This window comes from Sceloporus occidentalis, unplaced genomic scaffold, assembly GCF_023333645.1.
Source record: "Sceloporus occidentalis isolate IW3139 unplaced genomic scaffold, rSceOcc1.0.p SCAF_387, whole genome shotgun sequence".
Classification (NCBI taxonomy): Eukaryota; Metazoa; Chordata; class Lepidosauria; order Squamata; family Phrynosomatidae; genus Sceloporus; species Sceloporus occidentalis.
This window is the reverse complement of record NW_028317367.1, coordinates 238,878-342,305: the sequence shown is the minus strand read 5'-3', so window position 1 is coordinate 342,305 and position 103,428 is coordinate 238,878. Positions and strand designations below refer to the sequence as shown.

Genomic DNA, 103,428 nt, shown 5'->3' with positions numbered 1-103,428 from the left:
GACTGGGGAACAGGGGAAAGTGTGGTGTCCCAGGCTAAAGGAGCACAGGACAGCGGAGGTAGTCGGTCGGACTATAGAGCTCCATGACATTGGTGGCAGGCATATCAAGAGTTGTTTGACCGCGTTCTACAGTATGCCCCAGTGACCATGGATTTTATGGAGTGGTCATCTGAGGATGTTGATCCAGGAGAGGTGGATGGGACTGCGGTCTCCACCCCTGAGTCACAGGGATACTGAGCAGCTAATCCAGATCCAATACCGGAGCTACTGTATGTGACTGAACACCACAACCGGATCCAGAGATTGTGCATTTCATTAATTGGTTCGGGAGGGCATGCCCAGTGAAAGGAAAGTTTTCTGGGTGTAGTGGATGGGACTGCTGTCTCCACAAGCACCCACCCAGCAGAAGAGTTGCCATCAGAGTGCCACTGGGCTCTGCCTGCTGCCTTCCCTGTCTCCCGAGCCAGACCACAGCAACCTTGTAAGGTCCAATCAGGCAGCCCCAGAGACTGTGGTAGTGGTGCCACTGGTCTCTGCCCACCCCTCCCCCTTGTTTCTGAGTCTGGCCATGATGCTCCCGCAGTGCCCACTCAGACCACCCCAGCCAAAATACTGGCAACAGGAGAGAGGCCCCTATCTACCAGCACTGGGGGTCCCGTAAACCCCATAGAAGATCTTTCTCTGGGTCAGAGTGCAGCTGGCCTCTGCCCTCCAAAACCAGCAGTGGTGGACATGTATCCCATACAGGCGAGACTGTGGTTGCCACCTGAGGTCCCCAGAAATGCTGGACAGCTGGCTCAGATCCCAAACCCTGGATTGAAGGGGCCCCCGCCACCCTGTCATCTCCCCAGCGGCTGAGAAGACTCCAGAGAGAAGGTGCAGTTGGCAATTCTCTCCAGGGACAGTTATATTTTTCCCGGCAATGTTTTAGAAGTGAACTCGGTGGGTCCCAGGACCCCAGCAACAGATTCTTAACCCAAATACCCCCCCCCCCCCCCCCGAGCCCTGGATCTTCACTAAATGGAATTAAGGAAATATCGTACCCCCCTGACCTGTTGAGGGGTACCCCACGGGAGGCACGTTCCACAAGATATGGATCCGATGTATGCTCCTGGGGGGGCAGGTGAGGTCTGCAGCTGGTGTAACTGTAATTCCGCCCCGCAGGAGCTATTACGAGGCTCAGTGATATTATAAAATGACTGCTCCCTAAACAATCCAGCTGCTGGATCGCTAACGACTGGCCCCAACGGACACGGATTCCTCTAATCGTGTCACACAAGTATTAGCCACAGCAGCTCTCCTCGTGACGAGACCCCTGGGAGGCTGCTGTCAGATCAATTCAAAGCACGGTGAGTGAACCTGGGGGGGTACGAGGCAGCTGCTAGGGGCATTAATCAGCAGGGGGCACTGTGCTGGGCTCACCGTAACACCGGCTGCTGGGAATGGTGGCCAGAGAGGTCCGACAGGAACGGTTTCTTTGGAAGGGTTGTTCCAGGTGCAGGAGACATAGGGGTAAATTCTCTACAGCAGATAACAGAAATTTCCGGAACCTCTGAAAAACCGCCGGAGGAAGCCACAGGCAGATGTGGCCCTGAAGAACCCAAAGAGACCCCGACATTCCTTCAGCGTTCAGAAAAGTGCGGAGAAAGTATAAGAGTTGCACATTCCTGTCTCCTCACCTGCACGCTCTCCCCGCAAAACATTAACTCATTGTCCGGAGTCCAACACGCAGCCTGTAATATCCCTAACATTATAAATTAATGAGCACCTGGAGTACGAGACGCCGCGCTCTCCTGCACCTCCTCATAGCTGTCTAATTGTCCTTTATAAAGACATTGTTAGTCTGCGGCACTCTACACGTCATCTCGTGTACATGCAGGCGATCCCCAAATCTACTCATCTGCCCCGGATCTCTCTCTGTCTCTCATGTCCCGGGTCACCCACTGCTCTTCTGCTATCTCTTCATGTCCCAGCGTTACCTGAAACTTCATCTAAATCTGAACTTGTTATCTCCCATCCTTCCATCTCCACCCCAGAATCTGAATTATCTATCTCTATTAACAACACGACTGTGTCTCCCATTAACCGGACCCTGTGCTTTGGGGTCATTTTCAACTCAAACCTCTCCTTCATCCCTCACCGGATCCGGTCACTTATCACTCACTCGAGAAGCCCCAAAAACCCAGCTTCATCCCTTTATTACCCCCGCCTGGGCTATTGTAACTCGTTGGTGTTGCTCTGTCTCTCTCTCTCTCTATCCAAACTGCTGCCGCTTGGCTTATCTTCCTTACACGCTGCTCTCCTTCTCTCTGTAAAGCCCCACTGCCTCCCTAATAACCTCAGAATTACATTTACATCCTTCTACTAACAGATAAAGCCTCCGTGATACTGCCTCCGATAAAACTGCCCTGGGGGTATTAGTGAGGTAGTGGGGGCTTTACAGAGAGGGGAGGCAGAAGGAGAGCAGCGTGTAAGGAAGATAAGCCAAGCGGCAGCGGTTTGGATAGAGACAGAGGAGAGACAGAGCAACACCAACCGGAAGAGTTACAATAGCCCAGGCGGGGGTAATAAGGGGATGAAGCTGGCTTTTTGGGGCTTCCCGATTGAGAGATAAGCGGCAGGATCCGGCGAGGGACTGAGTGTGAGGGATAAAGGAGAGGTTTGAGTCGAGGATGATAGAGAATTCAGGTTCTGGGGTGGGGATATAACAAGTTCAGATCTAGATGAAGTTTCAGGTAACGCTGTGACATCCATGAAGACGAGGAGTTGGTCTCGACCTCCCTCGTGAGAATAAAGGATTCGCTGACCCCCGGGGCCCAAGCCCTGCAAAGACCTGCGCGAGAATGACGCGCAATCTCTGCCAGCGATCCCCGCGGGACGTTCCAGGGCTCCATGTGAAGACATTTCAGTCTCCCCAAAGCTCAGAGCTATTTGGATAAACTGTCTCCCACGAGACATCCCGAACATCGACCTGTACAAAACCACGAGACCGGCTTCAGCGGAGAGACCCAGCCATTAGGAGAGCGTGAGCTGGCCGAGCAGGGGTCCACCAGCCAAACAGCGGGTCCGCCAGCCAAAAAGAGGGGTCCACCAGCCAAATACAGGGTCCGCCAGTCAAATACAGGGTCCGCCAGTCAAGGGCTCAACTAAAGAGACAGACAAAACTATATTCAGTGCGGGAAGCATAGAGAGCGAAGAATCCCATAATAAAAATGAAGTTAAGTTAGACAGAGGTTTGGAGGCAGAAGTTCATCTTCATTCTATGGGAGGCGGACGCAGCTCGGGGATCGTATTTATTCCAGTATTACGTACGGGGAGACAGCAGGGGTGCAGTGTGACAGAGCGCAGTGTGAGAGAATGCAGTGTCTTGTGACGGAGCTCACTGTGACGGAGCATAGTGTGGCGGAGTACAGTGTGACGGAGCGCAGTGTAGTGTGACGAAGCACAGTGTGACGGAGCACAGGGTAGTGTAACAGGGCGCAGTGTCTTGTGACAGAGCGCAGTGTAACAGAGCGCAGTGTAGTGTGACAGAGCGCAGTGTGACGGAGTGTAGTGTGACAGAGCGCAGTGTGACAGGGCACAGCATCTTGTGAGGGAGCGCAGTGTAGTGTGACGGAGCGCAGTGTGACAACGTGTTGTAGAGAATACTCTGTACAAGATGATGGAAGAGCCGTGGATTCGTACTATGCAGCGCCTCTTCTACCCAATCATATCTGTGTTTGGGCTTCCAGGTGAGTCTCTGTGGCCCCTGGGTTGTGGAAGCGTTTGGGGTAATAACACCAGCCCCCTCCGCATGTAGGCAGATCCCCATCATACCCCCATCTATAAAGCTCAGTACGATACCCCCATCTATAAAGCTCAGTATCATACCCCCATCTATAAAGCCCAGTATCATACCCCCATCTATAAAGCTCAGTATCATACCCCCATCTATAAAGCTCAGTATCATACCCCCATCTATAAAGCTCAGTACGATACCCCCATCTATAAAGCTCATTATCATACGCCATCTATAAAGCCCAGTATCATACCCCCATCTATAAAGCCCAGTATCATACTCCCATCTATAAAGCTCATTATCATACGCCATCTATAAAGCCCAGTATCATACCCCCATCTATAAAGCCCAGTATCATACCCCCATCTATAAAGCCCAGTATCATACTCCCATCTATAAAGCTCATTATCATACCCCATCTATAAAGCCCAGTATCATACCCCCATCTATAAAAATCATTATCATACCCCCATCTATAAAGCTCAGTATGATACCCCCATCTATAAAGCTCATTATCATACCCCATCTATAAAGCCCAGTATCATACCCCATCTATAAAGCTCATTATCATACCCCCATCTATAAAGCCCAGTATCATACCCCCATCTATAAAGCTCATTATCATACCCCATCTATAAAGCTCATTATCATACCCCCATCTATAAAGCCCAGTATCATACCCCCATCTATAAAGCTCATTATCATACCCCCATCTATAAAGCCCAGTATCATACCCCCATCTATAAAGCCCAGTATCATACCCCATCTATAAAGCTCAGTATCATACCCCCATCTATAAAGCTCATTATCATACCCCCATCTATAAAGCTCAGTATCATACCCCCATCTATAAAGCCCAGTATCATACCCCATCTATAAAGCTCAGTATCATACCCCCATCTATAAATCCCAGTATCATACCCCCATCTATAAAGCTCATTATCATACCCCCATCTATAAAGCTCATTATCATACCCCCATCTATAAAGCTCAGTATCATACCCCCATCTATAAATCCCAGTATCATACCCCCATCTATAAAGCTCATTATCATACCCCCATCTATAAAGCTCATTATCATACCTCATCTATAAAGCCCAGTATCATACCCCCATCTATAAAAATCATTATCATACCCCCATCTATAAAGCTCAGTACGATACCCCCATCTATAAAGCTCATTATCATACCCCATCTATAAAGCCCAGTATCATATCCCCATCTATAAAGCTCATTATCATACCCCCATCTATAAAGCTCATTATCATACCCCCATCTATAAAGCTCATTATCATACCCCCATCTATAAAGCTCAGTATCATACCCCCATCTATAAATCCCAGTATCATACCCCCATCTATAAAGCTCAGTATCATACCCCATCTATAAAGCCCAGTATCATACCCCCATCTATAAAGCTCAGTATCATACCCCCATCTATAAATCCCAGTATCATACCCCCATCTATAAAGCTCAGTATCATACCCCCATCTATAAAGCTCAGTATCATACCCCCATCTATAAAGCTCAGTACCATACCCCCATCTATAAAGCTCAGTATCATACCCCCATCTATAAAGCTCAGTACCATACCCCCATCTATAAAGCCCAGTATCATACTCCCATCTATAAAGCTCAGTATCATACCCCCATCTATAAAGCTCATTATCATACCCCCATCTATAAAGCCCAGTATCATACCCCCATCTATAAAGCCCAGTATCATACCCCCATCTATAAAGCTCATTATCATACCCCCATCTATAAAGCCCAGTATCATACCCCCATCTATAAAGCTCATTATCATACCCCCATCTATAAAGCTCATTATCATACCCCCATCTATAAAGCTCATTATCATACCCCCATCTATAAAGCACAGTATCATACCCCCATCTATAAAGCTCATTATCATACCCCCATCTATAAAGCTCATTATCATACCCCCATCTATAAAGCCCAGTATCATACCCCCATCTATAAAGCTCATTATCATACCCCCATCTATAAAGCTCATTATCATACCCCCATCTATAAAGCCCAGTATCATACCCCCATCTATAACGCCCAGTATCATACCCCCATCTATAAAGCTCATTATCATACCCCCATCTATAAAGCTCATTATCATTCCCCCATCTATAAATCCCAGTATCATACCCCATCTATAAAGCTCATTATCATACCCCCATCTATAAAGCTCAGTATCATACCCCTATCTATAAAGCTCTAAGCCCCTATACTCGGCGATACCAGGGCCCTCAGCCCCTATACTGTGCGTTACCGGGGCCCTCAGCCCTTATACTGTGCGTTACCGGGGCCCTCAGCTCTTATACTGTGCTTTACTGGGAGCCCTAAGCCCCTATACTGTGCGTTACTGGGCCCTAAGCCCCTGTACTGTGCGTTACCGTGGTTACATAAAGGGGGTTTAATCAATTACAGGAGGGAATTTATTTCAAAGGAGGAGAAAAGTTACAACAAGAGACCGGAATCTAACACTAGAGCATCAGAGACTGAGATGTAATGGAAGAGAAGGTGGTGGATAAGTGGAACAGTTTCCCAGCAGAAGTGGTAGAGGGTAATACAGTGAGACATGCATGGGATAGCCATACGGCTCTTGAATCTAAAACGAGACCAGCGACTGATTAAGGTTTGAGTCTTTACAGCAGGAGAAACGGGAGACTAGACGGGGGCCGGATGGGGCCGATCTCCTAGCAGGTTCTGGGTTTCTATGAAAGGCTGAATTCTCCGGGGCAATAAGAGGCAGAATTCCTTTGGAGGTTATCTCCTCGCAGCAGTGCCTTTGGGGCTATTATATCCAATTACCCTTTTCTAAGGTTAATGATGCGCAAAATTACAAGATTATTCAGTTCGGCCCCTGGGGACGCATCGTACCTTCAAACAGCTACATGTATTAAATGACCCCGTCCCCTCCATGCCCTAAATCCTTTACCCCGTCCCCTCCATGCCCTAAATCCTTTACCCCGTCCCTTCCACATGAAGAGACACGGACAATTATTCTAAAAGTAGGCAGTTTTTATTGTAATTTTCATTGAGGAGACTGCCGAGGTCCCCGTTGTTGGCGGTGGGAGGTGTAGGGGCCACGAGTGAGTGGAGCAGATGGTGGGTCGTTGAACGACTTTTCTTTTTCTGTCTCCCGGTAGCCAGTATCGTCACCATGCTCGTCCTCTGGAAGGGAAACCTGGACATGTCCAAGTCCATCGTTTACTACCTGGTTTCCCTGGCTGCAGCCAACTTCCTCCTCATTCTGGTGGTCACCGTCTTCCGTGACATCTTCTATTTCTACGTGGACATCACCCTGTGGTGGCCGGAACCATCCTGTGGCGTCAGTAACTGGATCTACTTCACCTGCGTCTACGCCCTCATATGGCTGACCGTGGCTTTCACCTTCGACCGATACGTCATAGTCTGTTGCATGAAGCTGAAGCTGAGGTACTGTAAGCCCTCGGTCACCCGATGGATCATTGTTAGCATCTACGTGGGAGCCTTTCTGGTGGCGATGCCGACGTTCTGGATGTATGTGCCGGTTCGTACCACTCAGCCCGACGGAACCATTTTCCACATCTGTTCCCTCCATCAAAACCTGAGCACCATCCCGTTCTTATCGGCATACGACCACATTCAGACCACGGTGTGGATCATCTTTCCGTTGGTGTCGCTGGTCCTGACCAACGGCCTGACGGTGTGGCACATCAATATTACCACCAAGCGCCGGCAGGGCCTGAAGGGGGGCTCTGCCGGGAAGGAGGCCAATGACCCCGAAGTGGCTCGGAGGAAGAAGTCCGTAACCCTTCTTGCCATGATCTCCATCTCGTTTCTGGTCCACTGGCTGCCCAAGATGTTTGTCAAAGTGCTGGAGAGGTTCACCTACCCCCCTGTGAACCGCTACGATTTCTACCACCCGGTCAACATGGCCAGGATGCTCAGCAACATGCTTATTGTCCTGAGCTCGTTCAGTAACATGTGTGTTTACTCCCTCACGGTCACCAAGTTCCGGGAAGAGCTGTTCTGCGGAGTGAAGTACATGCTATCTGTGGTCTGGAAGAAGCCAGGGTCAACCATCGCTTCCTCCAAGACTGTAAAGATCTTCACCATATAAGACAATCCACGGGGGTTCCTAATGACTGATTGGCAGCACCCAGACCAGTAAACACACAGACCGCCCACCACCCAGACCAGTAAACACAAAGAGTGGCCACCACCCAGACCAGTAAAGACACAGACCGCCCACCACCCAGACCAGTAAAGACACAGACCGCCCACCACCCAGACCAGTAAACACAAAGAGTGGCCACCACCCAGACCAGTAAAGACACAGACCGCCCACCACCCAGACCAGTAAAGACACAGACCGCCCACCACCCAGACCAGTAAACACACAGAGTGGCCACCACCCAGACCAGTAAACACACAGACCGCCCACCACTCAGACCAGTAAATACCCAGACCGCCCACCACCCAGACCAGTAAACACCCAGACCGGTCAACACCCAGACCAGTAAACACACAGACCACCCACCACCCAGACCGGCCAACACCCAGACCAGTAATAAAAACACGCAGACCAGTAAACAAACACACACAGACCGGGCCACCACCCAGACCCTGGTGTTGTTGGACTGTACCTCTGGTCTGGATCCGTTTGGCTGGTTATTGTGGAGCTGGACTGGGAAAACCACCTGGTCAATATCCGCGTGGTTTCCGCCCTTGCCCGGGGCCCGCGGACTGAATACTAAGTCACTCTGGGGCAGATAGTATTGACACAGGAGAGCACGCCGCACCTCCAGCTGCCATTCCTGTCCAAGAACCTCATTCTCAGTACTGTGTCACATCAGACGGCAAACATGTCTCAAACGTGAACTGGTTTTACGCGCATTAATAACGCCGATAGCGACAGGAGCGGGTTCCGGAGTACGGGAGCGGGTTCCGGATTACGGGAGCGGGTTCCGGAGTACGGGAGCGGGTTCCGGAGTACGGGAGCCGCATTAAAGTGTCTTTATTACAAATAAAAGTGTTTGTGTGTAAATCCGATTCACAAATAAGAATTTTGGTGAAATCCTTCATAAAATATATAATCTCCCAGGATTCCTATATAATCCCTGCTCAAACACTGAGCATGCACTCACACTAATCCCATGAAATACAGTGGGTTACGGGTGGCGTGATCTGCCCGTGGGATGAAGTTCTCGCCCGCCGGCCATCTGTCAGTCTTACTTGCCATTTTATATTGTCTCCCCAATCTGACCCCATTTATGCTGTAATTAACACGGTTTTTATCCCCCAAAATGCATTGCTCTAATTTATTAATGCTGAACCCCATCTGCCATTCCCTGAGCATTAAATCATTAAAACAACCCAACCCAATTCACTGAGCAGACGCTTTATGGCAATCGATTAGATTGTAAGCTCCCGGGAGGGCAGGGCCCTCTTCTCCTTTTGAGGTGGTTTGTACGGTAATGTGATGATTTCCCAGCAGAGGTGGTAGAGGGTAATACAGTGAGGGGATTAAACATGCATGGGATAGACATACGGCTCCTGAATCTAAGACGAGGAGAAACGGACGACTAGACGGGGGCTGGATGGGGCCGATCTGCTGGCGGGTTCCAGGTCTCTATTTTTAACATCTTTTCATTTTGAATTTTTTTTAAAACAAAATTATACATGTCTTAGCACAAATATCCAACAATAGCTGCCATCTCTCCTGATTTTCCCATATTAGAACTGCATCAGCGAGCCGGCCCTATATAAAGTATAGATAAATCAGTGACCGGCCCCTGTATAATGTATAGATAAATCAGTGAGCCAGCCCCTTGTATAATGTATAGATAAATCAGTGACCGGCCCCTGTATAATACAATAACCACACAAGGCTTTGTACAAACTCTCCCTTGGCTGTTATTTTTATATTAATTGGACTTCTTTTGTTGGACGGACATGCACCCCCCCCCCCCATAAACTCGCCCGTCACCGGGCTCTCCCACCACCTGGCACAAAGCAGACCCCCGGTGGAGGCATCCGTGGCACTGACCTGATGGTCACCACCGGACACCCTCCTACAAAGAGAAGAAGGGCAGAGTGCTGGCAGGGGGCCGGGGGCCATGGCGCGGTCACGGGGTCAGCAGCAGACGTGTCGTACACGAGACGGTAAATCACACGCAGACACTTTAGAAATAACGCTGGTCATTTATAATCCACGCTCTGGCCCCGGGGAGCGACCACTGGCCCAGCCCGAGGGGCCACAGCTCTCTGCACCAGTCCTTCCTTCAGGCGTCTGCTCAGGGCGGCCAACTTGCCCGCAGTTGACCGAGCAGCCGGCGCCCGTCCCCCTTGGACACGTAAAGGTGGAATCAGCTCCAACGCGGCACCCGGGATCCATTGGAAGCAGTCTAAAGAGACGTACAAACCACATGCACAACACAAACAGGACACGCTCACCGGATAGCGGCTGGCCCCCGGGCCACGACAGAATGAGCCGCCACATGTCTGTATGCCGAGGCCCCCGGGCCACGACAGAACGAGCCGCCACATGTCTGTATGCCGAGGCCCCCGGGCCACGACAGAACGAGCCGCCACATGTCTGTATGCCGAGGCCCCCGGGCCACGACAGAACGAGCCGTCACATGTCTGTATGCCGAGGACCCCCCACACGGCTGCCCAACCCCCGGGACTGGTTAGGCCACAGGATCGGCGGTATTGTCACAGCGGCGCTGCGGGTTGACCCAGCCTTCCACCGAGTGGCCGTGGGTCTTTTGGTGGCGCTTGTAGTTGTCCCAGTGTCCGGTGGTGTAGTGGCACTGAGCGCAGCGGAAGGGCTTCTCTCCCGTGTGCCGCAGCATGTGGCGCTTGAGGTTCATACTCTGATTGCAGCTGTAGGCGCACAGGCCGCAGCGGAAGGGCTTGTCCCCTGAGTGGATGCGGCCGTGGCGCTTCAGGTTGGCCAGGTTGCCGCAGGCGTAGTCGCACAGCTGGCACTTATAGGGCTTCTCGCCCGTGTGCACCCGCTGGTGGCGCTTCAGGTTATCGTAGTGCGCCGAGGCGTAGGAGCAGAGCGGACACTTGTAGGGCTTCTCCCCGCTGTGGGTCTTCATGTGCCGAGAGAGGTGGTTGGGGTAGTGGGTGACGAAAGAGCACAAGACGCAGCAGAAGCCCTTGCCAGGGCTGCCAGCCACAGCAGCGCTACATCGGGTGCAAGACTGCGACTCCAGTACTGGATCCTCCTCATCCTTATCATCTGGGTGGCTCCCCTCCTCCAGGACCACCCCGCAGGAGCGGCAGGTGAAAGGAAACAGCAGCTCCGGGAGAGCGTCGTCAGGCGGGGGGGAGGAGCGCGGGGAGGAGAGGGCCCGGCCCGGGCTGCTCGGCAGGAAAGCACCATCCTTACTGGGAGTGACTGGGACGGCGAGAACATCAACCGCGTGGCCTGCCAACAAACAGAGAGCGAGCGTTACAGCAAGGAAAGCCCCCGCCCTCACAGCCCCCACCTTGTCCCATATCTCCCTTCTGTCGCCCAGCAGTGGGCGGGGCCACTAGTTCTGCTCTGTATGAGGAATATTTTTTTGTTGGGGGGGGGATATTAATTGACAAACAATTGTGGCGAAACTAACCTTCTGGGCATTTTCGTTCCTCCTCATCCTCGCCATCATCTCCTTCCTCCTCAGCACCCACGGTCCTGGCCCCATGGTGCTGCCTCTCTTGCCCCCTCCTACGGTGCCCTAGAAGGTGGCGTTTAAGGTTGCGGCTCTGGTTGCAGCGGTAAGGGCATACATTGCAGGCGTAGGGCTTCTCCTGGGTGTGAACTCGCTGGTGTCTCTTCAGGTTACCTGGGCTGCTGCAGGAGAAGCTGCAGTGCTCGCAGCGGAAGGGCTTCTCCCCGGTGTGCGTGCGCAGGTGCCGCTTCAGGTTGACCAGCTGCGCCGAGGCGTAGTGACAGTGGGGGCAGCGGAACGGCTTCTCCCCGTTGTGGGTCTTCATGTGGCGTTTGAGGTGACTGGAGTAGTAGGTGCAGAAGGAGCACAATTTACAGGCGAAGAGCGTCCGTTCTTTCTGCCCCTGAGACGCGGCCTCCGCGGCGGGGGCAGGGAAGTTGCCCGAAGAAGGAGAAGTCCCACCAGCTGAGGAAGAGGAGGGGAGGAGGGGCGAGCAGCGATGCCCAAAAGTCAGGTCCAGACAGCGTGAAGTGCCGCCGAGCGGCGTCCCGCACTGACCGCAGGGAGACGGCAGCGTTACCCCCACCTCCTCGGCATCGCTGTCGGCGCTGAACGGACGGTAACCCGAGTATTCGTCCTCACTCAGCGAGTAACTGGGGATCTCCAGCTTACAAACCACAGAATCTGCGGGAACATATCAATAACAGGCAGTATCACGCGCCTGTATCCGCGGGGAGGGGATGTTATCTCCAAACTGCCACTAATGCCCCACAGCATGCACATCACACCCCAAATATACCCCGAATATACAGGGCCCCAGGGCAGGAAGCAGGAGCGGGGCCATTTTACTCACAATGCTCCAGCGTGCAGGCCACCCAATGTGACGCTCTAACAGACTGTCGAGGGGTATCCCCCCCAAAAGCATGACCCAAGAAAACCCATCCCCCATAGTGCCCAGGGGCAGATCCCAACATGGTGCAGACTGTACTAGGCGTGCTGACCCTCTGAGTCCTTGGCGAGGGAGAGGAGCCGCTCACTGCTGTCCGAGAACTCCAGGTCATGGCCGAGGAGAAGGTCTCTGTCCAGCACGAGGCTGCTGGGATTGGAGTCCAGCACGAGGCTGCTGGGATTGGAGTCCAGCGGGTCCTCACTGCCCCCTGAGATAAACGAGGGGACACAGGTAAAGATGTAAAGCACACGCGACCAGGACCCCTTACAGCCCATCCCCATCAGCTCGTCCCTTCCCCCACCCCTGAGGACCTGCAGCAGGAGTCTATCGGCTGTCCTCACCCCACAACCCGGGGTGGACAAGACTGTTTCCCCGCTCTCAGACCCCCCAGAACACGCTGCAGGTCTCCCCCCACCCTCAGATGTCTCTGCAGGGAAATCTGCCCACTAATGCCCAGTACGATGCGGGATGACAGCATCTTCGTCCCCAGTAACCAGATGCCCCAAAGGGGACCAACATGCCACATTACAAGGGGCAAAGTATAAGTAAGAGGGTGACAGTTTGGGGTACACAGTATGTATAAGGCGATGTATATGACAATTAGGGTACATATTACAAGGGGGGTATGACAGTGGGGGGGATACCGTATAAGAGGGGGTATGACGGTGGGGGGTATATGACAGAGGGGGTATGAGTGTGGGGGAGATACAGTATAAGAGGGGGTATGACGGTGGGGGGTTACAGTATAAGAGGGGGTATGACGGTGGGGGGTTACAGTATAAGAGGGGGTATGACGGTGGGGGGTTACAGTATAAGAGGGGGTATGACGGTGGGGGGGTTACAGTATAAGAGGGGGTAGGACGGCTGGGGGGATACAGTATAAGAGGGGGTATGAAGGCTGGGGGGATACAGTATAAGAGGGGGGTATGACGGCTGGGGGGATACAGTATAAGAGGGGGGTATGACGGCTGGGGGGATACAGTATAAGAGGGGGTATGACGGCTGGGGGGATACAGTATAAGAGGGGGTATGACGGCTGGGGGGATACAGTATAAGAGGGGGTATGACGGTGGAGGGGTTACATTATCAGAGGGGGTATGACGGTAGGGGGTTACAGTATAAGAGGGGGTATGACGGTGGAGGGATTACAGTATAAGAGGGGGCATGACGGTGGGGGGTTACAGCATAAGAGGGGGCATGACGGTGGGGGGGTTACAGCATAAGAGGGGGCATGACGGTGGGGGGGTTACAGCATAAGAGGGGGCATGACGGTGGAGGGGTTACAGTATAAGAGGGGGCATGACGGTGGGGGCGGTTACAGTATAAGAGGGGGCATGACGGTGGGGGGGTTACAGCATAAGAGGGGGGCATGACGGTGGAGGGGTTACAGTATAAGAGGGGGCATGACGGTGGAGGGGTTACAGCATAAGAGGGGGCATGACGGTGGAGGGGTTACAGCATAAGAGGGGGCATGACGGTGGGGGGGTTACAGCATAAGAGGGGGTATGACGGTGGAGGGGTTACAGCATAAGAGGGGGTATGACGGTGGAGGGGTTACAGCATAAGAGGGGGTATGACGGTGGGGGCGGTTACAGTATAAGAGGGGGTATGACGGTGGGGGCGGTTACAGTATAAGAGGGGGTATGACGGTGGGGGGGTTACAGTATAAGAGGGGGTATGACGGTGGGGGGGTTACAGTATAAGAGGGGCTATGACGGTGGGGGGTTACAGTATAAGAGGGGGGGTATGACGGTGGGGGTCCGCAGACGTCCCTCACATTTCACCGGTTGCGGGTTAGACTGCTTCCTCCGCGGCATGACTGCAGCTTCTCCCGGTGTTTCCGGTACGCTGCTCGGTATTTCCTGTTCTAACCATTTCCAGCAGGTACAATCTCGTGCGTTTCAGACTCCAGCCATTCCGCTTCACTTCCGCTCCCTGTCTGACGAGTCTCGCTGAGAATGCCGGGAGATGTAGTCCGGACACTGAGCCGTCGCACAGCGAACGGATCTGGCGGCAACGGTCCGACCGGAACGGCAGGGGCAGGGTTTGGGGATGGGGGCTCCAGCAGACCCTCCGGGTTTCTCAGGACAAACATAACGTTAACACATGAGTGACCGGAGCAGTTAAAGTGCCGCCGCCGCCGCCTCCTGCAGGGTGTGAGGGGTATGACTGAGTATCTGATTCCCCCCATTCCCTGCAGGGGGCAGCACCGCACCTGTACCTGTCACTAATGTGTTAGTTATATGCTTTCTGGAAAACAGCGCCAGTGGGGTAGCCCTATTTGGTGGGTGGGGTCACCCTATTTGGTGGGTGGGGTCGCTTGGTCCTTGACCCCCAAGATGGCGCGCTCTTCTTATGCTACCCCCTTTTCTGAGGCAGTTCTTGCGACATTTACAACTCTGGACCAAAAAGCTGCCCCTCATACCAGAAAAACAAGCAAATCTTGGTGTCAGGAGCGCCCTCCTCATCACGTTTGCCACCCGTAGGGAGAAGCCACGAGCCAGATCACCCCTTCCTTTAGATTGTAGTATTGTGCAAATAATTAACTATTTGAACTGGACTTTGCAATAAAAAACGTGTATAAAAAAGATGGCGTTCAGAAATAACGGACACAGCTTTGGAACGCATTTTGGAACGCAAAGGGTTATCACCTGGAAACAAGAAAAATTTGTGTTCATCTAATTACAACAAAGGAGGAGTGAAGATTTTGGACCAATAGAAGAACAGATTGGATGATTTAAGGAGAGGGCGGGAAAGGGTTTTTAGTTTATGTTTCTTGATGCATTATAACGAGTCCCTGACAAAGTCTCTGACGAAGTCAGTATATGACGAAACGCGTTGGACTTACTTTTATTAAAGCATGAAGTGTTTTTAATGGGCTATTGTAAATAAAGAACTTCTGGAAGATTCCCTGCCTGCCATTCGTTTGTATGACCGGTTTGTAAAACGTTGAGGTGGTTTGAAAAGTTCCAGCAAACCTCCAGGATTCCCCCGATCCCAGATTCCCCCGGATTCCCCAGATCCCAGATTCCCCCGATCCCAGATTCCCCACATCCCGGGTATCTCACAGGCACAGAACCTACTGCAGTCCTGTGAGTTTGGCACATCCAGTGGGGCGTTTTTGCACCATTTGTGGTTTTTATTCTTTTTACAGAGTACTTTTAAAGCTTTATCCCCAGAATTTGTTCTGTTTTTCCATATATCTGTTATAAGGGGCTTTTTGAAGGAAGAGTCCTTGGGGAAGCTACCGCATATGTGTTCCGATGAATGAATAGAAGGGTTAAAAAGCCAAGTACCCTGTTTTTATATTAGCTTTCATTCTTGTAGAACACAGGTACAACTTTATCGCACTCCTTCCAACGCCTGCACTCCCAGAGCTGTCTCACTCCATAAACATTCGCTAACTTCTCATGCGCCAGGAACAGCCATAGAACGGGGTCTTCTGGCCGATGCCCGCCCCGCATCAACCAAAGGCAGAGGCCAACGTCCCCAAAATACGGCTCTTCTGTGAGATAGAATCTCGTACTCTGAAGGCGAGGAGGGCTTCCCTGCGCCAGCGCCATTAGCCATAGAAACCTCTGCTGCCGGGGTGAGCTCGAGGAACGTGGCCTCGGACCTCATACAGAATACCAAGAGAACTACACAAACATGGCCCACAGACTGACCTGGGGGGCAGAAGCAGCAGGCAGCCAGATGTGGCTCACAGTAAAAGTGCCCCAGTACCCCTATGTAGGAGCGACGTGGCTCTCCGGGGCATAAGACACCTGTGTAGGGGGTATTACTGTGACCGGGGGATGCTGATTAACTTAAATTGGGTTATTTTTCAGCAGCAGCAACTACTCCATTAAATAGTGAGGGGCATTAGTGGCAGGAAGAGGGGGGGTTCTGCCCCTTTACAGATCTCACCTGGAGTAGTGGGGACAGTTCCAGAGACCCCATGTCCAGAAGGATATTAACATGGGGGAGAGTGCAGAGGAAACCAAAACGGGGTTGACAGCCGGAGAAACGGACGGGCGACTCGAGAGGCAACGCCGCGACACGTTCTGTGTCTGCGGCCGCTTTTATTAAATATCAGCGCTGATCGGAGAAAAGTCCCAAAAGTCGATAAAAACACCTAATTTGTGCACATCAACCAAAAATAGAAAAGGGGAATCTCCGTGAAACAAAGCTTTAGGGCAGGAAGCCCCCCTGGCTGGTTACACTCCCAGGTAACGCTCCTTCCAGCGGCCGCACAGTCTGAGGCGGTAATTAGGGCACGCAGCAGGGTGTTACCAGAAGCCAAACGACCGCGATTGTCCGGGTATAAATAAAGTTTAGAAAGCGTCTACGTTTATCGTTGCAATAAAGCATATTAAAAGCGTGTTCTACTTGAACCAGAACATTTTAATACAAAAATTACCCCAACCCTTCCGGGAGGGTTTAAGAAGACAACACTTACCCCCTCCCCTCATTATTAACCCACAGAGATCAGTATAAGGGTGCAGTCACTACCTCCCAGAACTGCCCCTCCAATGCCCCCCCCCCCCCCCCCCCGAGATCAGTGCATTCTTCATCCCAATACTGCTGATCCTTTCCTCCGATCTCTGCAGACGGGGAAAAACACAAAACCTGGCAACAAACCGGCCCCCGACAGACGGAAAATTATCAGGAAACCAGAATCTGCTTTCCCGGGATTTTAGTCTGAAAAAAGTTGGCATTGAAAATTATACAACATTAATGTGCGGCTTCAGGACATTCCTCTAATCAGATAAAAAATTAAATATCTATAGAGCATATATTTAAAAAAAACAAAAAAAACGTGGATGATCTCGTGACAGGCAGGCCCCGCCCCGGAGACGGGTTTCATACACGGCAGGGATGCAGCCAACGCAGTGACCTACAGCCCTGCCGACGAGCTTATACCGGGACAAACCAGCGCGGCTTCCAACGGCCCGCAGGTCACAGGAGTGGTTAAAACCTCCCGGCGCATGGACTACATACACCTGCGCCAGATCACTAAACGACAACAGAAATCCAAAACATTGCGTTTGTGACCCAAATAACCCTCTCGTCGCCAGGCAGCCTTCACTCGCTTCGGATAAAGCGGCCATTCTTCGGAGCGGATGGCGCCACACGCTTCAGGAAGGATCCGTCTTCCTCCTCGACGGCCTGGATAGTGGCTTCATTTTCCCACTTGGCCACGATCAGTACATTCGTGGGCTCCTGGGGCCGTGACAGACGCCACTCGTGGAATGATTACATCAAAAATGATACAGACTTAGAACCCCCCCATGGAAATGCAGCCCCCGTCGTTCTGCGACCCATTTACAACAAGTTTTTACACTGGCCAGAGCCAAACTCTAAAAAAGGACTTAAAAGTCTGGAGTCCTGGAGGTGAAAGTCTGGTAAGGAGTGGGGTCTGCGGCCCCTCGCCCGCTAATCCCGCTTTGGCTTCTTGATGCCATCGCCGCAGTTCGAGCCGGCGGCCGCCTCGGCTTCGTCCAGTTTTCGCTTGCTCGATTCAAGGCTGTTGGTGGAGCGGGGCTGGAAGCGAATGATGACGCAGGTCATATTGTCACATCCCGTCCCGTCGCCAGACGTGTCAGGAGCCAGACACTGGTCCAAGAGCTGACAGAACGAGACGCAGGAGTTAGCACGCCATTACAGCACGACACAAAGGGACACGGCAGCCACTGTAAGGGCTATAGAAGCTAGGCAGGCCCTGTATAGTCAGTGACCCCGACCCCAATATAATGTATAGTTAAATCGTCTGGCCACCACCCTGTATAGGTAAATCATTTGTATTGCTTCAAGGTCTCACCCACTGAATTATACATGGTACAGGGCAGGCTCAGAAAGCCGTCAGTGTCAACACTATGATTAAAAGCACAACCCTGCATTCACCTCTTCCACGATGGACGACAGCACGACGGGCTCTCCGTTCTTCGCCGGACGGTCGATTCTCTCCTGTATGAAGTCTACCACCTCTTGGCTGCTCATCACGTTCCTGGATGGAGAAAGCCCAGTGAGACGGCGATTGTCCGCAGCCCGTAGGAAGGGCGTACGTTCATGGTACACACCACCCCACAAACATCTCACACATCCTCCTGCAGAAGTCCCAACCAACACCTTGAGCAGGCATCTCCCAAAACACCAAGTGCTCACCAGATCCCATCGCAGGCGATGACCATGAAGTTGTGATCGTCATTCAGTGTCAGGACCTTTATGTCGGGCAGGGCAGAGATCATCTGCTCCTCCGCAGGAAGATTCTTGTTCCTCTTGTAGAAGTGATCACCTGTGGGGCAATATTCAAGTTACAACAAGAGGCAGCACATTTCCTACCGGCATCCCGCACCACGCCAAGCACGAGTCATAGCGGGGATGCCCACCAATACTTTACGCACCAAGTCATCTGGTAAAGATAGTATCGCGCATGCGCAGCATCTCATACAACAAACGGCTCAATCCTATGGTAAATACGAAGTTGCGGTGTGCAGAAGGGGTTAATTCCAAGCATTGGCCACAGAAAGAGGCAGAGGTTCCACTCACCTATTGCACGAGAAAGGTTCAGGCCGCCATTCACTCTCCCGTCCATGGTGACCTTGCCTCCTGCATTCTTGATCCGCGCAAGCTCAAGCTCATCTTCCGGCTTGTGGTCGTAGGACATGTCCACAGCTTTTCCCCTCTCGGACACCACGCAGCGAGAGTCTCCGGCATTCGCCACAATCAGCTGCTTTCCGCGGATAAGAGCCACCACAGCGGTGGTACCGCTATCGGAGCCGGGCTACGCCAAGACCAAGAAGGAAACCAAATCAATTTTTAGCCCCATTTGCCCACTCGTGCAGCACGAGGCCTACAGATTGGCACCGAAGACTGGGCAGGTGGAGAGACTCATACTCTGCCCAATGGAGGGGCTTCTAGTGTAATGACTGGGGTAAAAGCAACACAAGAAACGGAAGCTCACCTCTTCTTTCCCCTCCATCCCTGGAAGCATCATCTCTTCTTCATCCTCATCCTCTACATCTTCACTGTCCTCTTCCTCCTCCTCCTCGTTCTCCGCTTCCTCGCTGCTGTAATCCTCCTCTTCCTCGCTGCCCCCCTGGGAAGAAATGGATGGAAATCATTAGGAGGAAACATCGCGAGCCACGGCAGAGAACACAAAGAACCAAGGCGGCCCCCCAACGCTACAGCGGAGGCATCTGCGTCCAGAATCATAACAGGGGCCGGGATACAACCTTTAGATGGGTGACGAGAGATAATCCCCATGTACAGCTAGCAGTTACCCCCAGGTGTAACCAGGCGGGGCATATAAACTCTGCGCACAGGCGAGCATAACTAGCCAGGGAGTTACAGACCTGCGAGTCTGACAGCTGGGGCAGGGAAATCCAAACGCTTGTTGACACCTTTATAGCCAACAAACCACCCGTGCCAGGGGCTTTTAGAACCGGCCGGGATAATTCCCTGCGGCAGAACGGGAGATCGGGCAGTAATGACAGCATGGTCTTCATTCTGGCCGCTGGGGTCAAAATGTGTCGTTCTCCGCTGTCAGAATGAAAGTATCGGCTCTAATTGAGCGTTGTTAGGATCACAGGGGCTCCCCTGTAGTAATAGAGATGGCTGGGGGTCATAACCCCCCCCCCAAATGGATTTCTACATAGAGCAGTGTAAGAAATATGGTGGGTTACCTTCTTTTTATGGGAGAAAAAAAACGGAGTGAAATCAATAGAGGAGCATTTTAGCAGAGAGCATATAATATATAATATGAGGAATATACAGGGATATAACGGGTTATAAGGACGGGATTAGTTATACGGGCCGGAGAGTATATAATATATAATATGAGGAATATACAGGATATAACGGGTTATAAGGACGGGGTTAGTTATACGGCCGGAGAGCATATAATATATAATATGAGGAATATACAGGATATAACGGGTTATAAGGATGGGATTAGTTATACGGCCGGAGAGTATATAATATATAATATGAGGAATATACAGGATATAACGGGTTATAAGGACGGGATTAGTTATACGGCCGGAGAGTATATAATATATAACATGAGGAATATAGAGGATATAACGGGTTATAAGGACAGGATTAGTTATACGGCCGGAGAGTATATAATATGAGGAATATACAGGGTATAACGGGTTATAAGGACGGGATTAGTTATATGGGGGGAGAGTATATAATATATAATATGAGGAATATACAGGGATATAACGGGTTATAAGGATGGGGTTAGTTATATGGGGGGAGAGTATATAATATGAGGAATATACAGGATATAACGGGTTATAAGGACGGGATTAGTTATATGGCCGGAGAGTATATAATATATAATATGAGGAATATACAGGATATAACGGGTTATAAGGACGGGGTTAGTTATACGGCCGGAGAGTATATAATATATAATATGAGGAATATACAGGGATATAACGGGTTATAAGGACGGGATTAGTTATACGGCGGTAGAGTATATAATATATGGAATATACAGGATATAACGGGTTATAAGGACGGGATTAGTTATACAGGGGGAGAGTATATAATATATAATATGAGGAATATACAGGATATAACGGGTTATAAGGACGGGATTAGTTATACGGCCGGAGAGTATATAATATATAATATGAGGAATATACAGGGATATAACGGGTTATAAGGACGGGATTAGTTATACAGCCGGAGAGTATATAATATGAGGAATATACAGGATATAACGGGTTATAAGGACGGGATTAGTTATACGGGTGGAGAGTATATAATATATAATATGAGGAATATACAGTATATAACGGGTTATAAGGACGGGATTAGTTATACGGGTGGAGAGTATATAATATATAATATGAGGAATATACAGGATATAACGGGTTATAAGGACGGGATTAGTTATACGGGCCGGAGAGTATATAATATATAATATGAGGAATATACAGGATATAACGGGTTATAAGGACAGGATTAGTTATACGGGCAGGAGAGTATATAATATATAATATGAGGAATATACATGATATAACGGGTTATAAGGACAGGATTAGTTATACGGGCAGGAGAGTATATAATATATAATATGAGGAATATACAGGGATAACACGGGTTATAAGGACGGGATTAGTTATACGGCCGGAGAGTATATAATATATAATATGAGGAATATACAGGATATAACGGGTTATAAGGACGGGATTAGTTATACGGCCGGAGAGTATATAATATGAGGAATATACTGGATATAACGGGTTATAAGGACGGGATTAGTTATACGGGCCGGAGAGTATATAATATATAATATGAGGAATATACAGGATATAACGGGTTATAAGGACGGGATTAGTTATACGGCCGGAGAGTATATAATATATAATATGAGGAATATACAAGATATAACGGGTTATAAGGACGGGATTAGTTATACGGGCCGGAGAGTATATAATATATGAGGATAGGGCTGCAACTAACGATTATTTTCATAATCGATTAGTTGGCCGATTATTTTGTCGATTAATCGATTAATCGGATAAAAAAAAGAATGTAAATTTTTCATTTATTTAAAATTTAATAAACAAATTATATTAAATACAAACAGCATAATAAAAAAAACTTTGATAAAATGCATTTCTTGTCTTTATTTCCCAACCAGCCCCCCCCCAAGTGATGCACATTTGAGCCCAGGCTTGCCATGCTGCCTCCCAGACATGCCACGCTGCCTCCCACATATGCCACTCCACGCTGCCTCCCACATATGCCACGCCACGCTGCCTCCCACATATGCCACGGCACGCTGCCTCCCACATATGCCACGCCACGCTGCCTCCCACATATGCCACGCCACGCTGCGTCCCACACACGTCACTGTGCCTGATACGCCTTATACCCCCTGATACACCACTCCGTCCTCCCCAGACATGCCACACTGCCCTCCCCACATATGCCTTATACCCCCAGATGTCACTCCATCCTCCCCAGATATGCCTTATACCCCCCAGATACCTCATAGTCCCCTCATAGAGTCACAGACCTGTTCACAGCACACTGACACCATACTTTTATAAATAAGTACTGGCTTAATCTTCACTGCCCCCAGGATTTAGATTCCCCTTAGTCTGCCCCCCTTTACCTCTAACTGCGCCTTAAGTTAACTTTATTAAATTAATCAAATTAACCCTCAGTCCTCATCATTGAATTAACCCTAAACACCCCATTAACCATAACTACCCCTAAATTAACTCTAAATACCCCATCAAAACAACTACCCTAAATTAACCCTAAAAACACCATTAACCACAACTGCCTCAAATTAACCCCAAACACCCCATTAACCACAGCTGCTCCTAAATTAACCCTAAACACCCCATTAACCATAGCTGCCCCTAAACACCCCATTAACCATAACTGCCCCTAAATTAACCCTAAACACTCCATTAACCATAACTGCCCCTAAATTAACCCCCACCTCCCCTAACTTTCAGCAGCCCAAATATTAATTTTATACTTACAGTTAGATGAGTGTCACAGCCATGTGGTTCTGGCCTTCTGGGAGAAGGAAGGGGCGGGGCCAGTTGTCACAGTGATTACAGGGAGGGACTGGTAAGTAGGAGCTGCTGCTGTGAGTCAGACTAAACGGATTATATAATGAGGGGTATTTTTCAGAGCGTTTGCTTTGAAAAAACCCTCATTTTATAATCAATAAAAATCGATTCAACTAATCGATAATGAAATTTGTTGGCAACGAATTTCATTATCGATTATTATCGATTTTATCGATTAGTTGTTGCAGCCCTATATGAGGAATATACCGGATATAACGGGTTATAAGGACGGGATTAGTTATACGGGCGGGGAGTATATAATATATAATATGAGGAATATACAGGATATAACGGGTTATAAGGACGGGATTAGTTATACGGCCGGAGAGTATATAATATATAATATGAGGAATATACAGGATATAACGGGTTATAAGGACGGGATTAGTTATACGGCCGGAGAGTATATAATATATAATATGAGGAATATACAGGATATAACGGGTTATAAGGACAGGATTAGTTATACGGCCGGAGAGTATATAATATGAGGAATATACAGGGATATAACGGGTTATAAGGACGGGATTAGTTATACGGGCCGGAGAGTATATATATAATATGAGGAATATACAGGGATATAACGGGTTATAAAGACGGGATTAGTTATACGGCCGGAGAGTATATAATACGAGGAATATACAGGATATAACGGGTTATAAAGACGGGATTAGTTATACGGCCGGAGAGTATATAATATATAATATGAGGAATATACAGGATATAACGGGTTATAAGGACGGGATTAGTTATACGGCCGGAGAGTATATAATATATAATATGAGGAATATACAGGATATAACGGGTTATAAGGACGGGATTAGTTATACGGGCGGGGAGTATATAATATATAATATGAGGAATATACAGGATATAACGGGTTATAAGGACGGGATTAGTTATACGGCCGGAGAGTATATAATATATAATATGAGGAATATACAGGATATAACGGGTTATAAGGACGGGATTAGTTATACGGCCGGAGAGTATATAATATGAGGAATATACAGGGATATAACGGGTTATAAGGACGGGATTAGTTATACGGCCGGAGAGTATATAATATATAATATGAGGAATATACAGGATATAACGGGTTATAAGGACGGGATTAGTTATACGGCCGGAGAGTATATAATATAAGGAATATACAGGATATAACGGGTTATAAGGACTGGATTAGTTATACGGGCCGGAGAGTATATAATATATATAATATGAGGAATATACAGGGATTTAACGGGTTATAAGGGCCATTTTAGAGGCAGAAAGGAAATTTTAACTGGAAATTTCTGCAATGTGGGGGGTTTGGGGCTTTTTCTGTCTGAACAGGGAAACCGGATGGATTTTTTTCAACTGAAATTACTAGAGCCTCATGTACCCAAGGCATGAAAGTCTGACACCATGAGATATCAGTGCCGGGTTTTGCAAACCTTTATCCCAACCACACCATCGCACCTACCTCACTTTCATCCTCTTCCTCCTCAGCCTCAGACTCTTCACTATCCTCAAAGAACTTGGACTTGGCTGTACATGGAGGCTGGCAAGGGGCAGAGGAACAGGAAGGTCCAGCCTCCCCAGTTGAGGATGTTACAGCCTCTTCTCCAGGATCTCCTTTGGAGGAGCCTCGCCGGGCACTGCTGCAGCTTCCTCCAGAACCATCAGAAGAGGAGGAAATGCCAGTTGATGCAGCCATGTCCTCTTCCTTCTTCCGGTCCTTTTTCTGGCCATCACCGGGAACGCCAGAGTCCAGATCCCCATTCATGGTAGCCTCCTTTGGCTTCTCCACAGGGGCGGTCTTGTCACCAGTCTTATTCCGCATTTTCACAGAATTCTGCCCGTAGCGGGTAAGCAGCTCTTCGATAGTCATTGTGGCCTCCTCATGTAAAAGGGCAGCTTCCTCATTATCCACTAAAATGGGAAAAGCACAGAATAAAAGCAAATTATGAAGACAAAGTAACAGCATAAGGCGCGTGGTTTGGACCTTTGAACCAACAGGTGCCATTGAGGTGACTGAATAGTCAGCGGCGTCATTAGCTTCGCGCGCACGCACACACACTGGGGCTGTAAACACACACAAATGCCCTTCCCCCCTGATCTGCCAGCAGCACTGAGGCCCGACACGTTAGAGCCGACAGAGGGGATGAGCGCCTGCGCCGATTCCACAAGAAGCGCAATGGAGGACCCAGGGAGCATAAAGAGCAACATGAATCCTAACGGGATTAAGCGTTCTGAAATAGCCATTGAAAGAAGCTGCGCATGCACGTTTCGGGGATAGGACGCACATAAAAGGACACACGTTAAAAAGCTTTCACCTCCCCCCCTCCATCATAGTGTTAGACCTGTTTTCTGCTAGGCAGCTAGGAGAGCAGGAGAGAGCGGCTATATGTCCTCCGAGCCCACTTTGCCCGCTCCGCATCACCCACGCAAGCCGACTTCACTCACCATCATCTTCATCCGCCACCTTCTCCTTCTCATGATCATTGAGTAGACGTCCAGCCATCTGAGACAGCTCCTTAATCACATCTTCTTGGGTTAACTTTTCATCTATGGCCAGGAAGGCGTCTTCCAGGGCCTGCAGGAGGGACAGACATTACCTTGCTTTACACACAGAAGAGAGTACTGCCCAGAAGCTTACAACCTACGGATGCAGAGAACAATATAGACGTTGCCGTCACGCACCGTCTATACGTACCTTCTGCAGCTTCCCTTCCTTGTAGGTTTTCTGCTCCTTGATGATCTCCGGCAGGTACTTGGCACAGTACAGAGCCACCTCCTCGCCTGTAACAAACCACAAAGCTGGCTTTATGCAGCAGCCGGCAGGGAGTGCCCGGCGGTCATTAACCTGCCCTATGACCGGCTGCTACAACCTCGGAACCGGGACCAGTACCGGGTGGCACGATGCCCTTCACCGGCTGGTACCAGGGCTCACACTGCCCTCACCCGTATTAACTCCGTAACTGCCGTTACAAAGATGCAATCAAGCACCGTAATATAACTGGTCTACTGGACTAGTGTCCTGGGTCAAACATTACCCCCCACCCCCCATAAAAGCACATAAGGGTAACGGGTGGGCGCGAGACACTCGAGGACCTTGGGGGAGAGACTGACACGTTACCTCCATGCCCGTCGTACACGGAGAACATGGCCGTCTCACAGTCCAGCTCCGGGATACAGTTGTGAGCATCCTGCAAAGAAGGAGCAAGAGAGTTAGAGAGGGACAAAGAGGCGCAGCCGGGTGTAGGAGGCCAGAAACCCCCCAACTTTAATAAATGCCCTGACCACGAAGACCCCGGGGGACCACTGTCTGAGGATGGGAGGGATGGCAGGGCGCCAACAGCAGCAACTCCCTCTCCGGGCACAGAGGCACCCCCCCCCCGGGCAGTTACACAGAGGCACCTACCCCCCCCCCCCTCCGGGCAGTTACACAGAGGCACCTACCCCCCCCGCTCCGGGCAGTTACACAGAGGCACCTAGCCCCCCCCACTCCGGGCAGTTACACAGAGGCACCTAGCCCCCCCCCCACTCCGGGCAGTTACACAGAGGCACCTACCCCCCCCCCCCCGCTCTGGGCAGTTACACAGAGGCACCTACCCCCCCCCTCTGGGCAGTTACACAGAGGCACCTACCACCCCCCCCTCTGGGCAGTTACACAGAGGCACCTACCCCCCCCCCCGGGCAGTTACACAGAGGCACCTACCCCCCCCCCCGGGCAGTTACACAGAGGCACCTACACCTACCCCCCCCACCCCGGGCAGTTACACAGAGGCACCTACACCTACCCCCCCCCCGCTCCGGGCAGTTACACAGAGGCACCTACACCTACCCCCCCCCCGCTCCGGGCAGTTACACAGAGGCACCTGGCCCCCCCGCTCCGGGCAGTTACACAGAGGCACCTGGCCCCCCCCGCTCCGGGCAGTTACACAGAGGCACCTGCCCCCCCCCGCTCCGGGCAGTTACACAGAGGCACCTAGCCCCCCCCCGCTCCGTGCAGTTACACAGAGGCACCTACCCCCCCCCCCCCCCGGGCAGTTACACAGAGGCACCTAGCCCCCCCCGCTCCGGGCAGTTACACAGAGGCACCTAGCCCCCCCCGCTCCGGGCAGTTACACAGAGGCACCTAGCACCCCCCCTCCATTTCTGAGCAGTTAGATACACAACGCCCTCTCGCCATGTTGCACAGAAGCACAATCCTCACCCGCCATACTGTTCAGGAGAGATACAATAAAGCCTCCCCCGCGCTGCCGTTATAAAGAGACGGCCTTCCCCCCCGCGCTGCCGTTATACAGAGACGGCCTTCCCCCCCGCGCTGCCGTTATACAGAGACGGCTTCCCCCCCCCCGCGCTGCCGTTATACAGAGACGGCCTTCCCCCCCCGCGCTGCCGTTATACAGAGACGGCCTCCCCCCCCCCGCGCTGCCGTTATACAGAGACGGCCTTCCCCCCCCGCGCTGCCGTTATACAGAGACGGCCTTCCCCCCCCGCGCTGCCGTTATACAGAGACGGCCTTCCCCCCGCGCTGCCGTTAGGTAAAGCCTCCCTCACTATGCCGTGGACCACTTACCTCCATGCTGACCCGCCAGCCCTGCATGGCCGAGTAGCCAAAGCTGAGCTTGCTGTTGCCGCCATCACTGGAGCTCTTGGCGGTGTTGGGCTGAGACAGATAGGCTCCCATGTCCAGACACGTGCGGAACTCCGAGCGGCTCCCGGCGGGTTCAGTACAGACCGGAAGCGGAACCTGCTAACGAGACAAGAGGATGCGTGACCCACGTGATCAGGTTTTTATGCCGCCATCTTAGATGCTGGCAAAAAAGAAGGAGTATGAAAACTATGGAGAGTGGCTGTTCGTGTAGGACGTAGACAAGTTCTGCTGAGGTAAATAGCTTCTCCCTTGCCCCAGGAGCGACGCGGCGAGTCTTCATAAAACGTATAAAAACCAAAAACGCACTTTCTTGGCCGCAACAAATATGGCCGCCCGGATTCCCCGCACGCTCACGCGCAATGACGTATCCCGGCCACGAGAGCTCTACGCTCTAGAGGCGACAACACAGTGATCAGGAAACTTCATCGCCCACCACCACCACCACACAGGACACGGATGCTCAAGTGTTTAGCGCTCTGTTCATTGCTGAAATCCAACCTGAGGCCGCAATCTGATGGTGACGTAATTTCCTTAGAAACGTGGCCCCCTAGAGACGGCTTGCCGGTGACCTGGTTTTCCGGCTGAAGGCTGAGCTGGGAAAGGGTGTCCTGAGCCGGGCGGCTGCTCTGGGCTTCTCACAGTAATACGAAGTTCATGGAGGGCGGGGGGGTTTTCATTTTTATTTTAATTAATAACTGGGAAATACCCACCAATAGCTGGCCAAAGCGGGACTTTCGGGAGTGTGGCCCCAAATATTAACGCTTTAAAAACCCATCGCACGGATCCTGCTTCCGTGACTCGCTGGCGGTTGTAATAACGGTTCCGGGGAACGCACTGGCCTGGGGGGGGGGGCAATTACCCGTACAGGAGTGCAGTATGCACACTGCTGATAATTCATTTCTGTATAAAATCCCTGCGTGTCACTCTGAATACACAGTTGGCTAGTGATTTGGGTGACGGGAGAGTCGGTGCGTTGACGTGCGCCCGTATACAGTTCTTACGCCCCGCGTTACTCCTCGGCTAGTGATTTGGGTGACGGGAGAGTCGGTGCGTTGACGTGCGCCCGTATACAGCTCTTGTGCCCGCGTTACTCCTCGGCTAGTGATTTGGGTGACGGGAGAGTCGGTGCGTTGACGTGCGCCCGTATACAGCTCTTGTGCCCGCGTTACTCCTCGGCTAGTGATTTGGGTGACGGGAGAGTCGGTGCGTTGACGTGCGCCCGTATACAGTTCTTACGCCCCGCGTTACTCCTCGGCTAGTGATTTGGGTGACGGGAGAGTCGGTGCGTTGACGTGCGCCCGTATACAGCTCTTGTGCCCGCGTTACTCCTCGGCTAGTGATTTGGGTGACGGGAGAGTCGGTGCGTTGGCGTGCGCCCGTATACAGCTCTTGTGCCCGCGTTACTCCTCGGCTAGTGATTTGGGTGACGGGAGAGTCGGTGCGTTGACGTGCGCCCGTATACAGCTCTTACGCCCCGCGTTACTCCTCGGCTAGTGATTTGGGTGATGGGAGAGTGGGTGCGTTGACGTGCGCCCGTATACAGCTCTTACGCCCCGCGTTACTCCTCGGCTAGTGATTTGGGTGACGGGAGAGTGGGTGCGTTGACGTGCGCCCGTATACAGTTCTTACGCCCCGCGTTACTCCTCGGCTAGTGATTTGGGTGACGGGAGAGTCGGTGCGTTGACGTGCGCCCGTATACAGCTCTTGTGCCCGCGTTACTCCTCTGCTAGTGATTTGGGTGACGGGAGAGTCGGTGCGTTGACGTGCGCCCGTATACAGTTCTTACGCCCCGCGTTACTCCTCGGCTAGTGATTTGGGTGACGGGAGAGTCGGTGCGTTGACGTGCGCCCGTATACAGCTCTTGTGCCCGCGTTACTCCTCGGCTAGTGATTTGGGTGACGGGAGAGTCGGTGCGTTGACGTGCGCCCGTATACAGCTCTTGTGCCCGCGTTACTCCTCTGCTAGTGATTTGGGTGACGGGAGAGTCGGTGCGTTGACGTGCGCCCGTATACAGTTCTTACGCCCCGCGTTACTCCTCGGCTAGTGATTTGGGTGACGGGAGAGTCGGTGCGTTGACGTGCGCCCGTATACAGCTCTTGTGCCCGCGTTACTCCTCGGCTAGTGATTTGGGTGACGGGAGAGTCGGTGCGTTGACGTGCGCCCGTATACAGCTCTTGTGCCCGCGTTACTCCTCGGCTAGTGATTTGGGTGACGGGAGAGTCGGTGCGTTGGCGTGCGCCCGTATACAGCTCTTGTGCCCGCGTTACTCCTCGGCTAGTGATTTGGGTGACGGGAGAGTCGGTGCGTTGGCGTGCGCCCGTATACAGTTCTTACGCCCCGCGTTACTCCTCGGCTAGTGATTTGGGTGACGGGAGAGTCGGTGCGTTGACGTGCGCCCGTATACAGCTCTTACGCCCCGCGTTACTCCTCGGCTAGTGATTTGGGTGACGGGAGAGTCGGTGCGTTGACGTGCGCCCGTATACAGCTCTTGTGCCCGCGTTACTCCTCGGCTAGTGATTTGGGTGACGGGAGAGTCGGTGCGTTGACGTGCGCCCGTATACAGTTCTTACGCCCCGCGTTACTCCTCGGCTAGTGATTTGGGTGACGGGAGAGTCGGTGCGTTGACGTGCGCCCGTATACAGCTCTTGTGCCCGCGTTACTCCTCGGCTAGTGATTTGGGTGACGGGAGAGTCGGTGCGTTGACGTGCGCCCGTATACAGCTCTTGTGCCCGCGTTACTCCTCGGCTAGTGATTTGGGTGACGGGAGAGTCGGTGCGTTGACGTGCGCCCGTATACAGTTCTTACGCCCCGCGTTACTCCTCGGCTAGTGATTTGGGTGACGGGAGAGTCGGTGCGTTGACGTGCGCCCGTATACAGCTCTTGTGCCCGCGTTACTCCTCGGCTAGTGATTTGGGTGACGGGAGAGTCGGTGCGTTGGCGTGCGCCCGTATACAGCTCTTGTGCCCGCGTTACTCCTCGGCTAGTGATTTGGGTGACGGGAGAGTCGGTGCGTTGACGTGCGCCCGTATACAGCTCTTACGCCCCGCGTTACTCCTCGGCTAGTGATTTGGGTGATGGGAGAGTGGGTGCGTTGACGTGCGCCCGTATACAGCTCTTACGCCCCGCGTTACTCCTCGGCTAGTGATTTGGGTGACGGGAGAGTGGGTGCGTTGACGTGCGCCCGTATACAGTTCTTACGCCCCGCGTTACTCCTCGGCTAGTGATTTGGGTGACGGGAGAGTCGGTGCGTTGACGTGCGCCCGTATACAGCTCTTGTGCCCGCGTTACTCCTCTGCTAGTGATTTGGGTGACGGGAGAGTCGGTGCGTTGGCGTGCGCCCGTATACAGTTCTTACGCCCCGCGTTACTCCTCGGCTAGTGATTTGGGTGACGGGAGACTCGGTGCGTTGACGTGCGCCCGTATACAGCTCTTGTGCCCGCGTTACTCCTCGGCTAGTGATTTGGGTGACGGGAGAGTCGGTGCGTTGACGTGCGCCCGTATACAGCTCTTGTGCCCGCGTTACTCCTCTGCTAGTGATTTGGGTGACGGGAGAGTCGGTGCGTTGACGTGCGCCCGTATACAGTTCTTACGCCCCGCGTTACTCCTCGGCTAGTGATTTGGGTGACGGGAGAGTCGGTGCGTTGACGTGCGCCCGTATACAGCTCTTGTGCCCGCGTTACTCCTCGGCTAGTGATTTGGGTGACGGGAGAGTCGGTGCGTTGACGTGCGCCCGTATACAGCTCTTGTGCCCGCGTTACTCCTCGGCTAGTGATTTGGGTGACGGGAGAGTCGGTGCGTTGGCGTGCGCCCGTATACAGCTCTTGTGCCCGCGTTACTCCTCGGCTAGTGATTTGGGTGACGGGAGAGTCGGTGCGTTGGCGTGCGCCCGTATACAGTTCTTACGCCCCGCGTTACTCCTCGGCTAGTGATTTGGGTGACGGGAGAGTCGGTGCGTTGACGTGCGCCCGTATACAGCTCTTACGCCCCGCGTTACTCCTCGGCTAGTGATTTGGGTGACGGGAGAGTCGGTGCGTTGACGTGCGCCCGTATACAGCTCTTGTGCCCGCGTTACTCCTCGGCTAGTGATTTGGGTGACGGGAGAGTCGGTGCGTTGACGTGCGCCCGTATACAGTTCTTACGCCCCGCGTTACTCCTCGGCTAGTGATTTGGGTGACGGGAGAGTCGGTGCGTTGACGTGCGCCCGTATACAGCTCTTGTGCCCGCGTTACTCCTCGGCTAGTGATTTGGGTGACGGGAGAGTCGGTGCGTTGACGTGCGCCCGTATACAGCTCTTGTGCCCGCGTTACTCCTCTGCTAGTGATTTGGGTGACGGGAGAGTCGGTGCGTTGACGTGCGCCCGTATACAGCTCTTGTGCCCGCGTTACTCCTCGGCTAGTGATTTGGGTGACGGGAGAGTCGGTGCGTTGACGTGCGCCCGTATACAGCTCTTGTGCCCGCGTTACTCCTCGGCTAGTGATTTGGGTGACGGGAGAGTCGGTGCGTTGACGTGCGCCCGTATACAGCTCTTGTGCCCGCGTTACTCCTCGGCTAGTGATTTGGGTGACGGGAGAGTCGGTGCGTTGGCGTGCGCCCGTATACAGCTCTTACGCCCCGCGTTACTCCTCGGCTAGTGATTTGGGTGACGGGAGAGTCGGTGCGTTGGCGTGCGCCCGTATACAGCTCTTGTGCCCGCGTTACTCCTCGGCTAGTGATTTGGGTGACGGGAGAGTCGGTGCGTTGACGTGCGCCCGTATACAGCTCTTGTGCCCGCGTTACTCCTCGGCTAGTGATTTGGGTGACGGGAGAGTGGGTGCGTTGACGTGCGCCCGTATACAGCTCTTGTGCCCGCCTTACTCCTCGGCTAGTGATTTGGGTGACGGGAGAGTCGGTGCGTTGACGTGCGCCCGTATACAGCTCTTGTGCCCGCGTTACGCCTCGGCTAGTGATTTGGGTGACGGGAGAGTCGGTGCGTTGACGTGCGCCCGTATACAGCTCTTACGCCCCGCGTTACTCCTCGGCTAGTGATTTGGGTGACGGGAGAGTCGGTGCGTTGACGTGCGCCCGTATACAGCTCTTGTGCCCGCGTTACTCCTCGGCTAGTGATTTGGGTGACGGGAGAGTCGGTGCGTTGACGTGCGCCCGTATACAGTTCTTACGCCCCGCGTTACTCCTCGGCTAGTGATTTGGGTGACGGGAGAGTCGGTGCGTTGACGTGCGCCCGTATACAGCTCTTGTGCCCGCGTTACTCCTCGGCTAGTGATTTGGGTGACGGGAGAGTCGGTGCGTTGACGTGCGCCCGTATACAGCTCTTGTGCCCGCGTTACTCCTCTGCTAGTGATTTGGGTGACGGGAGAGTCGGTGCGTTGACGTGCGCCCGTATACAGCTCTTGTGCCCGCGTTACTCCTCGGCTAGTGATTTGGGTGACGGGAGAGTCGGTGCGTTGACGTGCGCCCGTATACAGCTCTTGTGCCCGCGTTACTCCTCGGCTAGTGATTTGGGTGACGGGAGAGTCGGTGCGTTGGCGTGCGCCCGTATACAGCTCTTACGCCCCGCGTTACTCCTCGGCTAGTGATTTGGGTGACGGGAGAGTCGGTGCGTTGGCGTGCGCCCGTATACAGCTCTTGTGCCCGCGTTACTCCTCGGCTAGTGATTTGGGTGACGGGAGAGTCGGTGCGTTGACGTGCGCCCGTATACAGCTCTTGTGCCCGCGTTACTCCTCGGCTAGTGATTTGGGTGACGGGAGAGTGGGTGCGTTGACGTGCGCCCGTATACAGCTCTTGTGCCCGCGTTACTCCTCGGCTAGTGATTTGGGTGACGGGAGAGTCGGTGCGTTGACGTGCGCCCGTATACAGCTCTTGTGCCCGCGTTACGCCTCGGCTAGTGATTTGGGTGACGGGAGAGTCGGTGCGTTGACGTGCGCCCGTATACAGTTCTTACGCCCCGCGTTACTCCTCGGCTAGTGATTTGGGTGACGGGAGAGTGGGTGCGTTGACGTGCGCCCGTATACAGTTCTTACGCCCCGCGTTACTCCTCGGCTAGTGATTTGGGTGACGGGAGAGTCGGTGCGTTGGCGTGCGCCCGTATACAGCTCTTGTGCCCGCGTTACTCCTCGGCTAGTGATTTGGGTGACGGGAGAGTCGGTGCGTTGACGTGCGCCCGTATACAGTTCTTACGCCCCGCGTTACTCCTTGGCTAGTGATTTGGGTGACGGGAGAGTCGGTGCGTTGACGTGCGCCCGTATACAGTTCTTACGCCCCGCGTTACTCCTTGGCTAGTGATTTGGGTGACGGGAGAGTCGGTGCGTTGACGTGCGCCCGTATACAGCTCTTGTGCCCGCGTTACTCCTCGGCTAGTGATTTGGGTGACGGGAGAGTCGGTGCGTTGACGTGCGCCCGTATACAGCTCTTGTGCCCGCGTTACTCCTCGGCTAGTGATTTGGGTGACGGGAGAGTCGGTGCGTTGGCGTGCGCCCGTATACAGCTCTTACGCCCCGCGTTACTCCTCGGCTAGTGATTTGGGTGACGGGAGAGTCGGTGCGTTGACGTGCGCCCGTATACAGCTCTTGTGCCCGCGTTACTCCTCGGCTAGTGATTTGGGTGACGGGAGAGTGGGTGCGTTGACGTGCGCCCGTATACAGCTCTTGTGCCCGCGTTACTCCTCGGCTAGTGATTTGGGTGACGGGAGAGTGGGTGCGTTGACGTGCGCCCGTATACAGCTCTTGTGCCCGCGTTACTCCTCGGCTAGTGATTTGGGTGACGGGAGAGTCGGTGCGTTGACGTGCGCCCGTATACAGCTCTTGTGCCCGCGTTACTCCTCGGCTAGTGATTTGGGTGACGGGAGAGTCGGTGCGTTGACGTGCGCCCGTATACAGCTCTTGTGCCCGCGTTACTCCTCGGCTAGTGATTTGGGTGACGGGAGAGTCGGTGCGTTGACGTGCGCCCGTATACAGCTCTCGTACCCCGCGTTACTCCTCGGCTAGTGATTTGGGTGACGGTAGAGTCGGTGCGTTGACGTGCGCCCGTATACAGTTCTTCCGCCCCGCGTTACTCCTCGGCTAGTGATTTGGGTGACGGGAGAGTGGGTGCGTTGACGTGCGCCCGTATACAGTTCTTCCGCCCCGCGTTACTCCTCGGCTAGTGATTTGGGTGACGGGAGAGTCGGTGCGTTGACGTGCGCCCGTATACAGCCGATTTACAGCTCCAGCCGGGTTACCTGATTGTCCCTTTGAAGGCCGGAGCTGCAGCCACGTTCAGTCTCAGGGCCGGTTACACAATAAACACAATATAATATTATAATATAATATGTTACCGGGTCATGTGATCAGAAACAGGACACAGACGCTCCATGACCCGGCTAAACTGCACACCAATCCCCAACAAAGGCCCCGAAACACCCTCACCCAACCAAACACTTTTTGCAAACTGCCCCCAGACAACCCGACCCAGAGTTCCATGAAAATGTCTGTCTCTAACCGGGGACAGGAGGTCCGGGGCAACTCCCGTTAACATGGCCCTGTCACACCCCCCCCCCGCTCTATACAGTAATAACCTTCAGCATCGTATACAGTAATATAACCCCCCAGCGCTGTATACTGTAATGTATCCCCCAGCGCTGTATACAGTAATATAACCCCCAGCGCTGTATACAGTAATATAACCCCCCAGCGCTGTATACAGTAATATAACCCCCAGCGCTGCATACAGTAATATAATCCCCCAGCGCTGTATACAGTAATATAATACCCCGCGCTGTATACAGTAATAACCCCCGCACTGTTTACAGTAATATAACCCCCAGCGCTGTATACAGTAATATAACCCCCAGCGCTGTATAAATTAATACAGGGGTCCCCTATAAGCAATTGGGCCGCACGGCAGTTCCGCTGTATACAGTAATAGCCCCCAGCGCTGTATAGCGTAATATACCCCCAGCGCTGTATAGAGTAATATAACCCCCCTGCGCTGTATAGAGTAATATAACCCCCCTGCGCTGTATACAGTAATATAACCCCCAGCGCTGTATACAGTAATATAACCCCCAGCGCTGTATACAGTAATATACCCCCCCAGCGCTGTATACAGTAATATACCCCCCCCAGCGCTGTATACAGTAATATAACCCCCAGCGCTCTATACAGTAATATATCCCCCAGCGCTGTATACAGTAATATAACCCCCCAGCGCTGTATACAGTAATATAACCCCCCAGCGCTGTATACAGTAATATAACCCCCAGCGCTGTATACAGTAATATAACCCCCCAGCGCTGTATACAGTAATATAACCCCCAGCGCTGTATACAGTAATACAACCCCCAGCGCTGTATACAGTAATATAACTCCCCCCACGCTGTATACAGTAATATAACACCCAGCGCTGAATACAGTAATATACCCCCAGCGAAGTATACAGTAATATAACCCCCCCAGTGCTGTATACAGTAATATAACCCCCCAGCGCTGTATACAGTAATATAACCCCCAGCGCTGTATACAGTAATACAACCCCCAGCGCTGTATACAGTAATATAACTCCCCCCACGCTGTATACAGTAATATAACACCCAGCGCTGAATACAGTAATATACCCCCAGCGCTGAATACAGTAATATACCCCCAGCGAAGTATACAGTAATATAACCCCCCCAGTGCTGTATACCGTAATATACCCCCCCAGCGCTGTATACAGTAATATAACCCCCAGCGCTGAATACAGTAATATACCCCCAGCGAAGTATACAGTAATATAACCCCCCCAGTGCTGTATACAGTAATATACCCCCCCAGCGCTGTATACGGTAATATATCCCCCAGCGCTGTATACAGTAATATAACCCCCCCAGCGCTGTATATAGTAATATAACCCCCCAGCGCTGTATACAGTAATATAACCCCCCAGCGCTGTATACAGTAATACAACCCCCAGCGCTGTATACAGTAATATAACTCCCCCCACGCTGTATACAGTAATATAACACCCAGCGCTGAATACAGTAATATACCCCCAGCGCTGAATACAGTAATATACCCCCAGCGAAGTATACAGTAATATAACCCCCCCAGTGCTGTATACAGTAATATAACCCCCCAGCGCTGTATACAGTAATATAACCCCCAGCGCTGTATACAGTAATATAACTCCCCCCACGCTGTATACAGTAATATAACACCCAGCGCTGAATACAGTAATATACCCCCAGCGCTGAATACAGTAATATACCCCCAGCGCTGAATACAGTAATATACCCCCAGCGAAGTATACAGTAATATAACCCCCCCAGTGCTGTATACAGTAATATAACCCCCCAGCGCTGTATACAGTAATATAACCCCCAGCGCTGTATACAGTAATATAACCCCCCCCCCAGTGCTGTATACAGTAATATAACCCCATGCTGAATACAGTAATATAACCCCCCCCAGTGCTTATGTTTTATGGCAGTACTATTGAAATCCGTTATAGACTTTCATTAGTTAAGAGTGTCCGGCTGGGTGATTAAGACGGCACATACACATTGTTGGTGTTGGTGGAATACTTTTACAAACTTTGTTTAACCCCTTAATGAGAATTGACGGTCTGGGCATGTCACCTAAAAACAAAGGGTTAACGACAATTGACGTGCCAGGACTGTCATGACTGCGAACGGGTGCAGAAAATATATATAAAAAAATTATTTTTATGAGCAAGTCCTAAAATTAGCGCTTTAGCTTAAAATGATTCTCGCATGGAAAGAGTTAAAATACTGGCATGTTAAATGCCCATGGGGTGTCTACTTTAAAAAAATGTATGATTTCACTGGGTAAATTGAATTGGCCGGGTTCAACAATGCCCCAATTAACACGGGGGGGATGGTCACACATCTAATTTCCCATTAGAAAAATGCACGTGTCCCAAATGTGGCCTTTTAGCCACCAAACAACCCGACAAATCCATGCATGGGGGGTATCACTGTACTCAGGAGATGTTACTGAACACATATTGGGGTGTCATGTGACTGCGACATATACCAGGAGCTTTAAATTCATACATAAAGTAGGTGTGTGTGGGGGACAAATACACAAAAAATACTACTGCAAACAAAATGTGTGCATGCAAAGAGTTAAAATACCAGCATTTAAAATACCCCGGGGTGTCTGTTTTTCAAAAATCTATGGTTTTATTGGGCACACTGAAATGGCCCGGCTCAAAGATGTACCAAATAGGGCATGGGCAGTGGATCACCAAATTTCAAAGTTCAACATTGAAAAATGCTCATGCCCCTAACGTGGCCCTTTTTCCCCCAAACAGCCAGGCAGACCCATTCATGTGAGGTATTGCTGTACTCAGGAGATGTTGCTGAACACATATTGGGTTGTTGTGTGACAAAGACAGATACCAGGAGTTGATAATTCATACCTGAAGTCAAATATTTCTGGGGGGAAAAAAACGCAAACAAATGACTACCACAAAGTTTGACAAAGGCTGGTGGTAGAATTAGTGCATGGAAAGGGTTAAAATACCAGCATTTGAAATACCTCGGGGTGTCTAGTTTTCAAAAATATATGGTTTGATGGGGTGAATTGCATTGGACGGCTTCAAAGATATCCAAAATAGCACATCGGGGAAGAATTACCAGATTTGGAAAAAATGGTTTTGAAATAGCAAAACGTGCAGAAAAAAGCAAAAAAACATAAAAACATTGGGTATTTCTAAACTCAGGACAAATAGTAGAATCTATTTAGCAGGTTTTTTCATTAGCTTTTATAGATGAGTAAAACATGTTTCAAGTTAGAAGTCCTTTTTTCTACATTTTTCACCATATTCTATACGTTTTTAATAGTAAATAATATGATACAATCAAACCAATGACATCTAAAGAAAACAACAATATATAACTTGTGTAGAACTGTATCCAAAAAATAAAATCAGTCATTGTCACGAAGGGGTTAATGTAGCAGAAAATGGGTTCCGCTATAAAAACGTGAGCTGGCGAACCGGAAAGGTTCTGAGTTCTACAAAGAAACCAAAAAGATGGCGGCTCGCGGAGACACTTTGCCCTCCGGCGTTCCCAGGATGTGCCGAGTTGTCACTTGGTCCTCTCAGTCAAACCTGAATATCTGCATTAGCCAATAGGGAAGTCGGGCAGCAACCAGACTCGTGTCATGTTTAGGTGAGTGGGTGGAGCCAGTTCCCGAACGGCGTTAGGCCGTCAGTCGTCATTAGGCTGTCGGCGGCGTCACATCCGGGTAGTAGGATTAGGGCCTAACGGTGAGCAAGCAGAGCCTCCACCCAGCACACCACACAGCGGCTTGGGCTCCCGGAAAGGTGAAAGTGGAGCCAGGGTTGGCGCTGACGATCCCCTGGGGTAACTGGAAATACCCTGGGTCGGCAACGGGCTATTGTTGAGTAGGTGGCAGTGGGGAAGCAGGTTATTCTGGCCCATATGAAGGCTTGGACATACACTGGGGCAAGTGAGAGAAGGGTGGGGCGACGGGGTATTCTAAGGGGGTATGAAGTATGGGGTTGTAGTCAGAGAAGGTCGGGGGTATGTGGGGTCTGGAATGCAGAGCTTTTCTGAAGGTGATGTTTGTGGTAAGGGGGTAATTACTTATTGAGCGCTTTTTGGTTTGGGGCAGTTAGTGGGGGCAGAGTTGTCAGTTGTTTGGTTGGTCCATAGTTTGAGTGGGTTTTGTGTTGGGGCACATTTAGATTTTTCTTGGGTCCACAAAGTCTTTTTTGTGGATTTTCTTGAGTCCACGCTGTGGTGGGAGGGGTTATTTGGGAGGGGGGGCATGCTGTGGCTTGAGGGGGTTATTTGGGAGGGGGGGCATGCCGTGGCTTGGGGGGGGCATGCTGTCGTTTGAGGGGTTATTTGAGAGGGGGCATGCCCTGGTTTGAGGGGGTTATTTGGGAGGGGGGCATGCTGTGGCTTGAGAGGATTTTTTGGGAGGGGGGGCATGCCGTGGCTTGAGGGGGTTATTTGGGAGGGGGGGTGCCGTGGCTTGAGGGGGTTATTTGGGAGGGGGGGCACGCTGTGGCTTGAGGGGGTTATTTGGGAGGGGGGCACGCCGTGGCTTGAGATTACTTTTTCGGGGAGGTCAGCACGCAGTGGCTTGAGAGGATTTTTTTTGGGAGAGGTGGGGCACTCCGTGGTTTGAGGGGTTTATATGGGAGGGTGGCATGCCATGGATTGAGGGGGTTATTTCGGAGGGAGGGCACGCCATGGTTTTTTCAGGGGATTTTTTTTGGGGGGGGAGTGTTAGAAAAACGCTTATGTTATCGTAAATATTATTCCTGACAAAGACATCAGAAAGCAGGGAATGTCTAGTCTGTGATATATGCACGAGTTCCCGCCAACACACCTACTCTGTTATTTTATATATATATATATATATATATATATATATATATATATATATATATATATATGCAAAGTATAGGCCATTCTTAATTATGCAGCTTAAGAGGCGTAACCTGCTTGAAAAGTAACCAATCAGAACGATGCATGCTATTAGAAGTAGATAAGAGGTTATATAAACCATGTAATCAGACAACGCTTCGACTTTTGTTTGTTGTGTGCCTTGTCTCGATTAAGCGCATGATCTAAATAAAGGAACACTTTCTGAGGAGAATCCGACCATTATTTCAACCAACAGTGAGGTCGGCACGCCGTGGCTTGAGAGGCTTTTTTGGGGGAGGGGGGCACACCGTGGTCTGACGGGATTTTTTGTGGGGAGGGGGGGCACACCGTGGTTTGAGGGATTTATTTGGGAGAGGGGCACTGCGTGGTCTGAGGGGATTTTTTGCGGGGAGGGTGGCACACCTTGGTTTGGGGGGGATGGGGACGCAGTTTAAGCTACTTTTTTTGTGTTGGGGTCCATTGAGGAGTCTTGGGGGGGTATAACTAGGTTTAAGTTTTGGGGTCCATTGAGGTTTTTAGAGGGAGGGACTCGGTTTGAGGGTTTTGTTGGGGTCCAGGAAGTTTAGGTTGCTATGGTTGGCTCTTTGGAGGGTTTGTGTTGGTTGGGGGGCGCGTGACTTTTTGGTTTGAGACAGTTTGGTTGGGGGGGGGGCGCCGGGCTCTGTGGTTTGGTTGGGGGGGGCCGGGCTCTGTGGTTTGGTTGGGGGCCCCGGGCTCTGTGGTTTGGGTGGGGGCCCCGGGCTCTGCGGTTTGGTTGGGTGGGGGCCCCGGGCTCTGCGGTTTGGTTGGGTGGGGGCCCCGGGCTCTGCGGTTTGGTTGGGTGGGGGCCCCGGGCTCTGCGGTTTGGTTGGGTGGGGGCCCCGGGCTCTGCGGTTTGGTTGGGTGGGGGCCCCGGGCTCTGCGGTCTGGTTGGGTGGGGCCCCCGGGCTCTGCGGTCTGGTTGGGTGGGGGCCCCGGGCTCTGCGGTTTGGTTGGGGGGGGGCCCCCGGGCTCTGCGGTTTGAGAGGGTGTGGTTGGGGGGGGCCCCGGGCTCTGTGGTTTGGGCCCTTTCGGGGGATTTCCATGGTTTGAGGGTCTCCTCTGTTAATGTGAGGCCCCCCTCTGTTTTCAGAGCTGTTTATCTCCGACTTGATCCAGTAAAATGTCTGAAGGTGAAGGAAAGGTGGCTCCGGGCACCGGTTCTGATGCGAAGTCTGATAGCGTGTCCTCTGTGTCTCCACCGGTGAGCGCCCCCGCCGTGCCTGCGCAGGAAGAGGAAGAGGAGGAAAGTGAAGATGAGTCTGAGATCCTCGAGGAGTCTCCCTGTGGACGTTGGCAGAAGAGGCGTGAGGAGGTAGGGTGGGGTTACTGGGTTCCCCGTGCTGTGGCTTGTGGCCTGGTGTGGCAGTTTCATCTTCCTTTTGGTAACTTGGTGCTGACCGGGCCCCTCAGTCACTACAAGGTGCTTGTGAGCTGTCCCAGAACATTCGCCTGGCGTGGGCCGCTCTCCCTGCCACGTGTCCAGCCTCCTGCATCACTTTTTGGCCGCTCGCCACTCACTTTCTCTGACCTCCTATCCTGAGTCATCAGCTCTTCAGTGTCGGCCCCTGTCTGTTTTGCGCATCCTTATCCCTGGCTCTTCTCCCTTTGCCCCTTATTCCACCCCATTCTCCACCTGCCCCCTCTGTCTCACTGAATTTAGTCATCTGTGTTGGTTAATTCAGGCCCATCTCGCCTACACCCCACGGGTGTTTTGGTATGGCCCCCGTCAGGTTAATGCAGAGACTTCTCTGCTCCCTGCTGCCCTCCTGCTGCCGGTTGCCGTTCCTGTGGCTGTCGTTATACGGGAAGTTACATCATGTAGGTGATACGTTCCCTTATTGAGTTTTTACCGGTGTCTTCCCTGCCACGTTATTGTAGCTGGTTTTGGATGTCTTGGTGGTTGTGGGGGTCGGGGCTTGTACCCTTCTGGCAACAGGATGAGGGTGGCCTCTGCTCTCCTGTTTGGGGGCAGTGTGAAGGGGGCACCTCTGCCCCCTTGCTGGGGCAGTGTGAAGGGGTATCTGTGCTCTGGATGATTTTGTATCTTGCCTCTGCAGGTAAACCAGCGCAATGTTCCTGGCATCGATAGCGCCTACCTGGCTATGGACACGGAGGAAGGCGTCGAGGTCGTCTGGAACGAAGTGCAGTTCTCTGAACGCAAGAATTTCAAACTCCAAGAGGTAAGTTGGCGACTCGGAAGCTTTAAGTCCGCCGGCTGCTGAGAACGACTCCTTACCTTCTGCGTCTGTCTGCAGGAAAAGGTGAAAGCCGTGTTCGATAACCTCATCCAGCTGGAGCATCTCAACATAGTCAAGTTCCACAAGTACTGGGCTGACGTGAAGGAGAACAGAGCCAGGGTACAGGGGAGGCACTGACCGGGGGGGGGGGGGGGGAGATGGGGAGTGATTACTGGATGGAGGCACGGTTTGTGCACTGGGATGGTGCAGAGGCTCCTCTATTAATTGTATGTTTGGTCCTCACAGGTGATCTTCATCACAGAGTACATGTCCTCCGGGAGCCTGAAACAGTTCCTGAAGAAGACAAAGAAGAACCACAAGACTATGAATGAGAAGGTATCTTACCATGTCGACCTCGTGCCCCCGCACCGACACCCTCCAGCCTTTGCTTGTAGCGCGGCCGTGGCGGGCAGTCCTTGTGACTTCTTTCTTTTTGATTGCAGGCGTGGAAGAGGTGGTGCACCCAGATCCTGTCGGCACTCAGGTAATTCCCTCGTTCGGTTTACTGATCTCTTTTCAGAGGAGGAGAGACATCCAGATGTGACTAGCGTTATTTCTTCGCTGAGAGAGTTGTGTTTGCATGGAACTGCCTCGGGGTAGAGGGTGAGAGAACTTAACCCTGTGTGGGACTCCTGAAGACATGATCTTATAAGCAGCCAGTGGCTGCCTCTCAAGTTGTAGAGCCGTCTGTCACGTGTCTGTGGGTCACTTCCTGTTCAGATCTTCTCGTTCTTTTGTGAATTGGCTCAGACTCCTGTCCTTTACGTTCCCCTCGCAGGAAGTCAACCATCACCGTGTATTGGTGCTCCTCAAACTCTTCTTGCAGCCAGCTCTGGGTGTTGCCTTTTTTGTGTACCTTACTGACAGGGTTATCTGTGAGCGTCTACGGGGTTAATCGCAAGAAATTTCAAGTGTATGTGTATATATTAGGGAGGCTGACGGGAGGGGGTAGCAATAAATCAATTGACCAGAGGAGGTGGTTAAACACGTTGATGGGAGGGGTGTGTATATGTATGTATGTATGTATGTATATATATATATATGTATATATATATATATATATATATATATATATATATATATATATATATATATATATATGAGGTGAATATGGTAGACGCTGTGCTTGGGGCTGCCCTCCTCGGTTCCCGGGGGGTTGTGGGTCTGTATCTGATTTTTGGCGTTTGTGAGCTGCGGGGGGAGCCCACCTCATGCTGCCGTCTTTCTGTCGCACAGTTATCTGCACTCCTGTGATCCCCCGATTATCCACGGAAACTTGACCTGCGACACCATATTCATCCAGCACAACGGGCTCATAAAGATCGGATCTGGTAAATCATGGCTTTTTCGGCTGTAGATTTTTTTTTCCAGCTGCTTTAACTGAATGTTTGCTGGGCTTGCAGGCTTGTATTAACCTGCACCGTGTGGAGCGCTGACTGCCAACCTCCCCCGGGTAACGCTCGCCAAGACACACACAGTAAATAGCGCGTTCCGAGAATGGGGTGGTCAGGATACGGTAAGCAGGGCCCGTGGATAAGACCCACGTTTAGGATTCCGGTGCTAATCCTACGATGTCTGGCATGTAAAGAGCGCGCTACCATTTGAGCTAATTCCCTAAACACAGAGCCAGTATACAGCACTCGGCGCCGGGTATACCAATAGTAAATGGGAGGGGGGGGGCGGGCAAGGAGACAACAGCAAACATGGAGGCCATATGAGGAGTCAGGATACAGCAATCAGCGCCGGGTATACCAATGGTAAATGGAGGAGGGGCAGACACAAGGAGACAACAGCAAACATGGAGGCCATACGAGGCGTCAGGATACAGGACTCGGCGCCGGGTATACCAATAGTAAATGGAGGGGGTATAAGGAGCCAGAATACTGCACCCAAAGTGGCTTTTACCAACATTAAGCATTAGGGGCTAAAGGACGGTATGATGAGACACCCTTTGTGTAAAGTCAAGAGTGCCACAAAGCAGGACGGGGGACATGGTGAGGATCATACCAACAGTAAACAGGAAGGGGTGCAAAGGATACAATACCCAGTGCGGGTTATACCAACTGTAAACAGCCAGAGGTACACCTTCCGGGATGGGTCATACCAACAGGAAAAGGGGGTTTCCATGGGATTGGACGTGTCTGCATGTCTGGTACGCACTGATGGGTATTTTGGTTTTGCCCCCCCCCCTTGTGTGACGTGGCCCCCCAGCCGTTCCATCCACTCATATACCTGTCTGTTTTATCTCCTGCTTCGGCTGTTCTGTTGCCCACCAGTCTTTCATAGGATTTTTGCTAATGGTGAGATACATTTCCAGCTCCTGTGATGTGCCGTTTGTTGCCGTTTTGTAGATCCTCGCTGGCTTCTCTGCAAGGCTTCCTGGTTGCCCCCCTCACTCACGTAATTGCCCCCACATACAGATGGCGTGCCTAGCTGGGGGGTTAGTTTAATTTGTGCGCATGGAGATGTTCACCGCCATTCTGCTTTCCTCCTGCTCCGCCAGTCCAATGCGTGTAGGGGATCACCGCGGTGAGTTTCTGGAGGGGCAGTTTGTATCCCTGCTGTGGGCTTTGTTGCCCCAGTCTGGCCTTGCAGAGGGGGGGGGGGGTACCTGCTTTCTGGCTGTAGGCTGCTCTTTGCTCCCCTGCATGTAGGAACCCGACCTGCTGCATGTCTCTTCTGTAGAGTACTTTTTGAGCCCCTCTCATCCTCATTGCATTGCTTCCCTTAGAGCTGCCTCTGTGGGGGTCTCTGCGCTGCCCTTGTGGTGGGATTTATGTACTGCGCTTAGAATGGGCTCTTCAGGGGTCTCTGCTGCCTTTAGGATGCTGTGGGGGATGTTTAGAAACGCAGTGGAAATATCTGACTCCCCACTATAGCACAATGCGTACTAATGACGGTCTAATGCCCCCCGAACACCCCACTATAGCACAATGCTTAATAATGAGACTAATTCCCCCAACACCCCACTATAGCACAATCCATACTAATGAGTCTAATGACCCCCCAACACCCCACTATAGCACAATGCTTAATAATGAGACTAATTCCCCCAATACCCCACTATAGCACAATCCATACTAATGAGACTAATGACCCCCCAACACCCCACTATAGCACAATGCTTAATAATGAGACTAATTCCCCCAATACCCCACTATAGCACAATCCATACTAATGAGTCTAATGACCCCCCCAACACCCCACTATAGCACAATGCTTAATAATGAGACTAATTCCCCCAATACCCCACTATAGCACAATCCATACTAATGAGACTAATGACCCCCCAACACCCCACTATAGCACAATGCGTACTAATTAGATGTCTGATGCCCCCGACACCCCCACTATAGCACAATGCGTACTAATTAGATGTCTGATGCCCCCGACACCCCCACTATAGCACAATGCGTACTAATTAGATGTCTAATGCCCCCGACACCCCCACTATAGCATAATGCGTGTTAGTTAAACCCCACCCGACGTGTTTCTCCGAGCCGGCACTGGACGGTGAGTAAATCTCGTGGCCGCACGCGTCTCCGTATATAATGTACACGTATGTAATAGTGAAAGTGGCGCATGTATGTGGGGGGGGGGGATCTGCAGAATCACTCCATACATTTGCTGCGGGGGTCCCGTGCCGATGTAAGGTGACCTCTCGTTGGCCGGATGTCTCTTTGATGGGAGTTTATTGGCGGCCGGCGTCGTGGCGCATGGTCTCGCGTGTCAGTCCGGCGTGGTGGCTCCTTGTGCCATTGTGTGAGGGGAACGTCACCGCCGCTAGATTCTATGAATGTTCTTCGCCGACCCCTGCCAGCTGGCGGCGCTCTGAAGGCAAATATCTTTTTACTTAAACGTACCGGACAGTCTTACCCCAGAGACGCCGTGGCGGGGCCGGGGGCAGGCTGTGGCGGGGCCGGCATTATCTGTTTGGCTTCACTCCGCTCTCGTGTTCAGGCAAAGGAAGCCCCTTGAACGCTGCCACAGCTGGGAGCGTTTAGTACTGGGTTCTCGAGGCGCATGGAACCGGCAGCCTTCGCCTGTGGGAGTGTTAAGTACTGGGTTCTCGAGGCGCACGGAACCGGCAGCCTTCGCCTGTGGGAGTGTTTAGTACTGGGTTCTCGAGACGCGCGGAACAGGCAGTGCTCGTCTGTGGGAGCATTTAGTACTGGGTTCTCTAGGCACGCAGAACCGGTTAAGGAGTGTTAGCCGTGCCACCGCTGCGGTTGGGATGTGTGTTCAGGCTGGCCGGTGGTCTGTGTGTGTGGCGGGGGGGTTTGTGGGTGGTCATGTGGGGGGGTCTTCCTGCGGGGGGGGGGTCCCTGGGGAGTCTGTTTCTGTGCGTGGGACACACAGTTATGCAGCGCTGCACGGGTATTACGGTTTAAGAGTTAGTGGGGAGAGGCTTCAGAGGTATTTACCAGAGTGTCAGCTCTGCTGTCGAGGCCATTCTCACTCTGTCATTCTCTCCCTCAGTGGCTCCTGACACCATTAATAATCACGTGAAGACCTGTCGGGAGGAGCAGAAAAATTTGCACTTCTTTGCCCCGGAGTATGGCGGTAAGAGGGGAGTGAGCGTGAGTGTGAGTGTGTCTGCGCGTGCGGCAGATGTCTGATCGCCGTGTCTTGTTGCAGAGGTCGCCAGTGTTACCACGGCGGTTGACATCTACTCGTTCGGGATGTGTGCGTTGGAGGTGAGACTGCGCTGCTGTGCGGGTGGGATGTCGCCGGCGGGGTTGTGGTGACAGTGGGTTCTGGGTGTATAAATAGCGCCCCCCCCCCCCCACGTGGCATTAATCCCCTGCGCTCTCTGCTCTGTAGATGGCCGTGCTGGAGATCCAGGGGAACGGGGAGTCATCGTACGTCCCCCAGGAGGCTATAAATAACGCCATTCAGTTCCTGGAGGATCCGCTGCAGAGGGTAATGATGTCATGATGGAATGATGTCATATGTTTTGGGGTGGGTGCTGTGCCGTGGGGTAATTCTCTCGTTCCCTGCAGGAGTTTATCCAGAAGTGCCTCGAGGCCGATCCCAGTAAGCGGCCCACGGCCCGCAAGCTGCTCTTCCACCAGGCCCTGTTTGAGGTCCCGTCTCTTAAGCTGCTGGCAGCGCACTGCATCGTGGGACACCAGCGTAAGTCTGTGGGGGATGGGAGGGTAGGTCAAAGGGTTAATATCCGGGACCTTTTTATTTTGCTGGGTTGTTATGGGCGCCGCGTCGCCGCCTGTCGTTGCCCCCGGTTACAGCAAATGTTGATGTTCTTCCCCCAGATATGATCGCAGAGAATGCTTTGGAGGAGATGACCAAGAACCTTGACATGACCGCGGTGTTCGCTGAGATCACTCACCCCAACCGCGAAGGAGTTCACTTGATGTGAGTGTGCGGGGTCCACCGGCAACGCCGTCACCGCGGGGCGGCCATGAGAAACGCGGCTTATGTATATACCACGGGAACAGCCGTCTTCACTTCCTCTAATTATCCCGCCTCGTATTCCTTATTGTTGCCGCCATTTTAATTCTGGGGAGGGGAGGGACTTTCAGGACCGCAAAGCAATCAGATGATGCTGGCTGTGCCATGGGCTGCCACCAGCCCCAGCTCCTTACCTCGCAGTAACAGTGTGGAGGTGAAGAGACTGAACTCGTGTGTGTGTCTCTCTCTCTCTCAGGTTCTCTCAGTCCCCTGCCCTGGAGCTGGACAAGTTTCTGGAGGATGTCAGGTGAGTGTGAGTGTGCGTTGTGCGCGTGGTGAGTGACACTCCCGCGGGGAGCCTCTGAAGAGCGCGCAGCTCTCCGGGACGGGTTTTGCAGTGACTGTTGGTTTCTGGCAGGAATGGGATTTACCCCCTGACCGCCTTCGGGATACCCAGACCCCAGCAGCCCCAGCAGGAAGAGGTAACTTCTCCTGTCGTGCCCCCTTCGGTGAAGACCCCCACTCCGGAGCCTGCGGAGTTAGAGACCCGTAAGGTAGGCCACGTTGTGCAGACAGAGTGGGTCCCGGCTTCGCATGTGGAAGGCGCGTGATGCTGATGGCGTGTGTTTTGCCCTTTAGGTGGTGCAAATGCAGTGCAACATCGAGTCCGTGGATGAGGGCGCCAAGCACCACGTGAGCGATTTTGGGTTTCCCAGGTTAATGAGAAGCGAGGCCCTGCGGCCGGCACGGCCCTCACAGAATATTACCCCAGGGTGGGGTAGATTAATGTTGTGCCCCCCCTAATGTACAGCTAGCATAAGAGTAACTCACGGGGCCTACATTCAGCAGGGTGGCCCTTGACAGTCTTGCCACTGTTTTAATGCCTCTCGGCGTTGGTGGGCCCCCCTCGCTTCCTCCCCTCCATCTTAACGTCTCTTCTCCCGATCTCTCTGCAGCTCACTTTGCTGTTAAAACTGGAGGACAAGCTGAACAGACACCTGAGCTGCGACCTGCTCCCCAGTGAGTCACCGTGTCCTTACCGTGTGAGCCCCCGTGTCCTTACCGTGTGAGCCCCCGGTGTGCCGCCGCATGCTGCGCCGGTTTGTCAGTAAAATACATGTTTTTTTTGTTTGTTTTTTTATACAGTAAAACTTTATTGTTCACACTTTTGTTTCAGATGAAAACATTCAGGATCTGGCCGCAGAGCTGGTCCAGCTGGGTTTCGTCAGCGAGGTAAGTTACGGTTTTTGCCCCGTGGAGGGGTGGCTGGATGTGCTCTGGGGTAAGTGCCGGTGCATGGCACTTCTGTAGCCCCCCGGTGTGATCTGTGGTGGGGGCTCGTCTGATCGGTAACCGTGGTTCTCTCTCCGCAGGCTGACCAGACCAGACTGGCCTGCACCCTAGAAGACGCTTTCAGCAAGTTTTACTTTGCCCGTAACGGAAGTCTGACGGCTGTAACGGTTTCGTCGTAGCAGGGACACCACGGAGGGCCCGTCCACGTGTGGGCCGGGGTCTCGTCTTCTGCAGCGGCGTTGGGCCCCCTTGGCTGGGGTTTGATGCCAGACGTGCGTCTCGGGCCTCCTGTTTCTATATGCTGTAGTTGTGCTTCTGCCTCTCGGGGGGCCGCACGTGGGCTGTAAGAGGGCCACGCCCCGTTTCATCTGTACAGAGGCAGCCGTTTAGCTGCTCAGATACTGTCTTTAGTGGCCTTCCTGCACACATCTGCTTGGCGTGTTGGGGGTGGCCACGTTGCTGTGTTTACGCATTGAACGTGTCCGGCGGGCTCTGTTTAATGTGTCGGGACTCGCTGTTAATACTGTGGCTTTTGAACGGCCCCCCAGAGTGCCCTGGATGTGTCGTCCCCCCCCCCCCCCCCCCCCCCGCTGCCGCATTCTTGTTACTTACCCCGCATCATGGCTCCAGGGAAGCGGGTGAGGTCCAGGGCCCATATCCTCCCCCATCGTGACGGTTTGTGCCCGTGGCTTGCCGCGGGTTCTGTTGCCCCTTTTCTTGCCACATGTAGCCTGCTGTGAAAGCCATGTGCTGCTCGCTTGTAGCGTGTGGACTTGCGCCTGTCGCTCGTGTCACGTTATTCCGAACGTCTCTATATTGTTTACATGTATCGCTCGTTTCACTCGGGGGAGCAGAGGTGGCCCTCCCAGGGCAGACTGGAGCCACGCTGGTGGTTGGTTCTTTGGGGGGAGGTCAGTGTATTGAGGTGAGGGATGTGGTGGGACGTAGTGTTAGCGTTACAGGCCGTGGCACTCCCCGGTATGGCTACCATTCGGGCGGGTTGTGACCTTGGTGGGCTCCTACGCTCTGGATGGTTTCTTCTGATTGGGGCAGCTGCTCTCCACTATGTGCGTGGCCTGGGCTCATGTTGAAGGGGCTTCGTGGGGCCCCTGGCTCTGCCCTTCGCCTGACACGTTGTCAGCAGGACCTGTCCGTGGAATCTCGGATCTTCACGTCGTCCATTATTTTTTATTTGTAAGGAAAGTTTTTTTTTTTTTTTTTTGTTTTTTTTTCTGTAAATAAATCTCGGTTTGTTGTATTTATTCACCGTCTCTTTGTTTTTCCCTGGTTTTGGTGTCGGAGCCACGGGGTTCGATTCATTCACCGTAACTTGGGCTGCACATGGGCCGATGCGGCCATCATGGGACACAGGGAATGGGCCCAAGGACCATCATTTGGGCCATGTAACAGGAACCGGGTAGGCCAGAAGGGGCCCCTGTGGGTCTTGGCTGCCTGCCCCACGCTCCGGACGCGCTTTATTGGGGAAGCAGAACAACCAGAGAAAGTGATTTGCCCACCGGTATCTAGCCAATGGGTGCTAAGTACGTGGGGCACTACAACCAATCAGATTAAACAAACAGTGCAGTCCAATCAGGACTGGTAAAAGGCATTTACTCAAAATGGGTGATAAATGCGGGGGAGGGGGGGTTTACTGCAGGAGTGACCGATTTAGAAAAAGGATCCGCATGGCGACATTAAAACTGACAACCAATGAACTGCAGTCAGGGGGGAGGACTGCGGGAGCGGCCACATTTTTGAATGTAGCTGGAGGGAGTCTCCGTGACGGGACTGGCGGCTGATATCTGCTGGCAGACGGCTTGAGATGCTGTGTTTAAGGGCACTGGTCACATCTCGGCATCGCCTTATACGCTGCGTGTCCCGGGCGGGCGAGAGGTGTTATTTCGCGCCCTGAGATATTTGCGATGATGGCGATACAGAAACAATCGCTAGCACTGGAGGCTCATGCGCCGTCCGCTAAAACAATGCGGGGAGAGAACAGGAAGCGGATTACAACTTCCTGCTCGGGCTGACGGGAGAATTCCGATGCCGTCTGCCCTGAGGGATCGTGGAAAATGAAGGGGAATTTGCATAAAATGGGAGGATCTCAGTCCTTGAAAGTCTGAATCCCATTGAACATTAACCCTTTAACAGTTTTTTAACGACCGATGACGTGCCTGGCATTAAACAAGCTTAGAAAGCGATCTACGATCACTTAACCGGTGTGGCCCCCTCCCTGGGGCATCAACCTCCGTCTTTAGGGGGCGATCGATGGCGTTGGTAGTGAGTAAAAGATTTTTCTAGTTAGAGTGAGAAAAAGTAGGGTTTTTTTTTTTCTTCAGTTTTTCATCATATTTTATTTTTCATAGGAAATGAGATGATCTGAAGAAAGCCCTTCTCGTCCTGAAACAAAAGTAAATCACCGCTAAACGCGAGCCCCGCACAAATGGCACAAAGCGTATAAAAAACCCCCCAAAAAAACAGCTCAGTCCTTAAAGGGTTAATCACACCCGAGGGTTTCTGTGGCGCCGTCACGTTCCACAGCGCTGTACAACGTGTACGCAGCCCGCCACGTAATCCCGTGAGACCCGCTGGCTGCCCTGAGAGTTTTGTGGTTTTTGTGTACGGTTGCTAAGCGACAGCCGGTAGGCGGCGAGGTCTCGCCTCCCATTAACTCCCAGTGCCGTCCAAGCAGGGAACCGGTGAGTTTGTGTTAGGAATCTTTTTGCACTGGGACCCCTGTCTGTGAGTTATCGGGGGTCTGCGTGCGGCTCTGATTGGTGGGAGTTACGGGGCGTAAATGGTCTGTGGGTAAATGGTGCGGGGGCCGAGCTTGGAAATGACCCCCTGGCTGTATGTGGCCCTTCATCAGCAGGGATCTGTCTTTGTGGCTGGGACCCTCGTTCTGTCTCTTACGTGACGTCTCTCTGCTGTCAGACCCCACGAGTGTCTCGCTCCCGGCGGCCGGCAGTTTGGATATCTGGCTCTGTTGGTTTCCATTTGTAGGTGAGAAGCGCTGCCTGCCGACCCGACGTGCTTTCAGGGGGATTTACAACCCCGAGGGGGACTCTGTCTGCCATCCCCCGGCCGAGACTCAAACCTTAATCAGTCGCTGGTCTCGTCTTAGATCCAGGAGCCGTATGTCTATCCCATGCATGTTTAATACCCTCACTGTATTACCATCTACCACTTGTGCTGGGAGGCTGTTCCACTTATCCACGACTCTCTCAGTAAAGTAAATCTTCCTTCCATTCCATCTCAGTCTCTGACGTTTTACTTCTAGATTCTGGTCTCTTGTAACTTTTCTCCTCCTTTATGTATTTAAATGCCCCCCTATCTCTTTCTCACCCGTCTCCATCTGTAAACCGTTCCCCGTTTTAGTTGCCTCCTCTGAACTCTCTCCAGAGTGTCAATATCCTGGGGATGGGTACCCCAGCACTGTACCCACTACTCTGTGCAGTGAGGCAGAGATGTATAAACCTGCTCCCTGTCGGTACTTTTCTCGGGAGAGACTCCTGGATGTGAGAGGCGGAGGTCAGAGCTCTTACAGCTCCCCGCAGGGCCGGGGGTCAGACTGTCGGCAGGGCGATGGTTCGTGCATGTTTCCCGTCAGCTAACTAGTATGAGCGATGTTCCCGTCAGCTAACTGGTATGAGAGATGTTTCCCGTCAGCTAACTAGTATGAGCGATGTTCCCGTCAGCTAACTGGTATGAGAGATGTTTCCCGTCAGCTAACTGGTATGAGAGATGTTTCCCGTCAGCTAACTAGGATGAGAGATGTTTCCCGTCAGCTAACTAGTATGAGAGATGTTTCCCGTCAGCTAACTGGTATGAGAGATGTTTCCCGTCAGCTAACTAGGATGAGAGATGTTTCCCGTCAGCTAACTGGTATGAGAGATGTTTCCCGTCAGCTAACTGGTATGAGAGATGTTTCCCGTCAGCAGGGCCGGCCCTACAATGGGGCTGACTGGGGCAATTGCCCCAGGCGGCACTTCAGAAGGGGCGGCACTTTGCCGCCCCAAGCGGTTTTTTTTGAAGCGGAGGAGAGAGAGAGGGGCACCGAGTGATTTTCGCTTACCCGCTCGGCGCCCCTCTCTCTCTCTCCTCTGCGGCGAGTTTCCCTGTTCGGTCTCGGTGCCAGCTTGTAATGCAGAGCGCCGGAAGTGACGTGAATTTCCGGCGCTCAGCATTACAAGCCGGCACCGTGGCAGCACAGGGAGACTCGCTGCAGAACTGTTTAAGGGTAAGTACCAGGGGGGGTAGATAATGCCGCCCCCCCCCCGGCGTCGGCGGGGGGCGGCATTTTAAACTTCGCCCCAGGCGGCGTTAAGTCTTCGGCCGGCCCTGCCCGTCAGCTAACTAGTATGAGCGATGTTCCCGTCAGCTAACTAGTATGAGAGATGTTTCCCGTCAGCTAACTAGTATGAGCGATGTTCCCGTCAGCTAACTAGTATGAGAGATGTTTCCCGTCAGCTAACTAGTATGAGAGATGTTCCCGTCAGCTAACTAGTATGAGAGATGTTTCCCGTCAGCTAACTAGTATGAGCGATGTTCCCGTCAGCTAACTAGTATGAGCGATGTTCCCGTCAGCTAACTAGTATGAGAGATGTTCCTGTCAGCTAACTAGTATGAGAGATGTTCCCGTCAGCTAACTAGTATGAGAGATGTTTCCCGTCAGCTAACTAGTATGAGCGATGTTCCCGTCAGCTAACTAGTATGAGCGATGTTCCCGTCAGCTAACTAGTATGAGAGATGTTTCCCGTCAGCTAACTAGTATGAGCGATGTTCCCGTCAGCTAACTAGTATGAGCGATGTTCCCGTCAGCTAACTAGTATGAGAGATGTTCCTGTCAGCTAACTAGTATGAGAGATGTTGTCCCCAGATGCCACCCAAAATGAAGTCTGGGGGTAAAGCCGAGGAGGACGCCGGACGGGATCTTCCTCCGGACGCGGATGGTGATGGAGGGAAGAGAGAAGTGAGCGAGCGAGAGGCCCTCCTGCAGCAGGAACACGAGAAGCTGACGGCCGAGCAGGAGGCGCTCAGGGGCCGCTTGGAGCAGCTACGCCGGGAGAACGAGTTCCTCCAGGAGGAGGCCGAGAGGGTCCGCGTGGAGAGCCAGGAGTATTTGTCGTACATGAAGAAGAGGAGCCAGCGGCGTCAGGACGCCATCGTCAGCCTGAGTGACCAGAACCGGCGGGAGCTGCAGGACATTCAGCAGCAGAAGGGAGAGCTGCAGTCCCGCCTCGACGCAGAAGAAGCCGAGCTGCGGGAGCAGCTTCTCCAGAGAGAGAGCGAGCTGGCCATGCTGAAACGGGAGATCGGAGAGCTGCGTCCGGCGAGGGAGCTGCAGACGGAGCAGATCTCTCTCATAAAGGAGCTACAGGACCAGGTGATGGCCGCTCGAGGAAGACATGCGCAAGCGCTGCTGGCGGTGCAGGCTGCGTTTCTGCAGGAGAGGGCCCGATGTCACCAGGACTGCGAGCTCCAGCTGCAGCAGCTGTCGGAGGAGGCCCAGGCGGAGGCCACGCGAGCCCTGCTGGAGGTCAGCGCCAAGACCGAGGAGGAGAACCGGCAGCTCCGGCAGGAACTGCTCCGTCTGATCGGCCATGCGCGCCTTCTGCAGGAGCGGAAGCAGAAAGTGACGGATCAGAACCAGCGGCTGCGGAGGGAGAGACGCGAGGAGCCAGGAGAGGCTGAGCTCCCGCTACAACGGACCTAAAAGCCTCCTCCTCGAGTCTCCCACCTGTCCCAGAGATACCCCTGTCACTGATTCCCCCGTCACTGACCACCCCCTGCCACTGATCACCCCTGCACCCCCATCACCGATCCTCCCCAGCACTACAAGAATACAATAAAAACTAAATATAAATGATCGTTTTTACCAGAAAATCGTGCTCCGCGAGTGTATTTACTGCGCAGATCTATTATTGTGCAAGGATGTAATGAAGCCAATCGTACGGTGGGACAGACTGGGGTATACCGTGATCTACTAGTATATACTGGAACAGACTGGCATATACTGGGACAGGGTGGGGTATAATAGGGCAGACTGGGATACACAGGGAAAGGCTGGGACGTGTTGGTGTATATTGGGACAGGCTGAGATATATTGGGAATGACTGGGAAATACTGGGACAGAGTGGGGGTATACTTGGATATACTAGGGGTACACTGGCACAGACTGGGATATACTGGGACTGACTGGCACAGACTGGGGTATGCTGGGATATACTGGGACTGACTGGGTTATATTTGGGATCAGGGCCGGCCGAAGACTTAACGCCGCCTGGGGCGAAGTTTAAAACGCCGCCCCCCCCCCCGCCGACGCCGGGGGGGGGGGGGGCGGCATTTTAAACTTCGCCGACGGCATAATCTACGACCCCCCCCCCCGGTACTTACCTTTAAACAGTCCTGCGGCGAGTCTCCCTGCTCTGCCACGGTGCCGGCTTGTAATGCTGAGCGCCGGAAATTGACGTCACTTCCGGCGCTCTGCATTACAAGCCGGCACCGGGACCGAACAGGGAGACTCGCCGCAGAGGAGAGAGAGAGAGGGGCGCCGAGCGGGTAAGCTAAAACCACTCGGTGCCCCTCTCTCTCTCCTCCGCTTCAAAAAAAAAAAAGCGCTTGGGGCGGCAAAGTGCCGCCCCTTCTAAAGTGCCGCCTGGGGCAATTGCCCCAGTCTGCCCCATTATAGGGCCGGCCCTGTTTGGGATATATCGGGATATACTGGGATATGTTAGAATATACCGGGTTATACCTGGGTATATTTGGGTAAGGTTCACTCGGCCGGTCGCACGCAGTTCATATTGAGCGGGGAGGAGCTACGGATGCGCCGCCTTCCACGAAGGGGGCGGGGTCCAGGTGCGCCGATCATACTGGGTTGGGTCCGATGCTGATGACGCCACGAGGCGGGGCTCAGGTAACCGGAGTAATGGCCGGCGGGAGGAGTTCGGAGCGAGGAGTGTGCGGGTTCGGTGAGTGAGAGACCCCCTACTCTAATACCGGGAGACTCCCCCTGTAATACCGATACCCCAAACACACACAGAGAGACTCTCCCCTGCAATACAGAGAACACACACACACACACACACACACACACACACACACACACACACACACACACACACACACACACACACACACACACACACACACACACACACACACACACACTCCCCTGCAATACAGAGACCCCAAACACACACACACACTCCCCTGCAATACAGAGACCCCAAACACACACAGAGAGACTCTCCCCTGCAATACAGAGAACACACACACACACACACACACACACACACACACACACACACTCCCCTGCAATACAGAGACCCCAAACACACACACACACACACTCCCCTGCAATACAGAGACCCCAAACACACACACAGAGAGACTCTCCCCTGCAATACAGAGACCCCAAACACACACACAGAGAGACTCTCCCCTGCAATACAGAGACCCCAAACACATACAGAGACCCCCCCCTGTAATACAGAGACCCCCCCCTGTAATACAGAGACCCCCCCCTGTAATACAGAGACCCCCCCCCTGTAATACAGAGACCCCCCCCCCTGTAATACAGAGACCCCCCCCTGTAATACAGAGACCCCCCCCCGTAATACAGAGACCCCCCCCTGTAATACAGAGACCCCCCCCTGTAATACAGAGACCCCCCCTGTAATACAGAGACCCCCCCCCGTAATACAGAGACCCCCCCCCGTAATACAGAGACCCCCCCCTGTAATACAGAGACCCCCCCCCCTGTAATACAGAGACCCCAAACACACACACAGAGAGACTCTCCCCTGCAATACAGAGACCCCAAACACACACACAGAGAGACTCTCCCCTGCAATACAGAGACCCCAAACACATACAGAGACCCCCCCTGTAATACAGAGACCCCCCCCTGTAATACAGAGACCCCCCCCTGTAATACAGAGACCCCCCCCTGTAATACAGAGACCCCCCCCGTAATACAGAGACCCCCCCCGTAATACAGAGACCCCCCCCGTAATACAGAGACCCCCCCCTGTAATACAGAGACCCCCCCCCTGTAATACAGAGACCCCCCCCCTGTAATACAGAGACCCCCCCCCTGTAATACAGAGACCCCCCCCTGTAATACAGAGACCCCCCCCCCTGTAATACAGAGACCCCAAACACACACACAGAGAGACTCTCCCCTGCAATACACAGACCCCAAACACATACCGAGACCCCCCCTGTAATACAGAGACCCCAAACACACACACACAGAGACTCTCCCCTGCAATACACAGACCCCAAACACATACCGAGACCCCCCCTGTAATACAGAGACCCCAAACACACACACACAGAGACTCTCCCCTGCAATACACAGACCCCAAACACATACCGAGACCCCCCCTGTAATACAGAGACCCCAAACACACACACACAGAGACTCTCCCCTGCAATACACAGACCCCAAACACATACCGAGACCCCCCCTATAATACAGAGACCCCAAACACACACACACAGAGACTCTCCCCTGCACTACATAGACCCCAAACACATACCGAGACCCCCCCTGTAATACAGAGACCCCCAACACACACACACACACACACAGAGACTCTCCCCTGCAATACACAGACCCCCCCCCTGTAATACCGAGACCCCCCCTGTAATACCGAGACCCCCCCTGTAATACCGAGACCCCCCCCTGTAATACAGAGACCCCAAACACATGCCAAGACTCCCCCCGTAATACCGAGACCCCAAACATGCCCCAAGACCCCCCTGTAATACTGAGACCCCCCGTCACTACATGACACCCGAAGTGACCCCTGAATAGGGCTTTACACAGGGGCAGTTCTGGTAACACCAGGGGTATAACCCAGCGGGCTCATACTATGCAGGGGCCGTGTTTGGCTGGCGGCCCCCATTAGGCTCCTCTGTGTTTTGTAGGCTTGGAGAAGGGCCCCCGGCGGCTGATGAGAGCCGGCATCGCGCTGATCTTTATTGGTCACGTGAATTTTATCCTCGGTGCCATCGTCCACGGCACTGTACTCCGGCACGTGGCAAACCCGGAGAAGAGGGTGAGCCCGGAGTACTGCACCGCCAACATCATCTCCGTGGTGTCGGGGCTGCTGGTGGGTATGGTGTGTGTGTGTGTATGGGGGGGGGTTAGCCAGTATGGTGTGTGTGTGTGGGGGTTAGCCGGTATGGTGTGTGTGGGGGGGTGTTAGCCGGTATGGTGTGTGTGTGGGGGTGTTAGCCGTTATGGTGTGTGTGGGGGGGTGTTTAGCCGTTATGGTGTGTGTGGGGGGGTTAGCCGGTATGGTGTGTGTGTGTGTGTGGGGGGGTGTTTAGCCGGTATGTGTGTGTGAGGGTTAGCCGGTATGGTGTGTGTGTGTGTGGGGGGGGTGTTAGCCGGTATGGTGTGTGTGTGTGGGGGTTGTTTAGCCGGTATGGTGTGTGTGTGTGGGGGTTGTTTAGCCGGTATGGTGTGTGTGTGTGTTGTTAGGGATATTAATGAGACAAAATAGGCAAAACCAATATTTTATCACATACGCAAAATAACGACGCTATCAAATATTGTAGTACCACATCCACAATATGGGGGTTAGCCGGTATGGTGTGTGTGTGTGGGGGGGGGGGGGGGGGGGGTTAGCCGGTATGGTGTGTGTGTGTGGGGGGGGGGGGGGGGTTAGCCGGTATGGTGTGTGTGTGTGTGTGTGTGTGTGTGTGTGTGTGTGTGTGGGGGGGGGGTGTTTTGCCGGTATGGTATGGTATGGTGTGTGTGTGTGTGTGTGTGTGTGTGGTGTTTAGCCGGTATGGTGTGTGTGTGTGTGTGTGTGGTGTTAGCTGGTATGGTGTGTGTGTGTGTGTGTGTGGGGGGGGGTTAGCTGGTATGGTGTGTGTGTGTGGGGGTTAGCCGGTATGGTGTGTGTATGGGGGGGGGGTAAGCCGGTATGGTGTGTGTATGGGGGGGGGTAAGCCGGTATGGTGTGTGTAGGGGGGGGGGGGGTAGCCGGTATGGTGTGTGTATGGGGGGGGGGGGGGGGTTAGCCGGTATGGTGTGTGTATGGGGGGGGGGGGTTAGCCGGTATGGTGTGTGTATGGGGGGGGGGGGGTTAGCCGGTATGGTGTGTGTATGGGGGGGGGGGGGGTTAGCCGGTATGGTGTGTGTATGGGGGGGGGGGTTAGCCGGTATGGTGTGTGTATGTGGGGGGGGGGTTTAGCCGGTATGGTGTTTTGTATGGGGGAGGGTTTGGAGGGTTGCCGCTGGGTGTGGGGAGCTGCTTTACCGTTTGGCCTTCACTATTTTTTATCACAGAGCATCACGACCGGGATCTGCGCGATTCTGGTCTCCAGGAACCTCGGCAGAGCCAACCTCGTAAGGACAGCTATATATAACTATACATTATACAGGGTACCGCCTCCTATAACTATACGTTATACAGGGGGCTGCCTCCTATAACTATACATTATACAGGGGGCCGCCTCCTATTACTATACGTTATACAGGGGGACGGCTCACTGATTTATCTATACATTATACAGGGGGGGGCCGGCTCGCTGATTTATCTATACATTATACAGGGGGGCCGGCTCTCTGTTTTTTAATGCGATCTCTCATTCTGGCAGCACTGGGCGCTCCTGGTCCTCTCTCTGCTGAACTCGGCGCTCTCCACAGCGTGTTTCCTGGGTCTGGTCGCCTCCATCTCTCTCACCATCTCTAACGGGGGGAAGAACCTGATCTCTGGCTGCAACACGACGGTCCTGCCGGCCGACACTCGCTCCGTCATCATGAGCAACGAATGCCCCTTCGATACGACTCGGATATACGTGAGTCAGAGAGCGATGCCTGCGCGACACGCCCCCGCGGCTGTTTAGCGCAGACGTTGGGTTTTGCCCGTGGACGCGATACGTGGGTCTCCACAGGGGGCGGTATGTCTGGGTACACAGACTGATTTATTGGGACGATATTGTACCGTGGAGCGGATCGTGAGCACATCCTGCATGCCAGTATCGGGAGAGGTGATTGGCTGTCATTTGCTTACCTCTGTCTGTCATCTCCCTGCAGGACACGACTCTTGCGTTGTGGTTTCCGTCGATGTTCCTGTCTGCGGTGGAGGCCGCGCTGTCTGTGCGCTGCTGTGTAGTGGCCTTTATACTGCGAGGATTCGGGCCCTGCGGAGAGACGTACCTGAGGGAAAGGGTGTGTATTAAAATGGGGGAGGGGAGACCGTGAGTGTGCAATGTCACTGGCGCGGGGAGGGGGGAGTGTGCGGTGTCACTGGCGCGGGGAGGGGGGAGTGTGCGGTGTCGCCGGCGCGGGGAGGGGGGAGTGTGCGGTGTCGCCGGCGCGGGGAGGGGGGGGTTTGCGGTGTCGCCTGCGCGGGGAGGGGGGGAGTGTGCGGTGTCGCCGGCGCCGGGGAGGGGGGGGTTTGCGGTGTCGCCTGCGCGGGGAGGGGGGGAGTGTGCGGTGTCGCCTGCGCGGGGAGGGGGGGAGTGTGCGGTGTCGCCTGCGCGGGGAGGGGGGAGTGTGCGGTGTCGCCTGCGCGGGGAGGGGGGGGTTTGCGGTGTCGCCTGCGCGGGGAGGGGGGAGTGTGCGGTGTCGCCTGCGCGGGGAGGGGGGGAGTGTGCGGTGTCGCCTGCGCGGGGAGGGGGGATTGTGCGGTGTCGCCGGGGAGGGGGGGGTGTGCGGTGTCGCCGGCGCGTGGGGGTGTGTGCGCACAGCTGTGGCGCGGGGGGGGGGGGGCGCATCTGGCGCGGAGGGCGATATGGCTTTTGTCTCACGTGGTTTTACTCTGTCAGCTGCAGGAGGAAGAGGTTGAGAGGGAGAAGTTGGATGAAGCCCTGAAACCAGAAACGCATCAGCTGATTGAAGCCACGGCCTAGGGGTGAGTGTCCTCCTGCGCCGGCAGACGCCATTCTCGTTCACTGTTATGGAGCGTCAGCTCTTCAGGGCAGCCAGACGAGAAAACGCTGTCCACGTATTATGTACTCTCCGTAAGAGTTTAACCCAATGAACACACGGAGAATATTCAGAGGAAGGAGTTGTTACTCGTCGGGCCCCTCGGCGGTCGGAACCGGGGCCCAGACTTTGTAATATTACAGAAGCTGTTAACGATGAGATCTGTCTCCTCGGATGATATAAACGTCTGCAGCAGGGCGGCAAGTGAAAGAGCGAGTGATGGGGAGAGCGCGGCTGCTGCAGTTTAATGTTAGGAGAATGGGGGAGAGCGCTGCGGCTGCAGTTTAATGTTAGGAGAATGGGGGAGAGCGCGGCGGCTGCAGTTCAATGTTAGTGGAATGGGGGGAGAGCGCGGCGGCTGCAGTTTAATGTTAGGAGAATGGGGGAGATAGCGGCACCTGCAGTTTAATGTTAGGAGAATGGGGGAGATAGCGGCGCCTGCAGTTTAATGTTAATGTAAAATAAAGCACTTGGGACATAAATCGGAATGCGTAATGTAGTTATTGTTTCTTAACGTGCAGCAGGCAATGAAACTGAGGGGCAGAAACAGCAAGCAGGGTGCTGGATGTAAAGCGAGGGGCATTAGTGGCAGAAAGAGGGAGGAGGTTCTTCCCTTTTACAGATCTCTGCTCAGATCTCATCTAGAGTAGTTGGTACAGTTCTGGAGATCCCATCCTAGAAGGATATGACTTTCTAGAAAGAGTTCAGAGGAGGTGACTAATATGGTGGTAGATAAATGAAACAGCCTCCCAGTAGAAGTGGTAGAGGGTAATACAGTCAGGGGATTAAACATGCGTGGGATAGACATACAGCTCCTGAAGGCGAGACCGGCGGCTGGTTAAGGTCCGAGCCGTTGCAGGGACTGGCCGGGGCAGATGGGGCAGTTTGTAAACGCTGCTCTCTGTTTTGATGCAGGTTTGGGATTGTAGTAATTCTGCCTTCCCTCGGCTGCTGTAACCGCTACACTCCTGAACATGCGCCGCCGGGGGCCGCTCCAGGGCCTGATCGCGGAGTCTCCGGGACTCTCTGCCTTTTGTGTTAAGAGGCGCTGCGGGGTTTGGGTTACCGCTGGACTCTGCCGGGGGTCGGAGCCGCCTCTCGCGGGACGTTTCACGTTTTGTTTTCTGTGATATTTTTTTTTTTTTTTTAATTGTTTGATAATGAAAAGCTGTTTTACCGGGAACTTTCCCCAAATCTTATACCTGATGTCACATTAAAGATACGTTTTCCAAAATATGGTGCCGTTTTTTTTTGCCCCCCCCCCCCCCCCCATTATCTTTACAGGCGGCTAAATAATAAATAAAATAAGGAAATCCGCAGGAAAAGTGCTCTGGAAATAACGAGTTGCGTCATTAATTGGGTGAGGTAAGCTCCTGCGCGCTGGGCCCTCCTCACCTGCTGTCTCTTAGTCAATTTGTTATGTCTACCCATTGTACAGTGCTACGGAATATGATGGCGCTATATAAACCAATAACAATAAAAAGGTTAATTACTTTGAGCAGCGGCCCCCGCCGGCTGAGACCGCCATCGAGCAGACGATGCCTCCTTCCCTAACGCTCACAAGCATGACAGCGGATCAGGATCTGGAGCCGCCGGGCTCGATCACCTTTCTTGTGCTTTCTATTGTTATTCAGCCTCTTGGGAATTTATGGTAAAGACACAGAAATTGGCATTCATGCTGCGGCTCCGTAACGGATACCCTGACGGCCCGGGGAGAGCACCCGTGAGCCGCTGAACAATGGCGTCCTGCCTGCCGGCCTACCGCCTACGGGCCCTGGGTTTGTAGAGACTTCTGTGGCTACCCCCAGCAGTATCATCTCATCACTGGCTGAGGGGATTATCTCCGGCAGACAGCCACGATCTGCCACCAGGGAGTGACTGCCATTGTTTTACTTTAATATCAGACCCCCCACCCCATGGTGCATTATTATGTTGTGTAAATCAGTCAATAGAGAGTGGAGGCTGGGACACCGGGGAAAGAGTCCCAGGCTGAGGGAGCACAAGACAGCGGAGGAAGTCGGTCAGACATTCGGTTTTGCAATAGAGTCGGGACGTACTATTATGTCATGAGGGGCGCAAATGGGTTAAATTACCATTTAAGCGACAGGTGACACCAGGGGTGGGATCGCGGGGGAATCCGTGGTGCTCCGCGCTGGAAAAACTCATGGTTTGGGTTTTACAATCATTTTATTAGAAAAACATAGAATGTCGCTCGTCCCGCGGCCGGGATTCCCTCACTGGAAGGAGAAGCTGGTGTTCAGGAGACCTCCGCACCACCGGCTGATGAACTTCAGGACGTCCTGGCACTCAGAGCTGTGATTGGTCTAGAAATGGGATACATGAGAGAGAGAGAAAGAAAAGAGGCCAGAGGCAGAGAGACAGAGAGAGAGAAGAGGCTGGAGGCAGAGAGCACGCCAGAGAGAGAGAAGAGGCCGGAGGCAGAGAGCACGCGAGAGAGAGAGAAAGGAGGCCGGAGGCAGAGAGAGACAGAAAAGGCTGGAGGCAGAGAGAGAGGGGAGGCCGGAGGCAGAGAAAGAGAGGAGGGAGACGGACGGTGAATGACCGCAGCCTCACCTTGACGGCCATCAGGAACTTGTTCCAGTCCTCCTTGTTTGCCGCCTTCCCCGGCAGCTTGAACTCGATCTTGTTTCTGAGGACGGGGTATCCTGCAGGAGGGGGCGGAGGCCACGGTTAGTAAACCCCCCAATTACCCCACAGACAGGGGCAATAAAGCTCAAGGCGTTACAAGGGCCGACTCACCCTGACTCTCATCAGAACTAGCCAGAGCTGGGGGGGTAACAAGAGACAGAGGCGAGTGGAGGGGCAGCTACTACCTGGCCCTGGATGTGCCACCGGGGGAGATGCTGCCTCCCGCGGGCCAACGAAGGGTTAAGAAATAGCAGAGCTGTGATTTAAGGGTTAAATAGAAATAAGGGAACGCGCAGCCCCCGCGGTATGACCCACCAGCCCGGCACTCACTACGGCTTGGGGGGGGGATGTGGAAGCGGATGAGTCCTTCTCACCTGTGATCATGCAGGGCAGCGAGCGGATGCCGGTGCTGACGGCTAGTAACGAAGCTTCGTACGAGCCACGCTCGTCTTTGGGGAGGACCTGATCCACGCGCTGGTCCATCGACACGGCCAGGACCCATTCCCGGACTTCCTCCCGCTGCTCAGCCTGGAGGGCGGCAACAAAAAGAGACAGATGTGAGGATCCGAGAGAGAGAGAGAGAGAGAGAGATAGACGTGAGGATCCGAGAGAGAGAGAAAGACAGAAGCGAGGATCCGAGAGACGAGAGAGAAAGACAGACGCGAGGACCCGAGAGACGAGAGAGAAAGACAGACGCGAGGACCCGAGAGAGAAAGACAGACGCGAGGACCCGAGAGACGAGAGAGAAAGACAGACGCGAGGACCCGAGAGACGAGAGAGAAAGACAGACGCGAGGGCCCGAGAGAGACAGACGCGAGGGCCCGAGAGAGACAGACGCGAGGGCCCGAGAGAGACAGACGCGAGGGCCCGAGAGAGACAGACGCGAGGGCCCGAGAGAGACAGACGCGAGGGCCCGAGAGAGACAGACGCGAGGGCCCGAGAGAGACAGACGCGAGGGCCCGAGAGACGAGAGAGAGAGAGAGACAGACGCGAGGGCCCGAGAGACGAGAGAGAGACAGACGCGAGGGCCCGAGAGACGAGAGAGAGAGAGAGACAGACGCGAGGATCCGAGAGACGAGAGAGAGAGACAGACGCGAGGATCCGAGAGACGAGAGAGAGAGACAGACGCGAGGGTCCGACAGAGACAGACGCGAGGGTCCGACAGAGACAGACGCGAGGGTCCGACAGAGACAGACGCGAGGGTCCGACAGAGACAGACGCGAGGGTCCGACAGAGACAGACGCGAGGGTCCGACAGAGACAGATGCGAGGGTCCGACAGAGACAGACGCGAGGGTCCGATAGACGAGAGAGAGACAGACATGAGGATCCGATAGACGAGAGAGAGACAGACGTGAGGATCTGAGAGACGAGAGAGAGACAGACGTGAGCATACGAGAGACAGACGTGAGGATCCGAGAGACGAGAGAGAGAGACGCAGACGTGAGGATCCGAGAGACGAGACAGAGAGAGGCAGACGTGAGGATCCGAGAGACGAGAGACAGACGTGAGGATCCGAGAGACGAGAGACAGACGTGAGGATCCGAGAGACGAGAGAGACAGACGTGAGGATCCGAGAGACGAGACAGGCAGACGTGAGAGAGAGACAGACAAGAGGATCCGAAAGAGAGACGTGATGATACGAGAGACGAGAGAGAGACAGAAGTGAGGATAAGAGAGACGGCGAGAGAGATGGAGAGGAAGGGGATAGGAGAGAGAGGGTGGCCCAGCGCAGGATTTGCGTGAGCTCCGTGGCCCAGCGCAGGATTGGCGCGAGCTCCGTGGCTCAGCTCACCGGAACGTGCTGTTTTGCTGGTAAAGGAACCTCAAACGGGATGTCGGTGTCCTGAAAGTCAGAGTGATCGAGAGCATCGAGACTGCCTTCCTCCACGGCCTGCAACACAGCAAGAGAGCGCTCACAGCGTTACTGCGGTCCCACCAATGTCCACGCCACGTGTCTCCAGCGAGGAGAAACACAGGAGGTCACAATAAAGTGGCACATAAGGTGGCGGGGGGTAGCTGTTAGACGCCGATCCTCTCACACGCAATTGTTTATTGCTTGTTTTTATTGCACATTGTTGTCACGTCCTTCCCAGGCTGCCGAGCTGCATATCTCACTCTTGCTTCAGTTTCCCGGTTTTGCTTCGATCCATTCCTGGATTTCCTTTTGCGCTGTTCTGACCTCCCATTCCTTGCTTCTGCTTCAGCTCTTTGCTTCAGCTCTGTTTCCTTTATAAGGTGCGACCCTCCCGTGTGTTCTGTTTGTCTCAGTCTGCAGTCTAAGGTATGTCTCAGTGCTATGTGTTTGGTTTACATGTTTGGTTTGTTTCGTACCTCTGTCAGCAGGGATTAGCGCTAGGACCCACCGTCATTGGAGTACTTTGGCGAAGTGGTGGGCTAAGCATACTATGGCCATATGATGTGACGTAATCTCCAATGACGGTGGGTCCTAACGCTAATCCCTGCTGACAGAGGTACGAAACAAACCAAACATGTAAAACAAACACATAGCACTGAGACATACCTTAGACTGCAGACTGAGACAAACAGAACACACGGGAGGGGCGCACCTTATAAAGGAAACAGAGCTGAAGCAAAGAGCTGAAGCAGAAGCAAGGAATGGGAGGTCAGAACAGCGCAACAGGAAATCCAGGAATGGATCGAAGCAAAACAGGGAAACTGAAACAAGACAGATATACAGCTCCACAGCCTGGGCAGAACGTGACAATTGTCCACATAAATAGTGCATGGAGCGTACGTGGAGGGCGAGTGGAATATGTGGGGAGGGCGCGTGTAAGGCGCGTGGAGGGTGTGCGTGGAGGGTGCTTTACTCACATCAACAAGGTCCAGGAATCTGTTGAGAAATATGAAGGCCGAGTTCTCCCAGCCCATCACCTGCAGAGACAAAGAACATGGAGACCGACTCAACCACGAAGAAGGCGTGGCTGACCTGCCACAGGAGTCCGGATGCGGGGGTGAGGCTGAGTGGGAGTGAGGCTGAGCGGGGGCGGGGCTGAGTGTCTACGATATACTGGGGGGACACACACACACGCGTGTACCTTGGCAGCCATTCCAGCCTCGTAGAAGGCCTTGTCCGCGGGGATGAGGTCCACGTGGCGCAGCAGAGAGACGCAGAGTTTGGCAGCCAGAACCTCCTGCGGAACAAAACGAAAGCGCATCACGTCTCAACATCCCGCGGAGCAGCTCGTGGCACGAACGTCGGCCCCGTGGCCCAGACACTCACCAGCTGCGGGACCCCCAGAGCCGCGGAGCGCGTGGCGTAGTAATGAGCGATCAGCAGCATCTGCTCAAACTCCTGATGGGCGCGAGAATTCACTTCGCTGGATTTCACCACATTTTCACACTGTCCACGAGAACAGCGAGTTACACGTACAGAAATAAACACGCGTGGCCCCTAACACGGAGCCACGGCCGGCACGCCACAACAAACCACACATCTAACATCAAGACTACTTTGTGGATAAAAACAAGTAAAACAGCTGCCACGTTGGGATCCTGAGAGCTGTCAGCGTGGCCCCCAATGCCCCATCAGGTTCCTTAGAGCTGTCAGCGTGGCCCCCAATGCCCCATATCAGGTTCCTTAGAGCTGTCAGCGTGGCCCCCAATGCCCCATCAGGTTCCTGAGAGCTGTCAGCGTGGCCCCCAATGCCCCATCAGGTTCCTGAGAGCTGTCAGCGTGGCCCTGTGCTAAACCTAACATGCACAATCAGCAGCGTGGGCTGTTCTCATGGCCTCACCAGGTTGTACAGCATGTCCCGGAGGTCTGCCCACGAGTGGTAAACTTCTGCGTGGTTCATGTTCTCCGCGTTCACCATCGCCACAAAAATGTGCTTATAGATGTTAAAATTCTGCAGGAAGAGACACGTTCAGACACGAGAGGCAGCAGCGCAAACATCAAAGACCGAGAGAGCATAAAACGGAGGCCACGGAGGGCGGGCGAGAGAGCATAAAACGGAGGCCACGGAGGACGAGAGAACATAAATGGAGGCCACAAACAGCGAGAGCGCATAAACGGATGCCACGGAGAGCGAGAGAGCAAAAACGGATGCCACGGAGAGCGAGAGAGCATAAAACGGAGGCCACGGAGAGTGCATAAAACGGAGAGTGAGAGAGTGTGAGAGAAGATTACGCAGAGGTTAGATTCAGGTGGGGAAGGCAGGTGGTAAGACGTGGTGCGAGGGTGGTACCTGAGCGTTGGCCGGGGCCCCGTGCTGCACATACAGGCTCAGAGCTTTGCCCCAGTTGCCCTCTTTTATTAGGCGCGTGGCACACAGAGCCACGTACTTGTGAAGAACCTTGTAATTCTACAAGAGAAGCGTGAAGAGAATGATGTTGCGGCGACGCGTTTCATGCGGCTCTGTGATACCACACGTGGTCGTGGGCGGAGCCCTGGGCGGGGCCTGCGCGCTAATGGCTCACCTGCTTGGATGCTGTCTCCAGGCACTTCTCCCACTGTCCACGCTCAGCATACATATCCAAAGCCGCCATGACATCAACACCTACCAGCTGGGAAGCAATTAATGGGAGGGGTTACAGGCAGGGTGGGGTTTGTGAGTAATGGGAGGAGTTATACATCGGGTATAAGAATCTCACCGAGTCCACCTTGCCCTGAGTCTTCAGATATTCCTTGTATTGCTCGTCCACATACTCCTCGTACCTGTGACAGCCCAGAGCGACAAGCAGGTTACTGTGTGCGTGGGGTGTGTGTGTAGGGGCGTATGTATGTGTCTATAGGTGTGTTTGTGTATTTGTATATGAGTATAAGTGTGTATATATGTATGTATGGATGTGTGTATAGGTGTGTGTGGATGTATGTATATATGAGTATGTGTGTATGCATGGGTGTGTGTGTGTATAGGTGTGTAGATGTGCGGATGTATGTATATGTGTGTGTCTATGTATATGTGTGTGTGTAGATGCATGGATGTATGAGTATGTGTGTAGATGCATGGATGTGTGTGTGTAGATGCATGTGTATGGATGTGTGTGTGTGTGTGTATGTATATGTGTGAGTATGTGTGTAGATGCATGGATATGTGTGTGTGTGTGTGTATAGGTGTGTAGATGTGCGGATGTATGTGTGTGTATGTGTATATATGAGTATGTGTGTGTGTAGATGTATATGTGTAGATGTGCGGATGTGTGACCATCAGCTCGTGGACTGACTGTGGAGTGTCACACACCTGGGGGCGAGCTCCTTGGCCACCCTCTTGGCTTTATTCCACTCCTCCCCATCTATGAAGGCATCGATGGCCTCCTTAATAAGATCCACGCTGAGGAAGAGCTCCGCGGCCTGCGAAGCGACAGGAAAGGATGAGCGCGGTGACGCCTCGCAGCCACGTTCTGCCACACGGACCATTCCTGGGCGGCATAAACTCGCTTTGTCCGCTTCTGGATCGGCCGTGGGGGTCGCACCACGCGGAGGAACCGTGGCTGCATCGAGCGAGAACGCCCCACCCGGGAACGCGTTGTTACTCCCGGGGCCACGCCGAAGTCTCACTTACCGTGCCGTGCCTTCCAGCAGACACCAGCAAGGGGCCCAAAATCCCAACCACCTCCAGACTTCTGCCTGGGGGCAAAAACTTAATGGAGAGCTCAGCAGCCTGTAAACAGAGAGAGAGAAGCACTCAGAACGAGGGCGCTGCAAGCCGCCGGACCTCGTCATTATCCCCCCATCCCCCGCACGTGTCATTATCCCCCCCCCGTGTCATTATCCCCCCACCACCCGCACATGTCATTATCACCCCCGCAGTCAGGAACCAATCACAGCCTCAGACACCCAGCCATGAGGAACCAATGACAGCCTCAGACACCCAACCATGAGGAACCAATCACAGGCTCAAACACCCAGCCATGAGGAACCAATCACAGGCTCAGACACCCAGCCATGAGGAACCAATCACAGGCTCAGACACCCAGCCATGAGGAACCAATCACAGGCTCAGACACTCAGCCATGAGGAACCAATCAGAACTAAATACCCAATCATCGGGAACCTGGAACCGCCTCGCGCTCAGCCATGAGGAACCAATCACAGCCTCAGACACCCAGCCATGAGGAACCAATAACAGGCTCAGACACCAGGAACCCAAGCAGTATCCGCGCCCGCTGCTGTTGCCCCAGTGTCTGTGAGTTACATTAAAGTTTGTTTTATCCTTCTAGCCCCACCCACTATGACAGTCACATGACCTTAACCTCCATTTTGTATTGTGCCTCTACATATCTGCTACAGCTCTGTAGTTTGGGGGGTCACGTATCTGCTGGGGTCTGCCGGCCGTCAGTAAGCGAGACGGTTACGTCCAATCACAGTGGAGGGAGACGGCATAGATACCTTCATCCAGCACTTCTCCATCAGAGCCACGTTGGTGGCGTCCTTCACTTTGAGGTAGCAGTCCACGGCTCGGCTGTACTCTCCCGCCTGCTCCCACTCGCGAGCCTGCGCCACCAGGGCCTCTGTACCCCTGGGGGAGAATTACCAACAATGGCAGTTACGTGACATCATAGAGCGGGCCGGCCGGCGTTCCTCTCCCTGGCGAGCGGCTCTCACCTGGCCCCCTTCTTGGCCACGTCCAGCTCGTACTCCTGCTGCAGCTGCTCCAGCCGGGCCGGGAGGTACTCCTTGCAGATCCGGATGGCGTCGCTCCACATGCCGGACTCCTGAGACAGGGGCACAAAGCTCTAGAGTTACCGTGTGCCGCGGAACCGTGACCGGTCACACGCAGGGTGGCCCCCAACGCGGCACCCACCCCGAGGTACCTTGTAGTATTGGACGGCGCGCTCCGGCCGCTGCGCTCGGAGAAACAATGCCTCGGCCTTCTGATAATCCTTCTGCTCGAAAGCGGAACGCGCCTGGCCATCGAGAACATCGCCAACGCTGTCCGTGTCATACAGCTCGGCCACCCTCTGGGCAGAAGACCAGTCCTGGTTGTGGACGTACCTAAAGGAGAAAGAGGAGACAGGGGTGAGAGCTGCCCTCCCCACGTCTGTCCCACGTGGAGAGAGGGGCCCCTCGATGGACGCGGAACTCACATGAGAACGGCTTCCTTGGGCTTTTCCGCTTTAACAAACTCCGACTCGGCTTCTGCGAACTTCCCCTAAAACCCAGACAGGGGGCAAAAAGAAACAAGAGCGAAATAATCACCACCAGGCGAGGGGGCAAAACCACGGGCAGAATGAGGGTGACGTCAAAGAGACATAAACCACCAAAGGGAACGTGTACGGGGTCTGGGTCACAGAGAGGAGCAACACAAAAGGTTCTGGACAACAACGTGGAGGAGAAAACAGGGTTCTAGATTATGTTCTAGGTCACCGTATAGAACACCAGGATCTGAGCCACAGCAAGTGGGAGGATACGGGGCTGTAGGAGAACGCACGGTTCTAGGTCATTGTGTGTAACGTGACACTGGGACCTAGGTGACGGAATAATGCGGGTCACAGGGTTCCAGGTCACCGTGTACGAGGTTCTCACCTCATCCTCTAAGAACATGGCATATTTCAGGTGAATCTCAGGCAGCTTCTCCTTCATGGCCAGGCGGGACAACTCAAAGGCGAAGTCAAAGGTGCTGAAACAGAGGGGTAACAGAGTACAGATCTACCCCGCTCTCACACGTCATACACACAGATATACCACACCTGATACCCCCATGTCATACACACAGATATGCCATGCCTGATACCCCCATATCATACACACACACAGATATACCACTCCTGATACCCCCATATCATACACACAGATCTACCATGCCTGATACCCCCATATCATACATACACAGATCTACCATGCCTGATACCCCCATATCATACATACACAGATATACCACGCCTGATACCCCCATATCATACACACAGATATACCACGCCTGATACCCCCATATCATACACACAGATATACCACGCCTGATACCCCCATATCATACACACAGATATACCACGCCTGATACCCCCATATCATACACACAGATATACCACGCCTGATACCCCCATATCATACACACAGATAGATATCGCCTGATACATACACATATACCCCCTAATACCCCCATATACACACAGATGTACCCCTATCATATGCACAAAGATACACGCATATAACCCCCAACACCGCCAATCACTCACACTCACCAGTTCTCAGTCGCGTAATCTATGGCGGTCTCCAAGAGCCCAAACCGCGTGAGGAGCTTCACGGCCGCCTCACCCCCCAGGCTCTTTGCCCACAAATAGGATACGTGCTTATGAGCACCGGCTCCCCCGTGAGCTTTAGCCACCTAACACGGAGAGACAGAGTACACGTGAACACGGGCGAGGAAGTCATTGGGGACACAGAGAGGATGGAAGTACTAAGTGGAGCTTACCCTGTGAGCTTCCTCCCACATGTCTGCCACCCGGTACATGTTCACAGCCGCTTTCCAGTCCTTCCCTTTCAGGTAGTGATACTCGGCCTCGCGGAGGCGCCCTTCAGCCTCCAGCTCCTGAGGGCCACACAGAACATCATCAGAGACAGAACGCCTAGGAGAACAACGGTGCCTGCCCATGGAGAGAACACCGGTGCCGGGCGGAAGAGGGGAAGAACGCGGGCACCGGGCCGATGGAGGAGAGAACGCCGGTGCCGGGCGGAAGAGGGGAAGAACGCGGGCACCGGGCCGATGGAGGAGAGAACGCCGGTGCCGGGCGGAAGAGGGGAAGAACGCGGGCACCGGGCCGATGGAGGAGAGAACACAGGTGCCGGGCAGAAGAGGGGAAGAACGCGGGCACCGGGCCGAAGGAGGAGAGAACACCGGTGCTGGGCAAGAGAGGGGAAGAACGCGGGCACCGGGCCGCCGGAGGAGAGAACACGGGCAGTACTTACTTTGCCCAGATGCAGGTGGGTATCGAGCAGCAGATCCGAGTGATATCTGGCTACCAATCGAATCATGTCCTCGTACATCTTATGCTTCTTGTACATCGCTATCGCAAGGTCCGGTTCATCCACCGTGATCCAGAGTCTGGGAGAAGGAGAGAGACGCGTGACGCTTGGCCAGAGGCTGCCCGGGAACATGTATGTGCCCAGACCCGTGTACCGCTACGTGTGTTACTACACAGGATCCGTGTGTCCGGGGCCGGAGTGTCTGAAAGCCCTTTTACCTCTCAGCCTCTTTAAATCTGCCCTGCTTCTCCAGTTCCTTGGCCTGTGAGACGTACAGGACGGAGACCTCATCGGGCTCCATGCACTTTACCGCCAGCTGAAAGACAACGAGGCTTAACAATAACACCCCAAAAATTCCCCACCCCGGCGGCTGCTCCCCAGTGATACCCCTCAATAACCCGCCCCGGCGGCTGCTCCCCAGTGATACCCCTCAATAACCCGCCCCGGCGGCTGCTCCCCAGTGATACCCCTCAATAACCTGCCCCGGCGCTTGCTCCCCAGTGATACCCCTCAATAACCCGCCCCGGCGGCTGCTCCCCAGTGATACCCCTCAATAACCCGCCCCGGCGGCTGCTCCCCAGTGATACCCCTCAATAACCTGCCCCGGCGCTTGCTCCCCAGTGATACCCCTCAATAACCCTCCCCGGCGGCTGCTCCCCAGTGATACCCCTCAATAACCCGCCCCGGCGGCTGCTCCCCAGTGATACCCCTCAATAACCTGCCCCGGCGCTTGCTCCCCAGTGATACCCCTCAATAACCTGCCCCGGCGGCTGCTCCCCAGTGATAACCCTTAATACACCGCCCATGCACTTTACCACCAGCTGAAAGACAACGAGGCTTAACAATAATACAAAGGCCAGCGATACCCCCGAAATACCCCGCCCCGGCGGCTGCTCCCCGGTGATGCCCCGGCAGCTGCTCCCCGGTGATGCCCCGGCAGCTGCTCCCCGGTGATGCCCCGGCAGCTGCTCCCCGGTGATGCCCCGCCCCGGCGGCTGCTCCCCGGTGATACCCCGCCCCGGCGGCTGCTCCCCGGTGATACCCCGCCCCGGCGGCTGCTCCCCGGTGATACCCCGCCCCGGCGGCTGCTCCCCGGTGGTAACACGTACCGCGTGAGCTGGCTCCCAGTGTCCGGCTTGCGTGTACATGTCTATGGCGTCCTTGGGTCTGCCAGCTTTGACATAGAGGCGTTCGGCCACCTGTCGGAGGACGCGGCAGAAGAAGGACGCTCAGATTAGGAAAACACAGAACGCGAGAGACAAACGCGTCGACGGGGCCCGCGGTGCCGCATTGGGCCAATCAGAGCCCGGATGAGTCTGACGCCGGGCCAGTCACAGCTAGGCACGCTCAGTGGTGGGGTCTGGGCGAGCGGGGGCATCTCTCACCTCGTACTCCTGCAGGGCCGAGTAGTGCTGGGCTATTTTCAGGTAGTAGCCTCCGGCCTCCTTTGGCTCCTGAAGCTCCAGGATGTGGACGGCTTTCTTCCACTGCCGAGCACCCAGAGCAGCTTCGATGGCCTTGGTCGTGCACCTGCCGGGGGACCACACGCTGAGCGCCACCTCGCCAAAGCCGCCCCGCACGTTTTACACCGGATTAAACACGGCTACCAGACCCCTGCTATAAACTTAATGGGGAGTGGCGGCCGCCACGGCTTCCACCAACCGGAGACGTTTGGGTTAAAAGAAAGGGGGTGCACCTCATTTAAGCTGAGATCGGCGGCAGCCTGTGGCAGAACCAGCATTAACTCTCCCTTCTGCACCTCCCCATCCTTACAAAGAACAGGAAGTTAAAGGGGGGGTTATAACACATACATTACACGGGGCTATTTAGTGGAAAGTCCGATTCAGGTCGTTCCGATAGCTCGAGCTCCCCCCCCATCCTGCGGCTCTCCCCATCCCGCGGCTCTCCTCACCCCGCCTCGATGTAGTGGTTGATGGCCGCGTCCTGCTGTTTCTGCTCCACCAGGTGATCTCCCCACAACTCCTCCAACTTCACCACCTCGGAGGGGAAGGCGGCGCGCGCCAGCTCGATGGCTGGAAACACGGAGAACACGCTGGTTACGCTTCAAACAGGGAAAGGGGGGGCAAAAAGCATGCGGGGCGCTTCATTTACCTTTCCTGAACGCTTTACCCCGGCAGTAACACTCCAGCGCACGGCGGCCATTGTTAACCCTTTCGAGCAAATCTCCAGCCTGGGAGGGAAAGAGTCAACCTGGTGTGAGAACCTGGGTCAGGGCATACACAGCAAGTGCAGAGAACACGATCAGAACGCACATATAATCAGGGCATACGCAGCGAGTGCAGAGAACACGATCAGAACGCACACACACCATAATCAGGGCATACACAGCGAGTACAGAGAACACGATCAGTACACACACACACCATAATCAGGGCATACACAGCGAGTGCAGAGAACACGATCAGTACACACACACCATAATCAGGGCATACACAGCGAGTGCAGAGAACACGATCAGAACGCACATATAATCAGGGCATACACAGCAAGTGCAGAGAACACGATCAGAACGCACATATAATCAGGGCATACACAGCGAGTGCAGAGAACACGATCAGAACGCACACACACCATAATCAGGGCATACGCAGCGAGTACAGAGAACACGATCAGTACACACACACACACACACCATAATCAGGGCATACACAGCGAGTGCAGAGAACACGATCAGAAAGCACACATCATAATCAGGGCATACACAGCGAGTGCAGAGAACACGATCAGAAAGCACACATCATAATCAGGGCATACACAGCGAGTGCAGAGAACACGATCAGAAAGCACACATCATAATCAGGGCATACACAGCGAGTGCAGAGAACACGATCAGAACACACACATCATAATCAGGGCATACACAGCGAGTGCAGAGAACACGATCAGAACACACACATCATAATCAGGGCATAAACAGCGAGTGCAGAGGACACGATTATGCCGCACAGCCACTCTGCTGACAATGGCCGATACCCTTTCATAGAATTCTCCCTTCACGAGAGCAGCGGTGACCCTCGCGACCAGGTCAGAGTCGGCCATCAGCCCGTCCTGATTCAGGCACAATCTGGCAGCCTTGGCCGGGAGTCCGGCTCGGAGGTACAGGTTGACGGCTGAGATGTAGTCTCCCTCCGACTCGCGCACTTCTCCCGCTCTCTCCTCCTGCCCGCTGTCCGCCAGGTACTGCAGGTAGCCACGTGTCAGGTTTTCCAGCTCTGGGTGACCCTAGAGAATAAAGGCCAGAGAATCACCACCCCGCCGAGAGCAAGAAGACGGCCACAGCCCCCCCCATCTCCCGACGCACGCGGCCCCTTCTCTTTACCTTGGCCTTGGCCACGGCGATGCATTCTTCCCACATGTGCAGCTCCTGGTACATCTGCATGGCTTCCACAACAGCGTTCTACAGAGACATGGAAGAGAACACGTCAGGCGGAGAACACGGCACCCGTCAGGCGGCAGGCACCGCAGAGAAAAAATCCGTCAGGCGGAGAACACGTCACCGCGGAGAAAAACCCGTCAGGCGGCAGACACCGCGGATAAAAAATCCGTCAGGCGGAAAGCACCGCAGAGAAAAAACCCGTCAGGCGGCAGACACCGCGGAGAAAAAACCCGTCAGGCGGAAAGTACCGCAGAGAAAAAAACCCGTCAGGCGGAAAGTACCGCAGAGAAAAAACCCGTCAGGCGGAAAGCACCGCGGAGAAAAAACCCGTCAGGCGGCAGACACCGCGGAGAAAAAACCCGTCAGGCGGCAGACACCGCGGAGAAAAAACCCGTCAGGCGGCAGACACCGCAGAGAAAAAACCCATCAGGCGGCAGACACCGCGGAGAAAAAACCCATCAGGCGGCAAGCACCACAGAGAAAAAACCCGCCAGGCAGCAAGCACTGCGGAGGAAAACCCGCAGCCAGACTGACATTATTAGAAAGAGGTAGGGAGCTCTGGGCATGCGCAGCCACAAGGAGCTGTGAGCAGCCATCGGCAGGGAACGCGTAGCTGACCACAGTCCATCAAACCGCCGCTCATGCGCTGAACGTCTCACCTGCCCCAGGTAGATCATCTCAGCGAGCTTGTAGTTCTTCTCCAGCATAGCCAGGCGAGCGCGCACCGTGTAGTGATCTGTGCCCTCTCCGCCCTGTCAGAAGAGAACGAGAACAGGTGTCTCTTACACCAATGATCCAGAAAAAAGGAAGCCCCTGAGCAGTGCATAGAGAGGGGACCCCCCCCCGGGCAGCGCATGGAGAGGGGGCCGGCGTGGAGATGGAAGAATGAAAGAATGCGCCCCAAAAGGAGCAGCAGCGGTGGCTTTACACAGCGGGCGGCGTCACCAGCCTCACGGGACACTCACATGTTCCAGGGCAGCCCGGTTGGCCAGCTCATTCGTCTCACGTAGGAATTTGGCCTTTGCCACGTCTCCGAGGGCTGAGAAACACCTGCGGGTAGAGAAACACCAGACATGGGTGAGACCCTGAACAGAACGAGGCGCTCCACGCTGATGATAAACAGCCAGCGACAGACAGACAGACAGTTGAGGAGCCCGGGCGGAAAGACAGAGCTATCAAAGGGGAACCCTCTGGTTCTAGAGCCAAAGGCATGTCTGACGTGGAGACCACAGACAGGCCGCTCCGGTCCATGTAATGGGCGTCGGCACCGACACCACGCGGGGGTCTGTACGGGAACTGTGAGGACCCTCCTGTCACTCGTAGAAAACCCCTTCGCTGCTCACAACCCCAAAGTATTAAAAAATAGGGTGTAGCGGCCCTCCTTGCCCGCCTTCTTCCTACCACTGGGCATCTAGCACACTCATTTCAGAGCCTCGTTTCCTAGATAAGATCCCCCTGCTCTAGAACCGAGGTGGCTTCCAATCTCGGCACGCCGGCCACCGGCCCGTACCGCTCTGCCACGCGGAGACGTCCGCCCTCCAGCGCCATTCTGCTGAGGCTCCTCCACATGGCTTCGGTCTCCGGGGACATCTCCAGGGTCTCCAGGAAAGCAGTTGCCCTGCGGGAAGGGGTACATTGTATTAAAAGAACCCGGGAACTGCCACCAGGAGCCAGAAAAGTGCCGGGAGGTGAATCGCCCTTCAAAACACAGACACGCGGATAGCGTGGGGGCCACGGGATATCAGAAAGGCCCCCTTCCTTCGTGGAGCTACGGATTAGAGGTCGAGCTCTCGGCTTCAGAGCGTCTCTTATGAAAGGGGCAACGAGCTCCTGAGCCGTCGGTTATATACCCCGTTGGCCCCCATGATCCGCCCCTCACCTGTAATAATCTCCGTCATCTACGGCCGTCCCGAACTCTATGAGCCCCTCGTCCAGCGTGTAGGAGATGGTGTTCACCCCCTCGGCAACGATCACGTCCGTCCTCCCGTTACTCCTCTCGAGGTCCACAATGTCCCCCTGCAGCGACCACACGGAGAGAGCGCTCGTTAACGAAGAGCGAACACGCTCGGCCCCCTAGAGACGCGTGACTGCCCGCCGGGGGCCACGGCCGGGAGCCCTTCTCAGGAGGGACAGAGTGCAGCATGTGACCGAGCAAAGGTGGTGGCCGTCTACTGCCGGCTGTCTAAAGAGACGGTACCTTCAGCGGAAACATGGTGACCCTTTCGGGGGAATCGATGTTGTACCAGACGCACAGGTTGTTGCGGTTTTGTGCCACCACCACGTCGCTGCCGGGCACCCACTGCACGTACGAACAGTAGTTCAAGATGGACGTCTTCTGAGCGCTTGCAATGTCATAAAAGATGAGCTGGGGGTGAGAAGAGGTGGGAGAGGTAAGGAGACCGGACGGACGGCAGCGCCACTGAACCTCAGCCACGCGTGGACTACCACTGACTTACACAGGGGCAATATTATAATTTCCTCCCCGTGAGTCCCATTTTTATTGCTGGCCCTCGCGGCAGCTGCCTGACATTGAGCTCTATCGCTAAATTCATTGTCTACAATAATCCCCAATTCTTTGTGGTGTAACGATTTCCCAACACAGCACCCTGTTAGAAAAATGCTTGCGTTATCGTAAATATTATTCCTGACAAAGATATCAGAAAGCAGGGAATGTCTAGTCTGTGATATATGCACGAGTTCCCGCCAACACGCCTACTCTGTTATTATATATATATATATATATATATATATATATATATATATATATATATATGCAAAGGGTCAAGTCTAGGCCATTCTTAATTATGCAGCTTAAGAGGCGTAACCTGCTTGTAAAGTAACCAATCAGAACGATGCATGCTATTAGAAGTAGATAAGAGGTTATATAAACCATGTAACTAGGCAAAACTTCGACTTTTGTTTGTTGTGTGCCTTGTCTCGATTATGCGCATGATCTAAATAAAGGAACACTCTTTCTGAGGAGAATCCGACCGAATCTCCTCGCAGGGTGAATACACCTGATTTCAGTCATCTGCAAACACCGATACCCAGCTTTTAATCCCCGCTGCGAGATCATTAATGCAGGGGCCAGGACAGGCCCCTCAGGGGCCACACTTCATAGAGCCAGGTAACATAGTCTAAGCTCCTACGGATCACGTGCTGGATGATCGATGGGATGTAATACGATGCCCTAAAGTCTTTGCCCCACCTAAGCCGGCCCTGAGGCTTTGTCCTGTGTCAGCCAATCACTTGGTTGTCGCATTAATCTGCCGACCAGTGAGCGCAGACCGTGGACCGCGCGGTGTGTTATTTTTGTAATAGTAGTTGGTGCAGAGCCTGGTTTTTGGGCAGCGTGGAGTGGACACTCACCCGCAGCTTCTTGTCTCTAAACAGCATTTTATGGCCGGTTTCATTCATTTCGATCCAGTCAATCTTGGCGTCATGGACAACCGTCCCCACATTGTAACCGGCCACGAGATCCACTGCGGAGGGGGAGAAAATTATTCATTTACCGTGGGGAGGGCTTTGGCAGGTACCGGGGGGCACACGGGATGGGATTGGCAGGGACCAGGGGGGCACACGGCGCGAGTTCGGCAGGGACCAGGGAGGCATGCGGCGCGAGTTCGGCAGGGAGCAGGGGGGCACACGGCACGAGTTCGGCAGGGACCAGGGGGGGCACACGGCACGAGTTCGGCAGGGACCAGGGGGGATTGGCACACGGTGCTGGTTCGTCAGGGACCGGGGGGGGATTGGCACACGGCGCTGGTTCGTCAGGGACCGGGGGGGATTGGCACACGGCGCTGGTTCGTCAGGGAGCAGGGGGGCACACGGCACGAGTTCGGCAGGGACCAGGGGGGGCACACGGCACGAGTTCGGCAGGGACCAGGGGGGATTGGCACACGGTGCTGGTTCGTCAGGGACCGGGGGGGGATTGGCACACGGCGCTGGTTCGTCAGGGACCGGGGGGGATTGGCACACGGCGCTGGTTCGTCAGGGACCGGGGGGGATTGGCACACAGCGCTGGTTCGTCAGGGACCAAGGGGGGGATTGGCACACGGCGCTGGTTCGGCAGGGACCAAGGGGGGGATTGGCACACGGCGCTGGTTCGGCAGGGACCAAGGGGGGGATTGGCACACGGCGCTGGTTCGGCAGGGACCAAGGGGGGGATTGGTACACGGCGCTGGTTCGGCAGGGACCAAGGGGGATTGGCACACGGTGCTGGTTCGGCAGGGACCCGGCAGGTACTGGGGGATGTCTGGATAATGTGAGGACACCTATAGCGATGGTCTTCCTGTCCACGAGGTAGGCCAGCTTCTTGCCGTCTGCATCCCTCCTCTCGTTGAGCCGGACACTGTAACGGATACAGACTCTGTGAGGCCGGGATTAACCCTGCGTCGGCTCACTCTGTGGACTGGACGGGGTTCTCACCTGATTAGATGCGGGTTCATAAATTCGGTGCGCACCGTGCCCAGAATCTCGTTGCTTCCGTACTCCACGAGCGTCAGCTCCCCAGCGTTGAAGATCATGCACACCTGCCCCAAGAACACAACTCAGCACAGACACACGGCGAGAGAGGGGACGCGAGGGAGGCACGCGGCGAGAGAGGGGACGCGAGGGAGGCACGCGGCGAGAGAGGGGACGCGAGGGAGGCACGCGGCGAGAGAGGGGACGCGAGGGAGGCACGCGGCGAGAGAGGGGACGCGAGGGAGGCACGCGGCGAGAGAGGGGACGCGAGGGAGGCACGCGGCGAGAGAGGGGGACGCGAGGGAGGCACGCGGCGAGAGAGGGGGACGCGAGGGAGGCACGCGGCGAGAGAGGGGGACGCTGGGGTGACAGTGAGGGCCGGTGGAGGGAGTCACGCTGGGGTGACAGTGAGGGCCGGTGGAGGGAACACTCTGACTCAGAACTTACATTCTCGTTCTCGAAGAAGAATTTCTCGTTCCCTCCGGATCCCTGCCAGGCCACCTGAAAAGCAGTCACAGTGTGAGGCCCCAGACCGAGCGGCCATCTTTATTATCCCTACACAGGGGCCGCTCGCCAAGGAACGCTCTGTGGCCACTGTGTGATTCTGCCACATAGCTCCCTGTCGCACCTCCGCCATGTGATTGGACAGGCGCCCGTCATGTGACTGTACCTCACTCAGCCGGTTGGTCCTCAGGTCTCCCAGTAAGAGCGTGTCCGAGGTGTGAGCCACCAGGAAGCGCTCCTTGCCCATAATCTTCACTTCGTCCACTTCGTACCCGTAGTGGGACTTCAGCACCACGCGTGTCCCGGTGGACAGGTTCTTCACAATGACCTGGACGGGAATTACACAGATCACTCATGTGCGTGGCGGGCAAAGTAAGACACATGTGTCTGAGACACGCACACAAGACACAAGGTCCTTTCTGATTTTTTACAGGCGGCTCTGTGGGCTCTCTCGTGTACATGCGCAGCTCTTACATACACATACACACATGATGATCCTGTGCGGTGACTTGTGGCTCACCTGACTCGGCCCGACGTACGTCATCTCAAACTTATTCTTATATTTCATCCTGCGCAGACAGCAATCGAACAGCTCCACCCCTCCGCAGAGCGTGCCCTGCGAGAAATACACATTATTCCTCCCCATAAACGCCATGTCCATGCGCATTATATAAGAGGTGCTGACACTGACCGAATCGTCCACTTAGCACTACGCATTCTGATCGCAGCGAGGAGCTGTCCCAATTTAAAGGCTAGTGCCCGCCCCCATATAATGGCTAGTGCCCGCCCCCACCGGGCTGTGATTGATCACTGGTTTCTGGCCAGTCGCCGGCGAGGGCCTGCCCCATATAAAGGTTAGTGCCCTCCCCCACTGGGCTGTGATTGATCACTGGTTCCGGCCAGTCGCCACCGGGGACCTGCCCCATAGTCAGGCTTACCGCACACAGCCGGGAGCCGTCGCGTTTCCATGCCAACGCGGTGATCATATACAGGTTGGGGATGTCTTTGGGCCGGGATTCCTCCCACGCAGATTTCCGTGAACTCCAGTTCAGGACCCGCAGCCTGGACAGATAACACAACATGTTACAGGACGTGGGGCAGATAACGAGCCAGAAGCATGGGGCGGGGGGCAGAATACGAGCCAGAAGCATGGGGCGGGGGGCAGAAAACGAGCCAGAAGCATGGGGCGGGGGGAGCAGAAAACGAGCCGGAAGTGCGGGGCAGATAACGAGCCGGAAGCAGGGGGTGGGGGGCAGATAACGCGCAGGTAAGACATCGTCGGGGTACAGTACCGGTCATAGCTGCCAATCACCACGGACTGCCCGCTGGGACTGGTGGCCGCCGTGGACAGCTCCTTCTCACTGGGGTCCCGGCTGAAGTCGAACGTCTGGACGACGAGCCCCTCCCTGCCGTACGCCACCAGCTTCTTATCACAGCCCCCGGCAACAATACCGCCGGCAGCCCACGCCAGGGCGTACGGGGGGCACGGGTGTGTGACCAACTTACCCTGCGGGCACAGAGAGGGGGCAAAACGTCAACCCCCACACACCGTCACATGTACCCCTACACAACGTCACGTGTACCCCCACACACCGTCACGTGTACCCCTACACCCCAACCCATAGTCACATGTACCCCTACACCCCACACACAGTTACATGCACCCCTATACCCCAGCACACGGCCCCCCGCAGTCACATGCACCCCTATACCTGGGATTCCCCAGAGCCTTCGTCATCGAAGAAATATCGAACGATGGTGCCGTCGGCGTGACCGGAGAGGATTCCCTTCCCAGAGATGCTGGAAAGAAGTCACACGATGTGTAAAGGGGCGCGGGATTAGCGAAGCCCCCAAAGCAGAGCAGCCCACCAGGAACTGCCCCACAACATTAAATAAACACCGGGGCAACAACTGGCGTCTCCATGCGGGATTTACCCCTGATGGGTGCTTCTGAAAATCATGGACACGATGAGACTGGCGGCCAAGAACGCGGGGGTGGGGGTTAGATGGATTCTATAGGTCCTATACTGTGTGTTAGAAATGCTTATGTTATCAGAAATCGCGCCAAAACATCCAAAACCTGCTTCTCTCAAACTGTGCAAGGTCAAGACCCTGCTTTTCTTGAGGTTGTGCCAAGAGGTGCTTGAAATGGACCAATCAGAATATATCGCTAGGAATAGATAATATGCTATATAAACCGTATCCTACGCTATATAAACCGTATCCTACGCTATATAGACCGTATCCTGCGTTGTATAGACCGTATCCTACGCTGTATAAACCGTATCCTACGCTGTATAAACCGTATCCTACGCTATATAGACCGTATCCTACGCTGTATAGACAGTATCCTACGCTGTATAGACAGTATCCTAGGCTGTATAAACCGTACCCTATGCTGTATAAACCGTACCCTATGCTGTATAAACCGTACCCTATGCTATATAAACCGTACCCTATGCTATATAAACCGTACCCTATGCTGTATAAACCGTACCCTACGCTGTATAAACCGTACCCTATGCTGTATAAACGGTATCCTATGCTTTATAAACCGTACCCTATGCTGTATAAACCGTACCCTATGCTATATAAACCGTACCCTATGCTGTATAAACCGTATACTATGCTGTATAAACCGTATACTATGCTGTATAAACCGTACCCTACGCTGTATAAACCGTACCCTATGCTGTATAAACGGTATCCTATGCTTTATAAACCGTACCCTATGCTGTATAAACCGTACCCTATGCTATATAAACCGTACCCTATGCTGTATAAACCGTATACTATGCTGTATAAACCGTATACTATGCTGTATAAACAGTATCCTATGCTTTATAAACCGTACCCTATGCTGTATAAACCGTACCCTATGCTGTATAAACAGTATCCTATGCTTTATAAACCGTACCCTATGCTGTATAAACAGTATCCTATGCTGTATAAACCGTACCCTATGCTATATAAACCGTACCCTATGCTGTATAAACCGTACACTATGCTGTATAAACCGTATACTATGCTGTATAAACCGTATACTATTAACATATATTCAGACAACGCATCGATGTATGTGTGTTGTGTGCCTCGTCTCGATTCTGCGCATGATCTGAATAAACAACTCTTTCTGAGGAGAATTCAACCATTAATTCACTCAACACCGTGACTAACGAGGGGGCATCTAAGTGGGGCGGGGGCAAAAGCCCTACTCCGCTCCATGCGCAGCACATTCACCCGCTCACTCACTTGGAGGTCAGCGAGACGACGTACGAGTCCGTGTTGTAGATGGTGGACGACTTGTTGGTTTTGGTATTTGCCAAACGAACCTGGAAAGCAAAAAAAAAAAAAAAAAAAAAAAAAAAAAAAAGAGGACCATAAGCAGTGTATACGGTACTGCGCCTCGGCTACTGCGCCCCCCGGGGTCATACCGTACCTTCCCCTCCGCCAGGCCAAACACGATGGCATTCTCTGCAGGCCACAGAAGACACGTCACGGCGCTCTGCGGGGCACGAGAGGCAAAGGGTAATACCAGCACGGGGGGGGGGGGGGGTACCGAGATAATACCGGACAGAATGCGGGTCGGGGGGCGAGATAACGCGGGCAGAATAAGAGGCAGCGGAGGTATCGGGGGGGTAACGTGAGGCTGCTCTATCCTACTGCTGGGAGGCATTTCCATGCATCCACCATCCTCTGGGGAGTACGATGGGGTTCTATAGAATTGGGGCAGAAGTCATTTTAATGTCATGAATGTGGCTCCGTAAATTTACCCAGCCGGGGCCCCCAGCTCCTGCACCCCCCCCCCCAGCCCCGCACTCACAGTCTGGATAAACTTGTTGCAGATCACCTTCTTATCACCCCTGCGGAGAGAAGAAAGAAGAGCCGCAGTAAGTGCCGGGGGCCGCCAGGACCCTCGCAGCAGACACGGGGTTAAAGTGGCTTCCGGGAGGCGGAGCCTGTGCTCGCTCACCAATCGTCGCCGATCCTGTAGACGTAGATGATGTTGTCCGTCTGTCCGACCGCGATCTTCGACGAGTCCGGGGAGAACGCCAGCCCTTTCACCGCGTAGCTCTTCTTTCCGTACTGAGCCGTGCGGCACATGAAGGGTTAACAGGGATACATGAGATCCTCTTCCACCTGCACCCCCCACCACCACCAGAGATTAACCCCATCACAGCCAGACACCTGGGATCTAGAAGAACAGCACCCCTGCGGAATCTGATGTTCTCACAGGCTTGGGATCTACTGTGGATGTGCTCTAGGTAGTTTATGGATCTACTATGGCCAAGATCTATTGGAAGTGGCGGTCAACGTGACATCAGAGAAGATCATGCCCGGGCCGGGGATCTATTAAAGGGAACGTGACGTCAGAGAAGATCATGCCCGGGCTGGATCAGGGATCTATTATAGGGGAACGTGACATCAGAGAAGATCATGCCCGGGCTGGGGATCTGAGGGTATATTTCCCGCAGGGTCTCGCTTACCTTGGCGTCTGCCGGTTTGGTGGAGAACTTGTCCCGCCTCTCCCCGTGTTCATCGTATAAAAGGACCACGCGGTCCACGGTGCACACAGCAAATCTGGCGTTGTTCTGAGACCAGGTCATGCAGGTGACTTTCGCAGCCCCTTCCTGTAACGACAAAAGACGGACCGGTACGGGATCACCGTACCAACCGGCAATACCCATTATCAACCCAAGAAAGGAGGGGATCCACCAGAGGCCAGCCCACAGGAAACAGAATCTACTGGAATTGAGCAAATCAATAAGTGCGCCCCCCCCCCCCGCACACTGGGGATCCGGTAGCCCCCCCCCCCCCCGCACACTGGGGATCCGGTAGCCCCCCCGCACACTGGGGAAGCTGTAACGCTGATTACCTGCGGGGTCAGCAGACTTCTCATATGTTTCAGCTGCATGATGGAGGCTTCAGGTGATCTTCTTCTGACTGGGAGGTGTCGCCAGGAAGGGTCTCTGCCAACAGGTGCCCCGTAAATTCGGGTATAATGCCCCCGGTGCCCCGTAGATCCGGGTTTATTCTCTCCCCGGTGTCCCGTAGAACCGGGTTTATTCTCCGCTTGATGCTTGCCGTCGCCAACACACTCGGTAGACGCACTCTTCTGGTTGCTCTGGCAACAACTTTGACAACGAAGGCGGCGCTGGAAAATGTCGTCATCGCGCGGAATCCAAGGTAACGTATCTAGTAAGTTCGCTGGTCGCCATGTTTAATGTGGGCAGATGGTTCCTCTCTCCGTGGGCAGATCTTTCCTCGGGGTGTTTCCCTCGGTTTGACGCTTTTACAGACAGTGTCCCTCCCCGGTGGGTGTGTCCACAGTGCCTCCGCCTTCGGTGTCATGGACGCTCTGAGATCTGCCGGTAAAGCGATTCTAAGGAGCCCGAGCCTCGGGAGACCCCCGCGGGACCCCCGGCACCAGAGTGAGTGCAGGGAATGCAGCTAGGGGCGGTACATGGTTTATGGGGCAGGCACGTTGGGGGGGTATAGGCTAGTACGGGGGTATATACAGGTACAGGCAGGTTAGCTCGGCTCCATACCCCCCACCCCTGCAGTACAGCCCGTTTAGTTCCGCCCCCCCCCCCCCGGGCAACGTTCCGGTTAGTGACGCCCCAGACCCCTGTGTAACGCCCCAGTTAGTGAGGCCCCCCCACCCCTGCGGTACCACCTGGTTAGTTCCGGCCCCTGCGGTACCTCCCGGTGTGTGTCCCAGCCCCTGCGGTACCTCTCGGTGTGTGTCCCGGCCCCTGCGGTATCTCCCAGTTAGTTCTGGCTCCTGTGTTACCTCCCGGTGTGTGTCCCAGCCCTTGCGGTACCTCCCAGTGTGTGCCTCGGCCCCTGCGGTACCTCCCGGTGGCTCTGGCCCCTGTTGTACCTCCCGGTTAGTTCTGGCCCCTGCGGTACCTCCCGTGGCCCGCCCCGCGTTGTGACTGTGTGTCTTGTAGAGCTGGCGGAGAGCTGGAGCGACGTGAAGGAGAGTCTGCTGGACGGGATGGTTTTCCGCCTCAAGTATCTGGGAATGACTTTGGTGGAGAAGCCGAAAGGAGAGGATATGGCCGCCGCCGCCATCCGCAGGATTATTACCATGGTAACGGCGCTTTATACCACGGTAACGTATGGGCGCGTGGGTCCACGGCCGGGGCTGCCGCTCGTGGTTTCTTCCGATTGGTCTGTCGCTGGGGCCCCCGGTGGAGATTGTTTGACTCGTTGAGGGCCCAGGCAGCTTTATCCTGTGACGTTAGGGTTACCTGGTGACAGGAGCCGGTTGTGTTATTCCGCCCCGATAATCTCGTTTTGGTCTCCGTGTCTCTCGCCCCCCAGGCCCGCGTCGGTGCGAAGAAGTTCCAGAAGGTGACGCTGACGGTGACGCCACGCGGGATCTCGTTGCAGGACTCGGAGGACGGCCATCTCATCGAATTTGTGTCCATTTACAGGTCGGTACGAGCCCCGCTGAAACGGGAGCATAACGGGAGCCTACGGCCAGGGGCAGCGGTGTACGGGACAGGGGCGGCCGAGGGCAGTGGTGTATGGGCCAGGGGCGGCCGGGGGGGTGGTCAGGCTGGGTATTAGATTGTATTGACTCGTACTGCCTCAGAAAGGGGGCTGATAAAGACTGCCCCGCCCCTGCCCCTGTGGACCGCCCCTGCGGACCCGCCCCCGCTCTCTCTAACGCTCTCGTGTTGTTCTCGTAGGATTTCTTACTGCTCCACCGATAAAGTCCAGAATAAAGTGTTTGCCTACGTGGCCCAGAACCAGACCAACGAGGCCCTCGAGTGCCACGCATTCCTGTCTCCCAAGAAGAAGATGGTAATCGCCGGGGCGGGAAGGAGGCTGGCACTTCTAACCGGGGGGGGGGGGGCTGGAGGGACACGTTCCCCTCTCTGGGTGGTTATGGTACATCCCGGATCAGACGCGGGATCTCAGACCGTTTGCTTGCTTTTCAGGCTCGGGCGGTGACACTGACGGTCGCACAGGCGTTTCAAGTAGCTCTGGATTTGTGGGAATCTGCCAAGGAGGGTAAGAGGGTTTCAGGGGCCACGGCCACTCCGTGGAGGACCCCCAGCTCACCGATCCGTGTCCCCGCAGGTAAAACGGAGCCGTGCGCATGCAGCGGGACACGTCTGGCTCCCACGTCTGACTCCCCGGCAGGTAAGCAGGATTTAACGCCTCCGTGGGGCTGTAGGGTTGCTGCCCCTGGCCGGGGTAACTCTGTGCCGGATCCAGCTGATTGCCGCCGTTCGGTGCTTGCCCTCCAGGTTGTGTCGGCGATCAGGTGACTGATGGCTGCGCGGGGGCTTCAGGACACGTATGTCACGCGGCTGTAAGTATGCAGCGGCTGGGGCTGTTATTGCTTCTATTACCTCTTACAGGTAATGATCTTGTGGGTGATGATGTCAGGGTGTGGTTCTGGACTATGATTGGGTCGACGTGTGGTTCTGGACACTGATTGGGTCAAGGTGTGGTTCTGGTTCTGGATACTGATTGGGTCAGCGTGTGGTTCTGGACACTGATTGGGTCAGCGTGTGGTTCTGGACACTGACTGGGTCAGCGTGTGGTTCTGGTTCTGGACACTGATTGGGTCAGCGTGTGGTTCTGGACACTGATTGGGTCAGCGTGTGGTTCTGGACAGTGATTGGGTCAGCGTGTGGTTCTGGTTCTGGATACTGATTGGGTCAGCGTGTGGTTCTGGACACTGGGTCAGCGTGTGGTTCTGGACACTGATTGGGTCAGCGTGTGGTTCTGGACACTGATTGGGTCAGCGTGTGGTTCTGGACACTGATTGGGTCAGCGTGTGGTTCTGGTTCTGGACAGTGATTGGGTCAGCGTGTGGTTCTGGACAGTGATTGGGTCAGCATGTGGTTCTGGACACTGATTGGGTCAGCATGTGGTTCTGGACACTGATTGGGTCAGCGTGTGGTTCTGGACACTGATTGGGTCAGCGTGTGGTTCTGGTTCCGGACACTGATTGGGTCAGGGTCTGTTTCTGGCAGGAAGAAGAGGACGAGTTCGAGGATTTGGATGAAGCCTTTTCCAGGTCAGTGTCGGCGGATCACACCCTTTTCTCCCCCTCTAAGCTGCTTTATTCCTGAGGGGCGATAGGGCCCATATACCTCTCCCACACGTGTCTCTCACCCACTTTGTGGCTGCTCTCCTCCCTGTCGCCCTCTCCTCTTTGTGTCTCTCCCCCTCTTTGTGGCTGCTCTCCTCCCGTCGCACTCTCCTCTTTGTGGCTGCTCTCCTCCCCGTCGCCCTCTCCTCTTTGTGGCCACTCTCATCTCCTGTGTGCCTCTGATTATTTCTAATGGCTTTTCTCCCCACAAAGCTGCTTTACTCCTGATGGAGGCGATGCCGCGGGTGAGATCTTTGTCCCGTTCTCCGGTATTTTATCGCTGGTGTGCGAGGCTCCTCGGTGCCGCGCTGTGACGCGTTCCGCGCTGTAGAGTTCCGGGTCCAGCTGTGTCGCGTCGTGCTGTAGAGTGCCGGGTCCAGCTGTGTCGTGTCGTGCTGTAGAGCGCCGGGTCCAGCTGTGTCGTGTCGTGCTGTAGAGGGCCGGGTCCAGCTGTGTCGCGCTGTGCCGCGCTGTGCCGCAGGTCGAGCTGTGCCGTGTCGCCCCGTGGTGTAGAGTGTCGGTACTTACCCTTAAACAGTCCTGCGGCGAGTCTCCCTGTGCTGCCACGGTGCCGGCTTGTAATGCTGAGCGCCGGAAATTCGCGTCACTTCCGGCGCTCTGCATTACAAGCCGGCACCGAGACCGAACAGGTAAACTCGCCGCAGAGGAGAGAGAGAGGGGCGCCGAGCGGGTAAGCGAAAATCACTCGGTGCCCCTCTCTCTCTCCTCCGCTTCAAAAAAACAAAAAAAAAACGCTTGGGGCGGCAAAGTGCCGCCCCTTCTGAAGTGCCGCCTGGGGCAATTGCCCCAGTCGGCCCCATTGTAGGGCCGGCCCTGCCTGTAGAGTACGGCGCCGTAGGTCGCGCTGTGCCGTGCTGCCCTGTAGAGTACCACGCCTTGCCGTGCCTCCCAGTGCCGTGTTTTGGGGTTTTTTTTTTTTTCTTGAATTCAGATAATTCTGTGATTTCTGGTTTTCAGGGTCGTTGAGTCCGGCCGGTACGTGCCACGCACGGAAGTGACATCAGATCTCCTGCGGTGGTGCGCGGGGCCCCGGAGCCGCGGTGGATGAATGGTTTACCTGGATTCCCGGTGATGATCCTGCGCTGGGGAGAAGCTGCCTTTAAAGGGTCTCCTGGGACGTGGCCTGTGGTCACCGCCGTAGACGCTCCGCTTCGCTCCTTCATTGGATCTGGGACCACCGTGCTCCACGAAATCTGATCTGAACATCCAGCAAATCGGGCCACGGCCACGGACCGTTCAACCTCTTACACCCGGCTTGGGCCAATGTCTTCCCAGGTCCACCACGGACCAGCGGCCAGGTTCCCTTCCCCCGCCGCGGACCAGCGGCCGCGTTCCCCTCCCCCTCCACGAGGCTGCTTTGTATCACTAATAAAGAAATGGTTTTGCTGGTATTTGTTAAGCGGGGCTGTTTGGTGATTCGTGTCGGGAGGGAAGACGTCGGTAGCTGTTGGCGCGCTATACCCACGGGGCATTGGGGTAATCCCCCCCCCCTCAGTCTGGTTGGCCATGGCTCTTGTATCGGCATTCGAGCTCCTTGCGAGTTGCGCATGCCTCGATTGTAGCTTAGTTTGTGTAGGGGCGGTGGGGTAATGTGCGAACCACCCCCTGCGTGTGAGAATCGGCGGTGGCCGCCGCTCGTGGCCGTAAATGACGCAGAGACGGGCAAGAGCTGCTTATATCTGTATTTATATAAAACCGACAGACGGTAACGATGCAGAAAACAAGAAGCGGAATATAAAGAAACAGACAGATTTGGGTTAAACGGGAAACAGCGGGCTCTGTGGCACCGGCAGGACTTCCCAGCCGGACACGAGACAACACTTACCGCACAGAAAACAACCAACAATGACAAATAAAAAGACACTTTCCAACCAGATCCGAGAATGAGAACCTGAGAATGAGACGAGGCCGATGGGGAGGTGACAGCCGGGGCCCGGTGGTGACAGCCGGCAGGAGACGGTGACAGCCGGGGACTGGCCGTGACAGCCGGCAGGAGACGGTGACAGCCGGGGCCCGGTGGTGGCAGCCGGCAGGAGAGGGTGAAAAGCGAATAACCTGAAATGAACAAGCAGGGGGGGGCGATATTACAGAGCCCCCCCTCATATCGGCCCCCTCGGTAAACACGAGGAAAGAAGGCTGTGAAAAATTGTCTTTATTGTTTAACCTTTTGATATTTTCTTCAAACAATAAACAAAATACTCGGATCTCGTGGATATCCAACAATCGCAGCGCAAAAATAAAAGCTGTGCAATATATCTGGGTTCGGGCCGATTATTGGTGAAAAATATATTTGAAGTTTATCCCCAGTAATGTTTAACTTAATGTTTAACACCTAGGTGACTAGGAACAGGAAATAGTTTGACCGTGATTTCCTGTTTCACCAGGGTGACACATGGGCCGAATTCCCTTATTCATTCACCCAAGGAATATCGCTGGGACGAGCGGCAAACGGCTGTGGAGCTTCACAAAATGCCCATTTCCACCATGAGAGCGATAATTAAGAAGATCCCATGTCATGAAGGAACCTGGGAGAGGACGCGTGTCCATAGTGTGTCCGTAGCGTGTCCGCATCGTGTCTATATTGTCTCAATGCACTGCAACGGGGCCAAACAAATCTCCGAGGACCGCAGCTGGAGAATCGCAGACGTTAGTTGCGTCTTCGGGTGAGAAAGTCCACAAAACTACAATCGGACATCACCTAAATCTCCGCGAGTGATGATGAAGGTGACGTCGGACTGGGTTCTGGTTCTACGGTCAGATGAAACCACAATAGTTTTTTGGGAACAAACAGCAGAGGTGGGTTTGGCGCACAGAGAGGAAGCCATATGGAGATGTACCTCATGCCCACGGATAAATATGGTGGTGGCTCTTTAATGTTTTGGGGCTGTTTTTCTGACAGGGGATATACTGTTAGGATACACGGCATCATAGACTCTACCGCATCTCAACCGATATTAACTGAACCCCGGACCGCCTCTGCCTGAAAGCAGAACAGGCCTCGGATCTTCCAGCAGGACAATGATCCAAAACGTACATCAAAATCAACACAAAAATGGTGAACTGACCATAAAATCGAGGTCCCGCCGTGGCCACCCAGTCCCCTGACTGGAGAAAACACAAACTATCCACTAAAAGAACCCCAATTATCGTGTCCCACGCATATATTTACCATTTTTTTTTTTTTGGATGAACCTGTGTTGTGTTGCGACTGTTGGATATCCATGAGAGCAGAGTATCGATGTTAGTGGAGAGCTCTGTGGACGGGACTTCACACCCACGGTCAGGGGCGAGAAGAGCGAGAATAAAGGGAGAGCGGAGAGGACTTGGGGCCCAAGGTCAGGGGTGAGAAGGGCCCGGTGTACGATGGAACAGGACTGAGAAGGGAAGTGGAGGGGACATCATAATTATGGTCGGGGGTGAGAAGGTCCGGGAATTAGGAGGGTTATGAAGGTGCAGCGAAGGACTGGACGTGGTGTCAGAGGACCGCTGGGGTAATAAGAATAAGTGGGAAGCGTAGAGAGATCAGGCTGAGAGCAGAGGGGAGGAGTACAATGTGACACGATAAGAACATTTCACTTCCAATGAGATTAGCATCATGCCTGCACGCGGCCGGGGGGGGGGGGGTACACGTGCCTACACACAGCCGGGAAGGGTACACAGGCACACGTGCCTACAGGCAGCTGGGGGAGGGGTACACCGGCACACGTGCTCACACGCGGCCGGGGGTACACTAGCACACGCTTACACAGGGATTTCGAGTACCCCGGCACTCTGCTCAGTGATTGGAAGACTTGCGATTGTTATGGTGCAATAGTATAGGATATAGGAGTCCCCTATATACAGTGTCACACGTGGCTATACAGGAATATACAGCATACACAGTATGTACAGCGCAGTCACATGCTTCTCATTTACATAGACGTGCAGATCACACCCCGTGGCGCAGCAGAGCAATGCCTCGCTGGCACTGAAGGGGTTAACGGAGGACATGTATGTTATTTACAGATGCACGACGTGGCGCGGCGTGTAATCACGGCACAGGGGGGCGCCGCGCGGTAAACGGCAGATCAGTTACATCGGTTGATCGCTGGCAGGATTCGGCACCCGGCGGTTCAGGGAGCGCCGAAGTCCGACATTAACTGCATCGGAAAAACGGGGTGAAACTCCTGGTTTATTATCACGAAGCGGCAGTTTTGTAAACACAGGACGAGGCCACAAGCGAGTTTTAAAGCGAGTCCACGTGGATCTTCTGCGAGCAACTCCTACAACTCCCAGAACGACCCTGACTTCCCGCCACACACAATCTATCGGCAAGAAGCCAAAATGTGGACAATTTGAGGCGTAATCTGGTAAAAGGGCTGATGGAGTGTAATACACGACTGCTCCTGCAGAGGGGGCAGAGACTGGGGGTAAAAGGGCTGATGGCGTGTAATACACGACTGCTCCTGCAGGGGGGGCAGAGACTGGGGGTAAAAGGGCTGACAGCGTGTAATACACGACCGCTAAAGCAGCGCGTGGGGGTTCTGATTCTGGCTCAAAGTTTGAAATGCTTTCTTATTGCTATGGAAACCAATAGAAAGGTTGGTCCAATTAGCAGGCCATTTCATTGGTTTCTACGGTGATTATGCGACTTGGCAAACTTTGCACAGGAATCCCTAATATGTTCCTTTACCAGCCGTTCACTGGCGGCTCAAGCGGAAACCCCTGCAGACAGGCTCCTCACACCCCTGCAGACAGGCTCCTCACCCCCCCCCCCACACACACACAGACTCCTCATCCCCCCCCCCACACACACAGACTCCTCACCCCCCCCCCCACACACAGACTCCTCACCCCCCCCCCCACACACAGACTCCTCACCTCCCCACACAGGCTCCTCACCCACCCCAAGTTTCTTCCCTTGGGTCTCCACTCAGAAGTCCATTTGTCTGGTAGATTTACTGCCCCCCAGCAGTGGTGGTAAAGACCAAAAACACTAGAAAGTATAGAAATGGTTATTTTTAAACCTGCCCTCGGAGTTTAACCCAAACTGCCTCAAAGAAGAGAAACTCTGACGAGGCCCGGAGGATCTTTCCGACGCTGGTCCTATCGGCTAAATGAGTAACTCAAAGAGCGTCAAAAACAGGTGCATCCTATACCAGAAGCATTAACGTGTTTCTATGACACTTAAGCCCTGAAAACATGTGAAGAACATTCAGCGGGGGAGCTTCCCCGTGGCCCTAACACGCGCAGGCACACTAACCCCATACAGCACAGGATTATTTGGGTGAGGTGGTGAAGCAAAGGAACGGCCAAGTCCATCGCTCCCGGGCAGGGGCCGTGCGTTCTCGTGGAATGAATGATGCCTCCGCCTTGGGGTGGGTTGGGAGTCCACAGTATTGCCACAGCTGGCACGGTCTCTGTGGTGGTTACAGTGGACAGGGTGAGCCCTTGAACGTCCTCCGCCGGCGGCAGAGTTCTTTGTGGTATTGCTATAAGAAGTCTCCAGTCCTTGTTGCTCCTTAGTATTTTGTGAACGTGGCCTCGTGGCCATGGACACCCCTGCCTTACACTTCTATGATGTTGACAGACGGTGTCTTCTTCTAGGCAGAAAAGAGAACAATATTAAAAGGTAGAATTATTCACAACCCTGTAACCTGCACCTCAAATCCACGGAACTTCTTGCCCTCACCTTGCGCAGCAACCCGCCCGTCTGCCGCTCCGGCGTGCTCTGCTCCGAAGACACTTTCACTTTCTCCTTATTGTTATTGGAGTCATTGTCCTTGATGATGTCATACTGTCGGCAGAATAGGGCGATGACCGCTGTTGGAAAAAGAGAGCTCAGAAAAAACACATCGGAATCGGGTGAAATTCATGGAAAAAAGAAAAAACGTACGGAGGAAAACATGAAAACCAGATATGGAGAGAAAGGGCTGCAATCCTAGCCATGGGATGTCTGGGGGCTCTCTGTGGCATGGAGTGGGTACCCATTTCTCATCGAATGAATCGAATCCATCACATTCCCCCCAGATCCAGAAGAAGCAAAACCCCCACAATGAAGTGATTTCCAACTGTGCGTCAAAAATGGAAACAATTATCTATTATATACTCTAACCCCGTCCTTATAACCCGTTATATCCTGTATATTCCTCATATTATATATTATATGCTCTCCGGCCGTATAACTAATCCCGTCCTTATAACCCGTTATAACCTGTATATTGCCCATATTATATATTATATACTCTCCGGCCATATAACTAACCCCGTCCTTATAACCCGTTATATCCTGTATATTCCTCATATTATATATATATATATACTCTCCCCCGTATAACTAATCCCGTCCTTATAACCCGTTATATCCCTGTATATTTCTCATATTATATATTATATACTCTCCGGACATATAACTAATCCCGTCCTTATAACCCGTTATATCCCTGTATATTTCTCATATTATATATTATATACTCTCCGGACATATAACTAATCCCGTCCTTATAACCCGTTATATACTGTATATTCCTCATATTATATACTCTCCGGCCGTATAACTAATCCCGTCCTTATAACCCGTTATACCCTGTATATTCGTCATATTATATATTATATACTCTCCTCCCCGTATAACTAATCCCGTCCTTATAACCCGTTATACCCTGTATATTCGTCATATTATATATTATATACTCTCCGGCCGTATAACTAATCCCGTCCTTATAACCCGTTATATACTGTATATTCCTCATATTATATACTCTCCGGCCGTATAACTAATCCCGTCCTTATAACCCGTTATACCCTGTATATTCGTCATATTATATATTATATACTCTCCGGCCGTATAACTAATCCCGTCCTTATAACCCGTTATACCCTGTATATTCGGCATATTATATATTATATACTCTCCGGCCGTATAACTAATCCCGTCCTTATAACCCATTATATCCCTGTATATTCCTCATATTATATATTATATACTCTCCGGCCGTATAACTAATCCCGTCCTTATAACCCGTTATATCCTGTATATTCCTCATATTATATACTCTCCGGCCATACAACTAATCCCGTCCTTATCTATATGTGGCATGCTGGTTGCGGGGTGCAGTGTTTAGGGACCCCGTCTCTGTGTATGTGGCATGCTGGTTGCGGGGTGCAGTGTACGCAGACGCCCTCTCTTCACTCACCTGCCCACATTAGCAGGACCGCGACTATGATGATGATCTCTCCGGTCTCCAGCTGGCGCTCCTTGTCCACTCCCTGCACAGTGATCTCTCCTGCAGGGAAAGCAACTGCTAACAGCCACAGAAGAGAGCAACGCAGGCGGCAGCGCATGTACCGAGCACGCCTGTCCCAAGCAGCGCATGTCCCAAGTAGTGCATGTTTCCCGGCAGCGCATGTTCCCGAGCAGCAGCAGCAGCAGCAGCAGCGCATGTTCCCCAGCAGCAGCAGCGCATGTTCCCCAGCAGCAGCAGCGCATGTTCCCCAGCAGCAGCAGCGCATGTTCCCCAGCAGCAGCAGCGCATGTTCCCCAGCAGCAGCAGCAGCGCATGCATTGCAGGGGTAGCCAGTACCTTGGTTGGAGCTGTTGGATGGCAGCCGGTCGGTCTCCTTTAAGGTGCGGAAATGGATTCTCTTGCTGGCCTGACTCTCGCTGTAAAGGCCGATGGACTGGACCTGGATGATGTAGTCCGTGTCTTCCTCCAGGTCCCAGAGCACGCAGGCGCGGTTCGTGGTGTTAACTTCCCGGATAAACCTGTGGATCTGCCCATCCTGCCTCTGGAGAGAAAGAGAACCCACCTCACACGGGGGTAAAGACCATTTTGCCCCTCCCACTGCGGGGCAACACAGACAGGAGGGAGATATGGGAAACGGAGTCTGCCCCTCCCACTGCGGGGCAACACAGAAAGAAGGGAGATATGGGAGACGGAGTCTGCCCCTCCCACTGCGGGGCAACACAGAAAGAAGGGAGATATGGGACACGGAGTTGACCCCTCCCACTGCAGGGCGACACAGATAGGAGGGAGCTGTAGGACAGTCTGCCCCTCCCAGTGCAGGGCGACAGTACCTGTTGGGATATTGCATATCCAATGATGACATCTCCTTCGGGGACGTCCCAGGACACCGTGGCAGAGTTGGCTTTGAGTTGAGTCACCGTCACATTGACTGGAGATGGTGGTCGGTCTGAGGAGACAGAACACAGAATCCGAGTAAGGAAACGGGGCGATGCCTCGGCCCCTGCACCCCACGGGGGAGTAACACCAGCTCCGGGGCACTCACACCATTCACAGCCATCTCATGTATGTCACATGTATTGCCAGAGACCAGCTGCATGTGCTCGGCGTGGGGACGGGATTAGCATGCGCCGGCGTGTCCTGCGACCCCCAGGGAGGAATTAGCATGCGCTGGCGTGTCCTGCGGCCCCTGAGGTGGGGGATTACCATGTGCTAGCGTGTCCTGCGGCCCTTGAGGTGGGGGATTTAGCATGTACTAGCGTGTTCTGCGGCCCCTGAGGTGGGGGATTTAGCATGTACTAGCGTGTCCTGCGGCCCCCAGAGCTTCACTCTGACAGATGGCTGCTCTCAGCTGGCACAAGATCCCAGAACGGCAGAAGAGACGTGGGAGACCTTGGCGAGGATGCCGCCATCTGCCGGCATGTTACACGCAACAAGCAGATGACAGCAATTTGACACCACGTGGTGATAATACGGGTGATATCACCGCGCTGTACCGTGATAATATACCGAGGACATCACCGCGCTGTACAGTGATAATATACCGGTGACATCACCGCGCTGTACAGTGATAATATACCGATGACATCACCGCGCTGTACAGTGATAATATACGGGTGACATCACCGCGCAGTACAGTGATAATATACCGATGACATCACCGCGCTGTACAGTGATAATATACCGGTGACATCACCGCGCAGTACTGAGATAATATACCGGTGACATCACCGCGCAGTACAGTGATAATATACCGGTGACATCACCGCGCAGTACTGAGATAATATACCGGTGACATCACCGCGCAGTACAGTGATAATATACCGGTGACATCACCGCGCAGTACAGTGATAATATACCGGTGACATCACCGCGCAGTACTGAGATAATATACCGGTGACATCACCGCGCAGTACAGTGATAATATACCGGTGACATCACCGCGCAGTACAGTGATAATATACCGATGACATCACCGCGCTGTACAGTGATAATATACGGGTGACATCACCGCGGAGTGATAATATACCGGTGACATCACTGCGCAGTACAGTGATAATATACCGGTGACATCACCGCACAGTACAGTTATAATATATCGGCGACATCACCGCCCAGTACTGAGATAATATACCGGTGACATCACCGCGCAGTACAGTGATAATATACCGGTGGCATCTCCACACAGTACAGTGATAATATACCGGTGGCATCTCCGCACAGTACAGTGATAATATACCGGTGACATCACCGTGCAGTACAGTGATAATATACCGCTGACATCACCGCGCTGTACAGTGATAATATACTGGCGACATCACCGCGCAGTACAGTTATAATATACCGGCGACATCACTGCGCAGTACAGTGATAATATACCGATGACATCACCGCGCTGTACAGTGATAATATACGGGTGACATCACCGCGCTGTACAGTGATAATATACCGGTGACATCACCGCGCAGTACAGTGATAATATACCGGTGACATCACCGTGCAGTACAGTGATAATATACCAGTGACATCACCGCGCTGTAGAGGGATAATATACCGGTGACATCACCACGCTGTACAGTGATAATATACCGGTGACATCACCGCGCAGTACTGAGATAATATACCGGTGACATCACCGCGCAGTACTGAGATAATATACTGGTGACATCACCGCGCAGTACTGAGATAATATACCGGTGACATCACCGCGCAGTACAGCGATAATATACCGGTTGTCACGGAGCTGGCTAGTCCGAGCGACTACCTCCGCTGTCTTGTGCTCCCTTAGCCTGGGACACCACACTTTCCCCGGTTCCCCAGTCACTCGCAGAGACTCAGTGTAGGGTAAAACCAAACGAAGACTGATTTATTTCTCACACACAGGACTGGATATATCCAGCAAAACACACATTATATATATATATATCACACACACACATTATATATATATATATATCACACACACACATTATATATATATATATCACACACACACACACATTATATATATATATATATATATATATCACACACACACACACACACTATATATATATATATATATATATCACACACACACACACACACTATATATATTTATATATATATATATATATATCCAGCAAAACACACACATTTTATATATATATATATATATATATATATATATATATATATATATCACACACACAATATATATATATATATATATCACACACACACATTATATATACACACACACACATTATATATATATATATATATATATATATATCACACACCCACATTATATATATATATATATATATCACACACACACACATTATATATATATATATATATATCACACACACACACACACATTATATATATATATATATATCACACACACTATATATATATATATATATATATCACACACACACATTATATATATATATATATCACACACACACATTATATATATATATATATATATATATATATATATATATATATATACACACACACACACACACACACACAGGACTGGATATATCCAGCAAAACACACATTAACATAAAACAAGATATTGGGACACAAACCGCCCCCTTAATCTGCCTTCCAGAGACAACAGGGGCAGTAACGAGATTAACAATACAATAGGTGTGTGTGGGGGGGGGGAGACTGATTTATACAACATTAAACTGAAAGAATGGCGGCCTCTCCCTGGTGGCAGATCCTGGCTGTCTGCTGGAGATAATCCCACATAATCTGCACATCAGAGGGACTGCAGAGACAGCCCCAGCACACAGGTTATGAGACAAACACGTGGAGGGACTGCAGAGACAGCCCCAGCACACAGGTTATAAAACAGACTCGTGGAGGGACTGCAGAGACAGCCGCAGCACACAGGTTACGAGACATGCGTGTGGAGGGACTGCAGAGACAGCCCCAGCACACAGGTTATGAGACAGACTCGTGGAGGGACTGCAGAGACAGCCCCAGCACACAGGTTATGAGACAGACTCGTGGAGGGACTGCAGAGACAGCAGCAGCACACAGGTTACGAGACATGCGTGTGGAGGGACTGCAGAGACAGCTCCAGCACACAGATTATGAGACAAACACGTGGTGGGACTGCAGAGACAGCCGCAGCACACAGGTTACGAGACATGCGTGTGGAGGGACTGCAGAGACAGCCGCAGCACACAGGTTACGAGACATGCGTGTGGAGGGACTGCAGAGACAGCCGCAGCACACAGGTTACGAGACATGCGTGTGGAGGGACTGCAGAGACAGCCGCAGCACACAGGTTACGAGACATGCGTGTGGAGGGACTGCAGAGACAGCCCCAGCACACAGGTTATGAGACAGACTCGTGGAGGGACTGCAGAGACAGCCCCAGCACACAGGTTATGAGACAGACTCGTGGAGGGACTGCAGAGACAGCTCCAGCACACAGGTTATGAGACATGCGTGTGGAGGGACTGCAGAGACAGCCCCAGCACACAGGTTATGAGACAGACTCGTGGAGGGACTGCAGAGACAGCAGCAGCACACAGGTTATGAGACAGACTCGTGGAGGGACTGCAGAGACAGCTCCAGCACACAGATTATGAGACAAACACGTGGTGGGACTGCAGAGACAGCTCCAGCACACCGATTATGAGACATGCGTGTGGAGGGACTGCAGAGACAGCCGCAGCACACAGGTTACGAGACATGCGTGTGGAGGGACTGCAGAGACAGCCGCAGCACACAGGTTACGAGACATGCGTGTGGAGGGACTGCAGAGACAGCACCAGCACACAGGTTACGAGACATGCGTGTGGAGGGACTGCAGAGACAGCACCAGCACACAGGTTACGAGACATGCGTGTGGAGGGACTGCAGAATCAGCCGCAGCACACAGGTTACGAGACATGCGTGTGGAGGGACTGCAGAGACAGCCCCAGCACACAGGTTATGAGACAGACTCGTGGAGGGACTGCAGAGACAGCCCCAGCACACAGGTTATGAGACAGACTCGTGGAGGGACTGCAGAGACAGCAGCAGCACACAGGTTACGAGACATGCGTGTGGAGGGACTGCAGAGACAGCTCCAGCACACAGATTATGAGACAAACACGTGGTGGGACTGCAGAGACAGCCGCAGCACACAGGTTACGAGACATGCGTGTGGAGGGACTGCAGAGACAGCCGCAGCACACAGGTTACGAGACATGCGTGTGGAGGGACTGCAGAGACAGCCGCAGCACACAGGTTACGAGACATGCGTGTGGAGGGACTGCAGAGACAGCCGCAGCACACAGGTTACGAGACATGCGTGTGGAGGGACTGCAGAGACAGCCGCAGCACACAGGTTACGAGACATGCATGTGGAGGGACTGCAGAGACAGCCCCAGCACACAGGTTATGAGACAGACTCGTGGAGGGACTGCAGAGACAGCCCCAGCACACAGGTTATGAGACAGACTCGTGGAGGGACTGCAGAGACAGCTCCAGCACACAGGTTATGAGACATGCGTGTGGAGGGACTGCAGAGACAGCCCCAGCACACAGGTTATGAGACAGACTCGTGGAGGGACTGCAGAGACAGCAGCAGCACACAGGTTACGAGACATGCGTGTGGAGGGACTGCAGAGACAGCTCCAGCACACAGATTATGAGACAAACACGTGGTGGGACTGCAGAGACAGCTCCAGCACACCGATTATGAGACATGCGTGTGGAGGGACTGCAGAGACAGCCGCAGCACACAGGTTACGAGACATGCGTGTGGAGGGACTGCAGAGACAGCCGCAGCACACAGGTTACGAGACATGCGTGTGGAGGGACTGCAGAGACAGCACCAGCACACAGGTTACGAGACATGCGTGTGGAGGGACTGCAGAGACAGCACCAGCACACAGGTTACGAGACATGCGTGTGGAGGGACTGCAGAATCAGCCGCAGCACACAGGTTACGAGACATGCGTGTGGAGGGACTGCAGAGACAACCGCAGCACACAGGTTACGAGACATGCGTGTAGAGGGACTGCAGAGTCAGCCGCAGCACACAGGTTACGAGACATGCGTGTGGAGGGACTGCAGAGACAACCGCAGCACACAGGTTACGAGACATGCGTGTGGAGGGACAGTCCCCGGATGCGCTCTGTCTATAAATTGCTGCAGCAGGCCGCATATACTGCGGATGCCATCGCAATGCAGAGCACATGACAGAAACCCACGTCACGGGAAACAGGCCTTGAAGAGATGGCGAGATGGGGGGGGGGGGTGACCTTGAGCGTGAGTGGGGAGGTCAGCAGAAAGCTGGAACCCAAGGGATGACTTTAACCTATTCAGGGAGATTTCACACCAAATGATAAATGGGCATTAGGCAAGACATAAAGCCATTCCTTCAGTGTACTGAAAGGGTTAAAAGTGCAGCAATGAAATGCCCAATGGGGGTAAACACAGCACACAGGGCTCACAGCCCCCTGGCTGCTGAGTTAGAGCGTCACCCCTCACTTCTTGTCGCTGAAAACACTGCCCTTATAGCTGTGTCCCAGACACTCAGCACAGTGCCGAACACACTGTTCCAGGGATTACACGGCACCCAGTACCCTGGACCAGACCGGACACAGGGCTAATTTGAGGATATCCTTAAAAACCCAGAACCCGGCAGCAAATCGGCCCCATCCGGCCCGTCTAGTCTGTATCCCAGAATCCTCACCCAACCCGTGATGCCTGTATCCAGAATCCTCACCCAACCCGTGATGCCCGTATCCCAGAATCCCCGCCCACCCCATGATACCCGTATCCCAGAATCCCCGCCCACCCCACGATGCCCGTATCCCAGAATCCCCGCCCGCCCCGTGATACATGTATCCCTGGCACTTACTTCCTCTCACCAGACAGAGGTCACAGCTGAACAGGACCAGCATCGCCGGGTTGAGGTACATGGGGATATGAGCCATTTCCGGTGCGCTCAGGGCCCACAGAGCGCCTCTGGATCGCAGGATCAGAAAAGAGGCACAAGTCATTGGCGCGTCGAGTCTGGAGAAACTCCACCGCGGGTTTCTTAATGCCCCCAAAGTGTGACGTTAGGCAGCTTAGCATGAGCGTCCATTCCTGGCAGTGGACAAGACCCCAAATCCCACCCCACCGGTGACGTCTCCTGTGACCCTGGCTCCGCACTGATGGATCCTACAGGAGGAAG

The 103,428-nt window shown here is 53.7% G+C and overlaps 7 protein-coding genes across 10 annotated transcripts; 4 read left to right on the top strand and 3 right to left on the bottom strand.

Moving 5' to 3' along the window:
- Positions 1-10,470: 10,470 nt before the first annotated feature.
- LOC149273292 (uncharacterized) lies at positions 10,471-27,661 on the bottom strand. Its single transcript, XM_089506515.1, has 15 exons — positions 27,551-27,661; positions 26,105-26,174; positions 25,682-25,767; positions 25,432-25,561; positions 24,432-24,897; positions 19,338-19,464; positions 18,923-19,157; positions 18,539-18,668; positions 18,278-18,380; positions 17,811-18,001; positions 17,297-17,389; positions 14,267-14,475; positions 12,447-12,602; positions 11,487-12,129; positions 10,471-11,155 (listed from the first exon to the last, which is right to left on the bottom strand). The coding sequence occupies exons 1-15, from the start codon at positions 27,659-27,661 to the stop codon at positions 10,471-10,473; spliced, it is 3,435 nt and encodes a 1,144-aa protein (XP_089362641.1).
- A 13,508-nt stretch (positions 27,662-41,169) lies between these two features.
- On the top strand, positions 41,170-49,170 carry LOC149273291 (nuclear receptor-binding protein). 2 transcript variants are annotated; one of them, XM_089506493.1, is made up of 18 exons: positions 41,170-41,361; positions 42,107-42,229; positions 42,305-42,406; positions 42,533-42,622; positions 42,730-42,770; positions 43,523-43,617; positions 44,563-44,586; positions 46,766-46,849; positions 46,925-46,983; positions 47,111-47,209; positions 47,290-47,422; positions 47,560-47,662; positions 47,955-48,005; positions 48,117-48,252; positions 48,338-48,391; positions 48,655-48,718; positions 48,876-48,931; positions 49,072-49,170. In XM_089506493.1, exons 1-18 carry the CDS (start codon positions 41,170-41,172, stop codon positions 49,168-49,170), a joined length of 1,605 nt encoding a protein of 534 aa, XP_089362619.1. The 2 variants fall into 2 exon arrangements, with proteins under 2 accessions (XP_089362619.1, XP_089362620.1); XM_089506494.1 differs by lacking the exon at positions 44,563-44,586.
- Positions 49,171-53,870: 4,700 nt separating this feature from the next.
- On the top strand, positions 53,871-54,707 carry LOC149273290 (coiled-coil domain-containing protein 166-like). The gene has a single exon (XM_089506513.1). It carries the CDS (start codon positions 53,871-53,873, stop codon positions 54,705-54,707), a length of 837 nt encoding a protein of 278 aa, XP_089362639.1.
- Positions 54,708-55,919: 1,212 nt separating this feature from the next.
- Positions 55,920-60,868, top strand: KRTCAP3 (keratinocyte associated protein 3). Its single transcript, XM_089506488.1, has 6 exons — positions 55,920-55,962; positions 57,929-58,113; positions 59,301-59,360; positions 59,612-59,812; positions 60,051-60,185; positions 60,785-60,868. The coding sequence occupies exons 1-6, from the start codon at positions 55,920-55,922 to the stop codon at positions 60,866-60,868; spliced, it is 708 nt and encodes a 235-aa protein (XP_089362614.1).
- A 2,310-nt stretch (positions 60,869-63,178) lies between these two features.
- LOC149273288 (intraflagellar transport protein 172 homolog) lies at positions 63,179-85,797 on the bottom strand. 3 transcript variants are annotated; one of them, XM_089506489.1, is made up of 49 exons: positions 85,759-85,797; positions 85,370-85,513; positions 84,856-84,968; positions 84,706-84,745; positions 84,322-84,387; positions 84,135-84,214; positions 82,595-82,682; positions 82,175-82,389; positions 81,821-81,944; positions 81,403-81,498; positions 81,049-81,210; positions 80,826-80,879; positions 80,343-80,446; positions 80,189-80,265; positions 79,284-79,396; positions 78,112-78,279; positions 77,794-77,930; positions 77,425-77,532; positions 76,880-76,964; positions 76,574-76,666; positions 75,858-75,935; positions 75,512-75,760; positions 74,630-74,708; positions 74,430-74,550; positions 73,903-74,047; positions 73,627-73,716; positions 72,736-72,833; positions 72,461-72,596; positions 71,967-72,083; positions 71,737-71,879; positions 71,081-71,174; positions 70,642-70,706; positions 70,369-70,549; positions 70,160-70,269; positions 69,944-70,073; positions 69,117-69,215; positions 68,796-68,905; positions 68,206-68,269; positions 68,032-68,118; positions 67,800-67,916; positions 67,350-67,460; positions 66,836-66,955; positions 66,651-66,746; positions 66,427-66,486; positions 65,387-65,485; positions 63,920-64,121; positions 63,779-63,784; positions 63,519-63,610; positions 63,179-63,268 (listed from the first exon to the last, which is right to left on the bottom strand). In XM_089506489.1, the coding sequence occupies exons 1-49, from the start codon at positions 85,795-85,797 to the stop codon at positions 63,179-63,181; spliced, it is 5,295 nt and encodes a 1,764-aa protein (XP_089362615.1). The 3 variants fall into 3 exon arrangements, with proteins under 3 accessions (XP_089362615.1, XP_089362616.1, XP_089362617.1); XM_089506490.1 differs by lacking the exon at positions 63,779-63,784 and having other exon boundaries at positions 63,968-64,121; XM_089506491.1 differs by lacking the exon at positions 63,779-63,784 and having other exon boundaries at positions 63,968-64,121; positions 78,112-78,213.
- Positions 85,798-86,232: 435 nt separating this feature from the next.
- LOC149273287 (low density lipoprotein receptor adapter protein 1-like) lies at positions 86,233-88,981 on the top strand. The gene is made up of 7 exons (XM_089506512.1): positions 86,233-86,314; positions 86,837-86,979; positions 87,213-87,325; positions 87,584-87,698; positions 87,836-88,040; positions 88,148-88,212; positions 88,883-88,981. The coding sequence occupies exons 1-7, from the start codon at positions 86,233-86,235 to the stop codon at positions 88,979-88,981; spliced, it is 822 nt and encodes a 273-aa protein (XP_089362638.1).
- Positions 88,982-94,568: 5,587 nt separating this feature from the next.
- On the bottom strand, positions 94,569-103,186 carry LOC149273286 (fibronectin type III domain-containing protein 4-like). Its single transcript, XM_089506507.1, has 6 exons — positions 103,111-103,186; positions 97,079-97,194; positions 96,585-96,789; positions 96,198-96,287; positions 94,694-94,824; positions 94,569-94,604 (listed from the first exon to the last, which is right to left on the bottom strand). The coding sequence occupies exons 1-6, from the start codon at positions 103,184-103,186 to the stop codon at positions 94,569-94,571; spliced, it is 654 nt and encodes a 217-aa protein (XP_089362633.1).
- Positions 103,187-103,428: the final 242 nt, after the last annotated feature.

Coding starts and splice junctions, on each gene's coding strand:
- LOC149273292 (XM_089506515.1), bottom strand. CDS start 27,661: ATGGGAGCCTATCTGTCTCAGCCCAACACCGCCAAGAGCTCCAGTGAT. Junction 18,381..18,538: donor ATCGCCTGCGATGGGATCTG/GTGAGCACTTGG, acceptor TTCTCCATCCAG/GAACGTGATGAGCAGCCAAG. Junction 12,130..12,446: donor CCTCGCCAAGGACTCAGAGG/GTCAGCACGCCT, acceptor ATGTTCCCGCAG/ATTCTGTGGTTTGTAAGCTG.
- LOC149273291 (XM_089506493.1), top strand. CDS start 41,170: ATGTCTGAAGGTGAAGGAAAGGTGGCTCCGGGCACCGGTTCTGATGCG. Junction 47,423..47,559: donor CTGCATCGTGGGACACCAGC/GTAAGTCTGTGG, acceptor TTCTTCCCCCAG/ATATGATCGCAGAGAATGCT. Junction 48,006..48,116: donor AAGTTTCTGGAGGATGTCAG/GTGAGTGTGAGT, acceptor GGTTTCTGGCAG/GAATGGGATTTACCCCCTGA.
- LOC149273290 (XM_089506513.1), top strand. CDS start 53,871: ATGCCACCCAAAATGAAGTCTGGGGGTAAAGCCGAGGAGGACGCCGGA.
- KRTCAP3 (XM_089506488.1), top strand. CDS start 55,920: ATGGCCGGCGGGAGGAGTTCGGAGCGAGGAGTGTGCGGGTTCG. Junction 55,963..57,928: donor GCGAGGAGTGTGCGGGTTCG/GTGAGTGAGAGA, acceptor TGTGTTTTGTAG/GCTTGGAGAAGGGCCCCCGG. Junction 59,813..60,050: donor TCGATACGACTCGGATATAC/GTGAGTCAGAGA, acceptor ATCTCCCTGCAG/GACACGACTCTTGCGTTGTG.
- LOC149273288 (XM_089506489.1), bottom strand. CDS start 85,797: ATGCAGCTGAAACATATGAGAAGTCTGCTGACCCCGCAG. Junction 76,965..77,424: donor CGTCTCCGCGTGGCAGAGCG/GTACGGGCCGGT, acceptor CTCTACCCGCAG/GTGTTTCTCAGCCCTCGGAG. Junction 68,270..68,795: donor GCCAAGGAGCTCGCCCCCAG/GTGTGTGACACT, acceptor GGGCTGTCACAG/GTACGAGGAGTATGTGGACG.
- LOC149273287 (XM_089506512.1), top strand. CDS start 86,233: ATGGACGCTCTGAGATCTGCCGGTAAAGCGATTCTAAGGAGCCCGAGC. Junction 88,041..88,147: donor CACGTCTGACTCCCCGGCAG/GTAAGCAGGATT, acceptor CTTGCCCTCCAG/GTTGTGTCGGCGATCAGGTG. Junction 88,213..88,882: donor GACACGTATGTCACGCGGCT/GTAAGTATGCAG, acceptor TGTTTCTGGCAG/GAAGAAGAGGACGAGTTCGA.
- LOC149273286 (XM_089506507.1), bottom strand. CDS start 103,186: ATGGCTCATATCCCCATGTACCTCAACCCGGCGATGCTGGTCCTGTTC. Junction 94,825..96,197: donor GGTCCTGCTAATGTGGGCAG/GTGAGTGAAGAG, acceptor TTTTTCCAACAG/CGGTCATCGCCCTATTCTGC. Junction 94,605..94,693: donor CGGGCGGGTTGCTGCGCAAG/GTGAGGGCAAGA, acceptor TTTTCTGCCTAG/AAGAAGACACCGTCTGTCAA.